General features: G+C 47.8%; 4 protein-coding genes and 1 long non-coding RNA gene across 49 annotated transcripts; 3 read left to right on the forward strand and 2 right to left on the reverse strand.

Annotated features, from left to right (window-relative positions):
* Window positions 1–301: 301 nt before the first annotated feature.
* CHST3 (carbohydrate sulfotransferase 3) lies at window positions 302–12,268 on the forward strand. 4 transcript variants are annotated; one of them, XM_085583797.1, is made up of 5 exons: window positions 302–423; window positions 2,905–3,071; window positions 3,477–3,607; window positions 6,266–6,470; window positions 6,617–12,268. In XM_085583797.1, the coding sequence occupies exons 2-5, from the start codon at window positions 3,001–3,003 to the stop codon at window positions 7,845–7,847; spliced, it is 1,638 nt and encodes a 545-aa protein (XP_085439923.1). In that variant the 5' UTR covers window positions 302–423; window positions 2,905–3,000; the 3' UTR covers window positions 7,848–12,268. The 4 variants fall into 4 exon arrangements, with proteins under 4 accessions (XP_085439923.1, XP_021384800.1, XP_085439925.1 ...); XM_021529125.3 differs by lacking the exon at window positions 3,477–3,607; XM_085583799.1 differs by lacking the exons at window positions 2,905–3,071; window positions 3,477–3,607 and having other exon boundaries at window positions 309–423.
* A 3,230-nt stretch (window positions 12,269–15,498) lies between these two features.
* Window positions 15,499–20,111, forward strand: AIFM2 (AIF family member 2, ferroptosis suppressor). 3 transcript variants are annotated; one of them, XM_021529093.3, is made up of 8 exons: window positions 15,499–15,724; window positions 16,566–16,681; window positions 17,371–17,490; window positions 17,838–17,930; window positions 18,181–18,289; window positions 18,471–18,623; window positions 18,942–19,142; window positions 19,668–20,111. In XM_021529093.3, the coding sequence occupies exons 1-8, from the start codon at window positions 15,550–15,552 to the stop codon at window positions 19,820–19,822; spliced, it is 1,122 nt and encodes a 373-aa protein (XP_021384768.1). In that variant the 5' UTR covers window positions 15,499–15,549; the 3' UTR covers window positions 19,823–20,111. The 3 variants fall into 3 exon arrangements, with proteins under 3 accessions (XP_021384768.1, XP_085439926.1, XP_085439927.1); XM_085583800.1 differs by having other exon boundaries at window positions 19,699–20,111; XM_085583801.1 differs by lacking the exon at window positions 18,942–19,142.
* A 425-nt stretch (window positions 20,112–20,536) lies between these two features.
* On the reverse strand, window positions 20,537–40,653 carry MACROH2A2 (macroH2A.2 histone). Of its 5 annotated transcripts, XM_085583804.1 has the most exons (11): window positions 39,317–40,394; window positions 38,072–38,192; window positions 37,101–37,267; window positions 35,920–36,137; window positions 29,291–29,397; window positions 27,883–28,080; window positions 26,524–26,634; window positions 26,057–26,156; window positions 25,085–25,174; window positions 23,232–23,406; window positions 20,537–21,235 (listed from the first exon to the last, which is right to left on the reverse strand). In XM_085583804.1, the coding sequence occupies exons 4-11, from the start codon at window positions 36,089–36,091 to the stop codon at window positions 21,070–21,072; spliced, it is 1,119 nt and encodes a 372-aa protein (XP_085439930.1). In that variant the 5' UTR covers window positions 36,092–36,137; window positions 37,101–37,267; window positions 38,072–38,192; window positions 39,317–40,394; the 3' UTR covers window positions 20,537–21,069. The 5 variants fall into 5 exon arrangements, with proteins under 5 accessions (XP_085439930.1, XP_085439929.1, XP_085439928.1 ...); XM_085583803.1 differs by lacking the exon at window positions 37,101–37,267; XM_085583802.1 differs by lacking the exons at window positions 37,101–37,267; window positions 38,072–38,192; window positions 39,317–40,394 and adding an exon at window positions 40,568–40,653.
* LOC146766990 (uncharacterized) lies at window positions 40,126–57,447 on the forward strand. The gene is made up of 2 exons (XR_014956380.1): window positions 40,126–40,267; window positions 41,070–57,447. It is a non-coding gene; the product is annotated as an uncharacterized LOC146766990 (long non-coding RNA).
* Window positions 45,981–105,961, reverse strand: COL13A1 (collagen type XIII alpha 1 chain). 36 transcript variants are annotated; one of them, XM_085583781.1, is made up of 40 exons: window positions 105,862–105,961; window positions 105,212–105,238; window positions 103,425–103,475; window positions 99,694–99,729; window positions 98,195–98,221; window positions 97,371–97,397; window positions 96,276–96,302; window positions 96,144–96,170; window positions 95,842–95,868; window positions 92,017–92,082; window positions 88,437–88,544; window positions 87,943–87,984; window positions 87,097–87,123; window positions 86,334–86,369; window positions 85,006–85,068; window positions 84,394–84,420; window positions 80,595–80,639; window positions 78,862–78,894; window positions 78,271–78,297; window positions 77,633–77,695; window positions 75,813–75,866; window positions 74,689–74,775; window positions 74,170–74,223; window positions 73,915–73,959; window positions 73,265–73,333; window positions 72,676–72,699; window positions 72,199–72,252; window positions 71,517–71,561; window positions 71,094–71,246; window positions 70,190–70,288; window positions 68,996–69,037; window positions 68,488–68,514; window positions 67,159–67,239; window positions 64,771–64,806; window positions 62,615–62,668; window positions 62,284–62,337; window positions 61,507–61,542; window positions 57,666–57,743; window positions 54,609–54,647; window positions 45,981–51,493 (listed from the first exon to the last, which is right to left on the reverse strand). In XM_085583781.1, exons 1-40 carry the CDS (start codon window positions 105,880–105,882, stop codon window positions 51,461–51,463), a joined length of 1,971 nt encoding a protein of 656 aa, XP_085439907.1. In that variant the 5' UTR covers window positions 105,883–105,961; the 3' UTR covers window positions 45,981–51,460. The 36 variants fall into 36 exon arrangements, 16 of the variants coding, with proteins under 16 accessions (XP_085439907.1, XP_085439906.1, XP_085439921.1 ...); XM_085583780.1 differs by lacking the exon at window positions 57,666–57,743 and adding an exon at window positions 58,678–58,764; XM_085583795.1 differs by lacking the exons at window positions 57,666–57,743; window positions 92,017–92,082 and adding exons at window positions 58,678–58,764; window positions 93,756–93,812.
* Between the last annotated feature and the right edge of the window lie 321 nt (window positions 105,962–106,282).

Raw genomic sequence — 106,282 nt, forward strand, 5'->3', positions numbered from 1 at the left:
GACTCACCTTGGCCCAGACGGGACAATTTCGCGGCGTGGCTGTGGGCTGCCAGGACCCCACCTCCCCCCCTTCCCCACCCCAGCGCCCTGGCGCTCCCTTCCAGCGATCCCGAGGCTGGGGCCGGCAGCTCCCGGTTTCCCGGCGTGGTGTGCCGGGGTGGGGACAGCGGGGGGCGGCCCGGGGACCCTGCCCGGCCCCGCCCCGGGACCCGCGTCCCGGCGCCGGGACCGCTCCCCCCGCCGCTGCCCCGGGAGTGAGGAAGGAAGGAAGGAAGGAGGGAGGGAGGGAGGGAGGGAAGAGGGGAGGGAGGGAGGGAATCAGGGAGGGAGGGAGGGAGGATGACAGCACGGTGAAGAAAAGCAGGGGACCCGCTGCTCTCTCTCCTCCCGCACGGCAGGACCAGGCGAGCTCGCTGCCGCCGGGTAGGTGCAGAGGGGGTCGGGACCGACGGGGCCGGGCCGGAGCGCAGCCGGGGGCCGGGACCGGCGCGATGGGGAGCGGGAGCCCCGGGGCGAGGGGGAGGATGGCGGCGGGGATCGAGTCTTTCCCAGCGCGGCGGGGAGTTGCGGGAAGTTGGGCGTGCGAGGAGGGGCCGCGGCTCAACCGAGCCGAGCTCACCCCCCCGCCCGGGCAGGGGGAGCGGGGCCGGCGGGGAGCCCGGCGCTCGGCGGCCGCATCCCCCCGCGGGGCGGCCCCGGGCTCCGCCGGCTCCTTTGTGCGCCCTCCGGCCTCGGCCGCTCCTTTGTCTCGGTGCGGGGCCCGGGCCGCCCGCTCCCGCAGCGGGGCAGCGCCGGCGGTGCCTCCCTTCCTCCTCTGCCTCCCTCCCCTCGGCGGACAGCCGGATCCCAGCGCCCTGCTGCCGAAAGTCCTCCCAGCACATGACTGCTCAGCAGCTCTCCCCGTGCCTTTCTTTCGGGAAAAAAAAAAAAAAAAAAAAAAAAAAAAAAAACACGGGGAAAAAAAAAAAATCAATGGAATAGGATCGAGCTCTGCAGCGGCAGCGCCGAGCCTCCGTCTGGAGCGGAGCGCGTTTGGGGCCACAGAAGGAGACTTTGGAAAAAGAGAGTTTCTCACAAGCATCCCGGAGTTGCATCATCCGTCCTGTCAGCCCCTAGCACTGGAAAGTTGTTCGCACCCTTTACCCTCCTGTCCCGGGCCACCGGGGCACGCTGGCCTCGGCCGGCTCCCGGCGCCCGGCAGCCAGCGACATTTCTGCCGGAGTTGGACTCGGAGACCCTCGCGGCCGCAGACGGCACCTGGATGGCATGGGGGTACTTTGGGGGAAAGGCTATCCCAGCAGAGTGCCCCCTCAGTGCCGGATTTCAGCAGCTGCTCCCGGCCACACTGGGGACAGCTGCCCACACCCCACTGCCTTTGCACCGAGCCTGGCTTTGGTGCCTGGAGGAGAGCGTCTCCTTGTCCACAGCCAACGATTTACAGCACTACACCAGGACAGGCATATAACTCTGCAATTTTTCTACATCTGCCATGTTGCTTCAGCGTAAGGCTCGATTTCACACCCCCAGTCCCCCTGCGCTGAACTCGAGCACAGGTCACTGTCCCCTCGGCCGACATCTCTTGCCACCAGTCCCTTCTGCATCCCTGGAGCATTACGGGCGCCTGTCTCGGGCTGAAAGGGGAGCAGAGGCGGGCACAGAGAGTGCCGTATCCCTGCTTTTGGGGTGGGTTTGGCCGAGGAGCTTCCAGGCGAGCGTGGAGCAGCGAGGGGAAGGAGTGTGAGGCGGTGGGAGGGACCGTGGGCTCCGCGCCCCAAAGAAAGGGCTCATTGAAGCACGGACGGGCATTTGCGGTTCCCAGCGTGGCCGGGGGCCGCCGGCACGCACAGCAGCCGGCATTGTGCCACCGGCGCCGAGCAAACGGGGCCGGGCAGTCCTCTCACCCCTCTTGGTGGTCTGCTCTGCAGCTCCCCTCGCTGCCCAGCAGTTTGGCGCGTTCAGCCGCTCACCTTTGCTGCAGGTGCTGCTGCAAACCCCACCCCAGGCGTGTCTGTGGTTGCCCGCGGGTTGGTTTCGAGGTCGAAGGTGTTTCAGCCAGGTCCTGGTCCAGCTCCAGCTCCAGAGGCTGGTCCCTGCCTGGCAGATGCACGTGTTTTATCCCCATGCCCAGCACTGATGTCTCTGAGCCCTGTCGGGTTCACCAGGGGCAGGAGCAGCAGCTCTCCTCTCTGCTGGGTCAGGAGAAAACTTGCTTTGGACACCACAAGGCAAGGGAGAGAGAAGACCTGTCTGTCCTGGCCATGAAGCCTGTGCTGGTCCTGTCACCAGCATTACTGTGCCCTCACCAGGCTCTACACCCCTTCTGCACAGCGGTTTTTGGGACATGAGGAACAAGGACAGCTCATCTGGGTCATCTCAGAGAGCAGGTGGGACAGTAAGGAGTGCACAGGAGACAACCTCATGCACCTGGAGTTTGAGCTCGTGCAATGAATACAGTGTTGTTCCAGTGGTGCCTGTTCGTACCAACACCGTTCCTGCTGCTGCTCCTGACTGCAACCTCTGAGTCAGAAGGACTTTCCATTCCCAACTTTCTCCTCCAATCGGCACTTTCCAGGCTTCAATTTGATGAGCATTCTGACTATTCTCGGCAACTTTATAAATATTGTAGGAGGTGACTTTTTTCCCCTCTTTTTTTTAGCTTGACTAGACATGTTTTTAACCAAAAAATACCTGCCTGGACAGGCTCCTTAGCTGTGCCACCGGGCAAACCGAAGCAGTGCTGTGCTTGTGCCATGCCTTGGAGGACAGCCAGGACCAGGATGCTGGGAGATGAAAGCAAAGTGGGAAGCTCTAGTGGCACATTTCCCAAGGGCAGCTTCGGGAGGAAGTTGGGAGCGGAAATAGTTGAAAGAATAAATACATAGGGTTTTGTTTTTTTTTCCCTAGGTTGCAGACAAAGAGCAGATAAGCAAGCCCGTGCTCCTTATCTCTTTGTTGTTCCACCCCTGTGTTTTGCTGATCCGAGTGTCTGCTGGAAGTCTGATGAAGCAAAGGACCGTGGAGGGAATTACTCAGTGCAGCAGCAGCGCCAGGGGCAGTGAGCTCAGCTGCAGGTCACTGTGGGCTTCCATGGAGGGATGCACGGGAGGGGATGGGGGCTGGGTGGTCAGAAGGGTCTCAAGGCAGGGAGGGAACTCTTGCACGTGGGTGTTTCATTGCCTTTCTGTGTCCAGAGCTCAGTTGTTGCCTGTTGAGTCACCAGAGGAAAATGTGACTTCATCCAGTCTCACCTCCAACTGGCTGCCCCTGGCAGCCACAGGCATCTTTCTTTCCTGGATCTCACCTGGTGGGGGTCCAGGGCAGCCAGAGATGGGGAATGAGAGCCCCAAGGCTTTGTGCAACACCTTCCCTTTCCCAAAAGAGTTCAAAACCCCTGCTCTGCTCTTCCAGTCAGACAGTCCTGTGAAATGCCCTGCAGAAGGGTGACACGAGCTTCCCTTCCCTCCTTCCTCTCACAGGGCCTCTGATCTTCTCACCCCACCTGCACCACCAGTGGGAACATCCATCCCACAAAGCAACTTGCTCCAGTGGACTGGAATGATTTGGTGTCTCCATTACTGTCCAAGTCCTTCCTTCTTGCTGTGGCAAGGTGACATTAACTTGCTGGTAGTGGCAGATACCACCTGGTCAGATTTGCATGGGAACAAAATCCCCAACGCCACCCAAAAAAACTTCATTTTCTGGCTTTAACTCATCTGGGAAATCCATAAACCCTATCATCTCTGCAATGGGAATTGCAGCTGTCCCTGCTGAATTGAAAAGCACCCCCAGCCTGAGGGATAGGAAAAGGCAGGGAGCAGCATCTGAGCTGTGGGTGCTGCCATCCGCAGCATCTCAGTTTAGCATTCCTGAAAATTATTCCACTTTGCTTTGGGATGTGGAGAGCAAGAGAACGCTGCCTGCCATCTCCAGGGATGATGTCCATCCATGTCTCTGCTCACACAGGTGCATTCCCCAGGAGTGGACACTGGCAGGGCAGCCTGGGGCAGCAGCAGCACCTGATGGTTCTCCTCATCCATCCCATCCCAGCAGAGCCCTGGAGGGAACGTGCAGGGCACACAGAGCCCCTCTGTTCCCCCTCACAAAGGGGCGCTTGTGGCTTGTGCAGTGCCCCAGCCGGGCTGTGCCTCGTGGGCCCCAGCAAGGAAGAGCTTTAGGATGCCAAACAGCCTCACCAGGTCACCCGCGTGTCCCCAGCCCCACAGCTCGGCGCTGAGGGGCCCCCGCCCCTGTCGCTGCCTTCCCGCGGGTCCCAGGCGGGATTTGCAGCCGGTTGTTTATTCGATGAATGATGTCTGCCCTGCGCCTGTGAACGAGGGTTTTGCAAGCGCTGCCGGACATGGTTCTCGGTGTCACCCCTGTGAATAATTCCTGGTCTGCGGCTCATTTGTGGTCAGGCGGCTGGGGGCGTTAGAGGGGGGAAACCCGGGGCTGGCTTTGCCCAGGGATTTGTCTGAGGAAGCGGCTGATGCCATCCCCTGTGCGCGGGGACTGTCCCTGGCCCCAGGCGAGGGCAGGGATGCAGATCGCCGCCTCTTGGGATGCCGTGACTCTGAGACGCGGCCACACACCGAGGATTTGTGTATGTGATGTTTTTCTCTCGGTTGCTCAAATACTCCGACAAATCCTGTCATCCAGGGGGCACGACCGAGGAGGGGGGGATATGAGGGGTGCATGGTGAAAGGCACCTGCCCCGGCTGCTGGCCTGTCCCCGAGGAACGGTGCGATGACAAAATAAACTAACAGGGCTGTATAACACACACACACACAGACGTGTGCCCGGGATCTTGGTGCCGCTTGCTGAAAGGGGGAGCTGAGGGACCACTGTGGGAGGGCTCTGGGGCTGCCAGGGCTCTCCAGAATCCCTGCATCCCACTAAATCCTGAGTTTCCTGGGTGTGTGGGTGTGGATGTCTCTTTTTAGAAGGTTTTGCTGGAAAGGAGATGGCTGGAAGCCAAGCCTCGGGAGCTGAGTGGTTTGCTCAAGCTGGGAAATTCCTGGTCATCACACAGAAAAGGCTGGGAACCTGACAGGCTGGGGTGCTGCCCTGGGCACGGGGCACATCTCATCCCTCCTGCCCATGCTCCCTCCTTCCCAGCCGGAGGGGCATTCAGCGAGCAGCACTAAAAAATGCACATTTTGGCCGAGCACGACGCGGAAGAGGTTGCGACGTGACGCAATGCCTGGCAGGGCTTCCCCCTACACGCTCTGCCGGGGGCTGCAGATGCCGAGGCTTGGCCACGGCATCTCCCCTCCAGCAAACGCCGGGGCCCCTCAAAGGATGGGGCTCTGCCTGGCTGCCCTCCTTCATCCCTAAAGCAGGGCTGGGACGGGCTGCGGGGTCGCGCTGGTGGAGCCCAGCCAAGGCTGAAGAGACTTTCCCTGAGTCACGGAGAGTCTGGCCAAGAGAGCGGCGGCAGCCACGCGAGCCGGCGGGCAGGTGGCAGGTGCCAGCACAGCCTAGAGGTGTAAATCTGCACACTGGGGACCTGCCCCAGAGCCCGAAACAGCAGCTGTGGCACCCAAAACCTCCCGCTGGGGTGTGGGTTCGGTGCGACACAGAGCAGTTCCCAGCGACACCCCGATTCCGGCGCTGAAGGAGAGGGTGGGGGCGGGTCTTTTCTGCTGGGCGGGGATGCCAAGAATCCTGGTTTTGCATCCCACACCAAGCAGCTGCATCATCATTTGGGTTTTGTTTTTTCTTTTTTTTTTTTGCAAAAACCACCCCCAGAGCATTCTACTCCCCGAGGGGGACTGGCAGCAGCAGTGTTTTCCGGCCCGCCGTTGTTCCTGAAAACTCTCTGGGTTTCATTTTCGAGGCTCAGCAGCTGCTGCTGCCATGCTGGGGGAAGGCGGAAGCTGCTCAGCCCCACAATGGGGCCCTACAGTGAAGCCTCCAACTCTCCCCTTTCCAGAGGTTGGGAGGCACAATGTGCCGAAGATCCGGATGATCCAGGGGCTCCTTCGCTGGCAGCAGCAGGTTTTTGCCAGCGGGAAGCAGGCAGGGGAAGGGTTTCAGGGTGGGCAGGAGCAGCTGGTGGAAGCGTGGGAAGGTGTCCTGTCGGGAAGATATATTTTGGGAAGGAGGAGGAGCAGCTGATGGGGCATTCAGGCCGCTGCTCCTCGGGGGTGGGATGGAGCCGTAGGGAGGAGCTTCCACTTTTTTATTGCCCTCGTCCAGCCTTTGTCAGCCCCTGACCCTGCCTGCAGGGAACCAGCACCATGCTGAGCCTTCTTCTCCCCACAGGCAGGGCTGGCAAGGCCCTAGGCCAAGACACCTTCCCGGCGTGCAGGAGAGACCTGTGTGTGTTCCCCATGGAGATCCGACGCGCTTTGCCCCAGGATATTCGGGAGCTGCTGCACTGCTTGAAGATGAAGAGCAAGTACGCCGTCCTGCTGGTCTTCATCATCAGCCTCGTCATCATCGAGAAGGAGAACAACTTCATCTCCAGGTAGGCAGTGGGCATCTGAGCCACCCCAAGGTTTGCAGCCCCTCTCCCCCAGTCCCAAGCTCCTATGCAGCAGGAGCCCACCAAGTACCCTGCTGGGATGCAGGGTGGTCCGGCTGTCCTCCAGGCTGGGCTGGGTCTCCCCACAGGGTGTCGGACAAGCTGAAGCAGTCCCCACAGGCGCTGGCAGAGGCCAACAGCACGGAAGTCAACCCAGCGCCGGCCAAGAACGGCTCGCTGGCCTCGCTGCAGGAGCTGGACGCTGCGTTCTCCCAGCTGAGGTCTCACCTGTACAACATCACCCTGCAGCTGGCAGGTGACGGGGACCCCGGGCCACGGCGGCACGTCCTGCTGATGGCCACCACCCGCACTGGCTCCTCCTTCGTCGGGGAATTCTTCAACCAGCAGGGCAGCATTTTCTACCTCTTTGAGCCCCTCTGGCACGTCGAGAAGACAGTGACCTTCCTGCCTGGGGGAGCCAGCGCAGTGGGCTCAGCCTTGGTTTACCGAGATGTCCTCAAGCAGCTGCTCCTCTGCGACCTCTACATCTTGGAGAACTTCATCTCGCCAGTTCCCGAGGGCCACCTGACACCCTTCTTGTTTCGGCGGGGCTCCAGCCACTCGCTGTGCGAGGAGCCCGTCTGCACGCCCAGCACCAAGAAGGTCTTTGAGAAGTACTACTGCAAGAACCGCCGCTGCGGCCCCCTCAACATCACGCTGGCGGCCGAGGCGTGCCGGCGCAAGCAGCACGTGGCCCTGAAGACGGTGCGCATCCGGCAGCTGGAGTTCCTGCAGCCGCTGGTGGAAGACCCTCGGCTGGACCTGCGCATCATCCAGCTGGTGCGGGACCCCCGTGCCGTCCTGGCCTCACGCATGGTGGCCTTCTCCGGCAAGTACGAGACCTGGAAGAAGTGGGCGTCCGAAGGGGAGGCTCCGCTGCGCGAGGAGGAGGTGCAGCGGCTGCGGGGCAACTGCGAGAGCATCCGCGTGTCGGCAGAGCTGGGGCTGCGGCGGCCGGGCTGGCTGCGGGGCCGCTACATGCTGGTGCGCTACGAGGACGTGGCGCGGGCGCCGCTGCAGAAGGCGCGGGAGATGTTCCGATTTGCCGGGCTGCCCCTCACCCAGCAGGTGGAGGAGTGGATCGGCAAAAACACACAGGCTCCCCACGACGGCAACGGCGTCTACTCCACGTGCAAGAACTCCTCGGAGCAGTTCGACAAGTGGCGGTTCAGCATGCCCTTCAAGCTGGCGCAGGTGGTGCAGGATGCCTGCGCCCCGGCCATGCAGCTCTTCGGCTACAAGCTGGCCAGCAGCCCCGCGGCGCTGGCCAACCGCTCCTTCAGCCTGCTGGAGGAGGCGCAGCCTGCCTGGGTCACGTAACGGCGCGGGGCGACGGCGGCGGGGCGGAACGAGGGGCTGCGGCCGTGCTCCCGGCCGATCCGGAGACGACCTGGGGGACCCTGCTCCCAAAAATGCTCCTCGCTGCTGCCAGACGGCAGCCCCAGGAGCCGGAGCATCCTGGCAGAGCTGGGCCCAGAGTCCTGCAGAGCCTGAATTACACAATTTCTCCGGGAATGGGGAAATGGTAAGGGTGAGGGGCAGTGGGGTCGACAACAGGGCCACCTCTCCAGCTCTGGAGCTGCACCGAGGAAGAGGAGGGTGATGGCAAGCAGAGGGGAACAAGACCAAGCACCTCTGCCTTGCCACCCCCCCATGCCAGCTGGGACAGGGAAAGGACGAAATCCCTGTGGTGCCAGCAAGCACCCTGAGACCTTTGTGGTTTAGTGCCTTCATACACCAGCAGAGACTGGAAACTGCCCACAGAGCCCTGGGCGGCACTTGGGCTACAACCAAATGAGGTGACTATGGTTTGGTGCTCTTCAAACTTGGTTTTGGAGGTTTGGGTTTACTTCCTTCTTACCCTGTGTATTTGCATACTAGGTGGATTTATTTATTTATTATGTGAAAAGGAGGGGGAGGCTGGTCAAGGAGCTAAGCCCAAATATCAGAGCAGCACAACATACCACAAATGGATACACCCAGGACGGAGGTCACATTTTAGCTGGAGACCACCACGTTTTAGCTGGAGAGCACCTTCTGTATGACCTTGGGTCAGCCCCCAGGGTCTGACAGGCTGTAACCCCCCCAGCCCCTGTGCAGCAGTGACTTTGAACTTCAGCAGTGTGGAAAGGTGGTCAGACTTATCTGATTAAAAACAAAACCACCAGCACAGAGTCCAAAGCATCTCCTGTCTCCTTAGTATTGGTGGGTGTCCCCTGCCCAGGGGTAGCCCCAGAAATGCATGCTAACAGCACTGATGGGTGGCCAAACCTGGTAGAGGCCCAGGAGAGAAGTTTCAGGGTGTTTGCCATTTGCAGATGTTGACTCAGTGCCGAGCTGCCCCCTCCAGTTCACATTTCATTAATTAAAATGCCTATTTTAGCCCTCTTTGTAGCTCATTCTTTTTCTCCCCCAGGTACTTTTGGGTTATGTCAGCCACCTGAGGGAGTAGTCAAGCATTTTGGTGGAGAGTGGTTGTCTCCACCTCGGGCTTGCCAGCGAGCCCTGAGGGGTCCCAGCAGCCGCATGTCCCCTTCTCCCCAGCTAGAGCTGTTGGCCAAAAGCAGAAATAAATAAACGAAGCGAGGCGGCAGCTGGCCACAGCTGGGCTGCGCTTTGCCGGCCGGGAGGAAGGCGGTGGGGCTCCGGCGAAGGGCTGAGGCTGGGCTGAGCTCACAAAAGCTGCGTTTTTGACCCAAGAGGGAGAACAGAGGCAGCATTGAGGAGCGCGGGGCCGGCCGGCGGGGAGCAGCGCACCGCAGCCACGGGCAGCCATCCGCCCGCCCCGGCTGCGGAGGTTTTCCGAGCAGGGCCGGGCTTCATCAGGCTTCAAAGGTGTGATTTCAGGGCGCTCGGTGCCAGCTGGATGCGGAAAGGGCACAAAAGGGGAGATTTTTGGCAAACCCTCATCGCTCACAGGCGACGGAGGGCGTCAGCCTCCTCCCCGCCTCACACGCAGCTCTCGGCATCACAAGCAGCCCTGGGGCTGCTGAGTGAATCGGGTTTTGTTCGGAGGCTTCCTGCTGGGAAAGCAGCAGGGTCACTCAGGTCAGATGGATATTCCGCAGCTGCGCGCCGGGAAAAGCCCACCGAGCTCAGCCGGCATGAGAGGGAAGGAAGTCGGACACAGCGTCCTGGTAAATGCCTCTGGAAAAGCACCATTAGGTAGGCTTTTGCAGAGAAAATAATTTTAGGGTAATTGTTTGTGAAATAGCATGAGGGGTGAGTAGCTACTGAGCTGCCACCCCTCTGAGACAAGAGGGGACATTGGAGCGTGGCCAGCATCCCCCTCCCATCCCACCGCGGGTGGAGGCTCCTCGGGGCTTGGAGAGCCGGGTCCAGGGGGCAAGGACAGCAAATCCAGGAGCACGGAAAACAAGCGGTGAGGGAAGTGGGAGCTGGGCTGAGCCGAGGCCAGAGAACAGAACAAATAAAAACAGATAGACTAAGTTGGAAGAGGCCTTAAAGATCATCGAGTGCAACACCTCAACTAAACAATGGCACTAAGTGCCGCATCCAGTCTGTTTTTAACACATCCAGGGATGGTGACTCCACCACCTCTCTGGGCAGCAATTCCAGAACTTCATCACCCTTTCTCTAAAAAACTTTTTCCTCATATCCAACCTATATTCCCTTGGTGCAGCTTAACACTGTGTCCTCTGGTTCTCCCAGTGCTGCCTGGTAGAAGAGACCAAGCCCAGCTGAGCACAGCCTCCTTTCAGGGAGTTGTAGAGAGTGACAAGGTCACCCCTGAGTCTCCTTTTCTCCAGGCTGAGCACCCCCAGCTCCCTCAGCCGTTCCTCACAGGGTTGGTGTTCCCAGCCCCTCTCCAGCCTCGGTGCCTCCTCTGGACGCGCTCCAGTGTCTCCATGTCCTTCCCAAACTGAGGGGCCAGAGCTGGACACAGCACTCGAGGTGTGCCCTCACCAGTGCTGAGTGCAGGGGCAGAATGAGCTCCCTGCTCCTGCTGGCCACACCATTCCAGAGCGGCAGTGATGTTCTTCTGCCTGTTCTTACCTGCGCTGCCTCCGCCCCAGCTGGCTCCAGCCTGGCACTGCTAGCCAAGCATAAGCAATTGTTCCTGGACACCCTCCAGCTTCCTGTCAAAAACGCCTCAGGACAGAGAGAAAACATGCCCCCGACCCATGCAGATCTCCCAGGAGCTAATTGCTCCCATTAAACCCACGGACTCCAGGCACATCGGGAAGCCACAGGGGACACGGCTCCTCCGAGGCTGGAGCAGCTGAATTCCCCCTGAGCTGGCTGGGGGGAGCTGGGGGGAGGTTTGTCCCCCCACAAGAGGGGCCTCCTGCTCAGCCTGATCTGGCTGCTGCCAGGCCTTGCCTGGCTCTTTCTGTAGAGGATGAAAGGCATGGATTTGGGAGGGAAAGCACGGATTGGGAAAGCCATAGACTGTCTCAGAGCAAGGACATACCTGATCCAGACAGACCATGCAGGAAGCCCACAGCAGGAACTGCAATGGATGCTGCCTCACCCTTTCTCATAGGCACCAATGCAAAAAAAGTTTTTTAAAAGAGTCAATCCTCTTTTCAAAAGATCTAAGCTTTCTGAAATAAAGCACCACTAAAGCTTGGTTTAAAAGAAGGAAATAAAAGAACCCCAACCTGCAGCTGTACTGCCTCCAGGCTCACCTCCCAGCCTGTTGCAGCTGTGCTTTGGGGTGAATTTGGGAATGTTGGGGTGATGCTAATTAACACCAGAGAGACCTTTTCCACAAGCAGCCCAGAACAGTGAGGGGATGTATATCCCATACATCCACCAGCCAAAACTGCTTCTCTTTGGGGTCACAGGAGGTGACACAAGATGATGTAGCACAAGATGATGTTCCAGGAGAGCTTGAACAAATGATGGATGTGCTGTTCACCTCTAAACGGGATCTTTCTGGGAAATGATTCCCTCCTGCCAGTCTCACCCGGAGTTGACTTTGGACAGTGGGTACATCCTGCTGTTTCTCTGCTTCCCTCTCAAAGCACTCAGAGCTGCCTGGGGCCACGCTGGCATGGCTGGGCTTGCTGTGGAGAGGCAGTCTGGCTGGAGGCAGAAGCTGCTGGTGCCAAGTAAGAGAGTGGTCAAGGTGGGCAAGTCTCCGAAATGGCACCTTAAATGCCCTGCAGTTTAACTCCCGGGTGGCCCTGCTGGGCCATGAAGCCAAGCCACCAGGCAGGTGCACAGAAATCTATAAAAAGTCCTTTTCCCAGCTTGGCATGAGGTTTCTCCCAAACAGCAGAAGTGGTGGCTACTGTGCTGGCTGCCCTGACCCCCCATACCCTTGTCCTCTCTTGTTCCAGCTCCATTTAATGGGATCGGTCAAGCTAATCCCCCATGTGTACTCACAGCTCTATCAGAGGGGATTTCTGTACAGGGCTGGAGGGAAGGAAATCCATCACACCAGCAATTGCCTGTCCTCACCCAGCCCCACTGGCTTCTACTGGAGGTTGGATCAACTCTTTCCTTCTCTCCATCGTCGGGGCTTTGTGTGGTTCTTGCAGGGAGCTGGTCCATGGCTACAGCTGCACCATCCAAACATCCAAACACCAGATCAGTCGGGAGGTCCATGGGCCAACAAGAGACCCACAAGGGCTGCAGCACATGTGGACATTTTAGCATTAAATGACAACCTTGTTTTCTGTTGTGTTTTTCTAAGAGACTGCATGCCTGACCAGACTGCATTTCTTGGTCTGCATCCCATATTTATCCTGTAATTACACCTTTGGACAAAGGCTGTCTGTCTGTGAGGCCCATTTTTTTCATGACACAGTTTTATTCTATGTTTTCACTGTAATGAAATCTGGGGGGCAAGGGGAAGAAAACTCCCCACATCGGGAGTGAAAGGTGTTCTTTCTCAAAAGCTGCCCCAAGAGCAAAGGAGCTTGCACAAGCCCTCTCCTTTTTCCCAAAGAAACCCCAGCCACTGACATCCTTTATGCTTCACTACCACCCCACAAGGATATGCCACAAATCATGTTATCCCATAAAAGAAAGTTGCCACCACACTGTCAATCTCTGGGTCCCACTGCTGGAGGAGCCAGAGAATTTCCAAGGAGATCCCTGCAATGCTTATAGCCAGGCAGCTGACAAGAATAAAGCTGATAAAGTTTCTTGTTGGCACCTGCCTAGATCACATCACAATAAGGGATGAAATGGCATTCCTGTAAAATTCCCAATGTCTGCTATGTGCTTGGCTCTGGAGGGGCAGGAAAGATCTGCATGGTACAAAATCCACAGGCAGTTTCAGGAGCTGTCTGAGCTGGGGTTTCCTCCAAGGGGAAGGACAGTCCTGCTTGGTCCCTGCTCACCCCATGCCAGGAGCTAACGTGAGCCTGGCCACCCCCATTTCCCCAAAACCTGCCTTGGTTTGAGCCCCAGTTTGCAGGTGGCGATGGCAGGTCAGGTGAAGCCTGTCACCACAGCACGCTGAGCCTGGCAAACTCATCCTGCTGTACCGTGCAGGAAAAGAGGAGCTGGGCAGCACCCTGGCACAGAGCACGCTGTGATCCCAGGGAAATGGAGAACAGCTTTGTGGACAGCCCTGGGGTGGGATGGAGGGAGATCCCAGCTCCCCATGGCTCTTCTCATGGGTACAAAGACCACTTTAATTGCAGAGACCATTGCATTTCACCCTTGGAGCTTTCCCACCCTTTTCTGGCTGGGACTTGTGACCAGTTTATGGGCTGGCATGTACAAAGAAGCTGCCTATAAATACACATCTCTGACTAAAACAGAGTGATTTTGGTGCTGTTGTCTATGGGAAGCAGCTTGTCTTCTCAAGCCACTGAAAAACTGGAAATGAAAAATTAGGTTTGTGGGGAAGAGAATAAATGTAAGTGGAACCTTGTTGATTTCTGCTAAAAGTAAAATGTTATGTATAAGGTATAAAATAGCCAGTGTTGAACTTTAAAAACAGCTAAGAATGTTCTGAATTGGTTTTTCCAGGTGATTCTTTGCCCTGAACTGACACAATTCTACCTTGGCTGAAGAAGAATTTACTGAGGCATGGGGGGCAACCAGCTCACCCTGGCAAAATGGGGAGCTGGGGGGCAAGGGTGGGCCAGGCAGTTTGTCTGGAGCAATCCCTCATCCCTGGGAGACTTGAAATCCTCCTTTTCCTGAAGCAAAGCCTCCAGGGGCACAGCCAGAGAGCTGCAGCCACCCTGGTGCCACTGGGGCTGTCACAGGACAATGTGCAGGACATGTCTGTGGGCAGAGGGAATGTGGTGCGTGAGGCTGCTGATACAGGAGAGGATTTGGAATTTTGCAGAGATGGCTGTGAGCCAGAAACAGTCTCCAGCCTGGAAGGGAAGGATGGGGCCTTCAGCCTGGCCCAGGTGGGAGAACTACTCCCTAGAGGAGGGTGAAGGAAGGAATGTTATCCCTCTTCCAGCCTGTCTGGGTTATTGCAAAATTAGGGATGCCAAACTGCCCTGATGATGAGGGAGGGCAGGTCAAAGATGCAGAGGCTCACAGGAATGTGGGCTAGTGCAGAGCAGGGGCACTTGTGGCATCCTAAGGTCTCCCCATGCACTGTTGTACGCATCCGTGGATTATCATCCTCAGAGGGATGTCTCTTAGCTCTGGACGATGTTGGATTACAGCTGGTGAGGAGAAGACTCACAGACAGGTACATATACCCATGCTACCTATCTCAGAGTGGCAAACTGGGACAAGACCATCTCACAGAGCCCCCTCCCTATACCTTTTCACCGTGCCCTCCTGCAGGGAGTATTTGGTCCATGGGGCAGCTGTGAGGAAAAGTCCAGGGAGCCTGCAGCAGGGCAGGGCAGGGCAGTCACTGCCCCGGGCCTGCCCACCTGCCCATGCTCCCCCAGGCACCAGCAGGAGAAAAACCCCGTGTCCCATGTCCCCACGGCCGCGCTGGCTGCACCCTCTGGCGGCAATGCTGAGTCCAGGCCCTGCTTTTCCCGGAAAATTGCTTCCCACCGCCAAGGCTGGAGGGTGTTTTGCCGGGAGGGGGTTTTGGCACCGGGCTGTGTTTCGCTGAGGGAGGGCTGAGGAGCAGGGCGGGGGCAGGGGAGTGTGGGAGCAGCTCTGCCAGCTCACAGCACCGCAGTGTGTGCAGCAGCTATTTTTATCCACAGGGCCAGCAGCTATATTTATACAGAATGCCACAAGAGCTGAAAGCCTTCGGGGCAACTTCCGTGCTGCGGAAGAACACGATCTGGATGTCCTTTATACTGCCGACCTTCTCCACCCCCTACTCCCCTTCTCCTGGGCCCTTTTGCCACCTCCTCAGCCCTTCCCTCTTTATGTCCCACTATCTCCACCGTGCTGATGCTGAGCTCGTGTCCTGCCCATGGTGGGAGGTTGGAACCCGATGGCCTCTAAGGTCTCATCCTACCCAAGCCTTTCTGAGATTTTGTGATCTTGTCTCTTGTACAGCCGTCTCTGGGCTCCCTTTCCTACTCCACTCAGAACAAATACATGTTTTCTGTGTTTAAGCTGAACATCAGGAGGAATTTCCCTACAGAAAGGGTGATTAGAAATCGGAAGGGACTGCTCAGAGAGGTGGTGAATTCGCCATTCCTGGAGGTGTTTAAGGAAAGACTGGGTGCCGTGGTCCGGCTGACATGGTGCTGGTTTGGTCACAGGTTGGATTCGATGATCTCAGAGGTCTTTTTCCTAATTGATTCTGTAATTCTGTAATCTTAATTTCCCTCTCCAAGAGGTTGTTTCTTCGGGTGCAGCGGACCATCCTCCAGCCTGCAGCCTTGTGAAGCTGAGCAGAGCCCTCAGTTGGTAAAACCCTCGGTGCCTCTCGCGGGGGGGCTGCAGGCGTGGGGGCTCAGGGCAGGCGAAGCGCTCCGCGCTCGGGACGCGGCAGGAGCCGCCCCTGCCCGCGGCTGCCCTGCCCGGCAGCGCCGGCTCCGCACGCCCGGGGGCCGGGCTCAGCCCCAGCAGCCCGGCCCCGCCCGCAGCTCCGCCCGGAAAGGCCGAGCGGGCCCGGCACGGCCCCGTGCCGCGCCCGCCGGAGCCGCCGCTCGCCATGGGCTCCCGCCTGTCCCTGGACGGCTCCGTGCGAGTCGTGGTGGTCGGGGGCGGCTTCGGAGGGACGGCGGCCGCCAGCCTGCTCAAGTCCTGGGCCGTCCCCTTCGTGCTGGTGGACGTGAGAGATGCTTTCCACCACAACGTGGCCGCGCTCCGGGCCGCCGTGGAGAGCGGTAAGGGCTCGGGGAGCCTCCCTGTCCCACCGGCATCTGCGGAGGGACGCGGGGAGCGGCAGGGAACGCGCTGCTCGCACTGCCTTCTCCGCCCTGCCGTGGCGAGAGACTTGATATTTTCCATCTGGAAAACAAATACTAGGCACCAGGAGGACCCACAGCCCGTCTGTGGTTAAGCTAATTGCACATCCACTGGGAAAACTGAGCAAAAACTGCTCAGACCATCCCTCCTCCCCAGCCCCCCCTTCCCCTTCCCCCCCTTTATTTATTTCAAGAGTTTAGAAGGTGACTAAGCTAAAAGCGAAGCGGCTTGATGGGGTGAGTCAATCACTTTCTGTATCTGGCCATTGAAATGTGGAGCAGCAGAGCGGCGAGGCCCTGGATAAAACCCTGGCAGAGCTGCTCAGGGCTGTCTGCGCCCTCAGCTGGAGGCTGGGCCAACCCCATTAGTCCAGTCACTGGGGAATTTAGGGGTAAAGTACCACGTTGGAGGCTGGAAACAAGCATCAAAAGGATAGCAAAAGTTTGGTCTGAGAGGCAGATTACTGAAAAAAGCCTCTACCACCCAGCCAGAAATTGCCAGGACCACAGAAACAGTTATTGGTAAACCAGTACAGGAGATACAAGGAGCAGAGACAAAGCCATCTAAACCAATGTAATCTGATCTGAGGCAAAGGGCCTGAAGCTCCCTGCTGGGCAGAGATAACACCCAGCAAAAGTCCAGCCCACGGTTCCAGATGCATTCCATGCTTTTGTCTAAGCAAGGACAGCACGAGGGGAGAAGAGGGGGTGGTTAGCCTCCAGAGAAGGAGAGCTCTCCCATTGTCTCCTCTTCCCACAGGATTTGCCAAGAAGACTTTCATCTCCTACTCGGTCACCTTTGGGGACAACTTCAGACAAGGCAAGGTCGTGGCCATAGACCCTGGGAGGCAACAAGTTGTGCTCAGTGATGGTGAGGTGGGTGTTGCAATGACCGGGATGCCTTATGGGATCACCTGCTAGTGCAGGCAGCCAGCCTTCAGCAGGGTGTGTTCCATCCTCCTGAAGAACTTGGCATCCTTCCCTGCACAGCTCCATCCCTTCCCACCGAGCTAGGTGGCCTTCAGCTATGTGGGATGTGGGTGTGCACTAAATACCCAACCCCATCTCCTGCTCAGCTGAGCTTTTATTCTTAGAGCTGGATTTAGAGCTCAACAATTAAACCTGGGGCTCAGATCCTTATTTAACTTCAGGAAGAGCCAAGAGCAGCAGCATCAATCACTCTTTTCAGCCAGAGCATCTCACCTCTGTTCAGGAGAGAGTGAAGGAGAGAAGTTAGTCTCTGGAACCATCTGTGAGTGTCCAGCATAAATATCAAGTTATTTCCAGTAAATTTAGGGTAATTTCTTTAATTACCTACATTTCTTTAATTACCTTAAATCTCTCAACTCATCTGAATGGTGCTTAGCTCAGACCTTGAGGAACAGTTACTTTGTGTGACCTGGACTGGGTCTAAAGTCACTTCCTGACAGTGACAAGTACTTTCCTGGTTACCAGCAAAGGATGGAGATGAGGGAATGAGTGACCAATACTTAGGAGGCAACCACTGCGTTCTAGGCTCTGCTTTTAAGAGGTCTAATATCCCATTCTACCTTCTGCCCTCCCAGGAGCTTCACTACTCCCATCTCATTCTTGCAACAGGCAGTGATGGGCCATTCCCTGGGAAGTTCAACCAAGTCATTGACATGGAAAGTGCCATCCAGACCTATGAAGACATGGTTAAAGAGGTGAGGAATCAACTCTTAGGAATTGTTGCTGCCTGCCTTTGTTCAGCCTCCCTGTCCCAGATACCACTGTGGCTATCTGGAGCCAGCTGTGGCTAAGAGAAAGGGACACTGGGAGCAGCCAGGACAAGGAAGGCTTCTCTAGCACAAGGGGAAACCTGAAATGCTCAACAGTATCACAAGGTAGGCAAGAAGAGTGCACAGGGAACATTTTCTTGTCGCCTGTCAATGAGCTAAGAGGTTTATTGCTGCTGGGCCTGTGCTGTGTCCCACAATGTTCATGGAGTGACTGAAGGGATCTGGCTTCCTGCCCTTTGCAGTTCTCTTGTAACACAGATTTTCTCTTGAAGATTGAGAAATCTCAGCGCATCCTGGTAGTGGGAGGTGGTGCTGCTGGAGTGGAGATGGCTGCCGAGATCAAAACGGAGTACCCGGGCAAAGAGGTAGGAACATCTTCATCGCAATTACCTTCATCCTGGTTCTGATACTGTTCCATGATGGTGCTGCTGGAGGTACCTGAGAGGACTGCACATCTGCTTGCTGAGCCTGTAGCCAGCCACCAGCAAGGACTGTGGCACTAGGTGCCCCTTCCTGGCTTGTTCTTGCAGGAATCCATTAGGGTGGAGGACACCAGCTGGAGCTGCTCCCACCTTGCACACAGTGAGTCCTGTTTTGTTCCTGTGTCCCCAACAGATCATCCTCATTCACTCAAAAAATGCACTGGCTGATGTGGAGCTGCTACCCAGTGTCCGTCAGGTGGTGAAAGAGATTCTCCTCAGGAAAGGAGTCCAGCTTCTGTTAAGTAAGTTCTTAACAATGCCTATGAACACCTACAAGCTGCTGTTCCTTTAGCCAGAGCATCTCCTGATGTCCTTTCTTACTTTTTTGGTTACACATGGCTCCCTTCAATTCCTGTTTCTCTGGGTTAGCTGGAAACCACAGCCTAGCAAAGGTTTGTGACCCAGGGCTCTCTGTTGCAACAGGTGAAAAGGTCAGCGACATAGAAAACCTGAGGCCAAACCAGTTCCAGAAAGACATGGTAGTGAGGACAGAGAAGGGCACCGAGGTTGTTGTTGACATGGTGGTGCTGTGCACAGGGATAAAGATTAACTCTTCTGCATATGCTGCTGCATTTGGTAAGTAAAAAACCCAAACCACACGGTGGGAAGAAGCAACAGTTCTTCAGAGTGTGGTGCCTGAGGGGTGTGAGGTGGGGAATGGACTGTGTACAACCTGTGGGGGTGATTCTCCTGAAATATCAAAGGATGGTGCATTGCATGAGACTGCAGTGATTAACTACAGCAAGGCAAAAGACATTTCTTCCCTAACACATAGAAAAGAGGGTGAAAAACAACCCCTCATTTTGTGTCAATTACATCAGCAGCATTCTGGGGTCTCAGGCCACAACAAGCAACACAAAGCTGCTTCTAAAAACCTGCTGTTTGGCAAAACAGGTGACAAAATGGCAAGTAATGGTGCTTTGAAAGTTAACAAGCACCTCCAGCTGGAAGGCTACGAGAACATCTATGCCATTGGGGACTGTGCAGATCTCAAAGAGCCCAAGATGGCCTACCATGCTGGGCTCCATGCCAACGTGGTGGTGACAAATATCATCAACAGCCTGACACAGAAGCCTCTCAAAACCTATGAGCCAGGTAAGGTCAGCTCCTATCACCTGGCCTTAGGTGTTGGGCTGCTTTTCCACAAGGAACAGCTGTCCTAACTCTCACGAGACTCTAAACTCACTGAATTCACTGTGAAGGAACTCAAAATTGGGGTAATGTCAGCTTGGAGCTCAGGCTTCATACTAGTCATTGCCAAAGACACAGTGTAGATATTAATTACCTGTATCAGTCTACTACACAAAGTGTTCTTTCTTCACTAATGCCTTGATCAATCTACTGGTGGGAGTCTGCTATTCATAGAACTTATTTTCTTTTCTTAAAATTGCTCACTGTCCAATTAAATCTCAGGAGTAAGATGACTTCCCTTTTCTTTATTTCTCCCCTTAAACTACAACACAAACTGAACAATCTAGTCTCAAAAATCTAGCTGGGTAATGGGTCTTCTTCATGAGCACTGATGTAAACTTAGCAGAACTATGCTGAATACTGTTCCACGTGGATGCAGGGGAGCTGGATAACAGTTGCTTCACTTACACCTCTATATCATCTTTGCAGGGTCACTAACATTCCTGCTTTCCATGGGCAGGAATGATGGTGTAGGCCAGGTGAATGGTTACTATGTGGGACGTCTCCTGGTGACCATTGCCAAGAGCCGGGATCTGTTTGTCTCCAAAAGCTGGAGGACGATGGGACAGACAATGCCCTCCTGACAGGGCACCAGCAACAATCCAGCAAGGAATACAGCAACTGCAAGAGGGTGAGGGTGCACATCTATTGCTTGGTCTGACTTATACTGTCCTCTCCAGCACTTCCTCAGGCCATCTGGCACCACCTGCCTTGCTGTGAAGGGGCAGGAGGCACTTCCCAAGTGAGCTGTACAGAAGTTCCCACAATAAAAATCAGAGAAGAAATGTTTCTGTTACTCCCTCGCTGAGAGAGCTCTGAGCAACAAGCTTGGCTTACCTTGATTTGTAACAATAAACACTGTGGCATTCAGAATATTTGTGGTTTGTTTGTAATGTGTTGGGGTTTTTTTTTGGTTTTTTTTTCCCTGGCTTTCTCTATTCTTGCTCTTCTAAGAAGGACCTGCTTTTTACAAATCTGGCATCTGCTCTGCAGCTTGCAGGGAGAATGGCTCACAGTGCTGCCAGGGTAATGCTTGTCTAAAACCTGAAAGGGGATATGATAAGCCTGGATTTCAACAAAATATAGTTCAGTTTTGTGTAAAAATCTCAGCAGCTTTAATTACATCACTTATAGCACCAAACTTCAGCCAGAAAAGCTGTTGGTTGTGATAGGGTAAGCACTGAATTACAGATGCTGCTGCTTTTTTTTCCTTCTCTTTTCCTTTTTTATTTTTCTTTCTAGGGTGAGAAGTCCCCAGAGCAAAATAAGGGTTTATAATAATAACCACACTTGACACATCTTTTTCTTTTTTTCTTATAAAACAAACAAAATCACCATGAAATATTGTCAGTAATTACAGAAGTTATTGTGAGCTAAAAGCAAAACAGAAGCTCCTCATGCATCACTTCTAAAACCCTTTGCACCTCTCTGTGGGCTGAAGGCAGAAGTTTACCATCTACCCTCAATGGAGGGGAAAAAGGAGCAGAACATTTGTAAGAGCTTTCTTGAAAGTGGCATGTGTGTGTGTGTGAAGAAATCATCACTACAAATCTAAAATGAGGTTACTCTTTAAAAACTTCTAAACTAAAGTAACAAAGGACACTAAACTCCTGAAGCCAGATGATAACTCAACTGCTTAAGGTGATAAAAATGGCTTGAAGAAATCAGACTAAACCCCTCTCATCTCTAATCACAGCTCTCCATCAAGTCACAACACGTCACACTACTACCACTCCCCCTCATCGTCACATTGAAAAAATAAAACCCACCTCTAATGCTTTTAATGCTACTCAAGTTTGTTGAAAAATAAAGTTTCATTTGGCTGCCGTTGCTACTTTGTGTCTAGCTTGGCCATTTCTTGCACGTAGATGCCAATGCTTTCACTGTCGAAGAGCAGAAAGTAAATGTTCTTCAAGGAGGAAGAGCTGGTGCCATCAAAATGGGTGGAAATCGCTCTGAGGATCACCTGGGCTGCCGTCTGTTTTGGGAAGCAGTTTCTGTGTGGTCAGGGAAGAAAAGAGAGCAGGTGAGTGTTGGGCAGGGATGCTGGGAGAAGCCAGCCAGGGCTGTTCCAGCCACAGGCTGCTAAGATAGTTCTACTTGCAGTTTGGCAGACCCCAAGGATTTCATAGCAATATTCACCTGCTGCTAAATTAAGTTTCCTTGCTGGCACAGCTTCTGTTTCCATCTGCTTCTACTTCTTAGGACCAAATTTTTTTGTTTACAATTTTAAAATTTGTTTTTATTTTTTATTTATCATTATTAATTTTTTTTAGTGTTGCCCTTAGAATTAAATTTTTCCATGCCATGCTGGGCAGGCTAAAAATTTAAAGGATGATTATTCTTTTTAGAAAAACATCACCTACTTAGCTGACTTCCTTGCTCTGTCATTAAAATACTTTGCTTGGGATTCCTGTGAAAATAATTGAAATTATGACTCCAAGTCGTATTAAGATCGAGATGCATTCATTCACTCCTCTTGATGGTAATATTCTCTAACCTACAATGATATTTATATTGAAAACCATCAAAAAGATCTGGCACAACTGAAGTATCCCGATGTTACATCAGTTACTGTGAATAGTCCCTAAGACGGGACAGAGGAAAACTAGAATTCACATAACTGATATAGCATAATTCTTTATCTACCCACAAAACCACCATTTCAGATGCAGACACGTAGGTAGAGTAAAATGACAGCAAAACCAGGAAGTTCTATTTGAAAAATTGCCTTTTTTCAGGCAACTTTGAGGTCCCTTGATAGATGAAATGTAAACCACAGCATCTGGTAAGACTCCATTTCTCTTAGGAGGAATAATTGTAAAAGAAGCAGAGTGAAATGGAACAAAGCAGCAGCAGGATCTGCACTAAGACTAATGGTCCAATAATGGATTATTCTAATTCTAAGCTCTTAGAAGACATGAAGTCTAGAAGCTATTTCTATTGGTATCAAAAGCTATAGTTAATTTTCACACTAAAGACTGTTAAAAAAAATGTATCACATTTTGCTCCCACTAAAAACCATAAACAAAAATATCTGTATATTAAAAAAATTACTAAAATGACTGCCTCTCTATTTAATCTTTTGTCCTGATCCATAAAAATATTTTTGCTTTGAAGAGTAACTGTGTAAAAATGGCATTTTAACCTTCTGTGTATTCAGTGATGTGTGGCGATTTCACTGATCAAATGCAGTTTTACTTTCATTTCATTCACTGTCAGGTCAACACAACAGGAATGTACTATGTACTCTACTCTTTGGGCACTACTACAAAAATCAGTAGCTACATTTCAAAATAAATGTAAGCACATGAATTCTAACACAAAGTAACTAATGCAGTTAGCAGTAAGATCTAGTCATCAGAGACCAACAAACTGTTGATTTGGAAATAAATTTGAAAGAAAAAAAGAAAAATACTTCAGATTTCTAAGTCAAACACATTCTACTTGCTAGTTATTAAGAAAGAAATGTGTGGCTTCACACTTGCTTTAATAGGTTTCCCTTTTGAAAGCAGATCTACATTTTCAGAAGAAAACCTTTTTCTCAAGGTTTTGTGTGACAAGTCTTTTCCATATCTATTATCAGGAAGGCTTAAGTGAACACCCCACATCCAGTAGCTCAGGTGGCATCACTGTTACCTGCCTTCAGCATTATGCTGCTATAATCTTATTAGTACAAATGCAGGTTTAATAAGACTCCCCACAGCAAAATGAAGGGACACAAAACCCGAGGTGGTGCAGAGGAATGAAAATGACTGCCTAGCAATAGAAAACACAGCAAGCCCACTCAGCTCTCCTGTGGCTTGGCTAATTTCTCTTTACAAAGGCTCTCTGGCAGTTTCATGCAAACACTGCACTTCAGGCTGGATTCCTCTGGAGCAGCTGTGTGTCAGATGGCAGCAGCACAGGCAGGGTCACAGAGCACAGGGCACCTCTCTGTCAGCAGCTCTGACAGCCAATTCCACCTCTGCTACCTGACACAGGGAGACCTACCTGCCGCTGGGAAATGGGGGGAAAGCCACAGACTTCAACTTCTTGTCTTCTGCAGCTGTTAAGCAATTCTTGACAGTCTCCTCGAGCTGCTCTTCACACTTGTCCGAGCCCCACTGTGGGATGTGACAGTGGATGACAAACTTTGCTGCTAGGCCGCTAGACTGAGTGAGTGCAGCTAACACAAATGAAAATATAACATTTAGTTTGGAACAGAAACTGCCCTGCAACGACCTCTCAACCCAAAGTACCTTCTTAATTACCTCACCTCTCCACAGAAATACATTGGGATTAAAATACACCACAATGGCTTACTTGCAATAATAACCTGTCTCATCATTCCTTTTGTGATCAATTGTTATTTCTTTGGAGACCAAAGAACCCAGGGCTCGTTTGGTTAGCACACAGCTATTCAATAATGGTTTTTAGCTCTCTCATTCAGCACGGCCTCTGGGTTTGTTTTATGCAAAGTACAAAAACCTCGCCCTAAACACAGTATCAGTAATCCCCACAGACATTTCTGCAGAGCTGTCACTGAGTGCTTTGCACAAATATCCTGCATCATCATCATCATCATCTTTACAACTCCAGAGAGCTGGGGAGTAATATGTAGATCCACTTCACAGCTGGATAATTTCAGAAAGGAACATGAAAATCAAAGTTGTTTGTTGGAAGTCCCCACCAGTTATGTCTATTTAGGAATTTCAGATTAATTTTTCAGAAAGTGTAATATTTCTACAGGACCTGCAGAGCTTACAGCATGGCATCAGTTTGCTTTTGTTGCAATTGCCACGATCAGTACAGTGGAAAATCTGGGTGTCTTGGTAATCTCAGGTTAAACATTCTGAAATCCACTGTGCAGGATGGAATTAGCCCAAGGATGAAAATCCTGGATGTATTCACTGTTCTCCATCACAGAGGAATTTTGTTGCAAGCATGGAGGAATTCTGTGCTACTTAAATTTTAACCAGGTGTCTTAATAATATAAAAGGAGTCTATCTTTTAGTTAGGTAGTGATGTTGACACAGAAAAGTAGTTTACTTTGTTTTTACAACATATAAATTTGATTTGATACGAAAGTGAAGCAAATTATCTTGTATAAAAATTTCTCTGTCATTTCAAATGATAAAAATAGGCTTCTCAATTAGGAATTTTCCCAAACTAGACTATTTAAAACTTTTTTTTTTTTTTTTGGGGTATAGAGATACTAAGCCAAATAAGGCATATTGTAGCTTTTCTCCATCTGTCTTCCAGACACCTTCAATTGGTTTAATCTGTCCACAAAGGAAGCACAATCTCAGGTCACAGACTATTCCCTGCTACAAATGTGTTAAACCTTGAAGGGAGCTCCTCTAATAAAGCAGCTGCAGTGCCTGAGCAGTTGCTCTTCCAAAAAGCGTGCCAGTTCTGCAGATTGTATCACATCTTCATCTGTGCTCAAAGTAAGATAATTATGTGGGTTACATATGTTTATCAAATATGCATAAAGGAGAATAATTTATTAAGTATCACTAATTTTGCCTATGCCTCGTGTTAGGCTGAGAGCTGTTTCTGATTCTCACTAAGGTTGCAGTAAAAACAGGGAAAGGTGGCACAAGATTTCTTTAACTTTCAGACTCCCATACTCAGAAACTGCCTAAGACAAATTGATCAGTCTAAAGACACAATGTGTACAGCACACAGGTATCCTATTCTTCCTTTTTTTCCATCTCAGTAGGCTGCCCATATCAGCAACAGCTTTGAGGAAACACATCACATAAGTAAAGACACACAACAACAGGAACAGATCAGAATGTCCAGAGAAAAGAACATATAAAATGAGACATGTCCAAAAGAGAGCAGAGGATGCTTCTTACCTTCAGCAACTTCCAAAGGTCCTTGAGATTTGCGAAGCTCTTTCACTGTTTCCAAGAACTCTTTGCCTCCAGCCTTTTCCAGTGCCTTGCCTGCAAGGACACAGAGCAAAAGGCCTTGACTTCAGAGTATCAGCTTGGAAAAACAAGTCTACATTATTTAAAAGAACACTGTACACACACCATCCTGCCTCCCTCTATCAGCAGCACCTGATTTTTATGTGCCTAGACACAGATAAAGTTTACTTTTTATGGTTTTGAAGAGTCTTGTATGCTGTTACTGGAAATTACTTTAATATAAATATCTGTAAGAATGCTGTTTACTCTGATTCACGCTAAAATAGCGTGCAGTGGGATTTGCAGGACTCAGGTTTTCAGCCTCCAAAATGAACCCAACATACAAAGCCCACTACTTACTGAAACAAATACAGTTGGGATGTCAGTAAAAGTCTTGATGACTCAAAAACAATGATCCAAAAGCTTGCTACTAGATTCTGTGCCCCCTATGTGACTGGCTGAGTAGCTTTTTACCTCCCTCCTGCTTAAATTTCCATATTTGTAATAACAGTATTTCCTTATTTTGCATAAGCAGTATAAGGCTTTGTACATGAGCATTTCTAAATTATCCTTCAATGAAAGTCATAGTTAGAAATGTTAATAATATATAATTTTGCAACACAATTTTCAGATGCAAATGTAAAAATAAGCCAGTAAACACCTCAATACTAATTATTTACACCTTTGCTGCTCATGTGCTTCAACAAATTATCTGTGTTTTGCTTGTGATTAAAAGCAAAGAAATTAGTGATTAGCCTGCTATACCTAGTCAGATTCAGCCTGATTTTCAGAAGCTGTAAGTGATATTTAAGGCCTGGGCTAGATTCAGATGAAACAGGGTGGGATCTCAGCAGGCAGCCAGTAGACCAGCTACTGTTCCAGCTCTAGATGATTTTTTCTCCATGTACAGAGCCTCACCTATTTCCTCCTTGAGGTCTATTTCAGCAGTTGTAGGGTGAACGATGCCTTCTACTTTCATGGAGCCAATATGGCTGATGTCACTCTGTGTCAGAGAAAGCTGAAAAATAATAATGAGGGGGAGGAACAAATAAATAGTAATCCAAGTGCAAAATCATTTTCATACCAAAAAGCTGAAGTGAAAGAAGACTGGATTCAGCCTTTCAGAGACCAGATATTTTATTCTCTTCAGTATGTGTGATTCTGACTTTTAGCTTTTAATTAATTAATTTGCACACCACTCAGATTATCTGGGGATATGCCCACAACTTGGGAGCTTGCTCCAGAGGAAGCTATTACTAGAAAACTAATGTTCTGACATCATAATTTAAAGGAAAAAAAAGGCTGATTTTGGAAATGCTTTGGCTGAAGAGAAAAGCATTCTTCCCCTCATGCTAAGCCTCCAGTCTGTTATTGTTCTTTATTACCTTTTGTCCTGGCACAAGGCTCTTAGAGGACAAGATAGTGAAACCATCCCCAGGTCCATCTTCAGTTGTTGAATTTGAAGCTCCTTCTTTTTCATTGTCCTTTTGTTTGCTCTATTTGATAAGAGAATAAAAAAGCAAGACTTCTTAAAGGAAACAAAATAATCACCATCTAGCACTATTCAATAATGAAGAGATTTAACTTATTACAAATCTTATCTTCTCAGATCAGTATGTTACTCATAGCCTTGTAATCCCCTAAGATTATATAACAACAGAGGTCTGCACTGTTTATATAATGATAAATCAGTGGTTCATCTGAGGCATTACATACTTTTGTAGTCACATTCAGAGGCAGAGCACCCACACCCATCTGTAGATTTACTGACAATTAAGGTTGTATTTATATGGGTGGGCATGTGTTAGTTTATTTTTGTTGTTAACAGAGCAGAATCAAACTTTGTCACTTAGTAACCCAGTCAAATGCTCCAATTTGAAGAAAAAACAACCTTCTGGTCTGAAAAACAAACGTTTAAGTCTCAGTTATTAAGTGATAAAGCCTTCTTATAGCTTACTTTCAGGAGCAGAAAAGCTATCAGTCCTAGAGGGCTAAAAAAGGATCTCCTCACATCTCTCAATATTTGCTTTAAGGTATGTGAAGGAGCTACCACCTCCTAACAAGTCCAAACTCTGCATGTGCACAATTCAAAGTAAGGTGGTAGCTGACATCCATGCACAGAGGTATCCAATTAAACATCCCATTAAGCAATTCTGTTTTCTTTTTAAAGTCTGTTTCTGCATATTATCAGCTATGGAACTGTATTAAAACTTTGAAAAATAGGCTTAATCCAAGTTTTAAAAGTTTAAGTTAAAACTCAATATCATTTAACCCTACCTAATGAAAAGCTCAGCAGTGTTTCAAGGTGCATGTTCTGGAACAACAAACCAAGAGCACTGATCTGGGTTACTGCTTTACCAAATTAAACCATTTTGGACAGTGATAGGAAGATGGGCAACCCTAAGGGAGGGTGCAGTGGTCAAGTTCTGACTGATTATTCTTCTTCTAAAAATCACTAACAACAACACAGCTAAGAACACATGAAACAATGAGCTTGTCACAATGACATTGACATTCCATGTTGGGACAAATTCTCTTGGCAGTGAAAAATCTTTACCAGCAACCCAGTAACTGTGCAAGGCTGAAGGAATGACATCTCTCTGGTAGAAAATGTTTCAGAACATAGCTTCCTTTATTTTAAAAGAGTTCACTGCCACAGAGGTAGTGTGGAGGTAAGAGCTTCTACACAATTATCAAGGAAGTATTGCAGAGGGTGACAGAATCTGTACCTGCCCAGTGCTTACCTTTTTGGACGTCCGGGCCTTGGTAGACTTTGCCTTCTTCCCACTCTTTTTGTTCACCATGGATTTCCTCCCCTTCTTCTCAGGAGCAGGGGAAAGGATGGTCTCAGATTTGCCTTTGGCACCCCGTTTCTTGGCTAGAAGCTCAGGCTGAATTCTGGGCAGGACTCCTCCACTTGCAATAGTCACACCTTTGAGCAACTGCAAGGAGAAGCAGTGCACGGAAGCATATTACAGATCCTCTTAGCCTGCACCACCAAAAACAATTAGGGAGAAAATCCACAATAACAAGGAACTTGGCAGGTGACAGCAAAGTCAGACAGCACATCCTGGAGAATTTTGTTGCTGCACAATCATTCCACCCCCTTCCAGTACCTGTCTTAGTGCAAACCTGTCCTTGGTGATTCACAAGCAGTGAATAAGGGTAAAAGAAAAGTGTCTGTGGGCTACTTAAAAAAAAGACTCCACCACAGCCCTGTTCAGAGGAGGACTGGATGCAGATCTCTTTGGCAGGAAAACAGATGCAGTGAAAGCAAGGAAAAGCTCCAAGGACCTGTTTTGCAGAGGCTAACAACAGGAATGGGGTGTGATACCATGTAGAGGACAAAATCTGCCTAATCCCTAAGAGACAACACTGGATCTAGATCCCAGTTCACAGGTCACTGACCAGAAACACAGAGCTGGGAAAGGGCTGGTAGTGTTAGCATACTTTCTCTTCTGGCCTGTTTTGAATTTTTACTCCACTTGTCTGGAAACAGAGCCACATTACTTCATGGACACCACATTTTCATTATTTAAAGCAGTCATATTAAGTGCAGGAGTATTCAAAGTGTGAATGACATCATCCATCTTCATACAGAGGAGATGCTCTGATCCTGACTGAACCTTTTCAGCAGCCCTGAATAGTACAATCTGCAGCCCATGCTGTGATCTCTGTCCTCACTCAACAAGTTTAGCAGAAGTGATCCCACAAGTGATCCCAGGAGTCAGGGTGCTGAAAACCACAGTTTGGGCAAACAGTCAGGGAGGCAGCAATAGCAGAGAGGCAGCCAGATCCCTACCCAGCATGGGCCTCACAGCCAATATAACAGAAAACACATTTCTACAGCTTTTGGGAAATGGTCTTGAACATTTTCTTTAAGTATTGAATGTCCCTGAGGAAAAAGTGAAGCATCAAAACTACTTGTTTCAACAGGACTCATGGGCTAAGAAGAACCAAAGTTTATGTCCGTAAGATTTAAGATGAGGTATGTAATAACCTTAATTTTTGTTTGCTTTTTTTTAAGAGGGCACAATCTTCTGCTCCGAAAACTGCCATCTCATGACTCAGACTAATCTGTTTCTAGCCTAGCCTGGTAGCACCTTCACTCAAGCCACAGCACACAGCCTGCACCAAAATGTAAACAGGCACCTGATTCAGCTCCTCATCATTTGCAACTGCCAGGAGGATGTGTCTGGGGGCAATCCTTCCTTTCTTGTTGTCCCGCGCCGCATTTCCTGCCAACTCCAGGATTTCAGCTGTAACACATCAAGATAAAAACCAGTAACAAAAATGCAGCTTAGGTACATGCTGCATACACATTTTACACTGCTTCTTAATACCCATTTACCTTTTCAGGGATGTTTCCAGATTTAAAGGGACTCACTTCTCACTAGAGAAAGGCAGAAACCAAACCCCACTCAATATATCTCTAAATTTAGATAAATTAATTTGTCCTTCCTAATTCTCTAAAGGAGAAAATATACTAAGCTCGGTTCACATAATTTAAGAGTCGCAAGTCAGAATTCTCTTTCAAAAAGGCAAAAAACCCCTAAAAATGTACATCAGTAGTCCAGAATTTATCAGCAGCCCTGTGAAAACAGAACAGTCAAGCATGCAGTGAAAGCCCCAACCTGGAACAGACAGCTCTGGCAAACAGCAAGGATTCTCAGGACCAGGGAAGATGAAGACTGAGGTGCATTTGAAGAAATACTTGGAAAGCCAATACACTAGCCAGGCACTGCTGGAATTCTGCATTAAAGGGCATTGAAAAATCTGTGCGAAGCTTCATGTCAGAACAAGATATGAAAAGTTTGATCCAGATGCAAGCAGAAACAACGTGAGAGCTTCAATACATGAAATATTGATAGAAGGGTCCTTATCCATCTCTGGGAATAGGAGGTCACTTCAAAGGTAGTTGGTCTAACTACCAGTTAGAGAAACAGTAACATTTATACTGTAACCAAAGTCACTGAGCTTTTCCTAATTATTGCAGAAATACAGACACATCTCCTTAAGTTTATTTGGACTGTACCAATCAGTATCATTCATTAGCTTACATAGTTTGACCTCTACTCAGAAGTTATCTCTCATGTAAGAACTCTACTGTTTCTACTGAACACTGAGAAGGAAGTGGAACGGAATTTTTTTCCCTCCAATTACTCCTAAAAATAATATCCACACTTTTTTTAATTTTAAAAATATACAGTGTCCTTGTCTTCTGGGCTTATGTTTGTTAGTAACAGGAATATGAAAATTACAGCCAATCAGTGTCCTGTTGATAATTTATTGATGTCTTAATGACACCCTACTCCTTTTTACAAACTACATAAAGAACTGTAACTATTATAAAAAAAAGAACTTTCATGAAAAATCTAGTGGAAACGTACATAATGTCTGGCTAAAATCCAAACTATTTCAACATGGGGCTTAGCTCTGGCTCATGGGAAAAATACAAGCTTTCAATTCCACTCAGAATAACAAAAGTACAAACTTGTCTTCCAGTTTTCACTGCTATGCAGCACACATATTTAACTGAATGTTGGAAATGTAAAAGCCTTTTTAAAAATATTTATATACATATTCACAATGAAGTGTAAAAGTTAGGGCAGGAACCTCTCAGCTCTAGCATTTCCTAGTCTGTCCTGGATTTCAAAGGAGAAAACTGAAAAGAGATCTCACATGGTCCAGCTATATTCACCCCCATGGGGCTGCAAGTGTCAGACCCTCTCCCAGACCTCTGCCAGCAGAGCTAACACAGCAGCAGACAGCAGGAACAGATCCCATCCATTGTGCAGACCAGCAGAGAGCAAGAAAAGAGACCCAGGCTCCTCCAGTGGGTTTTGCAGATGTGTGCTGACAGGAGAGGAAAATTGCATTGGGGAAAAAAAAAAAAATCCAAAACCAACACATACTTACCTGGGTGGGAACTGAAGTTCTTTCAGGTGTGCCAACAACAGGCACATCCTGCTACCTGTGTGCTCACCCCACTGCCCCAGGTTTGGGTCCTTTGGCCAGCAGCATCCTGATGGTGCACTCTTAGTCCTCTGCCTAATGTTAAGAGCAAAAAAGGCAGAACACTCAAATGCCAGCCATCCATCACAGGACACTGGGAAGAAGGGAATCCGAGGCAGAGGTGATGTATGGCAGATTGTGGAATATGCACATGACTTACCAAAGGATGCCAAACATTTGCATAGGTAACTGATTGCCTTACCTCCTTCTAGTGAAGGTTTCTACTCCTATTTTTTCTAATGGTTGAGGCAGGGGCTCATAATCTTAAGAATATAAAATGGCATTTACAAAACACAATATCGAAATTGGAGGCTTCAGTTATCACATGTTCTGCTAACAATAACAGATCCCTAAAAAAACTGCTTTACATTTCAAGTAGAAACTTCTTAACCACCGAATTTATCTAAATTGTAAAAAGACAAGTCTGAGAATATAGGTCCTATAATACCTATATAAATAGATATTATAGAATAGGAATATAGAATACAGGAAAACAGAATACAGGTCCTATACCATAACAAGTTCTCTTGGAACTGGGCATCTTGATATTCTCAGCCATGAGTTAGTTTTATCTTGTGCTCTAAGCACAGGCATTAAGAATTACATTGAAATCTCAAATAATATTGTTTCCTGCAAGAGTCAAAATCCACAAAGGTGCCTCCACATCAGAAGTTTAACTTCAAATCCAGACATCTTCAGAAGCACGTAACTCTCTTCCAGCAGAGACAAGCTGCAACCAAGTTATGACCTGAATGGAATTACATCTTGTCATCCTGCCACATACAGGGAAAAAGAGGTTTCTTTAGCTGATGGATCAGCAAATTTGAAATGTCTGGGAACTAAAGTATCCGAGCCATGCCAAAGGTTTTTGTTCAGCTGAGCTTGTAGGAAAGTGGACTGCTAAGATCTATGAGAATTACTGATAGCAAATTGGAAAGATTTCATCCAGGCTGTCTTGTTTTCCACCTCATCTTCAGGAGAAATTGTGTCAGCTCCTGTTACACTACAACATAAAAATCTACCTTTACTCTGCAAAAATCTATTGATGATGGGGTCCTTCTCCTCCATTTACAGGTGGAAAACTGCTGGATTTGTCTGCATGGCAGATGAGCACAACAGACAGAAGAGTATTCCAGGTGACTCCCATGAAGGAGGAAGCCTTTGCTGGTGGTGTCTTCTGCCCTAATTTAGAGAGGATGGCTTTCCATTGAGATCTTCTACAAGTTCCTCTGACCAGCACACCCTGACATGACTTGTGCTTCCCCATCAAGGAGCTTCTGTATTCTCTGCCTACTTTGAAGATGCCCTGTGGGACATAATGCAGTTGATGTTTGCTTTGGGTGGTTGTGCCCGCAGTCAGCTCTGTGCACACTCAGACCATGAGTCTGTTGCAAAATCCACCAATCAGATGGGACTCAGGCCAATTTTTCAGAGAATTTAAACTCTGAAGCCAGTGGAATTCTCAGCAAACCCAACCTTCTGGATAGGAATTAAGCTGAAGTTTTACAATATGATTTTCAAGCCTAAAATGTAAAACAGCACAGAGAGATTAAAAAAGAAAGGTTTAGAACTGTGAGATCTTCATATTAGCTGATCAGTTGAGGTAAAAGTACCTCTTCCTAAGATTCTACCACCCCTACACTGTGGTGATTGCTGGCATTTTAATGATGGGGTTGATGAGGCAAAGTGCATATTTGGGGGGTGACAATGGCAGTGAGGTGCTGCCATGATCAATCTTGCTTGCAAAGGAAAAAAACAGGGGTCTTGTATCTCTGTGGCACAGAACACATACCAAAGCCAAACAGCAGCCTCAACTTCATAAACTGGGAGTAAGAATGCTCCAGATGTATGTCACCTTCTGGATGATGCCAGCCACGAGGCTCAGTGCTCTGGGGCAGTCCAAATACAGGCCAACAGCAGACCACACAGGACTGGTCACTCACAGAGATCTGCTGGCCCATGCCAGCCCTGGAGGAATGCAGGCACTCAGGTGGTTCTGTCTGACCCTTCCAGCCTCATCCACCTTGCCCCTATCCCAGCCATGACCTGCTTCCCCACAGCTCCAATCTCCTTTCCCTGGCAATCCACACCAAGACTTCTATCTCAGCACCTTTCCTGAACAGTCACTGCTTTTTCTCTCTATTCAGGCTCAATATTCCTGCCCAGGTTCTTCACGACCAGCACCCCCTCCATCCAATCCTTGGCCTATTTCCTATTTTTTCAACTTGCTCTCCAGCTTCCTAGCAGGATATCTGGACACTCCTCACCAATTATTTGCCTACTGCCAGTAGCCAGACCTATCCCTGCTCCTGTCTCTAACATCAATATTCTTATTCCACAACCACTGCCTCCCAACAATGTTACAATTTGGGAGCTGAGAGAGGCTGGAACGTGTTCAGTGAGGACCAAGTCTTCAGAGATTTTATATGTTAAAGTCAAAGAAGTCCCTGCTGAGCATGAGCAACCTGTATTTTATTAAAGTTAGAGGCTGGCCAAAGAGAACAGATTTCTCTGAGGTGGCAGAGACCACCCTTCCCCTTTTGTAAAGCATCAAATCTCTGCTCAAACACAGAGAAGCACTCAGGGGTTTAGAGGAAAGTTTTCCTGAATGTTTTAACATAACAAAAAAATATGTCCAACCTGCTTCTGTGAAACAGGTAAAAAGTGACAGTCCCTTATTGCCACCCTCCCAGATTTAGCCTGAAGCAGTTCCCCTGTGCAGCCTTTCATCCTAAGGAACCACCATTTCACAGCTGCAAATCCAGAAGAAAAGTATTACATTTGTAATAGAAAGATCAGATAATGTTAAGAAAATTTAGCTGTTTGACATATACTAACCTTGGAAAAACCTATTTTGTTTCTAGAGGCTTCCCAAAACCAAAGACTTTATTCACCTGTAATATTAGCAATAACTAGATCAGTAGGGCTAGATGCTGCAATGTTTTCTTTTTTTTTTTAGCTGACCTCTCCACCTTTGTAATATTTCCAAACAAGACCCTGGATAGAGCACAAGAACTTTGGTTTGGAAGGAACACAATCCACCACAGATGTTTGCCAGAAACATTACTCCATTCCATCACAATATATACAGGAGTTCTCTGCTGAACCAAACAGCTGAAAATAGCATTCTTTACAATTTATGTGGGCTCCCAGCCTACACCTCTAGCAATCTTCTTGCCTGGTTGACTACACATTCTTATTTTCTAAAGCAAAGTGTAGGCCCACACGTAATCTGCTCATATCAGATTAATGATTTAAATTAAACTGCTCTTACTATCCAGGAGCACAGCCAAGACATACATTGTTCTAGTTCAGGTAATAGGCAAACAGTGCTGACCACAAGTCAGTCTGCACCACTAAAATGTTGCACATACCAGATGTGCTGCTGACAATTTATTACAGCACCTTGTAAAAAGTGCCACAGCTCAGAACAAGCGTCTCCAAATGTTTATCCAAGAAATATCTCCCTATGGAGTAAGACAAGAAAAGAAGTGTTTCTCTCCAGACAGAAAGTCAGCAGAGTCACAATGCATCACATTATGTTATAAAAGTTATTGTGATTTCTTCAACACAAGCAATGCTTTGTCACTCCAGCTCCAGAAGTAGCCTCAGGAAAAAAAAAAAATAAAATTGATTCTCATCCTGGAATGTACTGCCACAAACATGGACATTTTCATAATGTACTATTAGACTTCATGATAAATTTAATGTTAATAGTAAAATTGTGAAATTAGTGAAATTTATTAGTGAGATCTAAGATTTTCTCTACACCTTTGAAGGAAAATAATGCTTTTATTGTCTGGTAGTGAGAACAAGCTTCACATGTAAAAAAGACAGCAGAGTTTACATAAAATCTGTTGCATGGACAACCAGGTTCCATGCAAGCTACTTCATGCCACCTTGGCAATAAACTACACTCCTGAAACACAGCTCACTCAACTAATTCCATCCAGGTTGTGACTCCTCACAGATTCTCCAATGCACCTCAGTCTTGATCTGTAACCCCCAATACCCTGAACCAGAATCCTCTCTGCTCCAGGAATTCTAACCATTTGCTGAAGTGCTATTTTCCATAATTAAACAAGAAACTCAGCAGATATGATCAAAGGACACTCTGAAATATTTCTGTATGGAATCACAGTATGTTGTGATTGTGGTGATACCAGGTGATACCATGGGACACCTGTGCCTTCCTCAAAGTTCAGTTTCAGAAAGGCAGGAAAAAGAAAACTCAGGGCATGCAGGAAGAATTAACCACAGAATACTTTCTTTATACACTTAGGCAAAGCAAAAGGGTTTTCAAAATTAAAAAAAAAACAAAAAAAAACCCACATTTATATTTCATAATATTTAGATACTCTCCTGCAAGGAGAAATGCAGCCAGCAAAACAGTTCTGTCAGTTAAAAAGCACAGAAGCAGCACAAGGTGGGTTTGGTTTCTTTTCTTCTCCTATTATTCACATTCAGGTGTATCAAAAAACCTAATTAATATAATTTTTCTCTAGGACAAAAACTACACAGATGTGACTCCTTACTCTGCAAAGCAATAAAAAAGAACACTTCCAGCTAGTGACCAAGCATGGTGCCTCTAAAGGAGAGAATTTCCACCCTCAGCCTCTCCAGGAAACAAACAACCTCCTCAGCATTTTCAGCAGGTTTCAACAAATCCTGATTTCCAGGAGTGCTCCACATGTTCACATCCCATCCCGTGGCTAACCCTGTCCTCTGTGTGTGAGGAGCACTGCCAGGGGCAGTTCTTGGTTTACCTGCGAGGTACTCTATGACAGCTGCCATGTACACGGGCGCCCCGACCCCGATGCGGTACTTGTAGGTGCCTTTCTTCAGGTAGCGCATCATCCTCCCCACGGGGAAAATCACCCCGGCCCTGCTCGAGCGCGACAATTTGGACATTTTCTTCTTCCCGCTCCGCCCCGACATCTTGCAGCCTCGTGCTTCTCAATTTGCCTTGCTCCAAATCTGAGGGCTGCAAGAGAAAACCAGCAGGATTGGTGAGAAACAGCTTCACGTGTTTCTGCTGCTCCAGAAGAAAAAATTCAAACCCGCCCTCAACGCCTGTTGAAGTGCAGGCATTGTTCATTAAAAGCTGGATAATTGGAATATTTGCTATAACTTTGCTTTCAAACTGCACCGTCAGTGTAGCAATAGCAGGAGCAAAGAAAACAAACCTTGTTTTCTCCTTATTTTTCCGGCAACCACAAGATTAGGGATAAACGCACAACAAACCCTGGAATCTGACACTCCACTCCAAAGCTTGCATGTGGTCACAATTACACCTCCAGCTCTCACTCTCAGTCAAATAATGTTTGGGAAAGTTTTAACTCTATTTACAAAAACTGGTTTTATCTCCATTTTGATAGCTGCCCTGAGGGCCTAATTATGAGCCTGGTTACTCTTTGGAAGCAAACAAAGAGCAGGTCTGCCACAGATGGTATTTCTGCCAAGGAAGGCACAGTTCCCTCACTCCCAACACTCATTCACCTCAGCGAAACAAGGAAACACAATGAGGGAGACACTTGGAAAAGCATTAAAATGAATCTAGGTGATACTGCCAGATTTTATCATAATCTTTTCATTTATGATATCAAAAGTATAAAATCAGCAAGGAGCTGTAAAAACTTGGCCTGCCCTTGTGTATCAGCCAGACAATTTTTTCTTTCTGCGTGCAATGTATTACGTGGGCATGATAAGGAAAGTTGGGAAAGATTAAACCAGTAAACCTATCAGACAGGGACACATCAAAATTGGCATTACTCATCATCCCACTCTGAATTCCCTGCCAGCTGCCAGCCTGGAACCATGAGTGGTGGTAACAGAGCTCAAAGGGAAGGAGAAAAGAAGTGGGGAGGTATGATATTGGTCTTCAGAGATGCAAGAGCATGCTGTGAAAGTGGAGAAAGCAAGTGTTCCCTACAGCAGTGACTCTTACAGAACATGTATGGCAGAGGGGAGAGAGCAGCACTGGACTTGGTCAGACAGGGAGGCAGCAGAATCTTCCCATCAGGACAACTTCAGAACAATTTGAGGATGTATGTCAGAAATCACTCAAGCAGCACTGGATCTGCCTTGGGACTGGAGGCCGGACAAGCTTCCTTCCTTAATGAAATTTGCAATTTGTGAGAAACCCTATATAAACTTTCAATTTCGTAATAATTATAACCCTTAAAACGTGTTCTTTTCAGTTTGTGACAACTGACATCCAAATAATAATCCTAAACTGGGAATTAGGCTTCTAGCCATCAGAGGAGCCAGCTTCTGGAACAGCTTTCTCTTTAGAGCAACAATAACTCTTTTTGAAGTGGAACTTAACAAACGTATGCAGTAGGGTACAAACAGGTTCCTGCAATGCTGGCAGGACAGTTGCATCACCCAAGAGTTCAGTCCAGCACTGAAACCCCTATAGAGAGCCATACTGAAAGAGTACACTACCTGTATCAAAACTGTATTAAGCTAACCTCTCATATATTTGTTCCTATAGCATCAAATCCCTGTTGAGTGAAAATCAATAGAAAAAGGCAGACGTCAAGGGATTAGATCCACAGAAAATAACATTGTTACACTTGATCTCCATGACAGAAAATCAAAATATAGTTGTATACAATTAACCACACTGCTCTGGGCCATGCAGTTGCATTATATAAATTTATGTTTAATTACTCACTTTTCACTCGTCCTTCTGTTACCATCACTGAACTTTCCACCCCTGCCTACTCCTTTACTTCCCCCTTCTCTCTCACAGGAAGCCCTCTGCCATTATTTACTCCCCTGCTGCCAAGCCAACTTTTGGAATCCCAAAATATTCTCCAAATGCACTGCAGGTTATGTTTGCATAATTCTGTGAGAGCTTAAATACAAGAAGTTTCAAAACTCTGCCAACACTGTCTCTGCTTTGCAACTTACATGGACCAGGGTGCACTGAGGAGCAACAAACACAGCAGTGTGAGCAGTGTGCTCTTGTTTTGACTCCTACAGGAGATAATTTTTGGTAGAAAGCCAAGCTCTGGCACAGTCACAGCAGGATCTGGACAAAAAAACATGCGGAGAAAACTCCTGTGAACCCGGACAAAGAAATCCCACAGACAGGGATCTGGTTTCCTTGCAGGAAGAGGCACACGAGCTCAGCCCTGCCACACTCACCTGAACTGCAACCAGCAGGTAAAGAGCTACAAGTTGAGCACTGCTGTCTTAATTCCTCACTTCTGAGGACACAGCCAAGCCTCAAGAGCTTATCAGCTGAAAAGTCTACCCACACTCGCTCCCTCTCTGCTAGCTGATTCACCATCTCTACCTTTCTCCTCACGAAGTGCAGCCTCCATTTAAAAATAAACTTGTGCCACTCGTGCCTGAGCTACAAGGGCTGTATCTGTATCTGGCTGCCATGACTTCGGGCTTGGGCAATTTAAAGCAATTATTTTCCCTATTCCTTAATTGGTCACAGCACACTCCCACTCTGCCATGACTCCAACATCCCTGTGTTGCCATGGGGGATTGAGTAGCTACAACATCTCATGGAGCTCCCCACAATATGATTACAAGTAGGGCTTTCCTCTGTTGACTTTTGCCTTCTTCAGAGCCCAAGGCAACCAGTGACATTTTCCTTCTGCCTCCTGGAAGAATACCTAAGAGTCCACTTTCCACTGGACCAGGTTGCTCCAAGCCCCATCCAGCCTGGACTTGGACACTTCCAGGGATGGGGTAGCTGCAGTTTCTCTGGGCACCCTGTGCCAGGACCTCATCACCTTCACAGGGAAGAATTAAGGGAAGAGCTCCTTCATAACATCTGATACAAATCTCTCCTTTTTTAGATTTAAACCATTCCCCCCTGCCCTGTCACAGTCTGCCCATGTAAAAAGTCCCTCTCCCTCTCTCACGTGCCCCATTCAAGTACTGAAGGGCAGCAGTAAGGTCTCCCCAGAGCCTTGTCACGGCCAGGTTGAACATGCCCAGCTCTCCCAGCCTGTCTCCTGAGCAGAGAGGCCCCAGCCCCCGGAGCACCTTGACTTCCAAACACTGAGAGAACTCCAGCTCAGTAGTCAAAGACTAAAATAAAGGAAGTGCAGGACTACCCACACAGCTGCACTTCCCTCATCGCCAGCAGAAGATCTACTACAACATTAGGAGTTGACAAGGAACCCACAGACGTACCTTGGATCCAGCTAGGGCTGCACATTCATTTACAAACGAAATATTTGTGAAAAATAACGCAGAAAACCTGAAGCAGGGGCTCGCTGTCTTTGCTAAGGCACCAAAGCACAAACATAGTGCCGTTCAGGGGGCAGGTGTGGCGTCTCTCGGACTCCAGAACCACCCACACAGAGCGCGTTCCCAGGGAAAGAAGCTTCCAGGGCTCCCCAAACCCGGGGGTCCCTCCAGAGGCAGCTCACATTCACAAACAACATCGGGCGACCCCTGCGGCTGAGAGGCCGGGCCTCGGGACGGACCCACAGGGAGCGCTCGGACTCTGCCGAGCGCGGGGAACAGCGCGGGGAACAGCGGAGCCGCCCCGAACCCCCTCAGGGCCGCCCCGCCCCGCGCGCGCCCCGCCGCTGCCCGGACACCGCCGCCCCGCCCACCGCCCCGCTGATTGGTCGCTGCCGCGGCCCGGGCCGGGCGCATAGCACGTTGATTGGCTGCGAGCCGCCTGATGGACGGGAGAGGGGCGGGGTCAGCAGCCGGGCCGCGCAGGCGCCCCGAGGCGCAGCGGCGTGTGTGCGCGTGGGGGTGTGGCCGCCGGCTTTCCCGCGCAAACGCTCCCCCCTCACGGCCCCCTCACGCCGCCCTCGGCGAGCGCCGCCGCCGCGGAGGCTTCGCCCGCTACCCGCCGAGGGGCGGCTGCGGCGGCGGCCGTGCGGCCCCGGAACGGGAAGCGCTGCGGGGGCCGAGCTGGCGCAGCGAGCGAGGAAGAACCGCCCCCTCCCCCCACACACAGCTTACCCGGGGCCAGCCCCGCGCGCGCCGTCGCCGCCTCGCGGCCCCCCTTCCTTTATGGCCGCCCCTCACCCGCCCCCCTCACGCCCTTTCCCCTCACGGCCTCGGCCATGGTCGGGCCCTCCCGGAGAACGGCAGCGGCGCCGGGAAGAGGTAGAGGAGGAGGAGGTGGGTGGTGCGGCCGAGGAGAGAGGGAAGGAGAGGAGCAGGGCCTCGCCGCGGCCCCCGGAACCCCCGCGCCGCCGCTCCCCTCACCTGCCGGCGCCCGCCGCCGCCGCCTCCTCCTTCTTGTCTTGCCTTCCTCTTTTTCCTCCCCCTCTTTTCCTCCTCTCCTTGCCCCCCCTCCCCTTTCCTCCCCCTTTGCCTGTTCGGCTCCGCCTCAGCCGCTCTCCCGTATTGTATGTTTCAATGGCGATGGCGGCTGCTGGCGAGGGGGGCGGCAGGGGTTCCCTCCCGCTCCGCACATACCGCCTCTAGGAGGAGTCACTGCAGCCCGGGCCCGCTGCAGCCCCCCTCTCTCGGCTGCCGCCCTCCTCGCCCGGGCCCCCTCCCCGCCAGCAGAGGAACGCCCCCCGACCCTAGTCCCAGTAGGCTTGCGGTAGCCGGGAGCGTAAAGGCGGAAAGCCTTCCCATCCTTTCCCAGGGTGGAGGAGTTCGGAGATGGAGAGGTTTCAAGGCGATCCAAGATTGATGTAAAGCTCAAGGAGTGCCTGGTTTTTGTTAGAGAGAGCCACCCATCCCTCTATCCCTTTGGCAGGGTGGCCTGCGTGCCTCGCCATGGTGCCTCTAACCCAAATATTCCAGCATCCCCAAGTCGGCTTGGAACGGCCATAACAAAGAGTGCCGGCAGCTCTTTGTGTTCTCTTGCATTGGAGCGTTCTGGGCGCTCACAAGCTCTCCAACTCGTCCATGAGGGCTGCAAACTTCCCTTCCAAATGGAAGCTGAGGGGTTTTCTTTTCTTCCCTGCAGTTGCACGGATTCAAGAGCTCGAGCTCCAAGAGATGCAATAAGCGATTGTGTTTTGAGTCTTGGCAGCGCCAAATCCATGAGCAGAGGCTGGTGCAAACAGGAGAGTACAGGGCTGCACCTCTTTAACTTAGGTATATTTTCACATCAGACTGGGTTTATAGCTTCATTCCTATACAAATACATTGTTGCACCGATTTTGCTATAAGACATTAGGGTGCTACTGTAGTGCACTAGGAGATACATTATTAACACAGACCACTCCTTGCTTGCAGTGTTGCTTTAGGAGGGTGTCTGGGAACAACGGAAAGAAAGAACCATTCATGCATTCAGCATTCTCTTTGCCACTGTAAAAAATTATAAAATATTCACTTGAGTTTGGTTTTTGGCTTCGTCAAAGTAAGCAATTTTATGTCTGTGTAGAATTGGATGTGGTGGGTAGAAAAGCAATGAAATATTTCCCCTGGTTATGTTAATTGTGGATCGCGCCATCTCATGAAGAATGAGTTCAGGACCTGCATTTTCCTGTGACCTTGGCTAAAGCAGTTCCCTTTACACAGCTGTATTTTGACTGTCGTTAAAATGAAACTAAAGATACCTTTTCTCATTTCAACCATTGAGTAAGCACCTCAATACATTGGTGTGGATTAATTCATTCAAGTCTGTTCTCTTCGTCATTTCTTTTTGAAAACATGGTCAAGATACCTTGAGACCATAGGACAAAAATCTCATGTATGACTTATTTTACATGTAAAAGGAAGCCTTACCTTTATCTTGCCCACTGAGAGTTGGAATTTATCAAAGGAAGAAGATATCTGTAGGCTTGCCAGTGTATTGAGCCATATTGGGAGGGTAGGAGGAAGCTCAGGAAGATTTTCAAGCACTAAGCATAAAAATTAATGACGATGTAAAACCCATGTGAAAAGGGAGAAAAGCATTTACATGTCTCTATTTCTAGATACAAATAACTGCATCCAAAAATCCTTACAATCATGCATGCGGTATGTGGCCTTGTAATATAAAATAATTTGAGATGAGGCAAAATAAGCATCCCAGGTTTTTGAAAACATTCCCAGTTTGTTAGAGTTTAACATCAAATAGTTGCTGTGTGATAAGAACACGAGCATGTGGGAGGTCTTTCAAGGGGAAAAAAAAGTCTTTGTGTGAGGCAAACTTTCAACATTAGAACTCCCTCTGTTTCTAACAACATTTTTTCTGTTTATAAACAGCATTCTCCTGAAGAAGACAGGAGTGCTGGAGAAGTGTAAGAGAGGACATTGAAAATTTTCACAGTGTAACACTTTCTAAGTCTGTCATAGATGTCTGAATTTTAATACCAATTTTTGTGCTGTTGTGATTTTAATAGTTTCATCGTAAACTCATATTCCACTCTTTATTTCTCCAGTGGATATAGCCCATCCTTAATCTAAAAATTAAAAGCATTGTGTGGGTATTTTATGTTACTTCAAATGTTTCTGGAAAATTCAGAGTCACTTGGTGACACAATAAAGAATTTTGGAGTAGAGCAGATCAGAGCAAGGCAACACTGAACAGTTACCGGGTGTGAATTGTTCTGCAGGAACAGCAGAACCCTTGGAACCAGCTGCTTTTTAGAGCAGGTAAGAGACTCCTGGTCACAGTCCCTGCGTGTTGCAGTCATTTAGATGGAGCTGCTCAAGGAAGAGCTGTTATTAACCCTCATTTGTGCCATGCTGGAGTCAAGCAGAGCTTTCCCCACTCAGCAGGAGCAGGGCCTGCCCTCTCTAGGTTGTGCAAAGACCATCTGCCTGTTGCCTTCTGAGCGCAAATACAATCTGTTACTTTGTCAAAATAAACAACACATCTATCTGATCATTTCTAGCCTGCTGCCTGCCTGACTCCCCAGCTAGGAGGGAAACAGCCTGTTTATGGCTCTCTCATTTTGGGGCAGAAACTGTTAAATCTCAAACATTGCAGTGAATATTTCATAGCTCCAGAACCCAGAGACAGGGCTTCACTCTCAATCAGGCTGGCAGGCGTTCAGGGTCATCCTGGCAGGACAGGAATACCAAGTGCTCCAAAAGCTCCATTTTATGTGTGTATATAATCTAGGGAATTTGATCAAATCAGTGTAAGCATTGCCTTAACATCAGGATAACCAAATGCAATTGAAGTTGATTTGTTTCTATACAATGGTCATAGAGAACAGCTGTAACAACCGAGTTCTGCAACTAATCTGTATTTCTGTAATTAATTATTTTTCCCATTTTTAGCCATTTTTAAACCCTTCCTCACCTTTCATATTGCTTACATGTTTGTTATGCCAGCAGATTTGGTACCATGGGCTAAAGAAGCCAGAAAACCTACAACCTAACTTTCTGGAGAACTCTTTTTTAATAATACTTTCTTAAATTAGACCATCCCACGTAGTTCAGAATTTAAAGTCTTTGCATGTGTCAGATTCTGACACGTTGTTTAACATGGGCTGATTATCTGCAGTCACAGGTTAGCTATAGTGTGTAAGCAAGGGGAAAGATCTTTCCTCTCCAAATAGCAACTGATTCTCAAAGATAAATGTGGCTTATTAACTGAACAAAATAGCAAAGATGCCTTTTCATCCTTTAAAAGGAGGTTTTAATCCTTGTTATTTATCCTTAAATGCAGCTATGCTGACTGCAGAGATCAGTCTTAATTATTCCTTGTCATATAAGTAAAAATACCAATGGAATGTTTAATTACAATGAACGTGACTTTTTGTTGTTGTTTTGTGGGGTTTGTTTTGGGGTTTTTTTTTTGGGTTTTGGGGTTTTTTTGTGGGTTTTTGTTTTGTTTTGTTATTTTGGTTTTTTTTATTGTCTAATGGAGATTTACAAATATATCTTTCAGAATGAAGAAAAAAAGAATAAGGTAACAAACCCCAGGAAATAACATTGTTTTCACCTGAGGAATACATTGTAGGATCCTTCTCCACAACTCAGAAATCATAGCCAGAAGGGGATAGGGAAAACTCTGGGAATCACAAGTATAGAATGGCCTCTTCAAAGAATTAGAATAGGTAAACACTTGTAGCTAAGGAAACTGAGTGGTGACTTGAGAAAGGACTGATGCTCTTGGCTTGGTGTTCCGTGCCTCCCCAAGGATTGCAGTTTTTTACATTAACTACTAAAATACCTATTTCAGTTTCTGAGTTTGAGGAAACCTGTATGGATAAAACCATACTTTTGTGAGTGATGCTTTTGGCAAAAGATCAATGTGATAACCAGGCACTGCCAAGCTAAAAGGCAGAAATGCCTCTATCCCAGTCAATTTCTTTAAGAAAACTACTTGCAACAATGTGCATTTACTATAGCACAGCTTTTTGGTGCAGAAAGTGACACATTCTTTTTCTGGGGACTCCTGATGCCATGATTTGGGTTTGGCATTTGCAGAACTGTATTTGTTTGTCAGAGCAGCAAAGATGCAGCAATGTGTCATTGTACTTGTTTGAGCACCGAGTCACTCAGCTCCCTATCTGCATTGAATAGATCACACTTCCCACTTCTCACTGTGTTGCAAAGGGATCTCAGATCTGATTATTCTTGTGCTAATAAGGATTTCTGTCCCTTTGCTGTTACACACTCTGGTGTAGTATGGAGCAGTGACACATTTCCTTTCTCCTCTGGGGACACAGACAAGCACACTGTTTCCTTGGCTCAGCTCCAGGTTCTTTTCAGAGCAGCTTCACAGGTAAGGGCAGCACAGCACTGCCTGCTTATCTGCTTTCATAATTGTTCCCGAGTTTGATTTAAAACAAAACAATTTACCTCATTACCTCATTTTTTCTGCTAACTGCATAGCCCTAAAAGAAAAAAAATCTCAGCTGTGTCCTGTAAATAAATGAAAATGTTTTGAAACAAGCCAACCTTTGGGTCTCAGCCTTTGGTTTGTCTGAGGCAGGACAGAGCAAGCCTCCAGAACATTTACTTATTGAGCAAGTGCAAGATTTCACTGCTCTACCAGGGTAGAACAATACAGGAGCCATCACTTCATTAACAAGAGTGACCCTGAAGTCTTAAGGAATGATAAAAGCCAAAGTTTCAAACACATACTCCATTCCCAGTTGGATCATCACAGCATGTTTGTTTTCCTGTATAACTCTATGCATCAGTCACTGTTAAACATCCAGATCCTTGAGGGTTTGGCTTCACTCCAAGTTCACTGTCTGTACCCAGAGGAGGGCAGGAGTGAAGCACACTTTTGCTGTCTGGCCACTCAGAGCTAATGGATTTTCATCACAACATTGATTGCAAGGAACCTGCACTGCATTGGTGTTTGGGTTCACTCAGAAATGCACCCAGGCATACAGGAGAGGAGGGAAAGGGCTGTACCCCCAAGCTCAAGGAAGGGAGAAATGGATGGACACCTTCCAGTTGTTTTCAGATTCAGGCAAAGACAACACACAAAGCTGATAATTATTTTAGCATGGGCATAACTAGAGTCCATCTCTCCCCTCTTTGCCCTTGCTCTCTCAGTTCACAGTTAGTGTGGGTTTGTGACTTATGGTTGATTAATTCCTGCGGTAAGAGCAAGCTGCTGTTTGTACCGTAGGAGGTTTCAGGCTTTCTCCCACTGTAGATTCTGCAGTGTCCAGTGCTAGGGCACAGTAGACAGGCACTAGGCAGGACTCTGTCCTCTCTCCAGCCATCTAATTTTATAGTGGTAAGAGTCTTTTTGAGGTTTCTATCCTCCTAGATCTGTTGAGGTTTCTCTCCTAAATCCATTGACATTTCCCACCAGTTCCGCAGTTCCCGGGCCTGACTGGCAAACAGCAGATGGCGTGGTTGCCTCAGCACAGGAACCTAAAACCCACCCCCAAAGGGGACGTGAATTCACCTGTAAGTGAATTTATGGGCTAGGATTTGCATGTGGTGTCATTTACAAAAGACACAAACTATGTGCAGGTAAACAGGCATTTTTATAAAAGGAGAAGAAAGTATGTACATCGTAGGGAACAAATGCAGACTGTAATGGAATAGCTATCTGTGTATGTATTTAATTTATAAATTAAAATAGAAACTTCACTAAAACATTGACACAAAGGAGTAAAGCTTCAACACAAGGCATGGGGAATTAATCAGACTCCTCTTGGAAAACAGTGGGATGACACTTTAAATATGATGTCATGTTTACCATTACAACCACCCCCCAGCCAGAGATATTTTTTGTAACCTCCTGCCTGTTTTTTTAACCCACTTTTAGTTATCCAAAAACCCATTCCCCAAACTTCCTCTTAAAATCTCACATATTTTTTTCTCCTAATGTAGATAATTAATGTAAATACCTTACTAAGGTAAGGTATTAAAACAGTTAAGATACAGTTCTGCATAGCAGTTTTTATCACAATATAAACCAGCACCTCTGATAATATCAGCACTGTCTTCATTATCTGATAAATGAGTACTTGGTGGTTAAACATAAAATTCCCATCTTTTACAAGAAGACAGAAATGCTTTGAAGGTGCTATATTTAAGCAACACTTTTCTTTTACAAAAACTCAACTTTATTTACTACTGAGGAGTGGATTCAGGAGATTCTTTAAGTGTATCTCTGGTTTCCAGGACAGGGATGGTTTAGTTGAAATCACTGGATTTATTAATTAATTAATTAAGGAAATGTGTGACTGAAATGCAGCTTTTGTTCTGACAAAAATTCCTAAGCTATTTTTCACTCATACAGATGGAAATCATTTACCTGAATCCCTTTCCTTGTACATGTTGAATGCTTAGTCCTTTAGTGTCTTTTTTAATCTTATATCACACTGCGAAAAGATTTGCTTAAAAACTTAATAGTGGAAAAATATTTAGGAAGAAACACCAAATAATTACAATATTTCAATTATTTTATGATCAGTATAACTCCTTATGGCACAGTCGTCTCTACTTTTGTAAAATATTGCTAGGAATGGTCAACGTGGAATTCAGAATTCCCTGGATTGAAACCCAAACAAATCAGCATTATTGTAATAACAAGAAAAAAGTGAAAAAGTCAGATGCTCATTTTGGCTGAAGAAGCTCCTACAGAGGTTGAAAAGTTTGTGGGAAAGAACATCCCTTTGTTCTCTTCATTCTAGCAATGATTAAGCGTGGAATTTTGTGGAAGTCCAGAAAATTCCAAGTAGCTAAACTATGTCAAAAGGAGTTGAAATAAAGTCTTAGAAACAACACAATGACAGTAAAAATTACTGGTAGCACAAAAGTATACACAGAACATACATGAATCAATGCCAAATAACATTGGATATTCAATGTACAGGCTGAAAAGCTCAGTGTGAAAAAAAAAAGTGTACAAAACATATTCAGATTTAAACATCTCAATCAGTGTCTCTAGGAGAGACACAGAAACAATGCCCTGTCAAGTCTACTCACAATTCATCACTTTACTACAGCTACAATAAATATTCTACATCCTATGCCATCAGAGGGGAAAAATCTCTCTTGTAAAATACAAGGAAACCAGATATGTAAGGACACAGAGTTGCTTCAGAAATCATTCTCCTGCAGGTCGTTAGTGTTTGTCTGGTGCTGGCTGATGAGCAGATTTTGGACAGAAATTGTCCCAGTACCACAGAGTTTGGCATCCAAGTGACACAGAGATGAGAAACAGGAGCAGTGCCAATGACACAAGCATTGCAGGTGTAGGAAAGGCCATCGGGGCCACATTTCCTGTTGCTCTGAGGACTCTGAATGCCAAGGGGGGATCAATGTGACTTTTTGGAGGAGCTAAATCACCAAGATGGGGGACAGCCCACCCACCTCCAAGGCAGAGCATCGAGAGAAACCCCACAGCCACTCACTGCACCCACTGGTGATGGAAGCGTGGAGACCCATGACATCCACAGGCTGGCCCCAAAAATCAGGAGCTCCCTCCCACTGCTGCCCTGATCAACATCTGGAACTCATTCTGCATCACTAAAGCTGTGAGAATGGGGTGGCGTGAGGCTCCCTGCATCGGGGGGGATCATCTCAGCCCCTTTGGGATGGGGCAGAACACAACAATGAATGCTCTGCCCTAGTTTGGCCATCTATGGATACAATGATGAGTGAGAACAAGGAGTAGCAGAGCAAAGGGAGTGGGAATGGGACAGGTCATGAATGAATGCTGAAGGACCAGGTTTGGAGAAGTCTGCTTGTGGTGGCCTGCACAGTCTTGCTGCCAAGTGTCTCCCCTCTCCTTTTCACTGACATCACCCAGAAAAGGCTGTGGAATTCACAGAGCTAACACTCTTCCTTTGGAAGGTTCAAAAAAAGATGAAACTGCTCAGTCTGTGGCACTGCTGGTGGGGTGCAACATCATGGTAAAAGCAAATCTTTGCAGGAAAGCAAAAGGGACAATTTACTGAAGCAACATTTTGAAACACTACTGTGAAAAAACAATGGAATTATCACAAAATGGAATTTCACACTCCCAGCAAACTCCCACTGGAGACAAGAGACTGACAAACAGCATACCATGGAAAGCAAGTGTAAGTTGCACTCCACAATCAGTCCTCTCGTACCTGCCATTAGTATCTAACTTAGTAAGCTCTGAAACAGCAGTTCAACAAACTCATGTTTTGCAGGAAAAACAAAAGCTAATTAGGCTTTTCTTGAAAAAAAATCTGCAATATTCTAACTCCGTTTAAAAAAGAACAAACAAAATTGTAAGAAAGCTACAAAACTACACCGCCCTTGCTGCCTTTTAAACAGTAAAAGCTTTACGGTCAACTCTAAAATAAATTACAAACATCTACAATCTTAATTCATGTTTTGTCACAATGATCTCATCAGACCAAAATGTTTACCAAAGCAAGCCTACAAGGAGGAAAGGAGGATAGCAAGAAGGGTAGATAACAGTGAGTGAAAAATGATCCAAACGTGACCAACAGATTTTCTGAAAACGCAGAAAAGCAAGCAGTTGTTTTGTCTGGATCAAAGACATCTGGAAGATACAGGGACAAAAAGAGGGGAAGAAAAAACCCAAAGTGTAAAAAAAACAGGATCCCTTCATCCAGCAAAGCATTTGCACATAGGCTCAGGGTGAAGCACAGCCTAAAGCTAAGCTTGAACCCGAGTGTGCTGCTGGATTCAGAGGAGGGAAAACAATAGCAACAGACAATAACACTTGAGCAGGTACCCTCCAAGAACTTGCCATCTTCAAATAAACGTCTTCCTAATTTAATTTTCCAGCTCCTTCTAGCCAAGCCTGCTATTCCAGGCTGTAGAAGGTTGCTGAAGAGGACACAGTGACTCTTGCCAGACTTCACTGCTTTCAGACAGACCATCTAAGGTGAGAAGAGACCACTTCCAATCGGCTGGTCCCTAACATAGCCCTTTCGACCTTTGTAAATGTAAATGAAGGGAGGGAGCGTTTTGTCTGGGAGAGGTCACTGGCACCTGGTCCCTAGGTGTGGCCTTTGGGGATACGTTTATCCCCACTAAAAACGCATTTGCTGATAGAAAGCACCTTTTCACTACTGAACGTGAGGAGAAAAAACACGTCGGGAATGTCCGTAGGACATTTTGGGTCAGGAACTTCTATGCACTTATTCCAAAAGTTCATTAAAAATATACTTAAAAGAAAACAGAATAGAGCAAACAAATTGCCCCCAAAAATCATTAACAAAAAGTGAAAGTAACATTATCAAACTATATATATAATGGTTTTCATTAAAAAGAAGGAAAAATGCACACCTACCGCCTGCAGTTCTGGTCAGGTTCTCCCTCTGCCCACCCCAAAAAAGTAAAAATTTTTAAAAAAAGAACCAAAAAAAACAAATAAAATAAATTAATCTTTCCACCAGTCTGGTTCCCAACTGAAACAATTTCTTCCCCTGCTACTCTATTTCCTGAACACATCTGTTAGAAAACTCAATTTAAAAAATCTGCAATTCTTCAGATGAACATGAAAGTAAGACTTTTCTCCCAATCTTTGCAAACCTGGACTTATTTTAACTTTCTGTGCATTGGAGAGGAGATGGATGTCAGGTACAGGTGTCCTTATCAGAAGATCAGAATGATTCCACTTGAGCTGACAAAGAGTGTTTGAATCTGGGATTGCTCTGGGTTAATGGCATCCCTTTGAGCTTGAAATCAGCACTTTCTCCCCAGCTGTAATGTGAATTGCTTAGCACAGTGATTGAGATAGTATCATTCATTAGCTCTAATAACAATGGCCCTGGCTCACCCAAGTATTTCAATATGCAAATGGCATCATTTAGACCAGCAAGGAATCACTCCCTTAGTTCTTGGGCAAACGGGATTCCCAATGCACTCAGGAAAGTAGAGAGGTTTTGTCATGTTCAAAACATAGGCACTTATTTTAAGTTTAGGGTTTTTTTTAATAAATTGCAAGAGCTGTGGGGGAAAGACACTTGAGCTTACAAGTTAGCCTTCAGCAGTAGGGGCTGAGTAAAGGATGCCAGATTTGCATGGCAGATAGTAGGAAGTATCCAGGATTGCACATTCTGCCCTTCAGGCAGATGGGAAACTTCCTCTGAATCCCTCAGCACTTTGCCAAGTCTTCGTTTCCCTTTAGTGAACATATAAAAACATGTAACTGAACTTTTGTGATCCTTCTTTTCCATCTGGATGTACATCTGCAGAGATGTACTCACAAAAGGGCCAGCAGAAAACATTTCTGGAGGGCTCCAGACAAAGTACATCCAGAGGGTGCAGTGGAGACCAAAGCACAAGTACAGGAAGCTAAGGAAATAGTCAGTGAAACCAGACTTTTTCCACACTCCACATTTTTCTGATAACGTATTTCATGCCATGAGAATCCAGTATGGTTTAAAAAAACCCCAAACAAACCAATGTAATTTCCTTATAATTAAACAGGAGAAGAAAGTTTGTGATGAAAAGGTTAAAGATGGAATCATCAATGATACAGGTGGAAGACTGTCACCTGGTAACCAGAAATGGTAGCAAAAAGTGTTATCCTCTCTGAGCAGCACTCTGAACTGAACACAGTTCTAGGGTTTCTCTGCTTCTCTAAAGAGAAATGTTCAAGAAGGGTTTCTTTCTTGGATCAAAGGATCACCTCCCAGAAATACTGTCTACGTCTTGCACTCATTTATGAGTGCTGCTGGAAAATTAGCCTAATTCTTCATCTGAAGAGTCTGACCACAATAGTAGATTGAAGTGAAAATGACCAAAGAATATTAATTTTGCCATTCTCAACCCGTGCCACTCTGGGACAAAACAGAAAGCAAAGCAGAAAGTGCTGGCACACCGAGCTCCTGCAGCCCCAGCATCTGGGCACACATTCCTAGTGCACTGCTGAGGAACTCCTCCCAAGCTTCAGGGAGGGAACTTGCAAAACATGTCCAGCAAATCTTCAGGAAGGTCCTCCTTCTCTTTCACTGTGCTGCCATTTCCCAAGCTTCTCCAGCCCCAGACTCACTTTCTGGCTATCAGCCAAGGAGTTTGGCCCTTGAAATGGCAGACAAAAGGTTTCATGTGAAAAGAGGCAGAATTGACAGGAATCCACAGCAATGGCAGCCTGGTTACAGGTTTTAGTAGGGACAGAGCTGAAACTAAATTGCCACAGTCAGGGTGGTACAAACTCAGCTGCCCCACTTGGGTTTTTTTGGACGTGTAAGGAGCTTAGGTTTGATAAGAGCAGCAGGTCAGTGTGGTATCACTGATTTGAGCCCTCCAGCAGCTGATGAGACTGTATCAGTATTGGGGCTGTGGAACAGCAATCCAAAATGGGTTATCTGGCACTTCAGTTAACATCCCCGGCTATAATCCGCCACAGGGAACATTTGTCACCATTAATCCAACCTTTAAATGAGTGGGTAGCCCACATTTTCCCCATAGTAGGTAAATCGTTTCTGACCCAAGTCAGAAGGTACTATCAAGTGTTCTGGCAATTTCACTTCAAGGTCCCTTACCCCTCAGGCAAGAGCTTTCTCACAAATAAAGCAATCAAAAGCAGCCCAAGAAATAAAACAGGTACAGCATCACCTTCCAGGAGCTGTGTCAGGACAAGGTGGCAGATGTGTTCTCAGATCAGATATAAACAACCAACAACAATCCCATGCAGTGCAATCACAAAAACTATGCTACACAAAAACCAGCTACACATAAACCATGCTACAAAGACCAAAGGGAACAGAAAGCATTGGCAGCTTCTCCTAGAAATCTCTATATTTTTAAGGATTAAGAATAGCCAGGATTTGTAGAAGGGATTGAAGCATTCAGGCACCCTACCTTGCAGCTGAATGCTTCAAGATCAGAGCAGGAACTCCCTACTACTGCTACAACCTTCCAAACCCAAAGTACAAGGAATACGCTTGGCTGGGACTTTAGTAATTGCTTAACAGGTGTGCAATTAAAACACAATTGGAACATTAGCTGTTCCAATTAGCTCAGCTTCACAGCTGCACGGCCTTTTAACATGGAACTGGGGCTTACACTAACGACATCTATTACTGAGAAATCCAGGGAGAATCCCTCAGTGCTCTGTGGTTCATTTTATTTTTGTGCCGTTTCAGCTCCAGTACACCCAGCATCTCATGAAAACATCATGCGTGGAAACGTTTCATCCCAAGGACAATGTTGGCATGAGAACAAATGGTTGTAAATACCATTAATTAGTTTAGGTTGAAAGTTGCAAGGAGTTTCCTAACTGTGAGGGCACTGGAGTTGGAACAGACTGCAGGGTGGGGAGGATAAGGACACAGGGCAGTGGAAAACTCACTGGTTTTTAGATGTAATTCAGTAAATTTCTGGAAGGGTGAGGTGCCAGATGGATTGCAGCAGTCAGAGGCTGGGATGGGATCCTTGGGCAGTCCCCTGCTGGCCTTTCCCTGTGTACAAGGGAACTACATCCCTTACTCTGTCACTTTATTATGATAGTGCTGAAAGACTGCATGGAATCTTCTGGAAAAATACCTGATTAATAGTTTGTGAACAGATGAACAGTGGAGTATAGGGAGTATCATGGTGGTGACCCCTTCCACTGGCACAGCTGTAGCCATGTTGTAGTGGCAGCATCATGCAAAGAGCAGGACTCAGTGGATCAGTCCCACTAATAAATCACCACTTGTGTTTCTCCTTTGGGATCATTAAATCCTGGTAGCTGAGACTCCTGCGTTGCCTTTGCTCCCTGTGTGAAGGGCTAAGGCAAGTGGACATGTTTTAGGGAATAGATTTAACCTTCTACTTTCCCTCTTATATCCTAAGGAAAGCTGTTATGTTCACTTTAGTCTGGTAGTGTTTTCCTCTTTGGGTAGTTTAGACTTGAGACATCAACAAAGGCAGGTCAGGAAGAATAATTTAGATGTGCATATGCAAATGATAATTACACACTCTGCAAATCTGCATGCAACCTTTGGTTAACATTTTAAAAAGCCACATGGATTGATTTTACAAACATTTGTTAGGATATCAAGGTATGGTGCATTATGCTTAATTTTAAATAAGGCTTTAATTAAGCTGCTTGAAAGCCTACAATTTAGAAAGGGATAAGAATTTCTTGCCAACCATGGCTTCTTGTTATGAGGGTCATTCCAGCTCATGGGGGGATAATTGGTAATCATGATGTCTCTACATTCCCAGTGCACAGGGTTTTTCAGCAACACTTTAATTCATCACAACAGAAGTGTTAATATTTCACTTTAATAAAAAATACATAATATTTCGAAATATTCTTGAATGATCCAGCTTGAAAAATGAAAATTACCTTTAAATCTATACAAGGCAGTTCCTTTGGGCACTTTAAATGCAATAATTTATTAAGTTCCTATACTCGCCATGTGTGCACAAATATCATGTAAATATTACAGCTGTACTCCATGACAAAACAAGCGTAATACAGACATAGAATCATACAGAGAACTGCAAATGGGGGAAAAGGGAGATCTGGTATTTTCTGTACAAAAAAATATGCCACTTTTTGATAATTTGTAAAAATGCGTAACTTTTGGCATTTCAGAGAAGAACACCATATAAAAATAAATATTCTATGTACAGTAACACACACAGGTCAGTCCAGGGTTAGAATCATCACTGCAAAAGAAAACATAAACAAGTGTTAGTGACAGCTCACAGGGGGAGGACAATGTTAGGGAAGCTGGCTCTGGGCTCTCCAGGAGGAAAAGCAGTGGTTGATGGATCTCAGCAGGAACCCTCCCCACCTCTCCAGGTGGCAAAGTGAGGGTGGGAGATCCATCCTGGACTGACTCTGCCTCCACTCTCACCCACTTGGCATTAACACCCACAGCAGGCACAGAAGGGACCAGATCCTGGGGAGTGCAGGAGGGGGCATCTCAGGGAATCCAGGTGGAAATCTCATCTTTGTGCAAGGATGAGAGCACTTTGAGGCCAGGCAGCTCAAAGGCCACAGATACAGTTCTCCCCTTTGTACCCCACAGAATTGAACTGTGATATTTAAATAAGGAGGAGTTTTAGTTGCCACTTTTCTGGGATACAGTCCTGGAAATCCTATCCATGCATCTACACCTCTTCTGCCCTTAGCCAGATTCATGGAGAACATTAGCACTGCCAACTCAGCACAGCAGCATTTCCAAGACTACTTTACCTTATTCCAGCAGCCTTGAACTGGAAGGCCATCTTCTCCCTGTGAAAAAGATGGATGAAATAGCAGTTTAGGACACAGAAAGTAAAACAGAGATGGAGAAAGGAAGGCATGGGTTAACTGTTACTGCAACAAACAGTTTGGACCAGGGCTGGAGGAATAGTCTGAGAGATATTCCTCATCCTTCAGATGACCCAGACTTCCGGCTGGCAGAACCAGTGCAGCCTGAAGCAGGGCCTGGGGTGAAGAGGGGAAATGCCTGCAGGCTGTGATGGGACTTATGGACCCGAGAACCACCCCCCCTAAGAAGAAAGGAATCCATCCAGGCTTCCTTGAAGGGAGAAGGAACACAGGAGGTCCAACTCAGTCAGATAAACTGCCAGGGGCTGGCAGTGGAAAGTGAGAGGTGGCTGCTCTGTGTCCTCAGGCTTGGCTCTGTAACACTGAGCTTAAAAGCCAGTCCTAGAGTCAGCACTAACCTCAGACCCTGAGGAGGGTCTGCAAAAAAATCTCCATTTCCTTTCTGCCCTGTTAAAGGGTCTGCTTTGTCATGTGAGACACTGCCCAGTTATCCCCTCTTGCCTCTGGGGAGATCCCGCTCCAGGAAAATTAGGAAGGCAAGCGGCTGGGCAGCCCCTCTACTGGTTCAGGATGTCTCAGCTGACTCCCTGAGAAGGGACTTTGGCTTCCATAACATCAACGGGATTTCTGTGGAATCCCCTGGCACTTCTGCAACCATGATGTCTTGGGTTCCATGGTTGGGAAATACTTTTGTCAATGACTGCCATTCGTTTCAACCCTGTGCTGCTCTCTGTGATGGGCTAGACATGACACCAGTGCTAAGGTGCTCTGGAGCAGCAGATAAAGTCAGGTGTAAGAAAGTACATGTCTGACACGAGAAGTCAAATTCTTGTGCTGTGTGCGTGTGGCAGATTCATGGTCTATAACTATTCCCCAGGAAACCCCAAAAAAATACAAACAGAAAAGCAAACGCATAGTAATATATTGAAAAAGGAAATAGTTACTGGAGATGCACTTCCAAGGGGCTGATGTACTGAACATTGCCATGATGTTATAAAATATTGCTTTTCAAATGCATTTTTTGGACTTTGGTCTCCTTGTGCTGTTTCCTTCCCTTCCCCCAACTATGTGGAAATATGGAATTACAAGTTATTTACTGGGTAAATTGTGGTGTTCCCATTGGTACACTGGTGGTGCTAGGAATGACATGGCAGGAGGAGATGGGAAGTTAGGTGTATGAAGGAATGGGAGGCCAGGGAGTGACAGCTCAGGGATCAAAGGAAGACCAGGGTCACAAGGAAGTGTTTGTTGCGGGCGAATGTGCCGAGAACGGAAACGTGGCATGCTTGTTAGTACCAAGGATCTCCTTCCACATATCTCAGATGTGTGAAGAGTTAGTTCACAGCCTCCATAAGCTACACACATGGATGTGGCAGCTGGATGCCAAGCTTTTAACCTAGTTGGATCAAAAAACATGCTTATTCACGTTCCCAAGCTAGCTTGCATGCCAGATCACCATATATAAAAAAATAACAGCATCCACACTTCATCCAATTTTCTGACAAGCTTCCCTTAGTGAAAATAGGCATGAAAAAAGTGTAAATTCTAATATGGCCATGTGGGGTGAATCCTCACTGGGAACAGTGACAAAACCACAAAGGTCATCTGCAAGGGCAGGGTCAAATCCTTGCACCTGTGAAATGAGGTGCCTTACTCAGCCAGAAGTTACTCCATGGAAACCTGGCTATGAGTAGTGGGACACATAACACACGGCTCTGTGGTCTTCCTCCTTTGTGCACTGTTCTGGGCAGGTACAGTTTCACCCGTGGGACTGGCACAAGTTTCTACTACCCAGAATTTACAGTGCAGAAACTGACACTTTACAAGTGGTCACTGTCCCAACGAGGCAATGGCAGCAGCCAAAGGAGGGAACACCACAAGGAAAATCATATTAGCTCTTCACAAAGCTCAAATAACAAAGGCTTTTAATGGCAATTTCATGGCTTTTTTTTTTTCCCCTCAAGAAACTAGGAAAACCTTTAAAACCAAATGTGGCTTTTTGCTTTGGGATGCATTTTCCCAGCTAGTTGAACTAACAATATCCATCCCTTTCAGATGGCATCAAACATCCTTAAGTGAGCATAAAGCATGGAAAGACCATCCTCAAGCAAGCCTTGTCGTGCCAAACAGGGCCGGATGGGCAGGGGGGTAGAAGTTTCTTTGTATTACACAGATATTGAGACTGTCCCAGGGAGCAAAAATGTCACCTGAATGCTGCATCTCCAGAAAACTCAGAAAAAATTAAGAAATTTGTGACCTTTACTGGGATACTAAGAAATCAGTTGGGGTTAAGTGTTTCTGAATACTTTTGTTCTACAACAGTTAGGCTAGATCAGGCACTAATACAAGAATCACTTGAATAAGATGGATATTGGGAAACAGGCAATCCTAAATTCAAGTTTTTTGGATGCTATGGATGCAATTTGGACTTTTGGGGAGACTTATAAATAGGAATTATCCAGCATGGAGGTCAAGTGTCCCCATTAATATGTTTCACATGGGCTTACTAATGGGTTATTATTATTTTCAGTCATCTTCATGTATGGGGTGACTGAGGTCATATGGAACTGTGTCAGGCTGTTCTCAATACATAGAAGCAATTAAAAACAGTTAATGAAGGACACAAGCACTGCAGCTCTTTGTGAGGAAGCCAAGCCAGCGTAGAGCTGGGTCTGCATATATTGGTTTACTGGAAATTGTCAAAGGGAAGACAAAGGAAGAAGCAAAGCAGTTGTAAATAAAACCACATTCCAACTCCGTATTTTCTCATGCCACAAAGTACTGCTGACAGCAGCTGGGAATCAGAGTGAAGGGAAGGGCCCGGTTCTGACAGCAGCAATGAGAGGGAGGGAGTATGGAGACAGGTAAGGAAGGAACTGCCAGGTGTTTCTAGGGCATGCAGTTGTTTGGGGGGATCAGAAAATAGCACCAAGAGCCAAAAAGCAAATGAGCATGCTGGAAAGGGAAGGTACACCATACCAATGGGCATGGGGCATCCAGGCCGTCCAGCCCAGGTAGCCCCGGCTCACCCTTCTCGCCTTTAAAACCTCGGAGACCCTGTTCATGAAATCAACCACTATCGTTATTTCAGTCAGTGCCAGCCAGCTCCATGTCCCAGGAGGAGAGGCCGGGTCCCTGCGGGGACTGGCACAGGGCACTCAGCTGCACAGCCAGCACAGAGCCCAGGCTGCACAGTTAGCTGTGTCTGCAGCAGCTGCACTTTCTGTCATCTACGAGCCAGGAGAAGCTTCTCCCAAGTTAAAGCCGAGAGGATGGGAACCATGTTTCCTCCATTCCAAAATCAGCCATTGCTCCGATCCTCACTGAGACAGCCAGCAGCTGGATTTCTAAAAGAATGATTCCCCCAGTACTCCTGGAATTTGTGGCACTGCTAGCAGATTTTTGGAAGCAGTTGCTGCAGCATATGGATTTAGATAAAAATGTACACATATGCCTGTATTTATTCATTTGTCTAGACTTACAGCCAATCAGTTTTGACAGAAACACATCCCATTTAGAATATCTGAGATTTGTTTTCTCTCTGGGTAGTGCAGCTCAAGTGCCCTGTGTGCTCTCAGGCCATCACATCAGCTGGCTGTTATTCCAAGGCAAGGAAACCAGCATTCCAGCTTTGCTGTCCCGTGGCTTTGATCCCACTGAGCATCTCCAGAGAAGAGCTGTAACCAGCAGCAAAGGAGACGGGGCTCTATCCGCAGTGGAGAAAGCCCTGAGCTCCCAGCACATGGGGCAGCCCATGTACCCAAATCTTTGTGAGGTCTGGAAGAGGAAGGAACATAACCATGGTCACTGAGCAGCCTGATCTCCCAGAGGATCAGCTGGTCCCGCAGCTTTGCCACAGGCTGTGGTGGGAGCCCAGCTGGGCCTTTTCTGAATGTTGTACTTTTGCAAGACCATTATTTATGTTATTATTTCCTTCTGTCTTCCCCATCAACACATTTTAAAACAATACATTTGATGAAACAGGACATACCAACGGACAGGGTGCATCTAATCCAGGTGCTCCTTGGTCTCCCTTATCCCCTTTAGACCCTCTAGAGCCTTTCTTGCCCCTCTCCCCCTGTAAATAATAGTTTAGTCCAAGAAAAAAAGAATACACAAAAGCTTTAGGATCATCCATTTCAAACAAATGTCAGCGATAGTTTAAAAAAGGATAAACATTTAAGAAACATTTTAAAATAAAACTCCCTCTTAGATGGGAAGATCAATGTATGGAGCTGCTGAGCTGTAGCTGAGCTGCATAAACACTGTGGCTGTGGCTGAAGTCCCACACTGACAGAGTGAGAGGGCTTGGCATCAAAGGGATCATCACACCACTTCTCAGGGCATCCCATACATCAGAGAGGGGCACCTTGGCTGATCCCAGACACACAGGATGGGAAGCCACCCCTCTGGCCAGCAGCGTGCCATCTTATCTCAGTCTCCAGCTGCCTGGGAAGGTCCCTCTTCCACTGGAGCTCTGGGATAGTGCTGTGATGCTTTTTTTACCCCTCTGAACTCCCATTCTTACAGAAAGTCTCACTCAGGGAACTGTCAGCCAGGGAATGAAGGAAGTACTCGGCTCTGAGTCTGCACAGTCTGGCTGTCCTTTGGGATACTCTGAGTTGTGCTCTCCCAAAAAACCTGTCAGACCAGGGAACAGTCCTAGGCAGCACAGCCACAGGGCAGCAACTGGTCCCTGATCCTTAACTAGCAGCACAAGGCAGGGCACAGTGTGGTATTTGCCAGTTACATCCACACCAAATCCTCCTGTGTAACAGGAAATTCTCAATGCTGCTGAGCATGAAACAGGGGAAAGGGGCTGCTGCACAGGGAACTGAGCTTAGGGTCCTCATGGACAGTGTTAAAGGAATTAAGGGATAAAATCAGGCAGCACAGGCTGCTGCTTCTTCTTTAAAAAAAAAGTGTTAAACCCAAGCTGGCAAGAGAAATGGATGGGAGAGGAGAGGCAATGAGGAGAAGTCACCCAGAACCAAGCACTGGAATGGAGAGGATAATCCAGGAAAAATGCAGCATGGGTTACTCCAGAGGAAGAAACCAGGAAGAAAGGCGGAAGAGGAGGAAGGGATAAAGGGGACAAAGGTGGACCTGTAGGAGCGAGGAAGATGCACAAACACACACAAAACCCTCCAGCATTAAAATAACAGCAGGACAAGTTCAGGGCTCACACTTTTTCAGCTGGATTACTCAAAATGCTGCCTGCTCCCGCTGCCATTAGTGCCACAACCCCAGGCACACCTATGCTGATCTCTTGCTCTAAGCAGAGAGCAGAAGGAGCATTTCTGGGATTTAAAAAGCATAGAGAAAAAGAGAGGAGTCTGGCAAACTGGGACTTCAGAGTAAGGGGAAATCCCTGTTCAAAGGTTCAGTGGCAAAAGGGTCCCCTAAGATATTGCACTTGCCCATTTACACTCCTGAGTCTCTCACACTTTGCCATTGCAAAACATGGGCTGCAGTGAGGCAGAGTGCATGCATGCTTCAAGGGCCAGCAAAACTCCCCACTGATGCTTTCCAGCTCATCCTCTACAAGGAGTTGCAATTTCTCCCAGTTTTCACTTGCTTTTATGCCAGAGCTCAAAGAAATCCCATTAATGAAAGCTAATGAAAGAGCCTTCTTTTAACTAAGCACTCAGTTCAAAACCCAACTGAAAAAGTCTAGGAATTAAAAATGACAGTTTTTTAGAAGAACCCACACAAGCAAAACAAAACGTGAAGAGAAAGTTAAGAAGCAAAGCCAGAAATGCAATTATTAAAAAAGGGGAGAACTTTGGTGCTCCCATGAAACTTGAACCTTTCTCCCCCCGTTTAAGATGCCAGTTGGCTAGTGCTGCCCAGAACTGTCCTTCCTGTGCAGAGTAAGGGCAGAAATCCATTGCAGATAGAGGACAGAGAACACTCACTACACATCAAAAGCAAATACATATAATGAAATAATCACATGGGCACATGCACTATAAAAGATTACACCTCCAGATAAATGTAGGTGATGCCAGAGTCTTATGAATAAAAGGTGTGACTACATAAACTTGCACTGTATTGAACGTCTTCACATTTATACAACTGTAATATTACAGACTCAAATCCAAAAGTAGTCTATATTTATCCAACCATAGCTCCTAAATGTTTTTATCAAAAGATCCAGATTCAAAGCCTTAACAGGCAAGGAAACCTGATGAAAAAGAAGGAGCTTCTCAACACACACTTCTTAGCAATATTTATCTTTCCAGAACACGGGTGGTACGATGGGAGAGCTGCCATTCCTGTTTCTGGGTTTGACCCAGCTCTTCACCATCACATCAGGACAATGCCTGAGGAGACTTCAGGCCTGATTCTTCAAGATAGGCAAATTTAATTTATCTTATCAAAACTTCCATCTTTCAAATCCTCTGCAGAATTGTTTGCTAAAAGACAACCTTCTTTTTCATGCTTCAGGGACAATTTAGAAGTACTGAAATAAGATTTGCTGGCTGCACCTCAGCTAATTCTCCCAGGAATCCCTACAAACAGCAGTAACTAGATAAGCAGGATTTCCTAAGGCACACCATGCTGGCCTAGGTCCTGTGCCTCAGTTACAACAGAGGTGTGACCACAATGAACACATCAGAAAAATCTCTCCTACAGCCTTCAGCAAGACGTAGCACAATGTTCCAGGTGATGGAATGAGCTACAGGTTTCACCTTCTAAAGTCACTTGGATGAAGGTGTGGCACACAAACACATGCTGGCTGCTACAGGAGTTAACTGGGCTGTCACTGTGTACAGGTATTAGCAATTAAACACAAGAAGTTTGCCTGGTAACTTACCCGGACTCCCTTGTCACCAGGCAGACCTTGTAAACCCTGAAATGCATCAACACAGAAAGAAACATTTGAAAACAAGTAGATTTCACCATGTTCTCACTAAAGAGAGGAATGTGTGCTCAGGATTTTGGGTTTTTTATCATTTGTACCAATGGTTATGTCAAAAATAAACACAATTTTTCCAATAGGTAACCTCCTCTTCACCTCCATCAGACCATCCAGATGGTAACACCACACTACCTACGCTGTGGACTTTTCAGATAAGAATCAAATTCATTCTGAGCATGCAACAAACTTGCATTTTTGTGTTAAACAACAAAGCTGCTCCATGACTGCATTAGACCACAGCACCAACACTGGCCCCATTTTGCCAAAAGCAATCCCAGTCAGTGGAATTAACCTCACTGAAGGCAGCTTTTGTCCCTGCAATGACAAGACAGGGCTCTCAGACAGGAGGCAGGCACCCAGGCTGTGAAAGGTAAAGGAAGCTGCTCAAGAGCAGCATTAAGGACTAAGAGACACATCCTGGGAGTCCCACACAGCTTCTTCAGGAAGTTGAAGGACCAAGGCGAATTAACAGTTTTCTTTCAGCCTCCTCCACATCACTCTGAGTCTGCTCTGAAGCTATTCAGCTTTTTCTGTCACTCCCATAGTGAAAAAAATCTTGTAACCTGAGTTACAAGACACCCAGCTGTGACTGCAAACACTATTACAGCAGCATCTTCAGCCACAGCAAGAGAACAGGCTCTGGAGATAAATCCCTAGGATTTCTGTACTTACAGGAAGCCCTGCTGGCCCCATTGGTCCTGCAACTCCAGGATCTCCTTTACTGCCCTGAAATGGATACAAAAGAGTAAACACTGTTCACATTGCTATTTAGTACAAACAGGCAGCAGAGCACCATATAAGAAAAAGCAAAGGATGCATTTCAAAGCACCTGAAAAACCCAAGGAAGAGATATTCAAGCACCAAAGAGGCCCAGCTGAGGCTCTTGTATGAACAAGGAGAGGGCAATTCCAGCTCTGGAAAAGCCTAGAACTTCTCTATCTTTCAGAGCTGTGGTATCCTCAGAGAAGTTCTAGAGCATCTGTCAGATCTGAAGAAAACTCACCCTTTCTCCTTTTGGTCCTGCTGGTCCTGAAACCCCAATTGGTCCTGGAATACCCTGCAGTTGTAGGAAGGAAAACACATCAGGATGCCTTTACTCCAGGGCCTCCTTAAAGCCAGGAGACACTGCTGCTCCCTTAGGAAGAGCACAGCTTGGAAGGACAGGCTGGTGGAAGAAGGCACCTTGCACCACTACAGCTTTCAGTGTTAGGGGAGATGGATTTGTAGTTGGTCAGGCAATTTGAAGAACATGGGAACTGCTGTTAGATCACACCAGCACCAACACACAGAGCCTAATTTTTAATTCTGAGGCTCTCTCTTGACAATTATTTCAGTGGGCATTTCTACCACCTCCACATACAGGAACTCTTTCTTTCTAGTTTATACCAGATAAGGCTGAAAGCTGTAGCAGAAAAAGGCCATTTACATGTGATAAGCAATTTGCTTTTCCTTTTGTTTGTTTCCTTATTTTCTCTACCCCCTCCCGGAGTCAGCATAGTTGAGGAGATGGGAAAAGCTGGGTCAGTGGTTCATGCAAGCTGACAGACCCCAAGCTGCAGAGCTGAATGCAGCTGTGTACAGGCACAGATGTCAACTGGGCAGGTCATCCTCCAGTCCCTCTGCTCCTCCTTTGCCATTCCTGGCACTCCAGGCTCCCAGCCATGCTGACAGGAAAACCCAGTGTTCTCCCTAACCCTCTGACATGGAGCCCATCTCCCACCAGCACACTAAACTCCCTTGTTGCTGCTGCTCCTGAGACTTGCATGACCGCTGAAAAATCAAAAGTGATCTTTAATGCTGGCAGCATGGTGGTTCAGTAACAGTCCCTCTAAGAACAAGATTCCAGCACCTCCAACTCAGACTCCTTAAACCACATAGGTATGGATCTACAGTTCCCTCATGGAGCCTCAAACAAGCAATACTTTTGAGGCACATTACCTGATTCCTAGGAAGAACCAAGGAGCAAGCTTCCCAAATGGGAGAGTCTTTTCCTAAAAGACTTAATGCAAAGGGTCTTGCACTTTTTAATGTCAGTCTGCAATCCTTAGTCACTAAAGTAACCTCTCTGATGAGAGCAGGACAGCTCACGTGGATCAGGAGAGCTTTTCAGAGAAGTCAAGATCTGCAGAACACAAGCTGAGGAGTAGCTCATGCAGCACACAACTTCAGTGTGGCGAAGGAAGAGAGAAAAATCGGGCTCTCCTTAGATCTGTGCAATCGTGGCAACCTTAACTGCCTTCAGTTATCCATCATTTACTGCTAAGGAATACATTGAAATCTCCCTTGCATATCCATAAAATTGTATCTACAGTTTCCCCAAACAAGTGACTGTATAAGCTGCCACTCAGATTCTCTTCGGAAGTCAGAGCAGCTGAAATTATTCCCAGCTACACCAAGGAGGAGAAATTGCTATTTGTTTTTAAATAGCCAAATGGATTGTACATGGGTGATCTACGATTTCCCAAGAGGGATTAAAAATATTTGGCTGTTATTTAACAGCTGTTATCCAAGAATAGCAGAGTGGTTTGCAGAACCAGGTTGGCATTACTTAGAAGCATAGAATGGTTGGGGTTGGTGGGGCCCTTAAACATCATCTTGTTCCAACCCCCGCCCATGAACAGGGACACCTTCCACTGTCCCAGGCTGCTCCAAACCTTGTCCAACCTGGCCTTGAGCACTTCCAGGGAAGGGGCAGCCACAGCTTCTCTGGGCAACCTGTGCCAGTACCTCACAGTAAAGAACTTTTTCCTAATATCCAATCGAAACCTACTAAATCTTTCATTTTTAAGCCATTCCCTCTTGTCCTGTGACTACAGCTCCTGATGATGAGCCCCTCTCCCCATCTCATGGAGAATGACAGGTTGGAGACCCGTCAGGGTGAAGAGGACAGAAGAACAGAGCATCATGGAATCACGCAGAGGTTTCATTCCTCTTGTTACTGAGACAGAGTGAAACAAGCAGGCTGTGATCCCAGGATCCAGACTTGTAGCATCAGACAAGTGTGTGACATCACTCCTCATTTTAAGTTTAACCCCCTCCTAAGCCTGCTTTGGTAAAAATATGATTATTCCTGGTATAAAGAAGACTTGGGTGGAAGACACAACACAAGTCACGATACTGGGGAGGACAAACATGGGGTAACAGAGAAATGGAACTCACCGGTGGTCCAGGCCTGCCGTCTAAACCTGAAGCACCCTGAACAGGCGGGGAGGGTTCACAAAAACAAGGCAGAGGAGAGGGGAGGAGGGTGAGGGGAAAGGAGAGGGGAGGGGAGAGGTGAGTAAAGCAGTGGCTTGAGACAAACATATGCTTGCAATTAACAAATATTAAGATCTCAAGGACAGGTGATGGCACTTACAAGCAAACCAACAAAAACAAAGAAACACTGAATACATATAATGTTGACCTGCAACTTTCAGATCCTCCTAAGAGTGCAAATTTCTCTCACTCAATGTCCCCAGGAAAACTCCTGGGGAAACAGCTGTTCTATGACAGGTGGTGAAAAGGACAATGTGACAGTGGAGCCAGAATCTGCATTGCCTTTGTGGCAGGCTGGGCAACACAGGTGAGACGCAAGGCTCAGAGGCCGCTAGTCACCAAAGCATTTACAGGCAGGGCAGAACCATCAGCTGTTCAAGTGGCTACCAAGAAACCCAGGGCTTGTGGTGCCACTAGGTCAGCTGCAGGCTTGCTCCACTCCTTATGCAGTTGTTTGGGGGCTTATGAAACAGGTGGCTCATCTCCCTGTGTCACCAGTGCAGATTTACACTGGACTGAGATCAAGTGGCACTTTGCTCGGCTCCTGCCCTGAATTTCCTCATCCATGAGACCTAGCAGTGGTTCTGCCCAAGGCCCATCAAGCCCAGTGGCTTCTCTCAGACAGTGGCTGGGAGGGAAAGCTGTGGTAGGACACAAGTACCAAATACTGAGTTTTCCTCCACTTGAGCATTACAAGCTCCTCACCCTGTCAGCCACAGAGAAGCCCAAGGCTACTGCAGACAATCAGGACTGGAATTCCAGCGTGATGTCAAGCCCCAAGTCAGAGAAAAAGGCAGCAGATCCAGCTTCAGGATTTTACAGTCTGAAATATTTCAGAACTTGCTTGGCACTGCATTTAGTTGGACAGGCTGAATATACACTGGATCAGACATGGAAAAGCTTATGAAGATATTTCAGTGGCTCTGAAGAAGCATACAAGTTCCAAAGTATCTGATCTTATGATCTGAGCTTCCTGGTTGGCAGCCAGTATCACTGATCACAACAAAACATTCCTAAAATGACCCTTCTGAGCCAGTCTTCCCACATCCACAGCTCAGGAAGAGTGGTGGGAAAAGTCAAGGGACCTTTGGACCCCCACGGGGCTCACTGCTGTATGGGAAGCAGCTAGCACACTCCCTCCTACAAAGATGAGTTGCTGAGATAATTGCTGGGGCACCTTCTGCTCAGACTGTCACAAGGACTCCTTCCCCTGTCCAGATACCCCACTGGCTTGAGGTTGAATAACCATTTACACAGAAAACTTCCATTTGCATTTTTCAGGGGACTGGGTTCTGACTTCTCACTGCTTCACTGAGGCACAATCCCTGGCCTTTGAGCTTTCCAAAGCACCCCCTTCTCCCCACTGGCTCTGCCTGGAGCCCTGGGGAACATACTCATGCTGGGCTCATTTGAGAGCCTGGAGTCAGAGGGGATTCATTCAAACTCTACATGGGAACTCCTGCTCAGCACAACTAAAGGAGGAAAACATTTTACAAACAAAGACACACATTTCAGCCAAAGTCAGGGACAAAGGATCTGGGTGGTTGAACACAGGATGACAAGCCACACAGCACATGAGATGCATTCTGCAGTGTCTGCTCTAGGCAGAACACTGGGGGAAGGGAGAAGGTCTACTGTGCCACCAGTGCTTTTTATGGTGAGAGAACCTGGGGACTGGTGGAACAACTGGGTGGGACTAAGTTACCACCAGCTCATCATCAGGCTTGTATCTAAAGCTCCTACAACTTCTCTACAATACTTTGCCCCAGTTCCTCTCCCTAAGCCAAGCGAGGCTCTAACACCAGGCTAAGGGAGCTGTGTTCACACAGCAGGGACACGCTGGGCCAGGGGGAGCACTGATTCCATGACACAAGGACAGGAAAGTTTCAGCCACCAAAGAAGCTGGTTGCATTAAGAACCATGTGCTCTGTACAGAGCTTAGCCCAGGAGACCAATGGCTGGGGAAGGCGTTTCTTTTCCCACATCTCTGACTTATGTTTCTGGTCTTGCCCTGAAGTGCAGAGAACCTCCAGGAAAGCTACTGCTTGTTTTATCCAGTCCTGCCAGAAGCAGGAGGAAATAAAGTGATCGCTTATCTAGTCAACAGATCTAGAAGCTGAAGGCTCAGTACAGAACCTGAGGCTTTGGGATTAAAAACAGTTATTTATAGAGCATATCTTTCTCTGACTTTGCATACCAAATCCCCACGTGCGTCTCCTATTGAGGGATCTTTTTACAGCTGATATTAAGTTTGGCTCACAAAGTGCTGCTTGCTTCCTGGATACTTACGGGTAATCCCAGTGGCCCTCTGTCTCCTTTTTCACCCTGGGCACCCTTCTCTCCTTTCACTCCATCAATCCCTGCTTCCCCCTAAAGGAAGGATGGAGCAGAAAATAAACCCACAATAACAGCACTTATATAACAAACATTCCTCCCTTCAGGGAGCACGGGATAGCAGAATACAAGAGGCAGCAGAGTAATGCTTTAGCCCAATTCTCAGCCTAATCTGAAGAAAACCACTGTCATTCAAATTACCCCTGTGTGAGCACCTGTTTTAACTCAATGGCAATAAGAGATTTAGGCCCTGTGGATGAAGATGTTCAGAGGAGAGCTGAGCTCACTCTGGCACTGCTCTCCCTGCTGTTGTTACTGTATATATATTTTTATATAAATAACCAGAAGTTATCTGATAGGGTGGGTTACATTTTAAGATGTGGATCCACTGGAAATGAATGACAGGTGTCTACAAGCCTTGAAAAAAAATCATATAGAAATCTTGTTTGGAGAGACTTTTGTAAATGCTAAAGCATCAGTTTCATCATTTCAGAAAAAAAAAAAAAAATCAGCATTCTTTTCCTGGCTGTATTTTTAAAATTCTGCTTTATAAACTCTGAAGCAATACTAAACATAATACTTCTTTTTCTTAAATTCAAAATGTAAACCAAAACATTTTTCCTTCTCATTGCTGTTCATAAGGCTTTTAAAAACATATCCATCCCTTTTAGCACCTGAACAATGCTGGTGGCCAAATACTAAGGACAATTAAAATTTGGTACATTTTCTAATTTTTGCCCAGAAGATCACCAGAAATTTGCAGCTCTTCTTGAACATTTGCACTCCACTATTTTTTGTGTAGCAGTGTCTCACAGTGGGCAAGCCAAAGGTGCAGGCTGAGCATTTAGATGGAGATTAGAAAGATTCTCACCACCAAGGTCAGTGAAGCTCTTGAGTGCTTTACAGCAGAATGTACAGGGTAATTTTAAGACTAATTTTTACCTAGAACTCAGTTCTTTAGGACTGTGTGGCAGACTATTCATCCCACGGTACAAACCTCCACCCTCCAGACAAAGATTTCAACTGTGTTCTCATGGGCAGAATTCCATGGACCAGTGAATTCCCACTTCTCTGGGTGAAAACTGGAGGGAATGACCATTTTTCTGGCTCCTAAAATGAGAGCTGCTAATCCATTTCTTTCAAGAAAATATCCAGAAGGATTTATCCTCTTACCAAGATGGAAGAAAAGTATCACCTGAACTAAAAAGATGTTACTTAAGGGAATTCTAGTACCCGGGACAATTTTTTTGTTACATTTCAGTATGTAATACTTTGTACCCTTACCTTGGGTCCTGGGACACCCTGAAGACCCTGTATTTGGGATGAGAAACAAGATGTAAGTAATGTTTCAGGATGGGCTTTAAACTCCAGGTAGTACAAAGGTTTTGCTCTCTGGGGCAGAAGCCCTCAGCCCAAAGGTCTCTTTATTTGTGTAACGGGCACTTCGTGTACTCTTCTCATCTCTAACCAGGAGCCTCTTGCCAAGCACACCCTGGCAGGGGGCCAGGTGTGCTATTAAGACAATTTCTGCAGTTGATCCCTGTAATCCCATCTAGCCCATCTCACTACTGTCTTCCCTTTCATCTCCAACTAACAAAACCTTCTTTCTTTGCCCTCCCAGCCCACTACAGCTCTGACCTCCTCTGGGGGTGGGTTTGGAAGTGATACTATTAGGCATGTTCCCATTTCAACACTGCTGTGTTCTGGCTGTCTTCTCCACACAGAATCCTCCCCAGCTACTGCCTGCTTTAATCCCATTCCCTTGCTCCTCAGGTGAATGACTCAAACTTACTGGAGGTCCTGGAGGGCCTTGAGGTCCAGGGGGCCCAGTTATCTGGAAAGCAATGCAAGAGAAGCCACCATCAATGTGCTGCCCTCAGGAGCAGAGTGGGGCTGCTCAGAGAGGGGACAGGACACAGGGTGCAGCAGAGCTCCTCTACCAGGCTGGGAAACCTGGACTCCCCGAGGACTGCATTAGGAAGCAGCAGCAATCCAGGACTGAGTGGCTGGGAAGCAGCAGCAGGACCCAGGGGAGGTTCATGCAAAAGTTGCCAATATTTAAGAGGAGGGAAAGCAGTGAGCTTTTTTCCAAAGAAATGTCCACTTCCACTATTCTACCACCATTCCTACAAGGAGGCATAGGGTCAAAGAGTAAAAGATATTAAAGAAGATGTCTGGCTTCATGTGTGTCAATAGCTTGTGGGACTTCCTGCTGCAGGGCATTCCAAAGCTAGGGCAAGCTTTGCAGGGAGAACAGGCAAATTCAACAACACCAAAATCTTTTGGAAAAAAACCAAAAAAATATGTGTGTATATATACACATGCAAATAATTGCCAGGAAATAATTTACTACAAATGCTGAGGAAAGTATTTGTTATGCTTTCCAAGGTCTGTTCTTCCCTAGGCATTCCTTATTGAGGGTTGTGAGACAGATTGTTCTTGTGCCAGGGAAAGGAGGGCATCAGGAGCCAGAGGTGGCTGGTCCAGCCCCACAGCATGAGGCTTGCTGTCCTCAGCCAAGGGGTGTCACCAGAGGGGAGTGTGCTGGTTTCCAGCAGCACTGCTGCCAGATCATCCCTCCACTGCTGCTGAGATCATGCAGGAACATGGGAGCAGTGACCTGCCCACTCTCCTGGATTCCCTTTGTCTCCACACTCCCCAGGCTCACCCTTCTCTCCCTGCACACAACAGCACAGCCCATCCACCACCAGCTGTGCTCTGGAGCCTCCCTCCACTGAAGCTGCCTGTGAACCACCCATGGGTTGGCAAGCAGCAGCTCCCCCAGGAGAAGTGGGAACAGACCATGTGTTTCACATTCCCTGTGTGCTGCTGGAGGTCTGACAGCCATTCTGTGACACCTAACAAGGGTAGGGCTCTGAGGCTCCCAGAATACTCAGCACTTTGGGAAGTGAGCCCTCGTGTGCTGCTCTATGCTATTTTCTCTTTACCAAGCAGGAAAGAGCAGCCTTTTCTTTTCCATTCTTACTGTCAGTCCTGGAAGTCCAATGGGCCCTGGCAATCCTGATGGTCCTGGTATCCCTTGGTCACCTTGCTCTCCTTTCTCTCCAGTGGGGCCATCTAGACCCTATAGATCAAGAAAAACTCGTAGAGTTTTGCACAACTAAGTCAGGCAGACATATCACATATCAGTGTAAGAGCCAAGACTGGCTCTGGTCATCCCAAGAGTGCTCTGAAAACCTTGAATATCCACCAGCTATCCAGTGAAATGCAGGACTTCACTAGCATTGAAAGCAGAGGGGCAAATGGCTGAACATCCTCCTGTCAACGTGGATGTACCAGTCCACAGAGTGGGGATGGAGTACTGCTTTCCTGCCTCCAAGTTCTGCTCAGGGTTATGCAGTTTGCTGGAGTCTGTGTTAGCAATCAGTCCCCACAGCCAGCTGTTGAGACGCTGGAGTTTCATCCTGGTAATCCCATAGAGAGGCAGGAAGTCATTGCATAAACCCCCCTGAGCAGGGCTGGGGAAACAGAAGCTGTGACAGACTGAAGCTGGGAGGCTGGGCACTCTGCCCCAGTTAGTGGCTGGGTTGTGAGGGGTTACCCCATGCAGCTGCCCTCGCAGGAGGGGTTGTGCTGGGGCCTCAGCCTCCTGGCTCACAGTCACACCTGCTCACTGCCAGCAGCGTTTCAGTGCCAGCAAGACACCAGGCAGCAAGCTGAGGAAGGGACACGGTGCCCAGAGAGCAGGGCAGGCACCTGGGGACAGCCACTCCAGCAGGAGGACAACACACGTGCCAGGAAGCCAGGCTCTCCTCTACTGTGACACTGCACACAGCAGCACCCACCTGGCAGGGCCTCCAAGCAGACCTGGGGCCTTGCCCCATGAGCTGGGTAGGCAGCAGGACTTGGAGAGGCTTTGATTTACTCACCGGTGAGCCTGCTTGTCCTGCCTCTCCCTTATCGCCCTTTTCTCCTCTGACCCCGACGTGGCCTGGCTCTCCCTTTATCCCAGGAGGTCCATCCTTTCCTGGCAGTCCCTGAAGCCCAGGAGGGCCCATTTCTCCAGGCTTGCCACGTGGTCCCTAAATGAAATTCACACAACATGAAGTAAAACACTTACAGATGGAGTAAAGCCCAAGCCTGTTTTTTCTGCTCATCCTCAGGACAAAATAGTGTTGCCATGACAAATGTAAGGACACAACAAACCATTAATGCTCCTTAATGAAGCAAAAAAACCATAAAGCTCCTCAGTGAAGCAAAATACTTTCTTTCCTGGGAAAAACAACTCTGTGGAGTCAGTGACAGAGATGACACCAGGTAAAAACCTCTGAAGAGAGAGCATCGTATCTTACCTTTTCTCCATCGTGGCCTGGAGGACCTGGCAAGCCAATTTCACCCTGAAACACAGAATTATTACTTGGGCAGTTTGAAAGCAGATATTCTGACTCCTTCTGTGGGGCACTGTGATGAAAAAGGGCAGGCACTGAAGAAATAGCCTGCATGGACTACTCATGGGAGAAAAAAGCAAGAAAAATACAGGTTCTTTTCCCATAATCACCAAAAATAAAACATGGAAACACCAGAGGTTTTCTGCAGTCATAGAATCAAAAAAAACCAACCAAACAAAACCAAATCAACCAAACAAAAAAAAACCCACCATGGAAACCCCTGTTGAAACATCAGATTATGTGACTGCCTGAGCATTTTCCCAACCTTGTTGATCCTGACTGCCAGCTCCCAGTGCAGTCATGCAGTCCCCAACCAACACAATCCCACAGTTTGGTTCCCACAAGCTGCTTCCCGAAGGGGAAGGCAAGTAGAAAGGATCCTTCATCTTTCAGATTAGGAATTATCATTGTGGGAAAAGAGATTTTCAAGATATTGCGTGTGAGGAGGAGTGGCAGAGGACAGCAGGACAGTCTGATAGTGCTGGACAGGAAATACAGGAGCACTGGGAAGAGTTGTGGGTGGGAATTCTGCCTGGGCCACTCCTGTGTTTCCCTGAGTTCTGCAAGTGCTGAACTGAGACAATACCTTCTGTCCTGGTGGTCCTGGAGGTCCAGCCACACCTGGACGTCCTGGAGGTCCCTAAATAAAGAAAAAATTATTTTCGTATTTGATATATCTTTATGTTTTGAAACCAGATACCTCTCCTAAGTTTAAGGGGCAATCACAGAGGAATATTCCAAGGGATTCCTAAAATCATATTCTGTTGGGAAGATGAGCAATGGAGAGTCCTGAAAGTTGCTCTTCCCTGCTCCTTCTGAGCACTCCCTGTTCTGAGCAGCATGTATGATCTCTTAAAGTAGAGATGAAAGCCCTGATTAGAATTCAAGTGCCAAGATCAGAAGGCAAGATGAGCTCTTCTTTCAGCTGTCAGCTGCCCCAGCTTTAGCTCCCAATTGCAAAGGACAAGTGTTGTAGCTGCACCTGAAGTGTCAGGCCATCTGTGGAGGATGGACATGTATATGGCTACTTGTGTAAAACCCCACAGCACGGACAGGAACTCACCATCAAGGCCAAAGTTCGTATCTCCTAGGAAAAAAAAGTGAAAAACTAATTAAAAACTAAAAGAAACATTGGCAAACTAACCTTTTTCCTGGAGCTGGTTTGTTCTCCACTAATGTAACACAGGCCCAAATGAGTAAGGAGCTTACAAAATTAATCAGAGGGAAAGAAAAACCAAAAGAAATCTAAATTAAATACTCACTTCAAGTCCCAAAGAGCTGTTATTCTACAATTTCTCCATTTTCCCAGTGGAGCCCAGGCCAGCCCAGAGCTGGGCACAGCCACTCACTCCCTGCACTCCATCCTCACATTCCTAGTGAGGAAGCTTTGGTGACTTTATTCACCACCCACCCCAGCCTGTGGGCCATTCCCAAGGGCATTCATGTGACCTGTGTGTCAGTACACCAGCCCAGCCAGTGCACAGGTATTCCCCAAAACACTGCAGGCAGTGAGCTGTGGGATAAAGGGGACTGTGGCACAAACAAATGCTTCCCTTTGCTGCTACTGCCAAGGAAGCAGATCTGTCTGCATCCCTTGGGAAAGAGTAAAACAGCCAGCAGTCACCTCACAGGACAGGAGGGCAGCTGCTTACCTGGAGAGCCTCACTGATATTCCCATCATAGTCCATCATTTCATCCTTCCCAGGCTCTCCTTTGGGGCCCTGCAAAATACCAGGTCTTCAGCCAAGGTCTGGGACTGCCCTTCCCTTGTGGGGCTCAGAGCTGTGGTTCACTCTGAAAAAGGGGGCTCAGACGTGCCCATTTCACAACTGTCCAGTTTTTCATTTATTAAAGAAAGCCCCTGCAGTGCAGGAGATTCTACAGAATTGTAACCAGCCCTGCTCAGACTACCATGATATAACCATCAAAGCTGGCAGTCTGGGAAGAGATGAAGTTGAGGCCAGAATCCAGGAACTGGATTGTCTGACCAATTGTTAGATGTGTGCATGCATCCAACCTCTTGCTGCCTTTTTCTGGTAGGTCAAGGGCCTGAGTCCAGATTGGGATGTCCAAACCCACCTCCAACTATGAATGAGCCATCCTGAGATGGCCTGGGAGAAATTTTTTCCTCTAATGTAGGGGTGAAGGTACAGAGTGGAGAAACAGCCCACCTCAAACTTAGCCACTGCCCATCTATGAGTACTTTTAGTGACAGCAAGACCCAGTCTGGACTGTTAGTGTGGTCCCACTATCCTTAAAGCCCTCTGAAGGGCCAAAACTGTGTCAGTGAAGGAACACCTACCCTTGGGCCCATGGGTCCCTGGTCTCCTGGTGAACCACGTTCCCCCTGAAACAGGAAGTTCACAGTTTTAGCAAAGCCTGTCCCTTCACTTTCTTGAACTCCAGATATCACACTCTGCTGGTTCTTTGAAACAGTCTGGGCTAGACAGCTTGACTTAAATTTCTCCTTCTCAGCTAAGTTTTGCACACATAGGAACAAATCTGCAGCTCCTGAAGCTCAGAACACAGAGCTGGGCTGTGCAAAAGCATTCCGTACCTTTTCTCCCGGTGATCCTGCAGCACCAGGCTGACCAACGTCACCAGCTTCTCCCTGACAGGGAGAGAAAGGGAAAGGGATGGCTTTCTGTTGTGTTGAAAGGGTGCAACTTCACTGCTGGCTTCACATTGCCAGGAGGAAAAACTGCAGAACTGCACCAGCCAAGCACCCCTCCTGTGCTCCCTTCTCCTCAGATAGCCCAAATCTCCTGCCACAACTGCCCACCGGGCACCTTTCTGTTCCATCCAGTGCAGAAGGGAATGTTCAATCTGGTTTTTCAGAGCCTAGAGGTGAGTTATTTGAGCACAAAAAGGGATTTTCCTTCCAAAAGCGGTTCACGAACTCTCTCGCCTGCAGCATACAAAACAACAGTACTAGAGTACTCTGTAGAACCTGATATCCCTCCAGCAGGTGATCAGAGGTGGGCACAGATGAATACAACCTTTGCTCCTTCCTACACACCTTGTGCTGGGTGCAGTCCCTCACAACACACAATTACCTGAAGGAAAACTCACTCACCTTTGGTCCAGGGGGTCCAGGCAGACCTGGAGGGCCAGGTTCTCCTTTAGCTCCCACCAAGGCATTCTCAGCAATTCCCTTCTCTCCCTGTTTGCAAAGAAGTACAAGCCATGTGTCTCAGTTCAGACTCTGCACCTCTGCAAGTTCTCTTGCCAAAATACTGGCTTAAGAGACATGGCCAAGACAAGATCCATCAGCTGGGCTCTTGATAGCCCGGAGAGCACTGCTCCAGAGGCAGCAGCTGGCCAGGAACCAGGACAGCATGGTCCTGCCTGAGGGTCCTTGTGGAGCTCTGCCAGCAGCCACAGCCTGCATCATCCCTTTGGCTGCACCAGGCAACACAAGGCTGCCTGTGGACAGTCCTCATCCCCCAGCCTCCCTTTGAACACTGTGTTCTTCTATTGATGAAACTGAGCTGATTAAGCTACATGATGACTTCTTTTGGAATGCCTCCCTCTGGAGCTGTAGTCATCAGCCACTCAGCCCTGCACACCATGTCCTTTGCACAGAGCAGATAATAAGGCACTAACAGGAAAGCTCTGCCACTACACCTTCATCCCTTCCTGAAATGGCCACTGGCATTCACTGCACTGTCCCCTTTCCCAAAGAAAAAGCACTCTGTGCAAGGCTGATTTGAAAGGTGTGATTTTTATCTGAAAATCTCAGAGCACAGGGGAAAACCAGTTTCAGGGCTTAGCTTTATCTGACTGGCCCTCGGTCTCTCTGAGCACAAAGCTATTCCTCCAACTCAGAGCACAGCAGTGCAGCTCCCCAAAAGCCCAACACCTCATCATCCATGGATCCTGGAGCAGGAGGAAGGCTGAAATGCCATGTTACATCTGGGGTCATGCTTTTAAATGGAAAGTACTGGAACACAGTTCTGTGGCCTTGCTCCCAGGACCACAACCTCCCCCTTACTGCATGAGGACATGCCAATTCCTACAAAAAGGCATCTTTTGTGTGCCTCCCTCACAACCCTGTCTGAAGATGACATTCAGCCGAACAGTGCAGAACATGCTGCCACAGTCAGCTAAGAAAGTGTGAGCTGTGCACGGGAGGGAGGAAGGAAAAGGGGTGAGAGTGGTGCCACCAAAAGAAAAAAAAATTTCAGGAAAGAGGCAAACCTTTGGGCCAGGAAGCCCAGGAATCCCAGGATCACCAGCTCGTCCCTTTTCACCCTGTTGGCAAAACAGACATGGTCAAGGCTGACTCTGCAGGCTCTCCATCCTGGAGGAGCAGTAAAACGGTGATCTGCTCCTGGTTTCACCCTCTTTCCCTTCCCGAGGGATTTTATTTTGGGCACAGATCTTGAGCAGTACCAGCTCAAGACATTACAAGTTTTTGCCCATCCTTTTGGCTATCTCTGCACATCATTGCCTTTTCTCTCCAAAGGAAGATGAATGAGAAAGGGATCCAGGGTTCCCCCTGTGCATCTTCCTTATCCCTCTGGTGTGCTAAACACTTTTCCCTGTCACTTCTTCTGCACAGGTTTTCCCTGATTCATATGCCCACAGAAGCTGCTGCCCAGGGTGAATTTTAGTTGGAGTGCAGGACTTTCTCCATGCCCTGCTCCTCTTCCCTAGCTCCAAATCCCAGACTCATCGTGCTCTCAAATAAATCCAAGCAGTGCAGCGTCTCAGCTGGCAGCCAAGCTCTGGGAAACACACTGGTCATGTAAGCAGTGAAGACAAGAGTAGCAAAAATAGCAAAGACAGCAGCTGATGGTGTAAGACAATGCCTGGAGAGCTGCAGGCTGAGCTGCGTGGGGCACCATGGAGCATGGAGGATGCCATGGGCAGTGAGCAATGGAGAGCATCCAGCATTCCCTTGGTGAAGTGGCTTTGCTCAGTTTACCACGACACCTGGGCCACATCTTCAATTTTGGAGCACAATGACTGGTCTTTAAGTTAAGTTCTCTTAGACCATTCCACCCAGCTGCTAAACTCGTGGTTTCCATGTGCAGTGTCCTGTTTGAGAGTCTGCATTTTGCCAGGACAGAGAGAGATTTTGGAGGTTTCTGTTACCCTGAAAAGATGTTTCAAATGCATCACCAGGGAAAGGTGTGTTCTTAGCCACTATCCCCACAGCTCCGAGACTCCCCTTGTCCAGATTATACAGAACAACTCAAACCCTCTTTCCCCCAGAGCTGGCCAGCTCTCTCCTGGAGCCATGCTGCCGGCCTGCAGAGGCTGGTGCTGCTCATCAGAGCTCAAGGGCATGCATCTGACATGCAGGGGACTTGCATCAATGCTCCAGGAACAGACATGCACTGGTGGCTCCCTGGAAAATAATCTACTAGCAGCGATCTTTTTGTCAGGCAATTCTGGAGTGCAGTGACCCCTTTCTCCAAGGTAATTTGGCTTCCAGCCACCTGTAAGCCCCCTCTCCCCCAGCTTTCTTTCCCTGCCAGAGCATGTACATTGCTAAATTAATGCTTCTCTCCCTGGAAAGAGGGAAAACATTTTCAGGACCTCATACCTAAGGAAGAGGTTTGGCATAATCCTGTGCCAGGGCTCCATGAATTCCTGATTCTCCCTTGGTATCCCACTTTTCATTCAAAGACTGTTTTGAATATACATGTCCATAAGAACTACTGAAAACATCCTGTGCTGCCAGAATTAGTGTGCAAAGCAGTGGATTTCTTGAGGAAGGAGGTCAGATTACTGAATCCCTGTTTAGGGTGTTATTTCTGGAGTCAAGAGAAGTGGCACTGTCCTTAATCGTTCCCAGGACAAGACTACATCCCAGGCATCTCATGCTGCCCTGCCTGCCAGCAGCCCCCACCTCCTGCAAGCAGGAACACAGTAACACACTTCACCAAGGGGGCAAGAGCCAGCACAGGACACATAATCCCCTGCAAGCACAGCAGTGCAGCACACGGCAGCTCCCGCTCGCAGGAACACAGCGCTGCCAGGACACCCAGCCCAAACACGCGATGTCCTACCCGCTGCCCCCTCTTCCCTGGCAAACCTGGGGGGCCCATCCTCCCTGGGACTCCAGAATCTCCCTTCGTGGGGAAGAAAAGGAACAGGGAACGTGTGTGTTACATGGCTGTCACATGCTGTAACATAACCCAGCGAGCCTCAAACAAGGGGAGGCAGCTGCTCGGGGATGCAGAGGGATGGGGCACTAGTGCACTGTGCCTGCCTTGGGAACTCACACCCAGTCACGCTACACTGAGATGGGGACAGCCCTCTGCAGGGACATGGGAAGGCTGCTGGGGGCACAGAAGTCCTGGGAGGCAGAGGGACAAGGGAAGGGGCAGAGGGAACCTGCTTCCTGAGCGAAGCGTGCCCTGCGTCTCTTGTGGAGTAGGGAGGAAAGGAGGAAGGCAGCTGGAAGGTATTCCCATGGACACAGACATGAGCAGGAGAACAGAAATATTTGCAGTATGGTCCCTCCCTCACTTGGTATCACTGTATCCTAGTACCATTTTGTTTAGAGTGGCAGGCGCCATTAGGGCCTGGATTTGGGCACTGGGAAGTACACAGACATTGCTCAACTCCCTCAGCTGCTCAGGGAGGGGAAAAATACACAAACCAACCAGAAGTGCAGGCTCAGAGCAAAACCTTCTGAGAGTACCTTTTCTCCTGGAGTCCCAGGCTCGCCCTGGTGAGAAAGAGAGAGGAAAATAGTGACAAACCAGGAGGAAAGAGTACAAATCCTCCTAGAGCTATCAGAGTGAGGAAAAGAACATTCATCTATGGGGACCTTGATCTGGTAACAAGAGTGCTCCAGTTGAGTATTTTTGTGCCTGGAACTTCTTTTGTCTTCATTAGCCAGCTCCCAGGCTGCCCTAAGAAACCACCAAACCTCAGACTCATGGCTTCCATAGAATGAAGTAACCACTTTGCAGTACTTGCAGATGTTTATCGGATACAAAAGAGCAGAGCAAGACAAGACTCATGCTGGCACAGAGGAATCTGCCACTCCCCGCTCTGTTTTCACAGAAGAGCAAGGCTGCGGGTGCAGCTGCGGGAGGCTGTGGCGATACGAGTTCACCAGACCCGCTGCCGATAGCAGGGGTGAGGCTGCAGACAGGTCGGGTACCTCTGCCGAAGCAGGCAGTTCCGACAGTCCCCATCAGTGGGAGCCGTCCGACCGCCTTCCAGCGCCTTGCGCTCTCCCCGCTCCCGCCCGGGCCCGACTCGGGCACTGCAGCCCAGAACTGACCTTCATCCCTGCGGCGGCCGTCCCGGGAGCGCCCTGGCAGAGAGGAAAGACAGCAACACCTTGGTTGAAATTAATCGGACAGAGATTTTTAAAAACAAAACAGCATCAGTCACGTGAAACTAAAAATGCAAAAATCCACATCTTCTCCTTTCCACAACGCAGAAGTAATGCTGTAACACCACACAGCACACGTCCACATTCCCTGAGCAGCTGTTCACCTACAGCAGTGGCTCTGGGTTCCAGAAAGCTCTTCCAAAGACAGGCACCATGAGCAGAACCCAGTCAAGACAAACGGATTTCCACCCCCACCGCCCCTGGGTTTAGTCCTGCAAGTGAAGCAAAGGCCAACAAGCAGAACAGTGTCAAGTAACTGAGGAATGCAAAGACAGACCAAGGACATAACCCCCACTTCAAGGCTGGAGCCCAGACACCTCAGCTCAAGCATCCTGGGAAAGGCTGGCTCATACCCTAGAGCCTTGGCCTGGCTATTCCCCCTCAACCTGTTCTTATCACAGAAGACAAACCCTGCAGTAAAATGTTTCCAGGAGAGCTCTGAAGCCAGACACCTTAGGGGAAAAGCTACACTTCCAAGCACTGCAATTCAGGTGTCATTCTGCAGTGTGCAAGCCACCACCACGGGACCCTGGAGTGCAGGCTGCCCTGCCATCCTGGACAGGTGCCTCAGGAGGCAGCTGCTCCCACAGGGACTGTCACATTTCCCTCAACTGCACTGATGCAAAAAGCAGGTTGTCCCTGTCAACCATCCTCTCTGAAATCTCTGTATCCCCTGTGTTAGCATTAGTTAGGTCCTGGTTAGGAAAGGTCCAGTTAAAAAGGCAAATATGAGGGATAACTAAGGAGAGGGGAGGGAGTGGTGTTAGAAGTTGGGAAATATGAGGGTGTGGGATGTAGCACATGAGGCAGTGCAGAGGACTGGGAGCCAAGTTCAAAGTGAAAAAATCTTGGAAAAGTTCAAACAAGGAGGAGTGGGGAGCCAGAGAGCAGCAGGATCATACCTCTCAGCTTTCTGAAAGAGAAATCGGGGACAAAAGCTAAAAAACACAAGGACAGAAGATGGAAATCAGGGATTCTATGCAATAAATGGGGGGAAAAGCATTCCACATTGTCTCGGGGTCAGTAGGTTTTAGTGAACACAGGCTAGAGTCATGAAAGGGATAACATACAGTAAGTGCCTTTGGTTAGGCCTTCGCAGAGCCTTGGGATGCCTGTTCCTCATTTTTTAGCCTTCAAACAGCAGTGAATGCAGATCATGTTATTTTCTAGTATTTACCCTTAAACTCCAATCCACAGACATGCAGAGCTGCTCACACACTGACCCTAATTCATCCCTGCATTAGCCCAGGCTCCCACGTGAGCAGCCCGGCTCATCCCAGCTGGGTTAACACACACCTGCAGTGGTCACCTGGGACAATTTACAAAATGCCAATTCCCTACAAACATCAGCGAGTGGCTGCTCTCACTGGCATAAAGCATTAAGATCCTGATGTTGCAAGCATCAGATTGGGCATGCCATTTGCTCTGTAAAACACATCTTCCCCCACCACTGCCTTCATAAATGAGGCCTAGTATTTTGCAGTTTAGAAGCATGAATAATTCAGCTGAGGACAGTCACTGGCTCACAGACACACACACAAATGCCTGTGCAGCAGGGGCAGCCGAGTGCTACAGGTCAGGTCAGGCAGACAAGCATCACTCCTCTGGTTACAAGGTACCTTAGAGCCATGTCTTCCTGGCAGCCCTGGCATGCCTCTCTCCCCCTGGAAGCAGAGCAAGACACACAGAGAAAGACAGCAAGAGACAGGAGATGAGCAGTCCCAGGGCTCCACGAGGAGAGTCCAGGGCACAGGTGATGAGACTCTCCTGAGAGAAGTAAGGCACAATTTTTTCCACCTGACTGCCCCAGCTGGGGCCATTTCCCATCAGTGGCCCCTCTCAAGACTTACAGCAGGACTGACCCCACTGGGCTGCCATAGCCTCCATACCCTGCTACCACATCCCACATTCCAGCACGCTATAGGGCACAGGGAGGCACTCAGCCTCCAGTGACCCTGGGATGAACAAACCTATTTGGAGAGACAGAGAATCCAAGGGTTGCCTTGTGCTGTTAGCCTGAATTCTGTCTTCTGATAACTGGAAAATGAAACATCTTCAGGCAATCTGCATATTGCCCCTGTCATTTTGTTCTGGGTGTTTAGTCCTTGTTTGGAATGGCTATTTAGCAGGGAGATATATATATATATGTTTTTTTTAAAAATAAGTTTTTGTAATTACAGCATCCTGTTAACTGTATTTTGTAAAACACCTTCTAATACCATAATATACGCCTAGTGTGGCCACCTCCTGCCCTACACAGACTACTTAACTACCCTATTTTCAGCAGTAAGAAAAGTAAATCAATAATTAGGAATACTATGTACTAGAGAATGTGAATTGGTCTCTCTCCTTCCCACCTATGCTCCCTGTCTTTTTTAAGTGAGACCCAGCAGGGAAGACCGATGCTTCCTGCTGGGAGACACCCACCCTTGCTTGCAGAGACCACCCCCATAGGGCAGCCCAGCCTCTGACAGTAATTCCCCTTCCCAGAGACCTTCCTGGAAGAACTGCCTGCCTGAAGAGCTGTTTAATGATTTTGCCTGCAAAAGCAAAGCCCCCTCTGTGAGAGGGAGCACGGTAACCCCCACAGGGGGAGTCAGAGCAACCACCCTACACTGCATTTCCTGATGAGGCTGGTACAGCCCCCGGCAGGATCACACAGGCACTAGGGCTAATTAGAGAGGGCAGCAACAAACGTGACACTACACCACTGAAGCACAGAAAGAAACCCAGTGCCAGAGAAAAAGCAGGAAAAACAACTCTGCAGAACATCTTTAAGCCCTTAAGTGTTTGAAAGCCATTGTAGTGCAGGGAGTACCCGCTGAGCTGCTCCCTTTGTGCTCCCTGGTGCCCCAGGAGCTGCACACGGTGCTGCAGCCGGGCAGCAGCAGCAGCCCAGCAAAAGCAACGCTGGAGCGGTGCAGCCAGGTCAGGAGCTGGGTACCAAAGGCAAATCACCCAGCACTGCTCCCCAGGGGGTTTCAGGAAGGCAACCAGCAGCACCTCCCAGTCCCATGCCAATTTAGGAACCAATACACCTCCTGAGTCTCATGCTGATTTAGGAAGCACTCCGTGTCTCTCGAAGTTAGGCTACACCTCTCCACTTCACACAGAAACCTCACACTCTACCTCCTGTGAGCAGCTTTATCCCCACTGGGTGCAAATGATGCCTCACGCTGATCAGCTCATCAGCTGCCAGTTAAAACAGACACCATTCCTTTTTGCTCTTTACTGTGAGAGGCAAATTATCAGGGCTTTATTAAGAAAGGCTGTGGGTGCTTTATGGCTCCTTCCTCAGCATGAGAAAAAGCCTTATGCTATGGATCTTTCAGGGGAAAAAAGCAAGAAAATATCAGTGAAGCTGAATGCGACAGGCTGGGGGCACAAAGTCAAATGCTCATTCAAGTGGCCCAGGTAATCACAAACACTGCTTGATGACCTTAGTGAGACACAGATTTTGGTCCTTACATGACCAAAGTACAAAGGGTGGCCACAGAAAAAACAGCTGAGACACAATCTAGGTTGTGCTGCACCTGCCACTGGGTGGAGAGAGGTGATTGAATGAAAAAGGGGGCTGTGTGATACTAGGGAATCTCTTCAAGCCAGGGATATTCTTCACTGCCAGCCAAAGCAGTGATATTCCACGTAAAATTGGCCACTACAGCTGACCTATGAATCATGGTGTTTGTCCAGGGCTCCTCAAGGCAAAGAGAAGGTAAAATCTAGTCTAGGTAATTGGATCCAAAGTTGGAAGATTTAAAAGTTTTCCAGAGTCCTAATCAATCCTCCTAAGTGGGATGACAACAGAAAGAAGCAATTTCCAAAGACAACAAATACACGTGCTGTTGGATGCTCAGGAACTGCTACTGAGTGAGGTCTGGCTGCTGATTTAAGAATGTGTCTGCACTTCCCTTTCAACATTTCTGAGCAAAAAGAAAGGAAGTAAAGAGAAAAGTGACCTTGACACTAACAAATGATAGCCTGTGTGTGAAAGAAGCTGCTGTTTTGGGGCTGTGGAGGTGCCCCTTTGGAGTTGCGATTTAGTATCCCAAAAAGTGGGGTGGATTTAATCTCTGCTCTTCCTGAAGTGGGGTGTATAAGACATAAATAAAGGGCCAAGTAGCAAGACTGTGTCTCCAGGGTGGTCCTGAGTCAGGGAAGGCTCCCACTCTCTGGATGACCCTGAGACATGACTGCAATACCTGAAGACTTCCCCTTTGCCAGAACTCACATGAAGAGCTGGCTAGTGCTTGTACATGGGCATGAGCAAAGCAGGTGTTCCAATGCTAGCAGTGAAACATGGGAGTTTCAGCAAGGAGTAAACACAGCTTCTCCTTTCAGCCTTTTCTCCTTCTCAGGCAACACTCTGACTTTATTCCTTCAGTTCATTAATGGGAGATGTGCTGTCTAGACAGCAGCAACCAGCAAGCCCTCAAATCACATCAGTTCTGGGGGCAATTCCACCTTCATTTACACTGGCACAAACAGGAGCAATACCTTTGTGCCTGACAGAATTACACTGATGTGGAGATGGACACATGGAACCTTTGGACTCTACATCCAGTGCAGTATTTCTGAGGAAATATTGTTTTCTTGTAGGAAGAAAATCACTGCTGCACTGTTCAGCTATAAGCCCAGAGCCTGCATTCCCAAAGAACATTTCTTTAAACTCCAAGTAATGCATCCTTGGTAAGCTCTGAAGGGGCCTTTTCTCTCTTCAAACAGTAATCCACCCAGATGGAAAATATATAGAAAGTGTATGTGCTGCACAATAAATGAGCTGCATGCCACACACTAAATACTTGAAATGTACGTGTCACAGTTAATGCTTTTCCAAATATTACAGGACCAGTCTTTCCTCACGATGTCTAAGATGTATGGCATGACACAGTGTGCTCTGACTGCCATGAACACTTGCCAATGTTGTAATGTTTTAAGCACAGCCTACACTGAGTAATATACTTTAAATATATGGGTACAGTAAATTTCAGTCAAATAGATAACATCTGGGCAGAGACCATATGAGCCTGTAAAAAGTATCCAGAAACAGACAGAAAAGCTGGTGCCAAACCTCAGCCTGAATGGCGGAGTTTGAGTGGATTTGATGCGTCAGCTAACCAGATTTTATGAGGAAACCCCAACCTAGCCCATCAAATAGAGAGATGTAACAAATCACCAGCAAGCTTCATAGGCAGAGAAATGCCTTTGGTAAGCATCGAATTCCACTGAACGGATGAAGGCAGCATTTACTGCCTGAGCTCAGACTGCCTGTCTGTGGTCAGAGCACAGATGTGTACTCCATCAAATACCCCACAGAGCTGCCTTGCACCCAACTTCCCCTTACAATCCATCAGCCCAAGGAGCAGTATCCCCCAGGTAATCTACTGTGAGTTAGAAAAACATATTTGTCATGCCTACCTTTATGCCATCATCCCCTTTTTCACCCTGCCCAGCAAAGGAGAGGAGAAAGGAGGAAAACAGGGAGGGACAGTAAACATAAAGGAAAACCAAGCAAGCAGTAACAGCAAGAGATAAAGTAGCCAAAAGAGGGGTGTGATAAATGCAACCCCAGCACTCCGGGTCTCCTCACAGCAACATGGTACCAGTCAAGCACTGGCTGCGGCCCTCCCCTCCCTGAAGTGCAAAGGCACTTTAGGTCCTTGGAGTGGATGCTGGAGGTTGTCCCTACTAACACTTTTCTACATTATAAGGGTGTAGAAACCATTAAAGCATTTCATGGTCCAGGGTACCTTCATTTTCACAGCCCTGGTGAAAAAGCTTCTAAATGCTGGGTTGGTTTTATTCTTTAACAGGGGACTTTGTAGGTCCTGGTTCAGGACAGCATGGAATCACCTTGGCCAACAACTGCCCAGATTCTTCACACAGGAGCAAGTGTTCCTGTCTATGTGGTTCATTCCAGGCTCTAAAGAACTGTCTCCAGCCCCTGGCCTTTGATATCCCTTTAGGACAGGCATGTGCCACTAATCTGTCCCTGAGAGGTGCCCCCACTGACTCGAGTTTAAGGGTTACCTTGGGGCCAGAGGCTCCAGGGAGGCCATGGGCACCGGGCAGGCCTGACTCGCCCACCTCACCCTGAGGAAGAGAACAAAGAAAACAGTGGAAGTAGAAAACATAGCAGCAAGAAAAGGAGCTGTGGGGTGCCAGAAAGGTCAGCAGAGGTGTGAGAGGGATGTCCCACACTGAGGTGTCCCACGCACACCAACCTACCCCTGGGGTCTCTGGGAGACGAGCACCACTCTGCATCAAGAAGGACATTCAGCGTATGAAATGTATGGAGTGAAAGGAGCAGTCCCATATCCTACATCATAGCTGAGTTAACAACTTTCCTCAACATTTAGCCTTCTTTTGCCTTCCTGTTAGGATCTGGTCTCCAACATTCATCCACTCCTTCCAGCTTTCCCAGGGAAAGCCTTGGACTCATCCTTCAAGATCAGTGTGGGCTCTTGGCTCAGCGGTGACGAGCCAGACAAGTTGTTTCATGTAAGAGCAGCTGGTAGGAGAGGCCCTCGCTGTGAGGTCGCTGCCGAGAGCCGCCCGCCCTGCGCACAGGGAACAGGACGGGCTCCTAATGGAAAACCCGACGGTTTGCTGGGAGAAGGGGCAATAAATCCTGTCTGTCTGCAGGAGTGGGCTGTGGTCTGCAGGGGCTGTAATTTCCACTTCCTGACACAACAAAAACTTCTCCATTTATGCAGAGCTAATTAAAAAGCTCTCAGGTCTTGCCATTTTGCTTGCAGAGCAGCCATAAAGCAACTTGGAGATAACAGGGGACACAGGATTCCTTCCTGCTAGGAAAATTCACCTTCCCCTTCTCCAGCTGCCATCTCTTTAGCAGTATCTCTTCATTCCCTCTCTCCCGTTTGATCTTCCTTTGTGTCTTTCCCCTGTGTCTCTTCATTACACCCTCTGGGTTTGACAGCCCTGCTGTTAATCAGCTGCTGCTGAAGGCATTAGGGCATTGCCAGCTTCTGTCTTTTAACCCAGAGCAGGATTGACTCTTTGCTGTATCCCAGAGAGCAACAGCCATGGATCTGACCCTTTTCAGCCTCCATTTGGGTTTGGATGCATAAGAAATGCATTTCAGCCTGGAAGTGGGTGTAGAGAGGCACACACACACGGGGGGGTACTTTTTCCATAGCTGCTGGAGAGTTAAAGGTAACTCTGGGCCCAGGCTCTCTTTACACAGGTGACAGCAGGGAACCTGTGGGACTGTTGCAAAGCCAACAGGAGCAGAGCTCCACAGGAGGCTCCAGCACAGTCCACAGATTTCCAGCCATGATTCCAGAAAGCATCAGTGCACTTAATTCATTTAACAACAGTGGATCTTCCCTCCTTACCTTTCTGCCAGGGTATCCCTGAATCCCAGCGTCTCCCTGCAAAAGGCAAAAAGACAAAAGAAAGTGAGGTTTGGCCTGAGAGGGACACATCTCTGCCCTTTTCCCTGGGTATTGCTGGGATGGGAGAGCATTCCATGGGGAAAATTTGCCTTTTGTTCAGTGATCCCAGTGAGCTGTCCCTTCTGACCCACAGGCCAGCATTACCTGCACTGGGCTAAGCCCTAGCAGGAAAGCCATGGCACACAAGTAACATGTGTCAGCTCTGTGCCCCAACTCCATTGTTCCAATCTCCTCACCCAGGCTACATATCTCAGATAAAAACAAATTAGGCTGGGTGGCTGCAGCTGAAAAACAACAACAACAACCCCCTCCCTTGCACTTTGGCAAGTGAATAAATGGGAAACTGTGGCAGAGTTAACAATAGCATTGCAAAATCCATTCCTGAAGCACTGGGAAATGCTTTGAGAATGGAAGAAGCCAATAAAGCTGTGTGTGGCAAACAATTTTGCAAGATGGGCTGATGAGGCGTGCCTGGCTCAGTCAAGATGCAGCTCAGACGTGTCGCCTGGATGAAACCCATGAGTCAGCACACGGGCCGGGCCCCAGAGCAGTGCTGAGCTGGGTTAGAAATCCTTCTCAGCTGTTTGATGTAACCTCTTTTACCCCTCCTCCAACCATCAAAATGTACACATCTGTCCTTATCAGGAGAGTCCATCTCTGCTCATCATCTTTCTACACCTCTAAGTGAGGTGAGATGTCTCACCTTTGGTCCAGGAGGCCCAGGTAAGCCCTGTGGATAAAATCAAAACAGACACTGGGGTTGGAAATTGCAGACATTACATGGACAGCAGGGTGATGGAGGGATGCTGGCTGGTTTGATTTGAAATACCCCTTAGAGATTTGTACTGGTGAGCTCAAATATTTCCCATCTATCATGTAGATATCTTAGTCCATACACTTAAACAAACTTATGCACATAGTGCTCTATCCCCCAGGTTTGTTCTTGCTGAATTTGAAGACTAAAAAGCTGCTTTGCCTTATGCATTATGCTTCAGAATCTTTTCTGTTTCTCTGGCTTGCTTCGGGAACTTGTTCCCGCCCACTGCAGCTCTGGAGTAAATCAAGCATTTGCAGCTTCCTCTGGCAAGCTAAACAGAGAGAATATATTAACAAACAAACCACTTGTGTCTCTAAATGAGAAATAACCAAACAATTTACCTGATATGAACCATAAAGCATACCAGACATGTGTGTGTAAATATAAATAAACAAAGTATCTATGCAGGAGCTGCCTATGAGCAGGCAGGAAAGGAAAACTACTCTAGATATGCTCTGATGCCTCTGCCACCTGCTTTGGCAATTCAGGTGTTTAGCCATCCTGTCCTTGGCTCCTCAGAGAGAGATCTCTCAGAGAGGAAATGAGGTTGCTGACCCCTGTATTGTGTGTGGAGAGATACATTTGCCTCCAGAGATGAGAGTTGTTTTTCCTGCTAGCAGGCCTTGAAAACTCTTGGAGATGGAAGCTGCTTTAATTCCCAGTGGCTACAGAGTCAGCATGCCACGTTTGCCCCTGCAGCTCCCAGGAACGGAGCTGGATTCTTGTACCCACCTTCCCATCTCTGCCAGGCTTTCCAGGTTCTCCTGCTCTGCCCTGTTGCAAGAGAGAGGTACATTAGGAGCACTTTCTGTCCCCTGCCTGCCATTCAGCAATGGTATTATTTTATAAATAGTGCTTCTGCTCCCACCCTCCTCAGCTGCTTGCTAGGACAGGGACAGGACTTCAAAGGGGTGGCAGGGAGCACAACAATTACACCCCACACATTACTTCCTCCCCGGGGCCATCTGCAGGGGCTGAGGAGGGGGAAATGAGCCTGCTGTCACTCACTGTGTGTCCAGATAGCAGCAGCGCCCAGTTCACATCCCTGCCTTTCCTCTCACTCCCCTCTTTCCCCAGAACTTCTTCCTCTCCACACATCCACTTTCTCTGCAAGCTTCCTGTCCGTGGCTATCTCACCTTCACTAAAAGAAACAGTGCCCAGAGGAAACAGCCTGTGCCCTAGGGGACGGGGAAGCAGAAGGATTTCGGCTTTGGTAAGGACTTACAGGGGGTCCAATTGGTCCAGGACGTCCTGGGATTCCTTCAGGTCCAGCGGGCCCTGGTGGACCAGGGGGCCCCGGGGGACCTTGGATCCCCGCCTGTCCTTGTTCACCCTGCAGTTTGTAAAACAAGAGTTACCAGCAGGCAGAGCAAACCTTTCACACCATCAACCTAAGGGCACAAGGCAGGCCAGCCTGACTGAAGCAGAGGAGATAGAAGCAAGTCCCAGGTTACTGCCAGGAGAAGTTTCCAAGAGTGATGGAGAGCCCTGCTGAGGACAGCTGGGCTGCCTGGGAAGCAGGAGCCAGCACCTAATGGTTTGCAAAGGTATTAGAGCTCCCTTCTAGAGGGATCTATTGATAACAAAGCAGTCCAAAGAGACCTTTTTCTTCACTGAGTCAGCCAAGTAAAATTTATGTGTTGAAGATCAACATCTTTTGAGTCTCTGAGGAGGCTTTCCAAAGCATTTGACAGTCACATGCGAAGCAAAGCCTCCCGTGACAACATTGGCACTTCCAGGCAGAGCCACAGTGTCTTACCTCACCCAGTTTTCCCCCCATACTATATTTGTTGGACAACACTCCCTCTGTTTTGCCAAGGACCAAAAGTAGAAATGCCACAAACCCAAAAGAAAATAACACAATCATCATGGCATTCCTGGAGCCCACCCAAGGCAGCCCATATACACCAGGCAGAGCCTGTTTTTCTAAAATTTAGCAAGGCAGTGCATGCTGAGCCACCTGCCATTTTCAGCTCTCTGAGATGGAGCCGTTTGAGCCAGTTCCTCCCCAGGCCCCTCAGTAGCCACTCAGTGGCTGTGGCTCATGCCTCAGCAATGTCATCTGGCCCAAAGGGCCTGGACGTGGCACCAAGCGGCACTGAGGAGACAGTGGGTTGGAAGCACCATGTTTGAATACCAGACTGCTGATCTGTAATTGATGAATCCAGCGAGCTCCTAGGGCACTGCGGCACCTGTGCTAAGCTGTTCAGTTTTTAAACTCACCTCCCATGATAAAGTACCACAACACCTTACTGCTAGTGATCCAATTTAAATCTGAAAAACTTCCCTTGGTGGATCCATGGGATGCTAGAAACCAAACAAGGCTGTATCTCAGTTAAAATCAGTGGGTGTGCAGTTGGGTCTCCACTGCATTTATCCTCTCTACAGCCTTATGCACTGGAGGAAAATGCATGAAATCTGTCCGCTGTGCTCCTACCAAGTTTATCCTGGCTGCCTTTAGTAAAACATGCAGATACAGGGATGTTTGCTTTATTTAGAATGATAAATGAAAATAATAAGCTGCAAATTTCATCCTTTCTGCCATGAGCTCTGTTTAAAAGAAAATTTCCAAGACGTGGGCCAGGCTCACGAGAAGCTCGGTCATATGTGGAGCAACAGCCCTTTTCCTGTGCCTCGCTGCCCAACCCGCAGCCCACGCTGGGAAGCCTGCAGGGCCAGACAGGAGGGGTGCCCTTGCTTCTCCCCATTTTTAGAGTGGATCTTCCTGTGACCCTTGCAAGGGAATGCAAGTTCCTTCCTAAGCCTCCTTATCCTCCATACTCAGTGTTATTCAATTATCCTGTAAATGGTCTCATAGCTTTTAAATATGGAAGGTAATTTGGATCTAATGAAGATGTGGGGAGGACACTGGAATATATTTCTAGATTTCCTCTTGCCTTAACCTCTCATTCCAGAGGAAAATACCTTCCTCCCACCGCATCTTATAATATCCCCAGCATGGGTGCACCATGGGAAGGCAAAGGGGGCTTTACCCATCTTACTTTGGCTCTCTCTCTATTCCCACCTCAGCTACTCTCTGCCAGCCCAGTCCATGCTCTGAATTTAGGGCACTAAAATGCAGCATGGTGCTGGAACGGGGTGCTGGAGGGGACAGGGAGCTGGGCAGAGCAGGAGCCCTGCCCCAGCACAGGGAGTGGCTGGAAGGAGCTCACCCAAAGTCCTGTTTGCATCACCCTCACTTTGCTGTCTTGGGCACAGCAGGCTTTGTTTAGACAAGTGCCCATCCTTGCAGATCTCTAAACACACGAGGTGTTATTACCACATCATTACAGTCTCATTAATGCGTTCAGCACAAAAGGACCCCCACAGAGCTAAATGGACAGTAAGTGGATACAGTAAGTGGGAGATCAGGTGTCATTTCCCTCAGTTGTCATTCTATATTTTTAGCTGCCAACTGGAACTATTTTTCAATTCTTTTAAACACTCATCAGCCACCCTGACTGCACTCCACCAATGCAATGCTTGCTCAGCCACCTCACTGAGGACTCCACTCAGCCCATGCTTCAGCTAAGCCCCAGCCTTGGTCCAAACACTCCTCCTGATGTGCTCAGACTAGCAGCAGGATTTTCCTCTCTTCTAGGTGCTGGTGCTAACATCCATTTTGCAGCCTCACTTTTTTTCTTAGTACTCACACACTGAGCTCCTGGAATTGCCTGGTGCTGTCAGACCCGTAGGAGCAGACCACACCCTGTTGCATTCAGAGACTAAATACAGCAAAGGCAAAACGGATCACGGCAAAACTCTCCGGTGAAGTTTTCCTCTGTGAACAGAGGGAATTTGCAGCCCTGGCTGACGACAGGATGTAGGGCAGCTATTCAAGTTTCCCACTTCATCCTGGAAAGGAACTTCAGCTTTCAAAGCCTTCCCAAGAGGTCAGTCCTTGGCCTGGCTCTCCAGACTGTCACTTTGAAGGGCAAACAGTGCAATCCATGGGGCTCTGTGTGGTGTGAGTGCTGAATCGATAGAAACTGAACTGAAACCACAGGCTCAAGTGGGAAGATCAGGATTTGTCCAGAGCTGGGCAAGGACCAGGCACCTCATGGTAAAGGTTTCTTGTATCGTTCAGCTCCCTGCTGGCATCGACTGTCTAGACAGGCAGCAGGGTGACAAAACCCAGCCACTTAATAAAGAGTACCCAGCACACTTCAGAGGAGTAATTGCAGCAGTTTGTCCACACAGGAAAGCTAATCCCAATTGATGGAATGAGGGAGCATAAAGTGGGCTCATTAAAAGCCACATGAACTCTGACTATGGACACTTATTCACTATTCATATATCCATAATTCACTTTATTAATTCATTCCCAAAATAAACTAAACATGAATTATGGCCCTGGAAACCAAAATAAATGTGTTTACACAAAGATTTAATGAAACCATTCTAAGAGCTTATTTAAACACATTTCCCCAAGTGCCTCAGACTAGACTAGCCCTAAGAAGCATTTGCCTATTCATTCATCTCAGTTAAATTTCACAGACCTTAGATGAATTTCAACAAGAGGCTTCCAACCTCTTCTGGAGATTGAATATGCAGGAACTGACTCCTTAAGGGAGGAGGCTGCTTGTCAACAGCCCCAAGAACAGCTTCATGGCCCATTTCTTTTAGTTCAAAAATCTGGCTTCACTGCATTTCTTTTTAGCAACATTATCACATGAAAGATTTCCTCCACTTTAAAGCCTGAAACTCTTGGAAAGCCCTCTGTAGGGGAAGAAAGACAGGTAGCAAAGCTGATTAATTGCAAGCATTGGGATAAGCTCAGAAACAGGCAACAAGGAGAAGTCTACCTGGAAAGTGCGTCTCTTTATGACCGGAGGTGGAGCCAGCCGCACTGAATTGAGGAGAGGCAGCAGCTGAAGAAGATCAAACCAGGAGGTCGCAGGGCAAAGGAGGCCATTAGGGCACCGAGAGTCAGAGAGCAGCCAGGGGAGAGAACAGAGAAGAGGGGAACAGAGAGACTGCCGTGAAAATGAAGCCCAGCAGGAGAGCGGCGCGGGGCGGGCGCAGCACAGGTACCTGCTGGCAGACCTCTGAGCTCCTCCGTGCTGCTCACAGGGGCACCCACCAGGGGCCAGCCTGGCAGGGGTGGGGTGCCCACTCACCATCACAATGCCCCCACTGCACAGAGCTTTCACAGCTCCCTCTGCTCAGAAACAGAACTTAGCCAGGGGATTTCTGACTCAGCTCTGATCTCCTTAGAATTGCTCACTGCAAGACATCCCTCAATGACTCTGCTAGGGTGTCCAGCAATGCGACTGTTTTTCTTAACTTATCATCATCAGACTTGGGGCAAGTGTCAGAATTACAATTTTTCCAAGTTTTCCAAGTGCAGTTTTCTAGCTCTCTTACAGGAAACCCAGTGTATCTCCAGGCTCACCCCTCCTCCAGGTGTGGAAGGGAGCAGAGAAAGCTATAGCTGGGGTCAGCAGAGAGGTCCTGCCCCGGTTCACTTAACTTGGCAGACACAACCACCATGGCCAAGGGACAAGACCAGGCCTTGGAGCTGGACACCTAAACAGGGCATTGCCCTGGAAACCTGCACTTTGTTTTTCCTTGCTCCACAGTATCATCACCTTCTGACTGCTTATAGCCAGGAATGCTGCCTTAGGGCACAAACCTGACCCGGACACACAGAAATCAAATGCACTAAAGCTCAGGAGCATTTGTTCATCCTTTTGCTGTATCTAGTTTCCACTTGCATGCACACTGCTGTCACCCTGGCACCCACCATGTCGGCTCCAGGCCCAGGAATGCTGCTCTGGTCTGATCCACTTTCCTGCTCCTATCAGTTTTCCATTGAAGCTGCTCTTGATTTACATAGGGAGAGGCGATAGAGCCTTTCTGTGCTTGGGCACAAAAACGTGTCCATGTGTGACATTTCCCCATGTGAGCTGTGCACTCAGATCCCAGAGGTGTGCCCACAGGTGTCCCACAGAAACCACAGACTTTCAAGGAGTACATTTTATTCCCTTTAAACATTGTACTTCATGTGTGCAGTGAAAGCAATGATCCAGTCCTGTTGCAAAGAGAAGCAGAAACCCAATTTTGCAGCATCATGATCAGGTGGTTGGGTTCGAATGCACTGATCCAGACAGCCACAAACTATCACTCCAAAAGCAGTGCTGCTGGAAATTCAGCTGGGCTGATTTTACCCAAAGGCAACCTCCCCTTTCTAAAAGGCAGTGCAGGAGGCCTCTTAGCTCAGGAGAGCCAGCTAAGCTGGCTTTGCCTGGCTGCTTAAGTGCTGAAGGGTATATGAAATATTATACAGCTTACAGGGAAGCTGATGGAGGATGCTGGAAAGGATAAGGAGGAAAATGGAGAGAACCAGTCCTGAAAACAGGCAAGACAAGACCCTCCAATGGATTCAAGTGAGAAGAAATCTGAAGGCACTTCTACCCAGCTCCTGCCCTGCCCCCTCTGTGTTCCAATGGGAAGTTTTTTCAGAAGGCAGTGTGCAATATTGGATCTGCACTCTCAAGTCTTTGCACCAGGACTGGGTCCCCTCAGACCACTACCCACAAACCTTCAGCGTAAGGATCTGGTTAGAGCGCAGGGCTGCAAGTGTGGTACTTAGGTATTCCTGGGGAACAGGGAACACACACGAGACAAACGGGGTCAGTCAGACAAACAGCATTTCTGAGAGCAAATGTAGCACAGCTGGTCTCCCCATTTCCCTGAATGGCACTTTGCAGCAGCTTGACTGGCCCTCTCACCCTGAATGGGCAGCCCCAATGCCTGGGCTCATCTCTCACTGCAGTGCAGGCCACACAGACTCATATAGACAAAAAAATAGGAAACTGCAACAAGAGCAAACACACATACCCTAACCTTGTATTTCCTTCCTAAGAAAACAAATACAAAACAAAACTGAAACATCATCCCCCGTTTGTCAGGATGCTGGTTTTCATTTCCTCACCCAGAGCATCTGACAAAGAACCTTATCAAACAGAAAAGCAAGAATAAATTGCAATTCGGTCAGCAATGTCACATTTTTGCAACACGGCCCATCCTAATTTTCATTCAGGGAGGAACAAAGTACTGCACCTCTGCTGGCTGGTCTGTGCCTCCGGCTCCCTGAACTTGCAGTTCAGGACAGCCTGTCCTTGAGTTGATCGGAGGACAGTCACCCTTCCCGTGAGCATGTCTCCACCTTGAACAACTCATAGGCTTTTTATAATGTTGAGCTTGGTGCCTCATGAGACCAAAAGTATCTCCATGAGAGGCAAGGAAACACTGCCAGGATGTGAGGCTTTGCACCTACCATTTTCCCGCTGTCAGAGCCCTGTAGCTCACCAGCCACCCTACAACCCTGACCCACCAAACCAGTGTGCTCTGCCCCCAGGCCTGGCCCAGGCTATTTCCAGGGATGCAACAGCTCCCTGCCCAGTGCCACTGCTTTTCACCTTGAGCACTGGGGACAGTCAGAGACAAGGGCTGTAACAGGAATTCAGGGCACTGCTCGGGTGACCAGTATTGTTGGCTTCTTTTTAACATAACAATCTAGTGAGCCGGCTCACTAAATAAACACAGCTGACCGGCTGTTATTGCACGGGGGACTGGCACTTCCCCACGGCCCCCTTCTCCCTTGCTGCCAGACGAGCTCACTCTCCAGTGGCTCTGCTGCTCCAACCCTGCTCCCTCTGGGCCAGGAACCAGAGCCCAGCTGATTATCCGGAGGACCATCAAAAATAAACAGAAAGCTCTTAAGCTTGTCTCCCTGTACACCCAGATTACAAATTCCAGTCACTTCATATGATGTCGTTCCAATGCATTTCCAGTGGATTTTCAGCACTCTGGTTGTTTTTAGAACTGGTTAAATCCCCTCAAACCCCATGATGTTCTCTCTCCATTCTTGGCTGCAGCACATGCTGACCAGGCCAAGACGAAGGGGCAGGTGGGGCAATATCCTGGCTTTCATCAAACAGTTGCTGGCATCAACCATCACGCTCAGCCTCTTCCTTGCAGGGAGAAAGTCCACCAGGCTTGGGGACCAGCACGGGGACCAACTCACTGGGGACCTGATAGAGCACCACGGCCAGGCAGTGCATGGCTACCCTCAGGCAGGGAGCATAACCCTTCCCTTTGTCTCTCTATGCAGGGATGACACCAGCATGACTGAGAAGAAAAAGGGAGGAATGATGATAGAGTTTTCCCCAAGTCTTCAAACCCCACAGTGCTCCAGGCCACACAACCAGAGCAGAGGCTGTGGAAGCAGCACGGAGCCAGTGCAGCAGCTCAAGGCATGAGTGGGTGACTTCTACTCCTCCAGAAACCCCAGGATTCACTGGGTTGTGGGCTGAGGTAGTGGACCTTCCCCTCTCCAGCACAAAGCACAGGAGGGTCTCCAGGAAGCAGAACTGACAGCAGCTATCTAGGGGTCAACTCTGGTGGGCAGGAACAGACAGACCGGAGAACCAACATCCCTCCTGGAAAACCTTATCTGCTGCTTTTCTGCGAAACACATCAATCAGCCAAGCACTGCCCCGGGGGCCCAGATGACGAATCTTGTTAATGGAACAATCTCTACTTCCCACAAAAAGCCATTCAGACGAAAGAGGATTAACATGCAGGAAGGCACGGGACAGAGGATAATAACGCTAATGACTTACCCTGTGCGGGTACTCTGCACACTGACCCTGTGAAAGAAGGGGATTAAAAAGGAAAGGGTTTAAACCACAGAGGCGACCAAAATAGGCACGCAGGGTCAGATCCAGAAGGAGTAAACCATTGTGACTGTATCAAACTCAGTGCAGCTATGCCAATTTGCACCTGATAAGCACCCTGCCTCCTGTCCTCATCCCTTGAGCCCTCTGCTCTTGGTACCCCTCATTCACAGTCAGATCAAGCAGCACCAAGTCCACCAACTCCCTTCCTCTATTTTAACTTTTAACAAGGCCCCCATTGAAATTACCTTCTCTCCTTTTTGTCCTGGGGGTCCCTATAAGACAAAAGTGACCAAAAAAGCCTCAGTAAATGAAGGAATTCAGTGAATGCAAGGGGAAAGGGATTAGGGTGAGAGATGGGATAGAGATGAAATACTTACAGGTTGTCCCCTGGGACCTGCAACACCCTTTAAAGAAACATAGAATTTAACATGGGATGATTTTCCATTTACAGAGAGAAAAAGACAATGTATGGAGTAGATGAAAAACTGAGCTTTTAAAAAAAGTTGTGAAGAAAAGTCCCAAGAGAGATCCGGGTTCCCTTTGTTACTCTGGAGGAGTGAAAAATACACACATGCTCTGGCTGCACCACCGGGGGGGGGGAAATATTAAAGGGAGAGGGGGAAAAATCATCAGGAAAACACACCCTTATTGTTCCCAGGACCTCAGCTGACAGCGCGTCTCCTCAGCCGAGGCTCTGGGATGGAACCAGAAGCAGCCAGGACTGAAGCCTGAGCTGGGATTGTGCAACAGGGGAGTGGGGAGGGGATCTTCAACATGTGCTTGCCAGAGGGCTATACACTCTGGCTCAAAAAACAGAATTACAGAATTAGCAGAAGAAAACATTCAACACTTCAGTGAGTGAAGGTGACTACAGAGCCTCTCTCTTGATCTCTTGACATACTCATATCTGGGATTTCATAATTAGAGATGTCAAGAGGAGCAAGACACCATTTGGGCTTCCATAAAGTGCAGTCTAAGTTTATCATTTTCAACCAAAAGAGTTTTAGTATGATACACATATGAAACAGAGCTTCAAGTGGGGGCGGGGGGGGGGGGGTAAACCACATTTAATACAAAAAATACTCTTGTTGTTGTTGTTGTTAGATAAGTTGAAAGCTGCCAGATGAGTTTTCAGAAATCTTTCCATCAACTTTTACTTGTCCTATGAGGCCAACCACAAAAAATGTCAGCTCCCAGAATATATTTAAAAAACATAATTGCTAAGTGCAAGGAAAACACATCCCATGCATAACTAGAGGGTTGCTGTTGTGGCACAATGAATGTGCAAGCCATAATGCAAAAATTACAGACACACATCCCAGCACTGCTACTATGAAGTTACAGAATTAGGGATGCAGCTAGTTCATCAGCTGAGGTAGGATTGCTACCCTGCCCATGAGCTTGTTTCCAGCTGAGGCACAACATCATTGCAAACCAACCCATCACCCGCAGACAAACATATGTATTTTTACCATCTCTCCCTTCTGTCCAGGATGCCCCTGCAAAAGAAAGGAAACACACATCAGCTTTGGCCACTGCAGACTCTAGATGATGTTGATTTAACAACTTCTGCTGAGTGAAGTGTGTGTCCCCAGAGCAGTACAAGAAAGGTGCAGTCGCATTTTTCTTGGGGGTGAAGTTCCTTATGGCAAAAACAGGATCCTGCTGCATGAAATTAGAAGCCAGAGGTATGTGCTACCAGCTCCTTCTCCATTACAGCACTGGAGGAGTGTGTAGGGAAGCTGGATGCATGGCTGTTACATGGAGCTATGGGTTTCATGTCCACTGGCTTCATGGAGAAGTAGCTTGTTTGTGCCCAGCTCTGAAGGATGGGAAGAACTTGGGTTTCTACTGCAAATCTCTAAGGACAGCATGGAGGTCTCACAGAGGTCTTTAGGATCCTTCCCTCCTCTACTGCAGCTCTTTTCAGCATGACAGCAAAGAGAAGGAAGCTGTTGGCTAAGGCAGAGGGCTGATACCTCGGGGATCTGCTCTGCCTGTCTGATTCTGGGTGGGACTGCCTGCTAAGGCTGTCTTTGCAGCAGCCAGGCTGCTGCACTTGTGAACTGCTATTTTACAGATTTACCTAGAAAGGAATAGGCCATACTCTGCCTTCCCTAAGCTCCTGACTCCTGCATCTCCTCCTGCTTGCCAACCTCCTAATTTTCTTTTAATCCATGCATGTGCATGACATTGCAAAATAATCCCCCTCTAAACACACGGTATAACACAGAGGCTGCAGCACAGTGGAACCTAGCAGGAGGCAGGGCAGAAGCCTGTAGAGTTCTTTGCTCACCGGTTTGCCGTCCAAGCCAATAGGGCCCTGAAATAAAAGAGGAAAAATTATAAGAAATGCTTTCCCAGTGTGTCTGTCCATCTGCCCCAGGAAGAACTATGTGCCACAAGACTGCATAGGCTGGGGTGATATGAGGTGACTCCTTGCCCTCCTGTCCAGTCCTGGCAGGTCCCTGGCCCACTGAGTACCAGCCCAGATTTCAAACTGCTTCAGCAGGGACTTGCTCACTGTCAGGACCTTCCAGCAGCAATTGATTAATAGGCAATTTGAAAAAAAAAAAAAAAAAAAAAAAAAAAAAAAAAAAAAAAAAAAAAATCTCGGAATTAAAAATTCTACAGTGTTCAGTAAACTAGCTGAATATCAGTAGTTTTCTCAAGACTTTGATTTAAAAAGGCACCCACCTTTGGGGGAAGAGGAATTTTTGCGAATGATAGAATAATAAAAGTGTCTCAGGGAAGGGGTGACATACAGCTCAGCACATGCTGAAGGTACTGTTTGATGAGAAACAGGCTCCACAGAGCTGTCCCACCCAGCACTTTCTCATGAGCTGGGCTGATTTGTTTTCTGCTCCTCCAAAAGCCAAAGACCACAAGGGCCTGGAGAGATCTGCTTCTCCTCAGCTCAGGGGCAGCTCACAGCCCCCCTTGTCACAAGGTGCAGAGCTGTGGAGCCCAGTCAGACAGGGGGAGACTGCCAATTCCTCCCATTTTCCAGGCATGAGAGTCCCCCCTGCAGACCTGCTCTGGCACGTCCAGTGTCCTAGAGCAGCAGCTGAGCTGCCTGGCAGGAGCAGGGATGTGGGGGGTGTTTGTGTTTGCCTCAGGCTTCCTAGCTGTCCAGGATAAATGCATATGAATCAATAGCAACTGTTGGAGCTCTTCAGCAGCCTCAGTGCTTCAGAGAGTGCTGCCAGCAACTCTAGGATTGAAATGAAATTTGCTTTGCCCTCTCCTGGGCATTATCTCTGTTCCCTCACAACTGTGCTGGAGAAGAATTCCCCCTTATGTCCTTTCCCTTTGGCATGACCAGGGGGTTCAGCCTAGCACAGTCCCCAGCTGACCCTCAATAGGCCAGGCCTTTTTTGGATCCCAGGCACTTGCTACTATTGCAATACCACCTAAAAGCTGAATTAAAGTTGGAATTTCCCCTATCTAGGGGTTGTTTTCTTTGTTTGGGTTAGGGGTATCTCTTAGTATGGTATTCTTTTACCAGCTATATAACTATGTTATTTTAACACTTGGGGCTTTTTTATTTAATTAATTTCCTTTCAGAGTTGTGTGGTTTGGTTTAGTAGGTTGTTTGGGTTTTTTTTATCCCTAAGTATCATTTAAAAGAAAAACAAAAGTAGCAGAAAAACAAATTAAGAAAAAATTGCTTTTTCCAGTGGTATCAGATCAGGTCACTGGTTCCAGGAAGAAATGATGAGATAAAGCAAGCACTTATGAGGCTTCCTAGTAGTATCACACATCCGTACCTCATAAATTAAGAGTTACACTTACCGGGAATCCAGGAAAACCTCTTGTTCCAGGCTGTCCCTGGGAAGGATGAAACAGACACAGCAGTTTAGAAGAATTGAAATGAATTTTGATGGATCCTAAGACCTCTCTACAGAGCCTTTTCTCCAGCCTCTGACCAATTTTCCTACAACTATCCGAAAAGATACCAAATTCCCCTCCAAGGGGAAAGTGTCTTGGGAAGGAGGGGAAATCTCTCATCCCCACTCAAATTTGTACAGGGCCAAGAAAATGCTGGAGCAGCTCCAGTTTGGATTGCAAGCAGTTTCCTTGAAGTTTCTACATTAATTAAATGGGTGTCCCTAGCCCATATGTTAGGCTTTCGGAGTATATTCCAGAGGCTGAGCTCATCTTATGGCAGTTCTTGCTGCCATAAACCTGAGATGTTTAATGCAGGGTGCTGTTCTGTGCAAGACAAGCCTTGCAGATCACTGGTGTCTAAATACAACCATCCCTCTCCTCCTCCTCCACTCATATCCCAGCTCATTAATTTTCCTCAGAAATAATTCTGGAGATTATTTTTTTCTTCTTCTTCTGTTTTATTTTTATTTGCATCCTCTGAGAGCTAAGACAAAAAGGAGAGTTAGGCTGTGTGATGAGAGGAACATGAGCACCATGACTTTTCCCCCTGCTCCTTCCTGGCTAGCTAGCTATGGCTACCAGTTTGGGATCAGGTACAGCAAACACTGGCTTGGGATGTGTTTGGCAGCTTCTTCATCTCCTACTTAAGAACAACAAAGAGACAAAATGTCCTGGCTGTTAAATTTTTGTAGTTCTTCAATTTTTGAGGCCTGTGACAAAGTCACAGTTACCATAGCTTTGTTGGTATCCAGGAAAGATACTACTTCATTTAAGGATTTTTCAATCTGTTTTCCTAAAAAAAGGTCAGGAAGCATATGGTCCATCTGGCCCAGACTTCAGCAGATCTTGAAGCACTCTCATGTAGATAGAAACAGCCGGATGAGGTAAATCCTGTGCCACGCTCATCAGCTGACCACTGTGGCATCTTGCCTACCCTGAAAGCCATGCTCTGTTGCCAAAATGCCCAGCTTCCTTATGTTCTCTCATTCTGGGGGAAAAATGCTTTCTTCAGCAATTTGAACTACCATGGCTGGACTGCTGGAGCCCCACAGGGGTTTCCTAGGATAAAGCTGGGCATAAACAGGGCACATCTCTGCCTTAATTAGCGTGATCCCATGTGGTGCTGAGGGAAGGAAAAGGCAAGGAGGAGATGGGGCTCCTGGGCTGTGAGGTTGAGGTTTGCCACAGTAAAGCAATAACAATCCTTGGGGAAACCTCAGAGTTGCACTGATAGGGAAAACCTTCACCTCCAGGTAACATCTCCAGCCACCCTCTGTCTGCAGAGACTCAGAGAGGGTTTACTCCTATGGAGGATGAGCCCAAACAGCCTCTTTGCAGGGTGTGAGGGATGCCCTCACCACAGAATCCCTCACGTCGCACTGTAGAGTTCTGGTTTTCTACACGGTGTTAGCAGAACCTAATCACATCTGCACTATTTCTTTAGTTCTGCAAAGTTGAACTTGGTCAGCTTTGCTTTGCAAGATACACACAAAACCACCTGGCCCTGTTGGCCAGTGACCAGGTGGGAAGATAGGCTATAAATTAAAGGATCTGTCCACCGCTGGCTTCTGAAAAGGCAAGAAGCAAGAAGAGCCTAGCCAGAATTCTGGTTCCCTGTTGAACACCTCCCTGACAAAAAGTGCTAAAAAAAGAATTAGGGAGAAAACCTGGAAATGGTGCAATTTGGCTTCCTCTGTAGACTACAGACTGCTGCTTCTTTCTCCTTGGAGGACAGCAGAATGATTTGCACGGTATCACGCCAAGACAACAGTTCAGCAGCAAGCAATTCCAAGAGACTGTTTTTGTTGGGTGGCTGGTTTTCCTTGTCTCCTTTTTAAAATGTTGATTGTATGAAGTATGTAATCCTGGGAGCTGCCAAATCATGGAGACCATCTGTTTCTGCCACTATCGGTGCACTGTCCCTCTCTGGCCAGGAGTTAAGCAGCTCTGAGCTCAGGCAAAAACTTTAACCTCCAAACAAAAATCTGGAAACTATTTGTATCCCACATCTTCCCGAATGGCCCCTTGGCCAGGGTTTCCGTGTTTGTCTTCAGTGCTCAGCCATCCTTTTGACCTATCACCAGCTCCCCAGGAAACTGGATCATCTTCACAGTAGGCTTTGCAGGGGGAAGGTGTGGAGTTGGGCCAGTCCTGGCACCTCAGGGCTTTCATTAGTGTAGGCAAAACCCCATTTTAGATACCATTTGCCATCTAATTTTTCTGCTGCTTTAAAGATGCAACGTGTTCTGCACTTTCCCAAACAGCAGCAAAGGCAGCAGCACCAAAGCAGACAAAACTGTCATGCAGCCCAGACACGTGTCCTTCAAAAAACGGTCTCCTTTGCAGGACCTACGAGGACAGGACCTGATGGCTTTTCTCTCTGATTAATGTAATTATACTGTTCAGAAGACTGAGAGCCAGAGCTTGTGAGAAACAGCAAAAGCAACGGGGCACTTACCCTCCAAAATCTGCTGTTTGTGGAGCAGGGTGGTCTTGCTCAGACCTTGGCTTGAGAGACTTGCCAGCTTCTCTTCCTTGCCTGGACACGTGGCCAGGGACCATCTGCTAGGCATAAAGCACTTGGGGAGACCCATTTGGGCTTTGGTTCTGTCGCTTCTCAAACTCCAGCATCCCTGGCAGGTGGGCCTGGGGACCAGCAAAGCTGTTTTTTATTAGAAACACTTGTCATGGGGCTTTTGGGAAGTTAATTGGAAAGCCAGATGTAGCCAAGTGTTCGCACTGCCTGGGTCTCTCTCACTTGACCTCGGCTGTGAAACAAAGGTTGCCAGCAGCCCATCCTCTCTGCAGGTCAAGGACGGTGCTCTTCACAGGTTAATCAAAATCGGAAGTGCCCACTGGGAGGGAGAGAATTGAATCTCCAGGTCTTTTTTCATGGAAATCTCTGATGGAGGCTGTGCAGGGATAAAGTGGAGAGGTCTGGCTGCACTCGCACAAAAGCAGAGGCTTGATGGCTGAACCACAGTGCAAGAAGCATCCAGCATTTAGGGCACATAAACACTCCAACCCCTCATCTTGCTCTTTTTTTATGACCTGGTCATTGCAAGAAGCTTTGTCTAGGAGACTCGTTGCACCTTGTAGAGACACTTTTACTGGACGAGGGTGCAAAATCCTGCCTTTTCTCAGCCAGGTAAGTGGTAACCATGCTGGCAAAGAGCTTCCAAGATTTTGGGTACATGACAAAGACCTCTGAACTACCCTTTGTGAGCTCCCCAGTTACTGGCTTAGCTCTGATCCTGCCTGTCAGTAAAATCAGGGGGCATGTTCCCTGCTGATTAAACCAAAGGCTGAAATTAGTTAGGCAAAGGGCAACTTTTCTCCAAAATTGATAGCAGCCCTGTTGCACAAAGGAAGTATGCTTCTTCCTTTTAAAAACAGGACTTTGGTTTCCTTGCCAAGGGAAGGCTTCCTCATTTGTTCTGGAATATGAGCTATAATTTCATTATATATAGTATATAATAGCAGTATAAAACCAAGGCTAACTCAGTATGGGAACCACATTATACAGGATCTTTGCTCTTTCCAGCTGATGCTAAGTCTTAATGCCCCTCCTATGCCTTTCCCAGTAACTTGCCCACATCCTGCATCAGACAAAAATAGAGAGAAAAGCTACTTACGGGTGGACCGCGGGGCCCGATGACGGACATGCCAGCTTCTCCTGGAGCACCCTGCAGAGAGACAAAGCAGAAGAAAAGGTGTGAGAACAAGGAGAAGAAAACACAAAGACAACTATATTCCTGTCAAGACTGCCGAGTAAATGAGGGTGCCTTAGGTGTGAGATCTTCAGGGCTTATGGGGCAGTTACTGTTCTGCCTCCCCCAGCTCCTGCTTGACACTTTGGGAGAAAAGATGTCCTTGAGAGCTGCTCAGATGTGCCAGAAAATGGAAGCTGCACAGCAAGAAGAAGTATAAACACATAAAACACCTTCTGGCAAAACAGAGGTTCTGCCCCATTGCAAGTGTGAAAGATGGCTTGAAACCCTTTATGTTTCCTTCCTGAGAGTTCCAGGAGGGTTACGTCCTGCAGAAGAAAGAAAAAGAGGGATGTGCTGGGCTCCAGGGAAATGGGAGCTGCAGGCAGCTTATTTGGCTGCCTCCAGAAATGCCTCGCTTGCATACTTTCAGCTCAGTTGAGACATGGATGAAAACAAAGCAAAGTGCTTGCTGGAAAAGGAAACAGCTGCCTCTCCAACTCCTAGCCACCCACAGTGTGTGATGGGCAGGACATGTCACTCTCTTTGGAAACACGGTGTATTCCTGAGAGGCAGCTCCAGAAGTGCCCATGGCTGAGGAACTTTGGGACAGAGCATCCCATAAACCAAGCAGCCTGCAAGAAAGCAAAGCACTCTGCAAAACAAAGCTATGGACTGCCAAAGACTTAGGGCTCTCAGGGAGGCCTCTGGGGCAGCAGGAGCAAGTAGGAGTGATTTTTTTTTTCCATTGTTTGTTTGTATCTATCTGCTGTCCCTTCATGAAAACTTTGGCCAGAAACAAATGCAAGGAAATGCAGAGAAAAAAGCAGAATGGCTTTGGGTGAGAAATTCTGGTCTGTTGGATGTTGGTTGGCTCCAATGAGCAAACAGTGAATATAAGCACAAAGAATCTCCATCCTACTTTCCCCTTCTATGTGGTGTTTATCCCTCTATTATGAAGAGGCACAAATGGGTCTGGTATGGTACTGCAGAGATGACCTTCCTTGTCATGCAAATATGCATACCTTTCTTAATTTCTACATAGTGTTATTAAATTATTCACAAATCCCAAACACCTCCATTTCCCTGCTCTCACAGGTGGGAGGTACTCACAGCTCTGGGGCAATTATGCTAACACTGAAATGCCAAACACTTCAAAACAGGGGCCAGCAGTCGGATAGCTTTGTAAACCAGCACTTCTTTGTGGGTACAAATCTTAACTCACTGAGCAGCAAACAGTCTGTGAGATGGTGTCCCACAGACCATCAGCTTTCCTCAGCAGGAAGAGGTCCCACCATGTCAGAAATAGGAGCATGCCATGCCACTTTTATTTCTTGCTCCCACCTGCACCAGGGATCAGGCTAACCTGGGAGGGAGAGGGGAGCTGCAGGTTGGTTGGGGCAAGCAGAGCTGCCAAAGGGTGTAGAAAGTCAATGGTTAAAATCCAGGAAGCCTTGAAGGAAGTCCTGCATGTGCCCACTGGCTCTTATGCTGTTAGTAAATTGTCATAAACAAGAAACACAGCATCTTTAGAGGCTGACTGGCCTGGAAGGAATTCGGGAAATATACTTGCACTGACACAGAAGATGGGCAGCCCAGGGCTGTGGAGGCCCAAAGCTGGCTGCAGTGGCCATGACTGTGACAGGGGAGCTTGGGCTGGCCCTAAAAGAGGACAGTTTGGGGGTGCTACAGGCTACAAGGAGCTGACTCACCTTCTCTCCAGATTGCCCTTTTAGTCCCTGGGCCAGTGGCAGCCGTCACAGCCACATGCAAGGGGGGCAGGGAAGAGAGAGAAAGGAGAGAGAGACAAACACAGGCGTCAGCGGCAAAGGCACACTCTGCCGCCCCACAACCCTGGCCATGGGGCTGGGATGAGCAGGGTGGCCTCAGCTCCTGCCCCGGTCCTTATCCCCATCCTTACCATGGGATGCCCAAGCAAGGAGCAGCTCCAAAATACAGCACTCAGCCAGGCAGGGGATGGCCCCCTTTGCACAGGGCAGAGTTATTTGGAAGGGGCAGCTGCCAGTGGCAAGCAGGGGTGCAGGTTAGGAAACCCAGGGTTAGCAAGCCCAGCTGGCGCACAAGGTGGCAGCAGGAGACACCCAAACCAGGGGATGCTGAACCAGAAGAGGGCCTGGATAGTACAGCAGGTGAAATGGAAACACCTCCCCAGCATGTATGTGGCTTGCAGGGCTGGTCACCCTGCTGAGACCAGGGGAGCCCCTCAGGTGTGAGGTTCAGGGAGAATAGTTTTGCTCAAATTGACAAGGATTATCCTGAAAGCCACCCTCCCCCACCCCCAAATCCTGGGGGTTGGAAGAAAATGGGAACAATAAGGCACACAAAAGAGGGTTTGACTTACCGGCCGCCCAGGGATTCCCATCGCACCTTTGTCCCCCTGGCAATTAAGGCAAAAATCAGAGGGAATCGGTAACTGGCCAAAAGCAAGGTTATAAAACAGCACAACTGAACTAAGCCACAGCAGCAGCTTCACACTGTGGTGCAAGTGTCCAGGGAATTTGACAGGGAGAGAGGGAAAGTTAAAGAGTAAAATGTGTTTACACGTGCCCTAATCTGTCTTTAGAATGCGTGAGCCACCAGTTCATTTCCACATATGACAAATCCACACATCTCACAACAGAAATTACATACAGCAATTTAGGCAGCAAAAGGAAGACAGGAGTCTCCAGTCAAACAAAGTACTATCCCTTTTTCCAACACTTCATAAAATCCAGGTCCTGGGAACTGGCTTCCTGCAGTGGCCAACTGTCACATTTTTCTCT

This window comes from Lonchura striata, chromosome 6 (assembly GCF_050655825.1).
Source record: "Lonchura striata isolate lonStrDom1 chromosome 6, ASM5065582v1, whole genome shotgun sequence".
NCBI lineage: Eukaryota > Metazoa > Chordata > Aves > Passeriformes > Estrildidae > Lonchura > Lonchura striata.

Bases quoted from the DNA above. Each gene is read 5' to 3' on its own strand.
- CHST3 (XM_085583797.1), top strand. From the start codon at position 3,001: ATGAAGCAAAGGACCGTGGAGGGAATTACTCAGTGCAGCAGCAGCGCC. The intron at 3,608-6,265 runs GTGACATTAACT...TTCTCCCCACAG, and splicing joins TTCCTTCTTGCTGTGGCAAG to GCAGGGCTGGCAAGGCCCTA. The intron at 6,471-6,616 runs GTAGGCAGTGGG...GTCTCCCCACAG, and splicing joins GAGAACAACTTCATCTCCAG to GGTGTCGGACAAGCTGAAGC.
- AIFM2 (XM_021529093.3), top strand. From the start codon at position 15,550: ATGGGCTCCCGCCTGTCCCTGGACGGCTCCGTGCGAGTCGTGGTGGTC. The intron at 17,491-17,837 runs GTGAGGAATCAA...TTTCTCTTGAAG, and splicing joins ATGAAGACATGGTTAAAGAG to ATTGAGAAATCTCAGCGCAT. The intron at 19,143-19,667 runs GTAAGGTCAGCT...TCATCTTTGCAG, and splicing joins TCTCAAAACCTATGAGCCAG to GGTCACTAACATTCCTGCTT.
- MACROH2A2 (XM_085583802.1), bottom strand. From the start codon at position 36,091: ATGTCGGGGCGGAGCGGGAAGAAGAAAATGTCCAAATTGTCGCGCTCG. The intron at 28,081-29,290 runs GTGCCTGTTTAC...TTCTCCTTGCAG, and splicing joins ATGATGAGGAGCTGAATCAG to TTGCTCAAAGGTGTGACTAT. The intron at 25,175-26,056 runs GTGAGGCTCTGT...GTGTCCTTGCAG, and splicing joins AGACCTCAAGGAGGAAATAG to GCAAGGCACTGGAAAAGGCT.
- COL13A1 (XM_085583780.1), bottom strand. From the start codon at position 105,882: ATGGGAATCCCTGGGCGGCCG. The intron at 87,124-87,942 runs GTGGGTACAAGA...TTTTATCCACAG, and splicing joins AGCCTGGCAGAGATGGGAAG to GGCTTACCTGGGCCTCCTGG. The intron at 72,253-72,675 runs GTGAGTTCCTGT...TTCTTTATTTAG, and splicing joins TACGAACTTTGGCCTTGATG to GGACCTCCAGGACGTCCAGG.